Source organism: Apodemus sylvaticus, chromosome 19 (assembly GCF_947179515.1).
Source record: "Apodemus sylvaticus chromosome 19, mApoSyl1.1, whole genome shotgun sequence".
Lineage (NCBI taxonomy): Eukaryota > Metazoa > Chordata > Mammalia > Rodentia > Muridae > Apodemus > Apodemus sylvaticus.
The window spans coordinates 9596910-9718805 of record NC_067490.1 but is presented as its reverse complement, the minus strand read 5'-3'; the positions used below and the strand labels follow the sequence as shown (position 1 = coordinate 9718805).

General features: G+C 52.0%; 4 protein-coding genes and 2 non-coding genes across 14 annotated transcripts; 1 reads left to right on the top strand and 5 right to left on the bottom strand.

Moving 5' to 3' along the window:
* Positions 1-893: 893 nt before the first annotated feature.
* Lrrc3 (leucine rich repeat containing 3) lies at positions 894-1878 on the bottom strand. The gene has a single exon (XM_052163891.1). It carries the CDS (start codon positions 1776-1778, stop codon positions 1005-1007), a length of 774 nt encoding a protein of 257 aa, XP_052019851.1. The 5' UTR covers positions 1779-1878; the 3' UTR covers positions 894-1004.
* An 8372-nt stretch (positions 1879-10250) lies between these two features.
* Trpm2 (transient receptor potential cation channel subfamily M member 2) lies at positions 10251-67404 on the bottom strand. 9 transcript variants are annotated; one of them, XM_052164234.1, is made up of 33 exons: positions 66992-67400; positions 62977-63262; positions 62085-62173; positions 56455-56623; positions 53983-54163; positions 52228-52394; positions 50148-50328; positions 48287-48348; positions 46695-46895; positions 44911-45013; positions 42019-42140; positions 41435-41788; positions 39583-39720; positions 38731-38860; positions 38365-38510; positions 37462-37574; positions 36202-36415; positions 34156-34274; positions 33181-33313; positions 32586-32757; positions 27762-27945; positions 26013-26194; positions 25568-25700; positions 21885-21972; positions 21270-21357; positions 20294-20451; positions 19132-19208; positions 18794-18895; positions 15569-15655; positions 14597-14702; positions 13354-13455; positions 12059-12175; positions 10251-11104 (listed from the first exon to the last, which is right to left on the bottom strand). In XM_052164234.1, the coding sequence occupies exons 2-33, from the start codon at positions 63136-63138 to the stop codon at positions 10958-10960; spliced, it is 4527 nt and encodes a 1508-aa protein (XP_052020194.1). In that variant the 5' UTR covers positions 63139-63262; positions 66992-67400; the 3' UTR covers positions 10251-10957. The 9 variants fall into 9 exon arrangements, with proteins under 9 accessions (XP_052020194.1, XP_052020193.1, XP_052020187.1 ...); XM_052164233.1 differs by lacking the exon at positions 10251-11104 and adding an exon at positions 11352-11714 and having other exon boundaries at positions 62085-62170; positions 66992-67403; XM_052164227.1 differs by lacking the exon at positions 10251-11104 and adding an exon at positions 11353-11714 and having other exon boundaries at positions 66992-67402.
* LOC127670340 (Z6 small nucleolar RNA) lies at positions 13412-13487 on the bottom strand. The gene has a single exon (XR_007974545.1). It is a non-coding gene; the product is annotated as a Z6 small nucleolar RNA (small nucleolar RNA).
* On the bottom strand, positions 14590-14643 carry LOC127670339 (Z6 small nucleolar RNA). The gene has a single exon (XR_007974544.1). It is a non-coding gene; the product is annotated as a Z6 small nucleolar RNA (small nucleolar RNA).
* An 8578-nt stretch (positions 67405-75982) lies between the features above and the next one.
* Positions 75983-83162, top strand: Cfap410 (cilia and flagella associated protein 410). Its single transcript, XM_052164257.1, has 7 exons — positions 75983-76141; positions 77107-77125; positions 78055-78101; positions 79010-79239; positions 80158-80329; positions 80783-80858; positions 82114-83162. Exons 1-7 carry the CDS (start codon positions 76065-76067, stop codon positions 82240-82242), a joined length of 750 nt encoding a protein of 249 aa, XP_052020217.1. The 5' UTR covers positions 75983-76064; the 3' UTR covers positions 82243-83162.
* Positions 83163-85544: 2382 nt separating this feature from the next.
* On the bottom strand, positions 85545-106806 carry Pfkl (phosphofructokinase, liver type). The gene is made up of 22 exons (XM_052164242.1): positions 106660-106806; positions 102516-102589; positions 98924-99001; positions 98185-98374; positions 97575-97740; positions 97017-97061; positions 96715-96823; positions 94629-94724; positions 93448-93540; positions 92344-92469; positions 91556-91620; positions 90889-90952; positions 89963-90109; positions 89609-89679; positions 88869-88956; positions 88297-88449; positions 87740-87904; positions 87500-87561; positions 87168-87279; positions 86496-86595; positions 86307-86412; positions 85545-85996 (listed from the first exon to the last, which is right to left on the bottom strand). Exons 1-22 carry the CDS (start codon positions 106742-106744, stop codon positions 85849-85851), a joined length of 2343 nt encoding a protein of 780 aa, XP_052020202.1. The 5' UTR covers positions 106745-106806; the 3' UTR covers positions 85545-85848.
* Between the last annotated feature and the right edge of the window lie 15090 nt (positions 106807-121896).

The following is a 121896-nucleotide window of genomic DNA, read 5'->3' as shown; positions in this document are numbered from 1 at the left end:
AGGGTACAAACACTTATACAAAAAGACGGTAAATAACAAAACCGGAAGCCAGTCGAGTTAGATGGCTAGAACATCTACCCCTGAACATGAAGTAATGACAGGTAAGAAAGTTGGCCAGTGAAGTTGGATTCCAGCGAGGTGAAGAGAAGGTTCTTGTTGCTAGAGAAAAGCAGCATTCCTGTTGACGGGCCTGGGAACCTCAAACTCCAGTCCCCCCTCCTTCTGAAGAAAGCTGCTTTAGATATTGGCAGTAGAAAGCAAGGCACAAGGGCCACCGTGATTGGGGCGTCCACCGCCCAGGCACGGATGGAAGTGGCAGAAGCCGGGCTGGGGCAGCCCATAAGTGATCTGGCAGCTGACCTGGCCCTGGTGAGCCCATGCTGGACCTTTCTCGAATTTCTCCATTTTCACCCTCTCGGTGGACTGAAATTTTGGCACAAGGGCATCTAAAGAACTCCCAGGACAAAGGTCAGCGCAGGCTAGTGCAGGCTGTACTTTACACTGACCTCTCTGGAAAGGTCTAGATTTGCCGGTACTTTGCTCTGGGAAAGGGCAAACATCTCTGTGTTCAGATGTACGGGGAGAGCGAGGGTAAACAGAATGAGCCATTCCCCGGGCTGGTAAAGCTGCTGGCGCCATCCTCCCCGCCAGGGCCCCAACCTTGCGTGCACAATTATTCACTTCCCACAGCGCTGTGTGGGAAAGGTTGGCAGATGAGCCGGCTCATAGACCTATACCACAAGCAGCCTGGGTTTAAGTGCCAGCTGAAGCCGGCCCTGGCAAGACTTTCCACTCCTCTCAACCTCCATTTACCTACCCATTAAGACGGGCAACCGCCCACTACGGTGTTAGGCAGTGGCTGCAGAGACCAAATGCCAAATCTGAAAGTGTTTTGGGGGGCGAGACAGCTGCAGCGCACCTCCCTGGGGATGCAAGAGCACCATCACCTCCACCTGCTGCAGAAAAACAGCAGCCAGGTTCAGCGGGGCCACCGGAGGCGGGTGCTAGGGCACAGGGCTGAGAGGCTCCTTGGAGATTGGAGCGCTGGGCAGGGACTTCAGGTACTCCAGGTGCCGTCTGGCATCCTCCTGGTTGTGGCGGACGTAGTACACTACGTAGGCAATCACCATGGTGAACCAGCCGAACATGGTGACCAGCATGGCGACATCGGTGGTCTTGCGGTGGGTACTGCAGAAGCTGGCGCCCGAGTCCAAGACCTGGATCAATGGCTTGCCCACAAACTGCTCCTGGGCCGAGGTGTGGCAGGCAATTTCATCCACGGAGTCCGGGTCCAGCTTCAGCTCCCACAGGGCCTCCTGGAGAGCACATTCACAGTGCAGTGGATTGTGGGACAGGCGGATCTTGGCACTCAACTTGCCCAGCGCGTCTTTGGGGATTCTTCGGATGCGATTGTGGGATAAGTCCAGAAGCCGCAGGCCGCCAGCCAGCCCTGAGAAGGCTGCTGGCCCAATGGCCTCGATGGCATTATGGGACAGGTCTAGTTCCCTCAGCTGGGGCAGGTGTTGGAAGGCGCCATTGGGGACTCGGGAGATTCTGTTGGCGTCTAGTTTCAGAAGCACCGTGTCCGCCGGGATGTCCCTAGGGATCTCCTGCAAGCCTCTTGAGCTGCAGTGGACAGCCACAGCCCCGGCATGGTCAGGGCACTGGCAGGCCTGCGGGCAGGAGGCGCCTAACCGTAAGCAAAAGAGGATGAAGAAACAAGACCCCTGGGAGGGGGCCAGTGCGGAGGAGGAGCTCTGCCTGCCCCTGGGGCCCATCTTGCTTCCACCTGACCCAGGTAGCTCTTCTCTTCTGGGATCTGCAAGCGAGGGTCCTTCCTCACGTCGCAGGCAATCATCCAACACAAACTCTTGTGTCTTCGCCTGCTGAAGAACCCAGTGGTCTCAGTTCTACAAGAAAAAAAGAAAGCGAACTGAGGGTGACAGCACTGCCCATTTCAATCCATCTGGGAGGACAGGAGCAGGGAGGAAGGGTGTCACAGGTACACTAGGTTTGAGGCGGGTTCCAGGCTATCACACATACCTGCTTTGTAACTTACTCTGGAAGATTCCCAAGGCCACCCAGAGAAGCATCTCCCAGCTAAGACATTTTAGAGCTAAGTGATGGCTGGGGACTGGCCCTAGCTAGGTAGTTACAGAACCCTGCCCTAGCCTTCTGATCACCCACCCATAGCTGGGGACACAAGTCTGGGCGGAGGCCCAGGGATCCATCTCTCTCTCCCCTCCCCCAGCTCCCAGGCGCGTGCTGGCGGAGGGCTTCCCTCCCGATCTGTGCGAGCCAGGTCGGGCGGGGCAGGTGTCCCCCGTTTGCCAGTTTGTCCCCCAAGCACTCGGCTACCTATGCCATCTTAAAGATCGCGGTCATCAATAGAAATCGCCGCACGCCCCGAAGCAGCAGCTCCACGCCCGCAGCTCTGGAGACCCCGGAGAGGAAAAGCAGTCCCCTGCGTGTGGTCGGGCTGGGCAGGGAGCGGCGGCAGAGAGCAGGGCTGCAGGGCAGGGACACTGGAGCTCCGCGGGTGGGAGGCCACGAGGGCAGATGGGGGGCTTTACCTGAGCGGCCGCGGCTGTTCTGCGCCTTCGAAGCTTCCCGGAGCCTGACCAGAGCCCTCCCGGCGCCGCGGCGACCCGCCCCGTGCCCACCCAGCGGCCAGTAAAGGAGGGAGGCTGCCTAGCCAGGGCGGGAGAGGCGGGGGCCTTGGAGATAGGGGAGGGGCCGGCAAGAGGAGGGGCAGGGTGGGGCTGAGGCCAGAGGGGCGTGGTTTTGTGTTGGGGTAGGGCCTTGAGGGAAGGGGTGGGCGGGGAGGGTTAGGTGGAGAGGGGCCTTGCGATATGGGTGATGCCTGTGAGAAGGGGTCCTAGTAGGGGCCTTGGTGTTCTGTGCGTTGGGGGACCGGGCGTAGCATGTAATGGGTTGGAGGGGCCAGGTAAAGGCGTGGTCTTACATTGAGGGGCGGGGTCTCGAAAGGGCTGTCCGTGCGGGAGGAGGGGCTTATAGGAAGAGGGGCTGGGAAGGGGAGGGTTCTATTTGAGAGGTCCAAGGCCTTAAGAAGTTCCAGATAGGTGAAGGTCTGGGTAGGGGCTGGGCCCTGCGTAAGGGATAGCTGAGCAGAGTTCTTAAAATCCTACGGGGTCAGCACACCGAGGGGTTAGCCCAAGGAGGGGTGCGCAGGGTTGGGGGCGAGGTTTGTCTGAGGGGCGGGGCCTGATATGTAAACTGCACTGGCTGGGGCGGGGATGTGGGCGGGGTCTGGAGGGGAGTGGGCGGGTTTAGGTACCGGCTTTCCAGGGCATTGGTAAAGAAAGTGTCCGTGGGCGTGGCATGTGGCCAAGCCCCGCCCTGGGCAGCCCCACCGCATGACTGACGCCCCTCACCCCAAGTCTCAGATCGAAGGTCGGAACACCCTAGAAAGGCAAATGGCGTCAAAGAGCGACCTGATCCTCAGCCCGGAACCCATCACCACCGGCCTCAGGAGGACCCCAGTCTCCCTTTGTCACCTGCTTTCCTCGCGCCGTGGAGTCTGGGTTTCCCATAACTTCCATAAATGGCCTCCTATCACTTAGGTTCTCTTTCCACCTCCTTATTTCGTCGTTCACCACGCTGAGTGGCTCCCTAGGTCCGGTGTGCCAGTTCCTGTATCTGTAACCTGTTCGTCTCCGTCTGGGTTTTAATCTGGAACTCTAACAGAAGGGCCATGGGAGCGTTACACAGCAGCCTTGAAGGGCAGTGTCTGGAGCACATTTGGCTCCGTGTTACACCCCACTGACCACACAAGCACATAGCCAACAGCTCCTGGTGGGCCAGCGGCTCTGACTGGGGACACTCTGGGTGTGGGGCGGTGCTTGAGCCGTGGTGTGGGTCAGTGTCACCCCAAAGGCTCATGGTGTGGTCTTGTTTCTTATCTGATCTATTTCTCTGCTTTTCGACGAGCCATTTGTTTTCCTTAATTTTGAGTTGTGAGAGTTCTCTGGAAACACCCTCCTTATCAGACACATAATTTGTAAATATTGTTTCTCAGTCTGTGCGGACTGTCTTTCTATTCTCTTGACAGTTTTTCCCCGCAGTTGGTTTTTAATTTTGAGGGAGTCTAACTCAGTGGTCTTCTTTCTCTGCTGGATAATGATTTTGGGGTATCTCATGTAAGATGTCTTTGTCTTAGGTAAAAAGCCACAGGGTCTTATGGATGTAGAGATCTGCATTTGAGTAAACAGCTCATTTTGTCTGTTGTTGAAAGGAACATCTTTTCTCCAGTTGCTGAGAATATTTTTTTAAGTTAGGATATGTTGGATTGTGTGTGTGTGTGTGTGTGTAATTATTTAATGTATTTGAGTACACTGTATAATAATTATTTTATGTGTGTGTGTGTGTGTGTGTGTGTGTGTGTGTGTACTGTAGCTGTCCTCAGACACACCAGAAGAGGGCATCTGATCCCATTACAGATGGTTGTAAGCCACCATGTGGTTGCTGGAAATTGAACTCAGGACCTCTGGAAGAGCAGTCAGTGCTCTTAACTGCTAAGCCATCTCTACAGCCCTGGATTTTATTTTATTTTATTTTATTTTAAAATCCATTAACATTGGATTATAGCAATTGATCTTCAAGTGTTAAATTGGCCTGTATTTGGTGATAAAAGCAACTTAGTCATGATGTTGTCACATCTTTGTATGTAGTTGAATTATTTAACATGTTTACAAGTGCTGAATTTTTCCCCCTTCACCTTATTTTTTGTATCACTCAAAGTTTCTAGGCTGGAGAGATGGCTCCGTGGTTAAGAGCACTGACTGCTCTTCCAGAGGTCCTGAGTTCAGTTCCCAGCAACCACATGGTGGCTCACAACCATCTGTAATGGGGTAGGATGCCCTCTTCTGGTGTGTGTCTGAAGGCAGCTACAGTGTACTTATATATAATAAATAAATCTTAGGAAAGAAAAAAGACAAGAAAAGAAAAAGTTCCTGTGTCACCCAAGCTGCTGCAGTTGTCAGGATAAAGGAGCTCACAGCACACCCCTGCAAGGCTTTCAATGTCCATGAATGCGAGTGATTTGCCACAGTTCTCATGCATGACTCCTCCCGTGCTATCTCTCTAATAATTCAGGAGAGACATGCATTGGTTTTATTGATCAACTCGGAACAATAATCTCTGGTTTAAGTGGCTTCTCCGCTGTTATATTTCCCTCCCTTGTTTTCCTCCCTGAAGTCGGTCTGCCTCCAGCTTGCACACATTTAACTTCCTCTTCCCTTCCTGGCTTCCTCAGCTAGAGGCGGAGCTCCTGGGCAGTGTTTCCTTTTCCAGCATCGGCACTTCCTGTTGTCCTGTCTCTGCTGCATCCTAGGGCTTCGATATTTATTCCCCTTATATCAAGTTTAAAATACTCTATAACCTCTCATCCTAGTTTTTTATAAATATTTATTTATCTGTGTTTGTGTGGTCAGGCAAATGTCACCCAAGAGCCTGGAAGTCAGAGGACAATTTGCTGTAGTAGGAATTTTGGTTTCTTTAAAAACCCAGCTATGTCACATTAATTTGGTTTTTTGTTTGTTTGTTTGTTTGTTTGGATTTGGTTTTTTTGAGTCAGGGTTTCTCTGTATAGCCCTGGCTGTCCTGGAACTCACTCTGAGGACAAGGCTGGCCTTGAACTCAGAAATCTGCCTGCCTCTGCCTCCCAAATTGCTGGAATTACAGGTGTGCACCACCACCATCTGGCATATGGTTTTGTTTTAATCCCAGGTGCGGGATGAGAGGCTGCTTCACAGCAGGTGATTATGATTTGCCTCGTGCACTGGCAGGGGTGTGTTTTTTGCCAGCTGCAGATAGTTTAACTCTGGGGATTCTGAAGAGAGTATAAATGAGAGAACCCAGAGGGGGGCTGTGGAAGCTGCCTCTCCTCCTGCCTGCTCCCCTAGCCACTCCTGGTTTCTGTTGTAATCCTGTCTATGAAGACTGGACTTGCCCCAAGGAACCCAATGCCCCTAACCAGCAGGAAGTAGCCTATTTCATTGGCTGAAAAAGATATACACCCATTTCCCCTCTAACCTTCTTGCTCCCCTTCCACCATGTGGGTCCTAGGGATCAAACTCAGGTCCTAGGCTTGGCAGCAAGCCCCCTTTTCCTGCTGAGCCACCTCACCAGCCTCTCTAGTCCTTGTTCAATCCATGACTTTAACAGTATGTCATTCAATTTCCAAATGTTTGGAAATTTTCCAGCAGTCTGTGATTACTAATTTAAATACATTGTCAGAAGATATATTTTATATTTCTGTTCCTCATCATTTTAATGAGACCCAATGATGGTCCAGAATAGAAGAAGGTTTGAGTGTACTCAGAACATGTGTTCTGCAGCTCAGTGGGGTGTTCTGTGGTATGGAGGCTGCTGGTTACACCACAGAGAAGCTTCTGGAATTACCAACTTGCCTATTGATATTACTTGCTCTAGTAATTACTGAGATGTAGGGATTGAAATCTCTAGTTATAATTGTAGATTAGGTCCATAGAGATGGCTCAGCTGGTAAAGGTACTTGCTAAAGCCTGAGGACCTGAGTTCAATTCCCAGAATCCCCAAATGGATAACAGGAAAGACTGGCTCTACAAAGAAGTCCTCTGACTTCCACATGTGCACTGTGGTGTGAGTGTATGTGTGTGTGTGCGTGCGCGCATGCACACGCGCGTGCATGCACACACACACACACACACAAATAAATCACACACAACAGTGAGTAAAATGGTTTCTGGGCTGTTTGTTTGTTTCAAGACAGGGTTTCTCTGTGTAATCCTGTCTGTGCTGAAACTCACTCTGTAGACCAGGCTAGCCTCAAACTCAGAGATCCACTTGCGTCTGCCTCCTGAGCGCTGGGATGAAAGGCATGCACTACCACCACCCAGCTAAAATAAACTGTTTAAAAATAAATATAAAAAACTATAGGTTATGCATGTGTGCCTGTGTTTGTATATGTGGATGTATGCATGCGTACATGAATGTGTGTGTGAACGCTCATGTGTGTATATGTGTGGACTGGAAGCTGATGTTGAGTGTCTTCTTCCGTCTCTACCTTAGTGTGAGACAGTACCTCTCAAGCCAGCGCTCACCCATTTGGCTACTCCAGCTGGCAGCAAGCCCCAGGAATTCTCCTGTCTCTGCCTCCCCAGCCCTGAGATTACAGCCACAAGCTTACACGCCAGACTTTTTTTAAACACAGGTCCTGGGGATCTAAGCTCAGTTTCTCGTGCTTGTGCAGTGAAGTAGTTACCCACTGAACTCCCCTCCCCATCAAGCTTATTTTGCTCATCTCAAACCCTTCTGTTCTGATGGCATGAGTTCTTGACTGTTGTCACCCACCGTGAACTGGTCATGTAGAAAACTACCTTGTGTGATGTTCATACGGCCATGGCCGGTTTCCTTTTGTCCAAGTTAGAGCAGGATGTCCTAGTCTGTCCTTTCTTGTTGTTGAGCGGGGTTCTCTCTTTCAAGACACTTCCTTCAGGGTTCCACAGTGCTGATGCACCCCCCCAAAGACAATCAACTCCAAAGGGAAAAACAGTAACTCTAACTCTAGAGTGAAGAACGCTCCCTCTGTGGGTCCAAGAGTACTGGTTGCTCTTCTCCCTGCTGAACACTATCTTACAGGTGACTTACAGGAGGATTCCCAGCTCACAGGGTGGTGTCACCCTTACCCAGCATGGTCTTCCTGCCTCAGGAATGGTTTGTATATGTTTGGCTCAGGGAGTAGCACAATTAGGAGGTATGGCCTTGTTGGAATAGGTGTGTCACTGTGGGCGTGCGTGGGCTTAAGACCCTCACCCTAGCTGCCTGGAAGTCAGTATTCTGCTAGCAGCCTTCAGATGAAGATGTAGAACTCTCAGCTCCTTCTGCACCATGCCTGCCTGGATGTTGCCATGCTCCTGCCTTGATGATAATGGACTGAACCTCTGAGCCTGTAAGCCAGCCCCAGTTAAATGGTGTCCTTTATGAGAGTTGCCTTGGTCACGGTGCCTGTTCACAGTAGTTAAAACCCTAAGACACTCAGTTAAACTTTTTGAGAAACATCTCACAGACATGCCTAGGGGTGTTCTTCAGTCCTCTAGATGATTCTAAGTCCAGTCAAGTATACAGTGACTAGTCATCCCAGAGGGTTTATATGATCAGACAGTAGCTACCCAGTGAGAAGGCTATAGCCGTGCTCTGGTGATGTCCAGTAGGCATGTTATTGTGCACGATGTAAAGATTATCCTTGTATTATTCAAACGCTTCTTTCTGTGCCACCATATCTGGTTGCAATCCTTATTCTAAGAATATCCTGTCCCCATGTTGTATAAACATTGTTCCCCAATTATTCCCTGATTGTCAGTAAAGCTAGCTGATCAGCTAGTGTCTGAGCATGGGAGAGAATAGGGCAATAGGGCTGGGCTTCCAACCAGGGGAGAAGGAGGAAGACGAAGAGGAAGAGGAGGGGGAGAGAGAGAGGGAGAGAGAGAGGGAGAGAGAGAGAAAGGGAGAGAGAGAGGGAGGGGGAGAGAGAGAGAGAGAAAGAGAAAGAGAGGACGGAGGGAGGAAGGGGAGATTACCCATGGGGAAAGAGTCCAGAATAGACCATAAGAAAACACCTGGAGGGCTGGAGAGATGGCTCAGTGGTTAAGCACACTGACTGCTCCTCCGAAGATCCTGAGTTCAAATTCCAGTAACCACATAGTGGCTCACAACCATCCGTAATGAGATCTGATGCCCTCTTCTGGTGTGTCTGAAAACAGCTACAGTGTACATAAATATAATAAATAAATACATCTTTAAGGAAAACACCTGGAGCAGAGAAAGCCATAAAATGCAAGTAGCATAGGGATTTTGCCTGGGAGGTAGCCAGATTAGCATAGAAGATTAAACTAGAGTAATAACTGCTCAGTTATTGCGCCCTTACAGCTGTAAAATAAATATAATGGCCCAGGCTCAATTATTTGGGAGCCAACCGGGTAAGGGGAAAGCTGAAACACACAGTGTTCAGTCCGGCGAGTCCACACAGCTGTGAGAAGAGAGCGGACACACTCAAACAGAATACACCATCAAGAGAGACAGGATGCTCAACAGTAAAAAGGTCACCACAGGCAGCAGAAGTCTGAGTCACTGCTTCGAGCAGGGGAAGCTAAGAAGTCAGTGTCGACTGGCCTGTGTGAGAGTGTGATGAGATCCTAAGACAAAGGACAGCCATGAGAAATCCAGAGACACGGAGTCAGCATGACGGCCAGGCTGAGCTTTTAGGCCTGTGGTGTCTCTGGACATTGCTGGCTTGGTTTGAAGGAAGACCCAGAAGCAGAAGAGCAACCTCTGAGCAACCTCTCAATGTGTCCTTGTTTCACAGTCTGCTTTCTTGAACTAGGCATGAGACTGTGATTTGGGTTTGTAAGTAACTTGAATGTGGGAGGCTTCATCCCTGGTACGAGGCTTCTGGAAGGTGATGGGACCTTCAGGAGGGGAAACTGAATGGGGAAGGGGGCGTGTCTCAAATCACTGTCAAGGTACCCTTGGAGGAACCTGTGACCTGCATCTCTCAGTCTCTCAGCTGATGGACACGAGATTGGTTTGTTTCGCTCCCACGTGCTCGCCCCACCCCCCTCCTGCGCCATCCTGCCGTGACTCAATCACACGACATAGGGTGGCCAAGGAGCTGCCAGGACAGCCAGAGTAGAGCCAGTTTGCTTTTTAGATCCTTTTTCTCAACAGTTTGGGCCAGACGGCCTCCTCTGTAGTACTGGAATCCTTGTTTCTCCCAGAAATCCTAGATCTCTCAGGATTCTTGGATCTCCAGGGATCCCTCCATCTTCCAGAATTCCGGGCTCCCTGCTTTGTTTTGAAGCCTGAACTGGAAAAGACAGTCTAGGATGGTGCCCTCCAGGTTCCACGGAGCCATGGAGCAGCCCTCACTGGGCCACCTGTCACTTCCCAGAGACACTTTTGTTGCTTGGCAGAAGACTCCAATCAGACCACCTCCCCGGGGCATCTAAGGCTCCTTCCTGAGAGCCAGGGATACCTACTGTCTGGGAAACCAAGTGACCTCCAGCAGTTCAGGACAGACCCCAGACACGGCAGAACTTTGTTCCCAGTGACCCCCCAGTTGAGTCCTGAACTTTTGCAAGATTCATCTTTAGATAGATTGATCATATATGTTCTTTATTGTCCCATCCCATTAACCCCCCGCCCCCGCCCCTGCATTGCCCTTCCCCAACCCCCCCAGCCCCACCCCCACCCCCTGCTACAGAGTTGATCTCCTAGCCAGTACCATCCCTGAGTCTCCTACCCTGTCAGAGAAAGCCTATCTTTCTCGATTGTACATTCCCCTAGAAGCCGTGACAGGGTTCCCCATTGTCTTCTTTCGGTAGTTTCTGTGACCAGCAGCAGGTCAGCTGGAGATGAGGGAGGGTATGCCCCTGCCTGAGTGTCTTCAGAAGAGTACTTCTAAAGTCTAGGGATGACAGTGATCCCAGCTCCAAGCCCTCACTACCTTCCTCAATGCCTGACTCAGCACTGACGGAAGCTATAAGGACAGTGTCTCTTCCTGAAGGAGGCACCGCCTCTATTTACCTAACGCCTAGGACAGAAGGCTCCCACCACGAGGACAGAGGTCCCTCCAGGGGAAAGCACCTGTCCCAGAGGTAGCCCTTCCAGCCAGGCTTATGGGTAGGGGCAGCATCTTGCTGGTCAGGGCCCTCCACAAACTCTAGCCCAGGCATGGCACGTTAGGCTATAGGTATCAGGAGCCACTGAATACACTTCAGTCCTTGTGCCGTGACCCCCCTGTTGTGGCAGAAGTGGCTTTCAGGACAGCACCTCTGGGGACTTATTAAGATCCCTGTGGTCACCCGACTCAGCACCCCAACCTGCCACCCAGCCCAAGTCTTGGGAGTCACTGGTGGGTGATCACCCCTGTCCTCAGAGCTTCCTCCAGAACCCACAGTCAGAAGTGAGCTCCAAACAGCGAAGCCACCTTCTGGAGGATGGTCTTGTGGTTCGCATAGAGAGGGATCCGCCGGTCCACCACCTGCCATTCGGTAGACAGCTTCAGGCCACGGGCCGACTCCTTTGGCTCGTGAGTGTGCAGGTTCTGCAAGGACAAACAGCCTGTGTCTACGCAGTGCTCTGGATCCTCAGGTTGCAGGAGCCAAAGCAGCCTGCAGTATTGTGTCTCACCCATGGCTAGCCCCCTAGATGACACAGGGTTGCCCGCTCTGGATGCCTGAGCTAACCCTACAGATCTGAGAGAATGGAAAGCTGTGACCTTACTAGGGAGGCCTTTATTCTGCCAGGACAACCTGGATCTTACAGAGTGGCACATTCCCACCCCGGTCTTATATCAGCAGTATGAAGATCTGCTCTGAGTGCCAGTGGGCATATGCCCCATAAACAGGGTACGGGGAGTGGTGAAAGCCATGCCAACCTCTCTCTGGACATGGTCCTCAAGTCCTTTGTGGTGGTTAATATTGACCGTTAACTCGCCGGGATCTAGAATCACCTTGGAGACAAATCTCCAGGCAAGCCTGTGAGAGGATATCTAGACTGGGTTAGATAAGCAAAGAAGACCCGCTTCTGAAGGCAGGTGCCACGGTCCGCTGAAATGAGGCTGTGGGATATGTAAGGAGACGCTGAGCTGAGTGCCAGAGTCGTGCCTGCTTCCTGACTGCAGACGTGATGTGACCAGCTGCTCCATGTTCCTGCTGGAGGACTGTCCGGTCAGGATCAACTGTGAGCCAAGATAGACTCTCCCCCAAGTTGCTTTTTCTCAAGTATTTGGTTGTAGCAGTATAACTAACACACGGAAAAATGACTAATATACCCTCCTCACTAAATGACCCAGGTGCAGGCCTGCTCTTCACTGCCAGTCGCTGGCCTCTCCCTGACGCCCTTTGGTCTCTTCAGGTTGAGAATCTGCCTGTGAGCCTCCCCAGCCACGGGCAGCTCTGGCTCAAGGCCCCAGGCAGACCGCTCGCTACTGAGAAGTCCCTGAAACATGGCCAGAGCGTTTCACCATTTTTCCTGCTCTGGAGGCTAGACCTCGTACCTCTTCCAGCCTCCTCAGCTCCGTATCATTCTGATCCCGGAAATGGATGCTGACAGCCACCGTCTCGATCCAGGCATTGTCTGTGTTCCTTGGGTCATCCATGTATCCTTTGTACACCTGGAGACCATGGCAGGGGTGAGCTAGCAGGTCCAGCGATGGGGCCCCGACTCCCCAAGCCCACCATAAAAAGGAGCTCAGATCCACATGGAGGGAGGGCCTTTTGGGGCAGGATTTGAACATGGCTGGCTCTCCTGTCCAGACCCTGGCCTGTCCCTGCTTGAGGCTGCCCAGTACGTGTTTTCTCCCTGACCAGGCTCAGGCCCTGCAGCTTCCTGACCCCATACCTGGCCTCTGGCACAATTCAGGCACAGGACCTCCTGTCTACACTGAGTATCCAGGGAGAACTTCTTCTCAGACTGCAGAGGCCACTGCTATACAACAACCCCATTCAAAATGAGAGTTCAGAACAGTTCCAGAGATAAGACAGATATCTTTGTGGGGGGGAGGGGGGAGGGGACACACGTTTGGAACTAGATATGGACGGTGGTCACCAAGTGTGAGAAGAGTATAAATGTAAGGGAATTGCCCATTCTAGACAAAGGCTCTGTCAGCCCCCAGCTGGGCTAAGGAATGATTCCTGGAAACAGCCTCCAGGGGGAAGAGGAGAGGGCCTGGATTTTCTCAAGGAGGGTGAGGTGCAGGCGGTCCGGATCTGTTTCTGGGTGTGTCTGTGTTTAGCCACGGGGCACTCCAGACTCACACTATGTGAATTTTACTCCAGTAAGAACGGAAATTATATTGTAAATTGTCAGAGAGGAGGCAGCGGTGTCCACTGAGGCACTGTGCCAAGGAAACCATCTTAAATCTCAGGGTTTCCAGGTAACAACAGGAGTCACCAGCCACCACTCTAACCTCTTGTTTCCTTCTAAGATTCAGAACACCTAGGCTGCCCCCCAGAGAACTGTTGAAATTGGTTACATTATATCTATCAATAGTCCCAACAAACAGAGATGCATTTGTAAATCTGGACTTAAGTACAGTGTTTCAGATGCTGTGGAAAAAAAAAAAAACCCAAACACATCATAGACTGGTCATCAGGAACAGCCATGCCTGTGTACAGAGAGCTGCCCAGTCTGGCTAATGGACAGTCCTATAAAGAAACAGCGGATCCCTAAGGATCCAGGACAGTATCACTTAGTATTCAGGGATTCCACACAGGGGCTCAACAGACCGTGCTCACTGCATAGGGAGCAGACCCTCAGCACAGGGCTCACTGAACAGGGACCAGACCCTACCTCTGCACCTTGCATCAGCAAGGTCTCAAAGGCCACCCAGAACTCCTGTCGGAGGACCCGTTTCAGCTTCCGTGGTAGCATCTCCCCTGGCTCCCGAGAGCCCTGTGCAGAGAGAAAGTGGAGGCCAGTCAGCAGGGCGTGCCAGCTGGATCCCGGACAACCCAGGAGCCCATCGCCTCTGGCCACCTGCCTAATGTAGGCAGCCAGCCAGTCCCGTGGACGGCTGAAGGCGGCAGTGTCTATCAGTCCGGAGTCAGCTTGCTAGCTGAGTGACACTACCCAGATCACCACCCACGTCAGCAGTCCTCAGCCTGAGCAGGGTATGGGGCTAACATGGAGGGGGGGGGGTAGCCACAGTGACTCCATGAAGGCAAATGAGTCCTGCCACCACCAGAGAAGGACAGGAGCTCTACCCTCATTGGTTGCTGTCCCCAGCCCCCTCTGCCTGGCTCCTCCCACTAGGCTTTGTGTGTCAGAAGACCTGGATGCTACCCTGCAGACTCTCTAGCCTGAAGACCCCGGCTGACACCACTGCCCGCGCCATTATAGGGATGTGTGTCCCTACCAAAGCAGCCACTGAGCCATGGCCATAGACAGGTCTTCAAAGGAGGAAGCCTTGTTGTTGAGTTTGGGAAGACCACAGGCTCAGGGAACAGGGACAGAGGAGGGATAGCCCAGGCTACACTTGATCTCTCCTAGCAGGACAAGCTCTGCCCCCTGCCCTAGGCTGGGCCTGGTCGGGGGTGGGGTGGGGGGAGGGGCAGGCAGGATAAACTCATCTGGGAGAAAATGGATAATGTGGATTCGTACCGCAAACAGCCTGGGCTTCTGCATCCCAATTCTGTCATTACCAAATGGCCTCTGTAGTGTGCCCCCTCAAGTTCAGCCCTACAAGCCAGTTGCTCTTGTGGAGCTCAAGGCCGGTACAAAGCCCCACCCTTAACCCTTAAACAGCACCCTTCTGCCTTCAGGGCTCAACCCAGAGTCTGGAGCCAGATAAGCAATCTACATCTGAGCCACTGTGAGCATCAGCTGAGTCCCTGCTCCAACATCCCAGGAAGCCTGGTCCAGGATGGACCAGCACGTGAGCTTATGAGGAAGTGGGGGTGGGGGGGAAGCAGGGGGGGGATCCAAAGAGGGGCTGAACCACATTAACTCATCCAGGGCCATGGGAGGCGGGGACTGTCACTGTCTCTGCCATTCAGGCAGTGAGTGGGACAGACAGCAAAGCCACCTCACTTACCCCAGGCAAGGCCCAGTGCTCGGAGTGAGGCAACTTCATCACCAGCACCTCCAGCATCTTCCTGACGCTCTTCCGGCAGATGGCCCCATCCTGGTTTCTCTTCCACCTGCGCAGGGGACCCACTTACACCTGCACAGCCGCAGGTGCCCTTGTGCAGAGCACCCGGTGAGGACTGGAAGCAGCAGCAAACCCTCTGCCGTCTCCCCCACCCCCTCATCCTCCACCTCCAACCCGCCATGTTCCCCACTCCACCCCATCCCCACCCCACCACCCCACCTCCATCTTCTTTCCCAAACACCCAGTCCCCAGACAGAATGGAGACAGAAGCCACGGGGGTACAGTCCATCCCCAGGTTTGACCCAACTGTCCAAGCCACAGCTCACTGGCACTGCCAGGAAAGCCCAGTGCCTTGATGGGCTTTGTACAGCCTGCGCTGGGACCCACAGAGGATTCCCCTAAGTGCAGCCAGTCAGCATCTGCCTAGAAGGTAGGCAGGACCCAGGATTAGAAACATCATGAAGTTTGAGAGGTGTGTGCAAGGCTGTGTGCGAGTATGGATATGCACATATCCCCTGGTGGGGAAACTTCCAAATTTTAACATTCCAGAGGGATTGTGGGTAAGTTTTGCTTTGTTGGTTGGTTTTTTTTGTTGTTGTTTTTTTTTTTTTTTTTTTTTGGTTTGGTTTTGTCATTTCTGTAACTTCTTCTCTTTAGTAGAGGCTCTAAATACAGTTTTCATTAGCCCTAGTAGGGCTAAGGGACTACCCCAAAAAGCTTAGGCAGCCTCCAGAGGAAAGAGGGTAGTCTGGGCTTTCTTAGAGAGGGTGGCGTGCAGCGTATGTGCCTGTGTTCTTCCATAGGCTTCACAAGGTATCGAGTACAAAGGCCATCGGGCCAGACTCTAGGCCCTCAGAACTCACACCGTGGGAGCATCTTTGGAGCCAAGGCGCAGGTGACAGACATGGTGCTTACCGAGTAACAACTGGCTGCAGAGTGTGGTTGGGACCAAACCAGCTGAGGCTTCCACGACCACGCAGCCCCGTGCGGCCCATGGGGTTCCTAGGTTAGAAAGGGTTCGCTTAGCCACGGCATCTAACGAAGAGGTTAAGAGCAGGGACATTGGATGGGTGGAGCTAAGTCACAACGGGCATAGCAGAGATCACATGCCAGCTCCTGACAACCTATCCTGGCCCCTCAAGGCTCTCAGACAGAGCAAAGACAGGGCTTCTAGTCAGTGTGCGACCACCATGGCCAGCCCTCCTTCACAGGGAGGGTCACACACCCAGAGAGGCCTATGTGTGCTGGTTGGGGTCACAAATGATGGGTGACTGTGCTTGAAGCCAGGCTGAAGGCCCAGGCTTTGCTACACAGTCACTGTGCTCCTGGAGCACGGAGGGCTCGCCGCAGGCAACCTGAGTGCACAGCTAGCTGCCTCTCATTGGGCCAGACCCCTCTCTCACCACCTGACCCCATTCTAAGTCAGGACTAAGAATTGGCATTTCAAATGGCTTCTACCCAAAACAGAGAGAGACACACTCCGGTGCCACCACAGGACAAGCAGTGTCCTCCGTATCTGACTCTCCCGGCCCATCGCTCCACATCAGCCGGCTGACAAGACCCACTTCGTGGGCAGGCTCTGCTCCCTTCAGCATTCCTAGTGCCCTCTGTGACCCCCGCTGCTCAGCTGAGGTCCTAATGTCCCCTACCACCCAATGGGTTGGTCCTGGCATGAAGCTATTGGGGGCGGAGCCCTTTGGAGGCAAGGCCTGATGGGAGACTTAGGTCATCCGGATGCCTTTTGAGGAACCAACCCCGGTTTCCTCTTTCCCCTTTGCGCCCCAGCTGGGAGGTGAACAGCCCTCTCCCCTCCACACACCCTGCCATGATGGGGTTTCCTCCCCACGGAGCCACCAGGGCCACCCTGTGTGTGTGAACTAAAAGCTTTCACACTGAGGCCACAATGATAATTCTCTGTTTCCCGGCTGGTTGTCCTGGGTATTTCATAATGACAGGAGGCTGACTGGCCCAGCGCCTCCTCTGCCTTGCCCAACCCATCCCCCACTACCTCCAGCTGTGTGCTCCAGTAGGACCTTACTTCAAACACGACTTTGTAGAAGAAAAGAGGACAATGTTTGCTTGTCCCCACCAAGCTCCACCCCACCATGAGATCTGTAGAGAGTTGGGGTCGGGTGGGGTCTTCAGGAAGTAGCTGCCCTCCCAGACCATCCTAGCCATGTGACATCCTGTACTGCCACCCCCCAGCCCCTGCATCCATCAGCAAGAAAAGGCATCACTGGATGTGAGCGCCTGACCTTGAGCCAGAACCACAAGCAACGTTCTTTTTTTTTTTTCTTTCATAACCTACTTTGTCTTTGGTATTCTATTATGAGCAACATAAAACAGACTTAGACAATCATTCCACAGATGGAAGCTATATCTAGGAAATACAATTAAAAAAAAAAAAAAAACAGTGTGCAAATCCTAACTACATAAATGTGTGATTACGTAAAAAAAAAAAAAAAAAAAAAAAAGTTATCAGGGCTGAACAAAGGCTTGGTGGGAAAAGTGTTGGCCGTGTAAGTGTAAGGACTGAGTTCAAATTCTTGCAATTCATGTTTTGTTTTTGTTTTTGTTTTTTTAAAAAAAAAAAAAAAAAAAAACGAGCCAGGCAGTAGTCATGCCTTTAATCCCAGCACTCAGGAGGCAGCGGCAGAGGCAGGCAGATTTCTGAGTTCGAGGCCAGCCTGGTCTACAGAGTGAGTTCCAGGACAGCCAGGGCTACACAGAGAAACCCTGTCTCAAAAAACAAAAACGAACAAAAAACAAAACAAAACAAAAAGTGAGCATAGAAGCACACACAGGAAATCGCAGGGGCGGCAGACAGGATGACTGACAGCCAGCTTAGCCAATTGCTGAGCTCCAGTCTCATGGAGCGACCCTGCCTCAAATGGAGAATGGTCCAGGGAGACCAACGTCCTCGCTGGTCCTTCCCGCTCATGTTTCCACACAGCTGTCGTGACAGCAGGAATGAACTGGCCACCTGAGCACTGCTCCTCCTCCAAGTCACTCACCCCGCAACTGACATTGCTTCCTAAGCCGTCTTCGCCCCACCCATCATGGCTCCATCATGCAGACATAAAAGGCTAGAGCCCTGGTCTAGTTCAGACTAACCCTCCACTGCTGGCACCGTACACAACCTCTGACTCCAGGGACAGCCCACGCACTGTTCCAGAATATTCTCCAAAGTGCCTGCAAATTCCCCTTCCCTTAGCATCCTCTGCTCCACTGCTCCCCCTGCTGGCCACACCCGGTATGGAAGCACAGTGGTATTTATGGGTATTTATACATACTTATGCTGTTGGCCCATCTTAGTTGCCATCCCTAATGTAAATGTAGGCCCACCAGCCACACGCTCTTATAGTGGGTTGGCCTAATGCGGCGGGTATTCTAATACTAATTTGCATCTCCCCAAATTATTGGCCCCAAAGACGAGAGAGTCCGCCCCCACTTAATTCTGATTGGGAAATAAAGATGCCAGCAGCCAATGGCTGGGGAGAAGAGACATAGGCGGGATTTTAGGTTTCCCAGGGCTGGGTACCACGAGGAGAAGGAAGCAGGGGACAGGGAGACAGAGTGTGGGTGGGCTAGAGAAACGAGGAGAGCCGTCAAGACTCTGGTCCAAGAGAATGTGGCCCAGAGGGCTACCCAACTGTGTTAGGATCCGCCAAGATGGAACATAGAAAGTAATAATGGGGTTTGGGATAGAAGGTAGATTCTAACAGCATGGAGACGAGGCAGTTGCCCAGCTATTGTGCTGCCTAAGGCATATTTAAAAAGATAGAGGCTCTCTGTGTGTCTTTCATCCGGGAACATAACTGGTCAAAGGAAGGAAGGAACCCCTGGCAGGATTTTAAAAATATTTTTTACGACACGCTCTAGTGGCAGAATGCTCTCCTCAGACCTGGCCATGGTCCCTGAGCTTCCGACTCTAAGTTGAAGCCTCCAGGTTCCAACAGACCCATACACTTGGGACGCTGCTGAGGAGGGTCCAGGGACCTTCCAGGGAAAGGCTGTGTGCGGACTCTGAGGAAACGCCACACACCGATGCTTTTGCCAGAAAGAAACGTCAACTTTCTCTGAGATAAAGACACCCCAAAGGGTAGCTTACTGATGCCAGCCGAGGCTCAGCATACTCACAGAGGGAGCCCATACTGCACCACATAGGTTCCGTGGAAGCTACGACGATCTGTCGGTCCGTCCACGATGTTGTAGTTGATCTTAGACAGAGGTTCTGCCGTGCTGGGGGCAAGCAAAAGGACGTGTCCCTATACGAGGGAGGTTATGACAGAGTAGACACACAGAGGGACAGGGGCTCAGCCGCCATTGGTGGCTCAACTTCAGTCACACAGGCCTTTCCTTTGAGAGGGGCCTGTGGCTGCAGCTCATGCCCATTATCAGAATGAGTTGTATCTAGGACAGAAGAGCTGTCCTGGGATCCCTGGGCCTGCCCCCATGTGAATTCTGGGGCCACTTACTCTCCCACAGGGTCCGTAAGAGTCACATCCTTCTTCTCAGCGGTGTAAAATGGAGGGTCGTAGATCAGGAACTCCGCCTGGAAGACAGCGAGTGAGCTTCCTCAGGCTTCACTCCCGGGCGAGCTACACCTGAACGCTACAAATGGGTCCAAGAGCATCTTCAGCAGAGGCCACTACCCAACCGGGACCAGATTCCCGCCGGCAGTGTGCAATGGGTGTCTCGCAGCCCCGGCAGAGTTGAGGAGGAGACTCCAGGTGAACACTCGCATGGGGCCAGCCCGAGCATTACCATGGATGGTGTGAACTTTTCCAGGATGGGGGTTGGGGGTACGTGGGAATGGCAAGCCTGCAAGCCGGTAAACTTGCAGGTGCCAGTATTCCTGTCTCTGTAGAGAGATCTCTCTTTTGTGCCTGGCACTCAAAAGGGAGTGGTAGTTGATCACTGGGTACTGAAATATCAAGAACAAGGAGGTATAGATGGTGTATTGGCTGGTTATGTGTGTCAACTTGATGCTGGAGTTATCACAGAGAAAGGAGCCTCCCTTGAGGAAATGCCTCCATGAGATCCAGCTGTAAGACATTTTCTCAATTAGTGATCAAGCAGGGAGGGCCCATGGTGGGTGGTGCCATCCCTGGGCTGGTAGTCCTGGGTTCTATAAGAGAGCAAGTCAGTAAGCAGCCCCCCTCCATGGCCTCTGCATCAGCTCCTGCCTCCAAGTTCCTGCCCTGCGTGAGTTCCAGTCCTGACTTCCTTTGGTGATGAACACCAAGGTGGAAGTGTAAGCTGAATAAACCCTTTCCTCCTCCCCAACTTGCTTCTTGGTCATGATGTTTGTGCAGGAATAGAAACCCTGACTGAGACAGATGGGTGGCAGGGCCAGGACAGCTGGAGCACATGAGAATCTTCAGGAGCATCCTTGGGCCATGACTCCGCAAGGCCACTGTGCCTCACCGCGCCCCTTCCACAGTTTGGCTGTATAGTTTGGCCCGTGGGATTTGTCTGCAGGCCTTGCTTGGTTTCCTCAGCTGTCAAATGCTCAGATGACCAGAGAGGATAGAGGAGGTGGGGGCTACCACGAACACGGGAGGACCCCTGCTCCTTCCCCAGAGCCTAACACCTCCTGATACGGCATTCATAAGAGAGAGAGAGAGAGAGACTCACCTCCCAGGGCACTTTCTCATTAGGCACTGGGAAACGCATGATGCGGGCGTTGGGGTAGAGGAGATGCCGGGCGCTCACATGGTAACCATCTCCTTGTTCCTCTACCTTCTTCCTGAGACTCAGATCAGCATCTGGCTCGTCAAAGGCCCTTTGGGGTGCTAGAAACAGTCACAAGTTTGAATGACAGTCCCAACACCCTGCTTCCCGCCCCAGGGATCTCAGCCGGGGAAGGACAAAGGTCACCATCCCCTAGCAGACACCTGCCACTAAAGTGTCTGTTCACTTTAGAAATCTCAATAGTGGGTTAACATCACCAGCTGCTACAGGGCCTGTCTAATTAATGGGGGAGGGGGGCAAGTTTGTTCCTAAGGGCTAGCCTCACCTAAGACCAGGACCATTCATGTCTATTCCTTGTTGGCTGAACATTTAAGGAAACAAATCTATCTATCTATCTTTCTTTCTCTCTTTCTTTCTTTCTTTCTTTCTTTCTTTCTTTCTTTCTTTCTTTCTTTCTTTCTTTCTTTCTTTCTGTTTTTCGAGACAGGGTTTCTCTGTGTAGCCCCGGCTGTCCTGAACTCACTCTGTAGACCAGGCTGGCCTCAAACTCAGAAATCCACCTGCCTCTGCCCCCTGCAAATGCTGGGACTAAAGGCGTGCGACATCACTGCCCGGCAGGCTTTACTTTCTATGCCTTGATTGACATGATCACTTCAGTCACCCAGAACTGTCCCCTGCTCCCAACTTTGCAGGGAGATATATAGAGAAGGTCAGGGAGTTGTGACATACTGCCCCTAGGAGCTCAGTAACCTACTCAAGCCAGGAGAGACCTGCTCAGCTCAAGAGGACGTGAGGGTTGGTCCCCAAGGCACAGGGACAGCTCCAGCCAAAGTCCTCCTTCAGGACAAAACCCCTATAGCTGCCTCTCCTCCATCCCCAGACTCAAAACCACACAGACTATTGGAGAGCAAATACTTACCCAGGGTCAGCGCACCGGCCCCCAAGCCAAAGCCACTGTCCTTCAGGGTTGTCACGATCCAGTGCAAAGCTCTGGTCATCTGAGTCACCTGGATGGCATGTCCCAGGAAAGACTAGGTTGGCCTCCTGTGATCCACGTTGCATGTGGCTTATGGCCTGGAGGTCTGGCCTCAATCCCCAAGTGACCCAGGCATCCTGACGGGCCATGCAGTTTCAGAGGAGAGCTTGGGGGTTGAGTCTCTGGCCCCAGTGTCTCAGGGGTGGTCTCAAGTGGAGGGAGGAGCCATGTATACTCTGGGACCGCCAGGGACGTGTACCGAATATGGGAGCTTCATAAGTCAAATCTGTGGAAGCTCAATGTTAGAAGGCTTGGGTAGAAGGTTTTAGGGAATAAAGGAAGTCTTCCAGTGGATAATGATCTCTCTCTCTGTGTGTGTGTGTGTGTGTGTGTGTGTGTGTGTGTGTGTGTGTGTGTTGTCTGTCTGTCTCTCTCCCATCTCTCTCCCTCCCTCTTACAAATATCCGTTCCTGTATCTTTTCCCAAAGTGCTTGGTTTCAGTGTCACCATACCACACCACAAAATGCCCCACAGGGCCCTGACTTCCTCCCTGCTTACCTGGTCCTCCAGGGAGGCCAGCCTCTGCTCCATGGAGCCTGACCTCTTCACACGGTCCATGTCCAGCAGATCCACCATGGTGTCCACTCTGAAAGAGGGCAAATGGACAAGCTTTTGGGAGCCTGCCAGTTATTGAAAAAAATATGAGAGCCCCGATTCCAGACAACCCCATCAAACCCAGCAGCCCAGGCGTGGCACCCCACTGCCTCTCACTTCAATGCTGTCTCTTGTCATTTGAAAGTATCTATGACACACATCTGTATCATGAAATAAGTCTGTCCCAGCCCCCGGACAACCCAGGCTCCTGTGCTCTAGCTCAGTGCTAACTACATCAGAGGTGTCAGCTGTGGGGGGAGGGGGGAGGGGGAAGGGCTTTCACAGCAACCCACTTGTCTGGGTTTGCCTCTTGGTGCTGGGCCATGAGCTCTGAAAGCTACCTCAGATGACAAGGCTTCTGGGGACATCTGGGCTGGTGCAGGGGATGCACAGGCTGTAGGAGAATGTTTAGATTGAACCAGAAGCCCCATTCCCCTCCATGGCCAGTTGTGTTTGTAATTAAACCAACGGCGGGTCAACGCCTACCTGTCTGTCTGCCTGCATGCATGCATGCATACCTGCATGCCTGCCTACCTGCTTGCATACCTGCATGCCTGCCTGCCTGCTTGCATACCTGCATGCCTGCCTGCCTGCTTGCATACCTGCATGCCTGCCTGCCTGCTTGCATACCTGCATGCCTGCCTGCCTGCCTGCCTGCTTGCATACCTGAATGCCTACACACACACACACACACACACACACACACACACACACACGCTCGCCTGCCTCCCTAGTTTCATCCAGGGATCCCTTCATTTCCTCCCACTTGCAGTGCCAACTGCTAGCAATATCCTTTTGTAATAAAGTGAGCTGCGTGCTGATATCTGTTCAGTGTTTCTGGGATGTGACCCAATTTAAACAGCCACCCAGGGAAGGGACGCTAAGAACCACAGTGTGTGTGCTGGCATCTACTTTCTCATGCACTGTGTTGTTTCAGTCTGCAAAAGACACTCCGGGACCCTTGCCTTCCCCCCCTCACCCCCCGCAGGACAACCTTACAAACATGCAAGGGTGATGATTAAGGCGTGTTTGGAACCCCACACTTCAGTCACAATGACACACGGGAACCTCTGAGATTGGCAGAGACCCCAAAACTTCCAGCCATGCTCTGGGGGTGAGGGGCTGGGATCGACTTAGCTCAGCGGGGTGCATCCCTGGGCCTCAGATCCCTCACAGTGAGAAAGCGACCAGGCCAGGGTCCTCACCAGGTCTCAGGAACTGCTTGTTCGTCATTTGCCCTGTCTCTCTGTGCTTCACAACGCTTGCCTACTGAATGCATAGATTTCTAGACAATCAGCCAGAGATTCTGAGATGTTACACCTTAGCATGCTAATAATATTCCTACTCTCGGCCCCAAGCTGGAAACTGGACATCAGATCCATTCCGAGCCTCTGACAAGGAGGCAAGTCTGGGATAAGGGATAAGGTAGACTCATGTGACTGATTTCTTCAGGGCCAGCCAAGTTCCCTGAGGCAGCAAAGCACAAAATTAGGACAGGTACCCAAATAAGGGTATAGTGTTCACCAGAAACAAACACTGGCCTGTTCTCCTTCTGTCCCTTCCTGAGTCTTTGTCACCTTAATGGCAAAGATGAAGCAACTAACACTACCTAGAATGCAGGTCATGTTCTAAATCAATAGCAAGTCCTTGACACTGTGCCTATCAGAACCTTCATGTTGACCCTACTGACTCAGCTTCAAGATCAGCCTGCTGACGGAGTGTTCAAATATGATCGCCCTTTCAGAAGCTCTCTGGATACCACACAGCTCAGTATCTGGGCAGTGGGCACAATGATTGTTCAAAATCAAATGACACCACACAATCACTCTTGACGAGCAGGTAACAACAGGTGCTGAGACGTCACAAGGAACCTGGCACCTGCCCTTTAAAGATAACGAAAGAGTAGTGACAGCTTGCTGTCAGCCAGGCCACGCCAGGATTCATAGCTCAAGCACCACACAACATGGGCTGGAGAGATGGCTCAGCAGTTAAGAGCACTGACTGCTCTTCCGAAGGTCCTGAGTTCAAACCCCAGCAACCACATGGTGGCTCACAACCATCTGTCATGATATCTGACGCCCTCTTCTGGTGTGTCTGAAGACAGATACAGTGTACTTAGATATAAATAAATACAGTGTACTTAAATATAAATAAAAAAAATCTTTAAGCCCAAGCGAGCGGGACCTACAGGAGCAAGCAGAGGTCCTGAATTCAATTCTCAGCAACCACATGTTGGTTTACAACCATCTGTATAGCTAGTGTACTCATAGACATAGAAATAAATAAATAAATCTTAAAAAAAAAAAAAAAAGAACCACACAACATTCACAAGTTTCTGCCATGCTCTGGGCTTTCGATGGGGGCCAATGACTGTGGGGACCCTATAGGATTCTCTCCCTGCTCTCAGAAAACTCATGGAGGGGGGACTGGATACTACCCTAGCCCACTGTGATGGTACAAATAAAAAATGTCCTCCCCAAGTCTTGGGCATTTGAACATTTGGTCCCCAGTAGATGGCCCTGTCTGGGAAGGGTTAGGTGGTCCATTCTTACTAGAGGAAGTACATCACAGGTGGATTTTGAGATTTGCTCGCTCTGCTTTGTGCTAGACGTTCAAGACGTGAGCTCTCTGCTTTGTGCTAGACGTTCAAGACGTGAGCTCTCTGCTTTGTGCTAAACATTCAAGATGTAAGCTTTCTGCTTTGCGGTCCTACTGAAACACCCGCCACCCACGGCTATGCTGTTCCTGCTATCACAGACTCTAACCTTCTGGACCTGTAAGTCAAAATAAACTCTTTCTTCTGTAAGTTGCCTGGGCCTTGGTGTTTTACCACAGCTACCGGAAAGTACCCAGTACCACTCCCAAGCAATCAGTTGACGCATTCACCAACCAATGAGCCTCCAACTCCACCAACAAACTGCACACGAACCTGAGGCAGACTTGCCAAACGATTCACTCACAGAACCATCGACCAATACACCAGGCAACCTGCCAGCCAGCCTTCAGAATTACTTAAAAATAAGGGCGGGGAGTGTGGAAGCAGGACAGACTCTTTAATGCAATGACAGTGAGTCGAAGACCTTTCTCAGCAGAGGGTGTTCCAAGGATAACACCCAAGGGTGCCACTGCACCCAAACTCAAGCAAAGGGCACATCTTTGTCTAACTCTCCCACCATAGTAGGTAGAAAGGGCTGAGGTCGACAGCCGGTTCATTGAGGTTCCTCAGTGTTACCGTCATTGTCACCATAATGACCAACCTCAACACCACCATCTCCAACATTATCACCATCACCACAGTCACCATGACCTCCAGCACTAATACTGTTGTCACCATGTCACATCAACACCATTACTAGTACCACCACTACCGTCATCAATACCATAATCATCACCATCACCACCACCTTCATCATCACCATCAAGTGCCCTGCTTGCTCGTCTGAGCACAAGGATATCCAGTTTTCTCTCCCACAAGTTGAGCATGGGCCCTCCCTTGTGGGACCACACTTCGGGTGGCTTTAGAACCGTGGGGCATGGCTCTAAGGGTGCCCTCCCCGAGGGGTGTGGGTGCCTCTGGGCCTCTGTACTTCTCACTGATGTCCTGGATTTTCTGCTCTGGCCGCTGTTTGTGCTGGTACTGCTGGTTCTGCAAGTAGTTCTCCTTCAAGTAGAGCTCCCAGGACAGAAGGGCTGTCTCCTCATTCTTCTCTAACTTGTTCTCTGTAGACAGGATAGGGTTAACAGGGTCCCCATAACTCACCTAGGGACCCGTGGGAAGGGTCTACCACCCCATCTCCAGGCCCAGGGAGCTAAAGCCCAACAGCATGAGAGTTTAGCGCGCCTACTGACGGTCCCGCTCTGGGAACCCTAAATCCCGCCCCCGTCTCTCCTCCCCAGCCAATCAGAATTAACGGAGGGCAGGTTCCCAGAAGCTACGTGCAGACGCTCTAGTGCAAACAGTTTGGGGGAGGAAACCAATTAGCATCTGGACCCAGGATGCTGGGACTGCAGTATGGGGACAAAGGGACTCACTGAGCTGCTTGTGCCTCTTGGCAGGGATCTTCAGGACAATCCTCTTGATCAGGAGCTGCAGGTGGCTGAGGAGGATGAGCGGGGGCGGGGCCGGGGGCCTGCCGTGGTATTCCTCTATCAGGTCGTGGCGCTGGAATTTCCAGATCTGGTCTGTGTGTTCCTGCACCTCCTGGAAGGTGTAGCTGGTGGGAGGCAGAGGGGGTTGTGTGTGTCAGAATGTTTGTGGGACACAGCAGCCCAGCCTGGAAGAGCGGAGGCCGGTGAGCAGAAAGCAAGCCAAACGCTGAGAGACCGCCAGCTTCTGGGACGCGGCCAGCTTTGGGACTCCGGTGAGGACCAGGAAATCAGGGGGATTTTAGATTTGTATTCAGGAATAAGTGAAGACGGCATCTGGGAGGGGCTAGACAGAGCTAATTTGTGTACCTAGTCGTGATTTAGACAAGCAGAAGATGGTGTCACAGGTACTTCAGGTACCCAAGTGTGACACAGAGACCCAGAAGTAGGGGAAGGGACTTGTACCACTTTGTCAGATGGCTTTTCCTAAGGGACAGAGTCCTCCGCACTCCCTACCCATACCCCTTACCCTGACCTCAGATAGAGCTAGCACAGGTGGTTCTTAGTGTTTAGAATACTCTAAAACAGAAGGAGCAACCCCCAAACTCAGCTGTTAAGAAAAGAGTGAACAGTGCACACCACAACTGTGACACTCCCAAAGGTCCCAGCCACCCAGAACCTGTCTGCTGAGACCGGAGGACCAAGGGCTCAAAGGGTTTATTGTGGGCAGCTCTTCAATGGCTGAGCTGGTCCCAGCAGAGTAGAAGATCTTAGGGCCCAGAGTCAGTGGACCAGTGTAGCTGCCTATATTCTAATGCTCATTGGGTCCCCCAAAAGTGTTTGCAGGAGAGCAGCTTGGCTGCACACTGCACATAAGCTTCTGGGAACCTGCGCCCAATTACTTCTGATTGGTAAATAAATTACCCAATAGACAATAGCTGCGGAGGAGAGACAGAGGCGGGACTTAGGGTTCCCAGGCTTGGGACTTCAAGAAGGGAGAGGGAAAGGAGAGACTTCATGCCTGAAGAGTATGCTGAAGAGAGAAAGAGAGCCACCAGGTAAAGTGAGTGCAACCCAAAGGGTTGTTCAACTGGGTCGAGAGCAGCCAAGATGAAACATAGAAATTAGTAAGTAGTAACTCAGATTTATCAGCAGGAGGGAGATCTAAGATCTCGGAGACTAGGCAGTTGCCCAGCTGTTGTGCTGCCTAAGGCATGTTAAAATATAAAGGCTGGCTCAGCGGTTAAGAGCACCGACCGCTCTTCCAGAGGTCATGAGTTCAAATCCCAGCCACCACACGGTGGTTCACAACCATTCATATTGAGAAACAAAGAACTTATGGGCTGGAGTGGTGAAGGGGCGGGGGCGGGGCGAGCGGGGGCGGGGCGAGCGGGGGCGGGGCGAGCGGGGGCCGGGAACAATGAGAAAGGAAAGGAGGAAAAAAATTTTTTAATTAAAAAAAAATATATATATAAAGGCTGTGTCTGTCTTTCATTCTGGAACAATCTGCTGAGGCAGGTACTAACTCCACACCGGGATTTATTTTAAATTTTTAATAGTGCAGATTTCTGGACCCCTAGTGACACAGACAGGATGACGTGCTGGCTCCACACACAATCCGTCAGGTTGTCGCGTGGCTGCCTGTGCATGCGCCAGCCCAGGAGAGCCCCGCCCTGCACAGGAGCCCGCACTCACTTGAACATGGCGATGAGCAAGTTAAGCAGCAGGATGTTGGTGAAGAGAAGGTAGAGGCAGAGCAGGGTGACCGTCAGCCACTCGGGGAAGGCGGGCGTCTGCCCTGTCCAGTCGCTTTCAGGACACTTGGGCTTGTAGGGGTCCGTGCCGTTGGGGCTGCACTGGTCCATGCTGAAATTCACACCTTTGGGCAACCAAGAAAACCATACAGGAACTGGGTGCCAGGGACCCTGGCCATCGGGTCACCGAGGGTCTCCACAGGCTTGGACTCATGAATCCCAGGAGTTAGGGGCTGGCTGTCTGACTAGGGTCCCAAGCCTGAGACGAGGACCATCTATACTGGGATATCTTCAAGCAGGAAGTGGGCTGTTTAGGGGAGCCTGGAGCCCGAGCTGTCTCCCAGGTTGGCACCCTGCACCCCAGGACCCACCCGTCTCTCTCCCAAGGCATATCTCATAGCTACTGTCACTAGCGTATAGATCTTGATCCTGAGAGATTTAGTTAGAAGGAAAGGATTTTAAATAATCGGGGGGGGGGGGTCTAGAGAGGCAGCTCAGCAGGTAAGAGTAGGTGACTGCCCTTCCAGGGGAACCAAGCGCAGTTCCCAGAATCTACACCAGAGGGCGCTCAACGGCTAAAACTCCAGCCTCCTGGGGCTCAGCCGCTGAGGGTAGGCACACACATACATGCCCTCACACGGACTACCCACAAACACATTAAAAATAAACTAAATCTAAAATAATAAATAAATAGAAACAAAAAATAAAAAGAAAAGAAAAATAGCAACACACACTATAAAAGAAGACAATACAGAATGAACTTGACAGCTCCAGATCTTTCCAGACCTGGCCACTGGAAGCTGAACGATGACTGAGACAAGTCGTGGTCTAAACGGTCAGAGGGACAGCCTGTTTCCAGCCCAGAGCTCCAACCTTCATGTGGACTTGAGGAATTCAGAGACCAAAGCAGTTTAGGAAAGGAAGAACGAGGCCAGAAGACTCCGCATGCTCAATAAGAGAACTTACTGCAAGCCACGGCAGCCATGGCCGGGAGGTGCGGTGTTGAGTTTTGGTCTGCTAAAGATGCCTACAGTCTATAGCTGGGCAGAAGAGGAGTGGGCGGGGCTTAAAGAAAGGTAGGCGGGGCTTCAGTTCCGGGGCTTGGAGGTCTGAGGCAGAGATCGCAAGGAGGGGGTTGGGGGTTAAGAGTACAAGAGGCCGGGGCTGGAGAGATGGCTCAGTGGTTAAGAGCTGACTGCTCGTCCAGTGGTCCTGAGTTCAAATCCCAGCAACCACGTGGTGGCTCACTACCATCTAATGAGATCTGATGCCCCCTTCTGGGGTGTCTGAAGAGAGCTACAGTGTACTTACATTTAATAATAAATAAAATAAAATAAAGAGTAGAAGATGCCGTGACAGCCGTGAGGGCGGGCCAGCGGAGTAGGATCGGCTCGGGTGGAACATGGCGAGTCGTATCTCAGGGATATTGACCAGGAAGTAGACAAAATAGCATAGAACGTTGATATCTGCGTCTTTTAAGGCTTATTATAACTATGAAGGTATTATGTATTTTATCTGGGAACTAAATTATCTAAGGTGGGGTAGAAACCCCCAAATAGTGTTTACCACAAGAGTATTGGGCAAGGCCTGTGCACATACCAACAGAAAAAGATGGGAGGGGCTAGGGGCTGGAGAGATGGCTCAGCGGTTAAGAGCACTGACTGCTCTTCCAGAGGTCCTGAGTTCAAATCCCAGCAACCACACAATGGCTCACAACCATCTGTAATGGGATTTGATGTCCTCTTCTGGTGTGTCTGAAGACAGCTACAGTGTACTCACATACATAAAATAAATGAAGTCTTTTAAAAAAAAAAAAAGATGGGAGGGGCTGGTGAGATGGCCCAGCCGTTAACTTTGGGAGGTCATGAGTTCAAATCCCAACAACTACACGGTGGCTCACAACCATCTGTAATGAGAAACGAATAAAAAAAAAAAAAAAAAAAAAAAAAAAAAAAAAACCTGGGGGCTGGATCGAGCGGGTCCAGAGCAAGAGGGAGATGGGAAGGGGGAAAAGAAAAAAAAAATGGTAGACCCGAGACGAACACTTTAATTCAAGGCCAGGTGTTTGTCACAGGGAGCCAGGACAACTCAGTGAGATGCTTTTCCACTGAGGCTGCTGGGACAACGGACAGCCACGTGGGAAAGAATGACCCTTGCCAAGCCCACTGATGTACAGCTACACAAAGTCAGTACTGGGGAAGCAGAGACAGGGGATTCACTGACAGTTTCCAGGCTATATATTAAGACCTGTCAAAATTTTAAAAGGGGGGGGGGTGGAGGGACTGAAGACACAGCACTGGATCCTCTTCCACAGGATACGAGTTCAAGTCCCAGCGTCCACATGGCAGCCACAACCATTTCTAAGTCCATTTCCAGGGAATCTGGTGCCTTCTGGCCTTCCTGGGCCCTAAGCACGCACGTACGTAATGCATAGATATACAGGCAAAAAGAACACCCATACATACAAAATTACAAAGGAAAACACAGGAGCAGCCCTCATCTCCCACACAAACGTGTGTAGAGAAAGCAGATCGGTGGCTGCAGAGGGGACGAGGACAGTGCCACCAATGGGGCGGGGCCAAACGCTAGCCTTTGTGAATGAGTTGGAGTCCAAAAGAAAGTTAGAAAGCTATAAACCCTCACAAGTCAAACACACTCATGAACCTTTCGAGGCTTGGGCTAGGTAGTGTCTTCACTGCGATACAGAGGCATGGGCAATTTTAAAAATCAAGCCGTGCCTCATTAAAATTCTATGCTTCGAAGAAAGTTGTCTTTTCATAAATAAAATAGAAAGACGAGCCCTGTCGTCACAGAAAATGCCGCAAACCAGCCCTACGATAAAAGTCTTAAAAGCTCAATAATAAAAATATAATGGAAGAAGGAAAATGAACACTAGATAGAAATGGGTATTTCTCCTAAGAAGTTGCATAAATGGTCCAGTAAGTAAACATGTGGAAATATGTCCACAGAAGAAGCCATTAGAGAAATGTCAATTAAATCCACAGGAAGACACTGCCGCGGGGTGGTGGTGGTGGTGGTGTTGGTGGCGCACGCCTTTAATCCCAGCACTTGGGAGGCAGAGGCAGGCGGACTTCTGAGTTAGAGGCCAACCTTGTCTACAGAGTGAGTTCCAGGACAGCCAGGGCTACACAGAGAAACCCTGTCTTGGGGGGGCGGGGGGAAAGACACCGTCAACACCCAGTTGACAGTCACACCTGTGAGCTTGAAGAAGCTAACGCACGCACCCTCTGTGGACACAGCTCGGCATATTTGCAGAGTTAGACACATGCACACGGGAGCACAGACATGCAAGCTCACAGCGGCAGCAGCTACAGTAGCCAAAACCCAGATGGAACGCAAGTGGTCCCAGCTTACTAAAAGGTGCTCCGTCCATGCTGAGACATACAATTTACTGATGAAGTGGGGGTGAAGTGCTGACACCTTCTAACCCCCCACCCCCCACCCCACCCCCCGAACCCTGCATGTGACACCGGGTGACAAAGCCAGATACAGCCAACCTCATGCCACGTTAGCTCTAGCGTGTGTGACATGTCTCAGAGCACAACTGACAGCAGCGGAGGAGAGCTTTGTAGGACTGAGGGAAGAGGGCAGTGGCTGTGGATGGGGTGGAGAGTGAAGCTAGCACGTGGGAAGTGCACCTGAACGATGTCGGTTAAAAACAACAACAACAACAGAACACATGTGGACTGGCGATAGTAAAATACTTCTCTCACAGCATGAGGACTTGTTAAACGCCAGAGGTTACGCCCCACACTTTCAATAGCAGTGACAAGGAGAGAGGTGGATCCCTGAGACTCTGCTCAGCCAGCGTAGCCTACGAAGCAAGGCTCAGAACACTGGGAGATCCTGTCTCAAAAAGAAATGAAGGCCTGGAAAGATGGCTCAATGGTTAGGAGTCCTTCCAGAGGACCTGGGTTCGATTCCCAACACCCACATGGATGCTCACAGCTGTAAGCACTCAAACACTCATATGCATAAAATAGAACTTAAGGAAAAAGTAAAAAACAAACAAACAAGGTAGGTGGCTCCTAAGAAATGATACCCGAGGTTGTCCTCTGGCCACCACACATGTATACACCCTTACACACATGCACTCACGTGTGTGTGCACATACCCACACACATGCTCACATATATACACTCATACATGTACGTGCACACACAGGCTCACATACAGGCAAAGGCACACACATATACATACACACAGACACAACACACACATGCACACAAATCTTTCTGTCAGAGAATGAGAAGTAATTTCCGACTCTAGGTGGGTGAGGGAAAGGGGGGTAGGGTGACTGTCAGCTGTGGCCCGTACATCTCCAGCATAGCTTAAGTTCCTGGTCACACGCTCCTCACAGACCGGAAAATGCAGGTACCCTTCACTCTCTGTGGAAGACTATCAGTACCCAAGGCAAGCTGACTCAAAGGAGCCACAGATGTTCCCGGTCCTTCAGAGCACCGACTGCTCTTCCAAAGGTCCTGAGTTCAAATCCCAGCAACCACATGGTGGCTCACAACCATCCGTAATGAGATCTGACGCCCTCTTCTGGAGTCTGAAGACAGCAACAGTGTACTTACATATAGTAAATAAATAAATCTTCAAAAAAAGAAAAAAGAAAAAGAAAGCCGCACAGCCTGGCTGTAAATGAGCCCCTTGACCTCTTAGAGAGTCCTGGGGTGTTTGCTCCCCATCTCCGTCTCTATTCCTCCTGCCCCTTGGATGCCCACGACCTGGCTCCTACCGTCAATGTAGGTTGGGATCTGCCCAAAGATGGTAAGGTAGGAGTGATAGACAACCCCTCGGAAGATCCAGTCCACTCGGCTCTCGTTGTGGATGAGGATGGCCTGCTTGGCCACTCCGAAGGACACCACCCACACCGCCAGCAGAAAGAGGAAGAAGAAGACGTCCTTCATCTGCGGAGAGTGAAACAGCAGGTGCGCCCTGGACGGCCTCTCCCCACCATCACCCGGATATGGACGTGGGATGCTGCAGAGCCTCCCAGGGCCTCCACGCAACCCCACAGAGCACACTGACATCTTCATCGGGGTACCCCAAGACATGGAGTCGGATCAGACAATAATGACCCAAGGAATAAAGGGCTTGCACTCTGAGCAGCAGTGGGGTCCGTGCTGGGACTGTGAAACGAGAAGCACGGAAGGCTGCCTGGAGGAGGTGGCATCCAGACAACAGCATGAGGATGAGGATGAGGCAGGGCTGAGACACAACACAGTAAGCTCAGCCCCTTCCTCCATTCTTCATCATGAGCACGGCCCTCAGCTTCCCTCCCAGCCGCCATGGGTTCTAGCCCCTCCCAGGCCAGCCCCTTGTGCCCTCACCATCCTCTTGACGATGATTATCTTGGGCCCCAGTGTCTTGCTAATCGTGAAGATGTGCATGAGACGGAGACAGAACATGATGAAATCCAGGGACAGGATGATGCGCCCGGGGTACAGCGTTGCTGGGATGAGCCTGGCGGTAGGCAGGCAGGGTACCCGCCTCAGGCTCTGCACGCCAGGAGGCAGAGGTATCCAAAACCTCTCCCTAGCTTGGGGTCATCCTTGGAGGTACAGGGCTCTGGAGGAGCCAGGACTAAATATGTCAAAGGCGAGGGTGGCATCAAGGGCAGAATATCTACAGAGAACTGAGTTGGCTTCGGATACAAGGACATCCCAGAAATAATTGCAGGAGCCTTGGCCATATCTATCTCAACTCAAGAAGGGAGAGGGCGAGCCGGGCGTGGTGGTGCACGTCTTTAATCCCAGCACTCGGGAGGCAGAGGCAGGTGGATTTCTGAGTTTGAGGCCAACCTGGTCTACAGAGTGAGTTCCAGGATAGTCAGAACTACACAACCCTAACCCTAACCCTAACCCTAACCCTAACCCTAACCCTAACCCTGTCTCGAAAAAACAAACAACAACAACAAACCCCCCCCCAAAAAAAAAAAAAAACAAAAAAAAAAGGGAGAGGGCCACCACCTCTCAGATACACAATTGTTAAACTGTCATGAGTCGAGTGTAACCCAGCAGCAAGGGGCAAAGGGGACACCCTGTGCCTGGAAAATTCAGACAAACAATATGACTGGTGGCCCCTGCATATGACAGCAACACAAGATGGATAAAGAGCAGTCACACACCCCAACACCATCTCTCTATCAGTGCCAAGGGCAGACATGGTCTGGGCCATTCACAGACAGGCAAGAGTTGGGGTTCAGAAATCACCTGTCAGGTGCCAAACCAGCTTCCCCGCCTTCTCTTAAACTGGCTGGGTCGGGGTGCCACGCAGGGAGAAGGCGGGGCTCACTGGCTACTCACCGGCAGGTCAGTCCTACTATGAAGAGCAGAATGGCCCCAACGTCCAGTTTGTTCCAGAAGTCACTGAAGTATAGGGACGCCATCTTCATCAGTCCACAGCCGTCGGGATCGTAGAATAGCTACTGAGGAGACCACAGTTAGGGGAGGCCGACATCTCCGTCAGCGCCACATATACAAAGCCCTTTGTGGAGAGAGCTTGACTAAGGTGAGGGCCAGCAGGACACAGGGCGGACCCCCAAACTCAACAAGTCCAACAAACAGCACAAATGGAGGTGAGTTCCTTCCAGACTTCACTTCTAGTCTCCCATGGACCAGGGATGCTATTAAGCCTGTGTGTACATGTGTGCACATGAACAATATCTATGTGTGTGCTGGAGAACCTCCCTCCTCCCTACCAGCACCTCCCACCAGATCTTTGCTCTATCTAGAGTGATGCCTACTTCCTGAGACAGCCCCCCCCCCCCCAAAAAAGGAGGAGCCTAGAAGAAACCCTAGGATCCTCACACGCTTTGCCTGGCGGTAATCCTCACCTTTTTCTGGTACCAGCCCCCCCGCCCCCCAACAAAGGCACATCCTTTCCCTGGGCCTGAGGGACAGATTCTAAGAGACACATGTGCCCTCTATCTTGGGGCAGCCATGTGAGTTCAGGGGACATAGAAGTTCTGACCTCTGTGGACGGTCTGGCTACAGAGGCTGAGGAGGCCCAAACTTCCAGACCCTCAACATTGCTCTAGTCCCATCCAACTCCAACCCCACGGTTCTTTCTTGGGGGGGGGGTCTCCCCTTTTTTTTCTTTGAGCTTCCTAGCAGGAAGGATGTCCACCTGATATAATCTGGTACCACAAGGACACAGTGGGACCCTAACTGAGTAAAGAGTCTGCTCAGGGCTGGTAAGAGCACTGACTGTTCTTCTGAAGGTCATGAGTTCAAATCCTAGCAACCACATGGTAGCTCACAGCCATCTGTAAGGAGATTTGATGCCCTCTTGTGGTGTGTGTACATCTACAATGTACTTACATATAATAAATAAATTAATCTTTTTTAAAAGAGTTAGTCTGCTCGGGGCTGGAGAGATGGCTCAAGGGTTAAGAGCACTGACTGCTCTTCTGAAGGTGCTGAGTTCAAATCCCAGCAACCACATGGTGGCTCACAACCATCCGTAATGAGATTTGATGCCCTCTTCTGGTGTGTCTGAAGACAGCAACAGTGTAGTTACATATAATAATAAATAAATCTTTAAAAAGAAAAAAAAGAGTCTGCTCAATGGTCATGAAGGCCTTTTCCCTAGGAGGTGACCTCAAGTCCCTGAAACATCCAGTCTCACAGTGCTGTCCTGTTTATCAGGGGTGTCAGCTAGGCCAGGCTGTCATATAGGCTAGTCAGGACTAGTTTGACTACAAAGGGATTGAAGACAGATCATCCGTGAGGACAGAGTCTCTGTGTGACTGGCCCCCAGTACAAACCCTGGACCCCGGAGTTTGCAGAAGATGTTTAAGTGACACTGGCCCTGAATGTCATTACACATCCTTGCAAGGAGCATGAAGCTCTGCTCCTGTCTCAGGAAGGGGACCTCCGGATACTCCGGGTCGGCAGTCCTTGGGTGGCCCAGGACCTCTGTGTTTGGCTCCTTTTACTCTAAGCACCTTTACGTGGAACGAACGAACCATACCACGTCCGTGGCTCCCCATCAGCCCAAGTCTTTTGCCAATGATCATACAGAGCCCCACACTTGGCACTGTGGGGAGACACGCCCACTCAAAGGTGGCCAAAGAATATGATTTGGCAGGGGATGGGGCGGGGCGGGGCGGGGCGGGGCGGAGCTTGGGCCACACAGGACCAGCTCAACCTCTGGCAGCACCAGAAACTGAAATCAATCAAGAGTGTTTTGCCTTGGAAAGGTCCAGAAGCCCAGCCTCAGACCAGGCAGCCAAGCCATGGAGGAGGGGTAGGTGTCTGCCTCCTGGGGGTGTGGCCAGCGCCGAGGGGGAGGAGCTTGGGAGAGGCGCGATTCTAACTGCAGATACTTGGTGAGGGAGCACTGAGCACCTGCCGCGTCTCTTCGCACACCAGGGAGAAGAGCCACAGGTAGATGAAGTACTCGCACCAGGATGGTGAGGGCTGGAAGTCCACCATGAGCACGTAGGCAAACAGGCAGAGAAAGGCGAAGTAGGAGAGGATATTCAGATGGAAGATGACCACCGGCGCATTGAAGAAGGCGCGGACGCGGCCTGGGCGGCACAGTGCCTGCAGCCTCTTTTCCCTGCAGGCGAAGACACATCAGGTGACTGTGACATCCCACAGACTTTGGTCCCCGGCATCCCCACTCACCCTGACTCGAGGGGCAAATGTCCTAAGAAAGGAACAGCTCTCCTGATACCCAAGGTCACTTAGCAGTTATAGACAGGCTTTGTGCAAGACAGCCTTGGCACAAAAGACCCCAAGCCTCAAATAGGCCCAAAAGGTTTCTTCCTACATCAAACCTTCGGACATCCTGCGAACATCACAGCTCCTATCCAGAGTCATACTTGGTTGTGAGCCTGACCAGGTTCCCTGGGCAGTGCTTTTAGCTTTAGAGGAACTATCAGGTGCCCCCTCAAATGAGGACTAGCTACCGTAGCTGTCAAAAGGGTCAGTCAGTCAAATAGGGTAACAAAGAGCTGTGCTCCGATGTGCAGCCTCTTGTCACAACTTCTATTGGAAACACAGGCTCAGCTCTGTTCATCTCAGGGAAGGGCAAGACACTACAAAGATTGCAGGATGATATCCATGACCCTGGGCAGGCTCAGAATGACTTCTGGTCCTCCTAGGTTTGCGCAGGGTGGGAATCCAGAAGGCAAGGCAGGCTGAGGTTGCTCCTCAGTGCCTCAGTTTCCCCTAGGACACATTTCCAACAGTCAGGCTGTGAGAAGGTGGTGGACCATGTGACCTACATCTCTGAGAGGCCTTCCCACTGGCCACCTGGGCTGGGACTTGGTAACTGGCCCTGAATTCCCGGGGAACACCAGCAGCGCTGTCTACCAAAACAAACATGACATCGTGACAAGAGCCTGTGTGTTCCAAGGTGACCACAAGTGAAGCGTGGCCAGGCCTGGTCTTCAATCTTCCACCCAGTCCGACTGCGGCACCAGGGCCACACCCGTCCACTCCAGGCTCCCTGTTGCCATGGAGACAGACTCATCAGCACCGCCATCATCCAGCATCTAGCAGAAAATTCGGTGCATGGAAATTTGGCCCAACATGGTCCTGAGCACTGGCGGACGGTACGCTCTCTACTTCCTGCACACTCTAGGGGTCCCTCCTCCTCACCTGAAGGAGATGAGGCCGGTGAAGAGCAGAGGGAAGGCCAGCATGCACAGGATGATCCTCCACAGGCTATTGTCCACACAGAGATGGCCCCACCACACCTTGGTTAGGAAAGCCTGTGGACGGGGGTGGTCTCAGGACAGCCGGCACCCAGAGGCCTGACCCCCACCCAAGACCCCAGCCACCCAAGGATGAAAGATGGGCCCAGCCTCATAATCACAGCACTCTGAACCCCTGACCACAGGTGATCAACATGACAGCTACCCCATTGTCAGCCAGCAGAGGAACGGGAGTTGGGGTGATTAGAGCCAGGCCATTGTGGGGGGGGGGGGGGAGTAGCAGGACTTATTACGCGGGGCTCTGGCTCCCCTCCTGCCTGCCATCTCTCCTCCAGCTGCAGGATTCTATGAGGCCGTACAATCCCAGGCCATCATAAGCAGACCCTTTTCAGTGCCCTGGGCCAGGTTTGAATCCTCCCTGGGTGTCCCCAGGTTCCGCACAGCCCAGGACACACAGAGCTCTGTGGTTATTGTAACAGCATGAGACTGTGATCATGGAGCAACCAATCAATCAAGGAACACGTTGCTTGGTTCTTTAACGTTCCACAAAGGCTACACTGTGCCCCTGTTCTTCCTGAGTCCTCCCCCCCCCCTTAGGTGGCACTGGCTCTTGGAAAGTGCACTGAGGGCCACCTGACATTTGAACTGCTGCCTCTGTGGCCACAAGCCACTCAGCTTTGCTGTGTGCCAGTTTGCCCACCCCTGGAACCAGGAGACAGTGCTGGTCCATCCGCCTATGGTGAAGTAGCAGGCACAATCCCAGCCATTAAAGAGTTGCATTGCTGGGAACAGCCATGCCATTAGAGGCAGGGCCCCTGGCTCTGGAGGCGGGCCCTCGGGGACTCACCTGGATGCCTCCATGGGACACGAATTTCATGTCCTTGGCCTCTAGGGCCAGCTGCAGGCATGTGGTCTTCCCCCAGGCCTCGGACACACGGACAAGCAGCTTCTGGGCTCTTTCCTCATCCTTCCGGTAGCACTCAGTGAAGACACCTGAGGAGAAGAGGAAGGAGCACTCAAGGCATGGGGACAATCAGAGAGTGGGTCCTTCAAGTGATACCCCGCAGCAAAGGCAGGACACTGGGTGAGACTAACACACAGGTACCATCCCAAAACATCTAGATAATGGACAAAGACTCTAAGCAACAACATCAGAGCTGACACGCTGAGATCAAGATGCTGGTGACAGGCTGGTGGCCCCCAGGAGGCTCACCTATAGCTCTGTGCTCAAACTCATCCGCCAGTGCCAGCATCTCCTCAGAGCTGTCTGTGTCTTCCTCCTCCTTGGACAGCTCCTTCAGGATCTTGCTACAGGCCAGCGCCGCAGCAGTACAGTCCTGGCTCTGGGACACAAGGACACTGTGAGGACACGGGGGACTAGCTAGGTTTACCCACCCTGCTCACAGAAAGCTATGCTAGTGGACAGAGCTGCTTAGGATCTGAAGTTTATGCGGGGCCCTGTTCATATAAACAACTCGAGTCAGGTCACATTAACACATAACCTCCTCTGATGGCGGCCTCTTGTACAGACTCCTGGGTACCGTGTGCTTGACTCCTGAATGGGTATAACGAACAGACAGGAACCTGGACAGGTCACAGAGAACAACACTGCCTATATCATAAGCCCTGGAAGTGACCACAGTAGATTGCTTATAGAGCCTTTATCTCTCCTTCCTTTTCTTTCTGTCTTTCATTTAAAAATTATTTTTCCAGGGCTGGAGAGATGGCTCAGTGGTTAAGAGCACCGACTGCTCTTCCAGAGGTCCTGAGTTCAATTCCCAGCAACCACATGGTGGCTCACAAACATCTGTAATGGGATCTGATGCCCTCTTCTGGTGTGTCTGAAGACAGCGACAGTGTACTCACACACATGAAATAAGTAAATAAATCTTTAAGAATTATTTTTCCACCAAAGTTTCTTGTTCCCCACTTCTGGGCACTCCAAGCCTCTCTGGGTTAGAGATCTTAACTGTACCGCACAGCCGTGAGCTGCAATTGGCTGTGGGAAGTGAGTCCCTGACTCCGACCACCAGTCTAGACATTGTAACTAAGTCAGGCCTGGTACCTGAGCCCAGATGATGCCCGCCAGTTCTCTGTGGTTCTGAATGACGGCCCAAATGAGAAGGTCACGGACTGGGTCAATGGTGAAGGTCACGTGGCCTGTTGATCGCTTATAGAGAGACCGGAGGCTCACTCCCTGTACCTGATAGGCAGAAGACAATTCATGTCCCAAAGACGTCCCCAGCATCAGATGCCAAGGTGGGCATTGTGTGCCATGTCTTGTGAAGTCACAGCACACATCACTCTTGGGAACATTATTAAATGATTCACTGGGGGCCGAGGATGTGGCTCAGTGGGTAAAGAGCTTGCCACCTAAGCCTGAGGACCTTAGTTCAGATCCCCACCGCCCACATGGAAAGAAAAGTGAGCAAGCACAGTGGTGCTTGAGCAGCAGAGACAGGAGGATTCCTAGAGTTGGCCTGTCAGGCTGAAACAGAAAACTACGGAATCAGTAAGGGACCCTATCTTCGAAATTAGGTAGTCACAATTGATGAAGTTACCCAGTGTCAACCTCTGGCCTCCGTGTACAGACACACACAGGTCCAAAAGCATATACAACACACACACACACATGCATACACACATGTACACATGGCATACCAATTTACCAGACTCAAGCTATAACCAGAAGAGAAGCAAGGGTGTCTTCCTTATGCTGACACCAGCTAAGATATGTGTTTAAATGCCACACCTCCCTTTGCAAGACACACCGTGCTTCCTGTCAGTCCAAGCACTCCAGGCTCAGGGTAGAGGGGAGGTGCTCTCCCTGAGAAACCTCTGTCTTCCCATCTTTAGAATGGGTTGTTACCAGCAAACTGAGTGGCTCTAAAAGTCCTATGTTGGAGCCTAAACCTGCAATGTGGAACGTCAAAGACAAGATTTATCCTGGCCGACAGATTTGGAACCACCTACAGGACACACCTCTGGGTGCGCCTTTGGGGTTTAAGTGAGGAGGGGACTCTCACCCTGAATGCACGGGGCGCCATTACATGGGCCACAGACTGAGCTGAAAAAGAAAAAGGCAGCTGATCCCTAGGGCCCATCTTTCTCTCTCTTTGCCTCCTGAGTGGAGATGCCACGTGACCAGCTGCCTCAGGACCCTGCTGGCGTGACTTCTCCACCAAGATGTGCTCTGGGACGGAGTCAAGATAAAGCTCTCCTCCCAGAAGATGCTTTTCTGGGGGTGAGGGGTGGGGGTGGTCAGGTGTTTGGTCTCAACGAAGAGGGGAAAAAACGGCTATAGACGTTTCTAGAGGTAATTAAGTCAAAATGAGGTTATTCAGGAGATAGGATATTTCCAACCTTTTTCCCATATAAAGACTCAGCACGAGCCTCCTCCTGCAGGACAGGGAGGGAGGTCTGTCTCGGCAGGAACCAGCATGTCACCGGCCTCAGACCTCAGCCTCCATTACTGTGTGACAACAAATTGCTGTTGTTTAAGCCCCGGCTCTGCAGGGTTTCACACAACCCACGCCTTCCAGGACAGAGAGCAGAGCCCACTGCTTTGGGCTCATTCGTGTGGTCAATTGGTTTTGCTTTTCTCTCTCCCTTTCTTTCTTTGAGACTACCTCATTATGTAGCCCAGGCTGGCCTCGAACTCTTCATCTTCCTAGCTCAGCCTTTTGAGAACTGAGATTATAGGCATCCCCCCACCACTACACACACACACACACACACACACACACACACACAGTTAGCAATTCACTTTCTAGTGGCCGCAAGAGCTCACAACCCTGCTGAGGACACAGAGGCCACCCACCAAGGAGCCAAACCTTGCACCTCATCACCAGCATGCCCCTGCACCGCTGATGCCAGCCAGCGTCCACATCACTAGTGCCCACGTGCCCAGCACTCACGTTCAGCTTGATGTGCGGCATGGGCAGGGAGAGCCGTGGCCGGTCGGTGTACCGGGGCCGGGGGTACAGCAGCTGCGTGGAGTCCCCCAGGAGTTCACGCAGCACCTGGGCCACGTGGTGCATGTGCAGCCGGGGTGTCACGGATGCGTAGGCAAAGCGCTCGTGTTCCTCAGCGAGCACCTTCTGCAGTTTGCTGTGGAAGAGGCAGGACGGCTCCAGGTTCTCGTACAGGCAGAGGAGAGTGTCCCAAGTGACAAACTCCTTCAGCCGCACCCCGTTCTCCAGAAAGAGCCTCACAAACTCGGGCTTGTTGGAGATGAGAGCAGCCGTCATCATGGGATGCAGATCTGCAGGCTGAGAGGGAGCACGGCTCGGTGAGAGGGAGCACGGCTCGGTGGCGTTCACACTGTCAGCCCCTCCTGGGACTCTGAACTCAGGCCCCCAGGAGAGGCTGCTGGGATATCTGTCCTGAAGGATGGAGCCCGCCCTCATTACAGTCCCAAGGCAGAACTGGAACCCTGCAGAAATGCACACATGCACGCGCATGCGCACACACACACACACGTTTGCACACGACACCCCACCTTCCACTGCCATTCATCGGTGAAGATCTCACTGCGAGCGATGTCCACACGGTTCCAGGCCACGGCCAGCTTCAGCTGATGGTCCCAGTTCTCGTGACCGAAGTGGTCTTGGCTTCGAGAGGCTGTGGGGGGACAGTGTGTGTCAGGTACCTCTACCTGAGGCTTGATTGGTGCCAGGCTCAGGAGTTGGCCAGGAATTCTAGTTCCCATAGTGATTCCAAGGTGAACTCAGAGCTCAGTGCTGACAACCCCACCCCCTCCAGAACACCCACCTTGGGAAGTACTTTTTAATCACTGTTAGGCTCAGAGAACCTCTTAGTTTGCCCCATCTCCCCACTTTGTCCTTCCAGACATGCCAAGACCCTCTGTGACAGGTGGACCACAGCATAAGTTATGATAAAAAAAGATGCGGGGCTCTAAAAAGCATTCATTTATATTAACATGCAAAGCAGAATTCCAAAAGCCAACACACATACATATAAACACACACACATACAAACTCATACACAGACACACACATAAACACACACAGACACATATACACAGAGACACAAAAACACATACACACACACACACACACACGTATATACATACACACACATACACACAGAGACACAAACATACACATACTGAAACACATGCACACACACACACTCAATACACGTACACATATGCATACACACACAGACACACAGACACACAAACACATACATGCACATATATACACACACACTCATACCTGTACACACATGCACACACACACAGACACAAACATACACACAGACACACAGAGAGAGACACAAACATACACACACACATACACACACACACACACACACACACCACCTTTGTCTCCATTCTGCAGCAGCCATACCACCCAAATTCTCAGGAAAACGTATCAGCCAAGCAGACCTAAGCTCATTTTCTGCTTTGTGTGTGTGTGCCTGTGTGCCTGTGTGCATGTGTGCATGTGCCAGTGCATGTGTGTGTGCTCACACATGTGTGTTGGAGATCAGAACTCAGGTCCACAAACCTGTACATTTCTATTTGGAGAAAAACGAAAACAGCTTTGGTCTTCGCACACACGCCCCTCACACCACACAATAGTGTGCTGAGACTAGGTGTGTAAAGTGACATCAGTGGATATCAGCACCCTTGAGGCAGGACACAGAGAACACGAACTACAAAGGGAAAGACAATAAACCATGAAAGCTAATCCTTCTATTCTTCAAAGTCACTTGAAGAAAATGCGGCTGCAACCTGCAAACCAAGGAATGATTTCCTTTCAAACATCTGACTAAGAATCCATATCAGTTGCCAAGGAGGAGAGAAAATGACAACAGAGGCTATGAAACATGCTCTACACCACAGGAAATACACCAGGAAAAAAAATACTGAAACCACACTGAGACTCTACATCACGTCCAGGCCGTCCCCAGCTCCCCAAAACCTCCTTCCTGGAAGGAAACTCATTAAGACTCAGGAAGTCCCTGAAACTCACCAAACTCACAAGGCCCATTACTTCCCAGGGTTATGTAAGCAGTAGAGGAGTGCTGAGACAAGAAGATATTTCCACCCATGCAGCTGCCTGCAAGTGGTACAGAGAATCCCAGAGATGCAGTTTCCTGCGTCATCACCCATCCTGGAGTGGCCTTTTGGTGATGATGCCCCTGCCTCTGAGTCATCCCTGGTCCTTTGAGTAAATTCTCACCCACACTCCTCTAAGTAACGTCAATGTTCATCAGTTCACTGTTTAGCAACAGTGTTACTTCAGTCTGTCATTGGTTCCCTATCTGAGATGAGCAGATAGTTCCTTGATGTCTCCCTAGGAAAGTGTCCCTGGCCCTACCACACCCATGCCTCCACCTCTTTCTCTGTGTTTATCTACTCTAAGTCCCTCTTATAAGTGGAGTTTTGCCGTAGTGATATTTCATAAGCTCTCTGGTAGGCTCCCCAAGTTAATCTTCAAAGTATTATACAGCCCAGCCTGGCCTTTAACTTGGCAGCGAATCTCTTGCTTCAGGTGCTGAGGTTCTGGGATTGCAAGCAGGAGCCCTGAGACCTGGCTTAGAATACTAACTTTTAGACTACTGGCTGTTACTGTCTTAATTTCTGATGTAATGAAGAAAACAAACACTGCAACGATAAGTATAACACTGACTGGAACGTTTTATAGCTGCCTGTGAATTTGACTGTTTGGGATTTTCACTTCTCCATATGGTTTTGAATTACTATCTAAGGGATAGTAACTTCCAGTTCTCCCTGCTGGCCCCCTGAGCATTTGTTGTGACTCTGGTCTAGTGGTTACAGATTCGTGTTCTTGTTTATTACTCTGGTCTAATGGTTACAAATTCCCTATGCTTATCTAAGATTATCTTAATTTCTCCCCTACCTTGCAGCCCTCTGCCTTCCACTGTCTAAAGTCTTTATGGAAATCTGCACATTATCTTTTTTTTAAGATTTATTTATTTATTTTAAGTACACTGTCACTCTCTTCAGACACACCAGAAGAGGGCATCAGGCATCGGATCCCATTACAGGTGGTTGTGAGCCACCATGTGACTGCTGGGAATTGAACTCAGGACCTCTAGAAGAGCAGTCAGTGCTCTTAACCACTGAGCCATCTCTCCAGTCCCTGCATAGTATCTTATTGAGACTCCCTAGAATGGGATAACAGTCACCTCACCTTGCTGTTCTCCAGATTTGTTGCCTCTGAAAAGCTTGACCATAATGGGATAAGTGTGGGTGAGTGAGTTCATCTCACTGGGCACTTACTGTCTTTCTTGGGTGACAGGGGTGTGCAGGGCATGGCAGGTTACTGCTACACCTTCCTGAACCCACCTGTTCTGATCTCTCCCCCTCCCCTTTCCCCCTGACACCCCCCAGCCTCACCTTTCAGTAAAGCCTGCAGGATGGCCACATCCACATCCTGCTGACCATCCTTGCCTTCCCGGAAGACCGTCAGCAGCTGCCGCCTCCGGACGATATCTTGAATCTGCAGCGAATGGATTTCATTGAGATTCGGGGCTGGAGGTACTCTGCCTCCTTGAAGGTCAAAAAGGATGGAGGGCCCCAATAAGGAACCGTACTCCCCCATCTGGGCAGGCGCAGGCGCAGGAAGAGCACCTGCCACCAAGCCTGGTGGCCTGATTTCCATCTCCTAGGACCCATACGGTAGAAGAAAGACCTGACTCACACAAAGTATCCTCTGACATCCATAATGGGTGCATTGTGGCACCAGCGTGTGAACATGAGCTCACGCATGCACGCACACACACACACACACACACACACACACACACACTCACTAAATATAACAAAAATACTTTTGGATAAAGAGAGAGATTAAATTCAGTTCTCCGAATTGCCTGAATAATTTATAATGTTGCTGAGAAAGGCTGCTGGCCTGCCCAACAGCTCTTAGCACACCCAACAAGGAAGCAAAGGTCTTTGGGACTGGGGAAGGGGATAGGGGAAAGAGATGAGGAGCTCACAGAAGTTAGGTTGTTCCCCTGCTGTCTCAGTTAGGGTTTTACTGTTGTGAACAGACACCATGACCAAGACAACTCTCATAAGGACATTTAATTGGGGCTGGCCTACAGGATCAGAGGTTCAGTCCATTATCATCAAGACAGGAACATGGCAGCATCCAGGCAGACATGGTGCAGGAGGAGCTGAGAGTTCTACATACACATCTGAAAGCTACTAGTGGAAGACTGACTTCGGGTAGCTAGAGTGAGGGTCTTAAAGCTCACGCCCACAGTGACACACCCACTCCAACAAGGCCACGCCCACTCCAACAAGTCACTGCTCACTCCAATAGTGCCACTCCCTGGGTCAAGCTTTATACAAACCATCACAGCATCCACATCAAATAAGGCCACTCTGAGTCCTTGGCAAATTTACAATGAGGTCTTGATTTTCCACTGTTCAACAGCCCAAGCTCTTCTGTGAGTCTGGTGTGGCTAGTTCCAGGTGTCCCTATGACCTATGGCTGGTGGGAACTAAACTCAGCTCGACTGGAGTCTAGCACTGCTCACACTCACCCCAAGAAGCTCATGTAGTAGGTAAAACTCTGAGGGTGAGTGAGCTCAGAGCTCTGAGACTCCGCCCGCCTTGCAGGGGATATTCCGAAGTGTGGACACTTGCCACACACTCGGCATTCGGCATTCATTTGGTACCTCTGCAGGTCTCGTGAGGGCACCACCTTCAAAACCACTTCTGGACTGGGGAGCCGGGTAGTTCTGAGGTGACTCCTTAGTGCTCTTATGAGGAGACAAGGCTGGACCCCTCGCTGCTGTGGCCCGTAAGCTCTTCTGCTGCCAGCCTCTCACCCAAGGCCCCTCCTGTGCTTCCTGCCCCTCCCCAAGTACCACATCCCTCTATTCCAACAGGCTCTGGGTCCCAGAACAGCACTCTCAAGCTGAGGTGCCCCAGAGGGGCCCTAGAATTCTACAAATAGAACTCAAAACCCAGTTCTCCTTTGGCTGTCTGTCACATGCTTCAAGCTCTCGGTACCCAACCAGGTTACCTTCCCTCTTTTGGGGCTCAGACCCCCCACACACACACACACCATCTACAAATCCAACCATGCACCCACTTTGACCCATTTCAGGTCTCCGGAGTCCTGGTGTGTCTGGGAGTCATCCTGGTGGCCGTGTGCACGTGAGCCCCACCTTTTTGGTCCATTCCACGATCTGGTTTTCGGTGAAAGTCTCAAACATCTCCTGAAAGAAGATGCTGAGCTTCTGCTGGATCAAGGAGATGGTGATCTCAGAGACTGGCAGGGCAGCCACCTGGGCGATGACGTCAGCCACTCGGCCGGAGCCCTCCACTATCACGCAGGGCGTGCCGTTGGTGATGGCATTGTAGATGGTCTGCAAAACCGGATCCAAGTGTGAGCTGGCCAGCGTCCTCACCCAGGTCGCGCAAATTTGGAACAGAGCGCCATTCAGTAGCAGCTGAGGTTGCGTCTCGCTTGCTACTAGAGTGAGTCTGTGAAGCTGGAGCCTTCTGGAAGCTCACACTCGCTGGTTTGGTGCACACCAGAGAGCATCTGCTAACACACAAGGAGCGTACCACCAATACGCCTGACTCAGGCTTGTCACTCAATAACCAATACCAATCAGTAAAAAGGATTTAAGGCATAGCCATTGACCAAACACACTCACAGGGATGCTGTGTAGACCCAGAATGGCCAAAAACCTAAGGGATACCAGGACCCTGAGGAAAACCCCAGATCTCAACTCCAGGAGCTGGACGGGGGGCTGGGGCCTGTATTCAACGTAATGACTGGGACACTGAGTGGAGGCCTTCTGGAGAGGCTCTGAGAAAGAGAGAGCCAGCAGACCCACCATGACCTGACCTAAAGCCAAGGCACTTCTCCCACAGGAGGGTCTATCCATCATGTGCCTCCTCTCCCACCCAGAAACATCCCTGTGGATTCCCTCTCCTCTATATCCTGAGGATACCATACCATGTGTGTTCCCAGTGATGGCACCAGATTCTAGCCAAAGCATCTACCAGTCCTCCCTCAAAAGCACCTACCAGTCCTCCCTCAAAGCATTTACCAGTCCTCTCTCAACACATCTACCAGTCCTCCCTCAAAGCATCTACCAGTCCTCCTTCAAAGCATCTACCAGTCCTCCCTCAAAGCATCTACCAGTCCTCCTTCAAAGCATCTACCAGTCCTCCTTCAAAGCATCTACCAGTCCTCCTTCAAAGCATCTACCAGTCCTCCTTCAAAGCATCTACCAGTCCTCCCTCAAAGCATCTATCAATCCTCGATCAAAGCATCTACCAGTCCTCTCTCAAAGCATCTATCAGTCCTCCTTCAAATCATCTACCAGTCCTCCCTCAAAGCACCTACCAGTCCTCCCTCAAAGCATCTACCAGTCCTCCTTCAAATCATCTACCAGTCCTCCCTCAAAGCATCTATCAGTCCTCCCTCAAAGCACCTACCAGTCCTCCCTCAAAGCATCTACCAGTCCTCTCTCAAAGCATCTATCAGTCCTCCTTCAAATCATCTGCCAGTCCTCCCTCAAAGCACCTACCAGTCCTCCCTCAAAGCATCTACCAGTCCTCCTTCAAATCATCTACCAGTCCTCCCTCAAAGCATCTATCAGTCCTCCCTCAAAGCACCTACCAGTCCTCCCTCAAAGCATCTACCAGTCCTCCCTCCAAAGCACCTACCAGTCCTCCCTCAAAGCATCTACCAGTCCTCCCCACAGCAGCACCCAAGCCCCAGCCTGCACAGCAGAGTACTCACATGCAGGGTGCCAGGGCCACCCTCCAACACCACGCACACAATGGGTATCTTGATGGCCACACCTACACAGACAAGGAGCCCAAGTGAAGGCAGGTAGGGGGGTGCACAGTTCCACCCCTACCCCATGCCAACTATTCTCCCTGGCCCTGACCACTTGCCCCACCCCTGCACCTATGCCCGCACCTTCCACAGTAGGGACTCCTGTACCTGATACGCATGCCAGCCTCCCACCTGTGTCCTACTCCATCCTGATTGAATTGTACGGAAGGGGCAAGAACAGAACTCCATCCCCTCACCCCGTGGACCGCTCTAGCCAGCCTGCCTTTCTCTGCTGCTCTTTTCATGGTGCCTCAGAATCCAGACTGGCTGAAGGAGCCCTCTAGGAAGGGGTGGTCCCACACCACATGGGCTGGGGGAAATGGGGGTACACATCATGAGTCTTCTCCCCTTCTTCTATTCAACCCCACCCAGAAGGCAGGAAAATGGAGGTGATGTGAGGGGTTTCCTCCCCCATCCAGGGCCAACAGCGGTCCTTGCCTTCACACACCTCCTGATCCAAACAGTACTCCCCAAACAGTGCTCCTCCAAGCAATCCTCCCCCAAGCAGTGCTCCCCCAAGCAGTGCTCCCCCAGTGTGGAGCCTAAACAGATTACAGATCCCCTGGGAACGTAGTGGACATGCCATCAGGCCTGGGGGAGGTGATTAGAGAGTGGGGTGCCCAACTCCAGCAGGGACCCTGATGCAGAAAGCACAAGGAAGCTTGGTATCTGCTGCCCAGCGTCATTTCAGCGTGCTGAGCTGGACCGCCCCCCATGCTCTGTGTATTTGTGTATCTTCTCCTTAATTCACACACTGGGCACTCCCAACCCTCTCCCCACAGGCAGCTGAGGTCAAGCTGCAAGGCCTGCCTACCACCTGTTCCCATGTCACACCCTGTCCTGGCTGGTTTCCTGGACAGAGGTGGGAGTTATCACAGAGAAAGGAGCCTCCCTTGAGGAAAGGCCTCCATGAGATCCAGCTGTAAGGCATTTTATCAATTAGTGATCAAGGGTGGGAGGGCCCATCGTGGGTGGTGCCATCCCTGGGCTGGTAATCCTGGGTTCTATAAGAAAGCAGGCTGATAGGGGCTGGAGAGATGACTCAGCAGTTAAGAGCACTGACTGCTCTTCCAGAGGTCCTGAGTTCAATTCCCAGCAACCACAGGTGTCTCACAGCCATCTGTAATGGGATCTGATGCCCTCTTCTGGTATGTCTGAAGACAACGAGGTGCACTCACATACATAAAATAAATAAATCAATCAAAAGAAAGAGAAAGAAAGAAAGAAAGAAAGAAAGAAAGAAAGAAAGAAAGAAAGAAAGAAAGAAAGAAAGAAAGAAAGAAAGAAAGGAAGAAAGAAAGAAGCAGGTTAAACAAGGCAGTAAGCAGCACCCCTCCATGGCCTCTGCATCAGCTCCTGCCTTCAGGTTCCTGCCCTGTGTGAGTTCCAGTCCTGACTTCCTTTGGTGATGAACAGCACTGTGGAAGTATAAGCTGAATAAACCCTTTCCTCCCCAACTTGCTTCTTGGTCATGATGTTTTGTGCAGGAATACAAACCCTGACAGCCTGAAACCACCTCTAGTTGGAAATGTACGTTTGTTCTATTAATGACAGCCAACAGCCAAGCCTACACTGACTCCCTTCCACTGATGACCGAAGCAGCAAGAAGAGACTTGTGCCCAGGAAGAAGCCTGCAGGAACCCAGGATCGCATTGTGATCTCGCCTTCATGAACTATGCAGGTCACGGCCAGCTGTGGCTTTGACACAGAACCAACCTCTCTTCTCTCTGCCCCGGGTTCCCTCAGGAGCGTGCACACTTACCCCCCCTTTCCTTCGTTTGCTCTGAGATGAACTTCTCCAGATTAGTCCTCAGAGGAATCTCCACACCGTACTGCCCGTGGGTCCCGTCATCCACCAGGATGAAGTGGGAGTGGTTGCTGTCTAGGCAGGTCAGGTTCCCTTGGCCTTCCTCATCCAGCGTGTACTCAGCGGGGAAGCCTCCCTGTGGATGACCAGGGGAGTCTCACATGCATTGTTCAAAAAAAAAAAAATTAAAAAAAAAAAATAGCCGGGCAGTGGTGGCGCACGCCTGTAATCCCAGCACTCTGGGAGGCAGAGGCAGGCAGATTTTTGAGTTGGAGGCCAACTTGGTCTACAGAGTGAGTTCCAGGACAGCCAAGGCTATACAGAGAAACCCTGTCTTGAAAAAACAAAAAACAAAAAAACAAAAAAAAGAAAGAAAGAAAAAGGAAAAAAAAGAAAAAGAAAAAAGGAAAAGCCATACCTATATTCTAAAAATGGGGTGTGGTGTGGGGAGTCTAATGACCTTCAAAGATATCAACCCCTAAAACCAAAAGTCAGCTTGTTCCCTTGTTCGGAGAAAGGGCCTTTGCAGCTATGATGTTAAGGATGTAAACATGAGAGGATTAACCAGGTTTGTCTGGATAGGGCTTCAGGACCTCCCAGAAGCACTAACAGTTGGAGAAACAGGAAGGGTCCCATCAGAGCCCCAGAATAGTATAACTTCATTTTTGTTGGAGTTGAGTGATACAGTGTCTGTGCTGTGTGGGAGAGTAACTTCTTTCTTTTTTAAGGATTTATTTATTATATGTGAGTACACTATAGCTGTCTTCAGACACCCCAGAAGAGGGCGTCAGATCTCATTATGGATGGTTGTGAGCCATCATGTGGTTGCTAGGACTTGAACTCGGGACCTTCGGAAAAGCACTCAGTGCTCTTAACCACTGAGCCATCTCTCCAGCGCCAGGAGAATAACTTCTAACTGTAGTTGCTTTGTGCACCAGGTTCGTGGTTCTGTCTTAGGGCACCCCAAAAAGGCTACTAACCTGGGAAATACTGCCAGACAAGACAGCTTCTCTGCTGTCCGCTGAGCAGGGAACGGCATAACAACCAAAAGGGTTCTTAACTCAGAACACCCCCAACCTCCTTTAGCCTCAGTCTTACACCAAAAAAAAAAAAAAAATGGGTGTGCAAAACAAAACAGTTGGATCCATCCTGCCCAGGGATGCACTCCATGATTCAGACACAAGAGAAAGACCAAGACTGTGTCCCTTAGAGCAACTATGTCTGACAAAGGGCCACTGAGCCAGAGGGACTGCACACTGGGCCAGGCACACTGTTGTTAGCAGTGACAAAAGACTCCCTAGTCACAGACCATGATGTCCCCAGACTTCCATGGCTGTGAATGAAATGTCCATGCCCTCATTAGGACAGATCCAATGTGTCTTTAGAAATTCTGGCTTAGTGAACCAAGCTACCCAACTGAAGTCTCCATTTTTTTTCTTTTAGATTTATTTATTTTATTTATATGAGTACACTGTCGCTCTCTTCAGACACACCAGAAGAGGGCATCAGACCCCATGTGGTTGCTGGGATTGGAACTCAGGACCTCTGGAAGATCAGTCAGTGCTCTTAACTGCTGAGCCATCTCTCCAGCCCCAAAGTCTCCATTCTTGAGCGGCTGTTAAGCCGTGCTTGAGGTGTAGTGTTAAAGGGCAGCCCAGCTTGCTGCTGACTGCCAGAAACCGCTGCCCTGTGGAACTCCAGGCTGGAGGCCTCTGAGCATAAAGGTTCAAAGCTAAAAGCTCAGGCTTTGTGGTTAGATAGCCTGGCTGAATCCGACCCCAGTGCTGGCTGGCTGTGTGGTCCTGGTCAGTCACTCCCTGCTGAAACCCCATTTCCCATCAAAGCATGACACCCCCTTGTAGTAATAACCAGCATGTGGATACCTCCTGTACAGTCATTCCGTGGTAGCTGCCTGCCCTGCCCACTGTGCCCTTCCCTTGCCCAACACTCATGCTGGCGCCCAACGTGCTCCCTGCACTCCTCTCCCTCTGCCCCCAGCCTTCCTCCTCTGACCCAGGAATGGCTGGCTACTCACCATGGGATGGATCAGTCCCTCGCGGTTGTGGATGGTGCCCCACGTGGCTACACCAATGGTGATGACTTCGCCTTCTTTGCAGCTACTGCTCAGGCTGAAGTCCCGTACCGCCTCGCCCACCTGCTTCATCACGCCCGTGTGGGACCCTCCAGTGATGATCCAGGCCCCTGGGGAGGGAGAGTCAGGCCGTGCCTCTAAGTTCCAATGTGTGCCCTATCATGCTAATACCGGCACCCAGAATCCCACTGGACTTCTGACGGGGGACCTCATCCTCAGACGCTCAAGTACATTGGCAGCTATATCTCTAAAGCAGCATTAAGGAGGAGACACTATACTGTGATAGTATCTTCCTGATGCCTTTCTGAGACCTGAGTGCCCCACATTTCAAAGATGGTGGTGGGAAAGAACCAGAAACCAAGACCCCCATCTTCTCTCTCCAAGTCTCTCCTGCCCCGCCGTCTTCTCCGTCCCCGGCTGAGGAGCATACAGGGTCTGAGTCTCCCGTTCTGCAGCGGTCCACCTTCCTTTCAGAGTTTGAGACCCAGAGAGTGGTGGGTGATGACCATGTCCCCCACCCCCCAGTCCTACTCCCCGCAGATGTCAATCTTCCCCCAGAGCTACCTGAGCCAAGTACACACGGTACATAAGTCAAGACCAGTCCGCTATTGGTTAGGTGCTCAGCTCAGTACACAGTGCTGGACAGACCTCTAAGATCAGAGCCTTGATGTGGACATTAGATCAAATCTGGGGTCTGGAGAGATAGCTCAGTAGTAAAGAGTACTGGATGCTCTTCCAGAGAACCTAAGTTCTGTTCCTAGCACCCGTATTAAGAGGCTCACAACCGGGGCTCAAGAGATGGCTCAGCAGTTAAGAGCACTGACTGCTCTTCCAGAGGTCCTGAGTTCAAATCCCAGCAACCACATGGTGGCTCACGACCATCTGTAATGATATCTGATGGCCCTCTTCTGGTGTGTCTGAAGACAGCTACAGTGTACTTACATATAATAAATAAATAAACCTTTGAAGAAGGAGAAGGAGAAGAAGGAGAAGAAGAAGAAGCCCACAATCACCTATAACTTCAGCTCCAAGGGGATCTAATGTCCCCTTCTGCCCTCCACAGGCATATGAACATGTGTAGCATTCACACGCATGCACACATGCACCCATATGCACATAAGTGCACATGCATGTACACACATAGGTACTAAGTAAAAATAAATATTTTTTTTTAAAAAAAGCCAGGTGATGGTGGTGCATGCCTGTAATACCAGCACTCTGGGAGGCAGAGGCAGGCAGATTTCTGAGTTTGAGGCCAGCCTGGTCTACAGAGCGAGTTCCAGGACAGCCAGGGCTATACAGAGAAACCCTGTCTCGGAAAAAAAACAAATCCAAAAAACAAACAAACAAAAAAATTTATCACAGCTGGGCAGTGGTGGTGCATGCCTTTAATCCCAGCACTTGGGAGGTAGAGGTAGGTGACTTTCTAAGTTCAAGGCCAGCCTGGTCTACAGCGTGAGTTCCAGGACAGCCAGGTGTACACAGAGAAACCCTGTCTCAAAACACACACACACACACACACACACACACATTAGCATGAAGGAAGTGCTGTCTGCAAATGAGAGACCCAGGAGATCTAGGTCAGGCTGGGATGTGCCCTCAGCTACCCCCAAGTGTCTCCAGACCCCATAACCCTGGTCCCCAGAGATCCCCTTCCTCCCACCTTGCACTCACAGCCTGGGTGGCCCCAGCACTCACCCGTGGTTTGAGCCACCTTGACCAGGCCTCTCCTGAAGATGCTCTTCAACCTCAGCTTCATGTTGAAGTTCTTGGCCCCACCAGTCACAGAGATGAGGAGGTTGGGGACATCCAGGCCCCAGTGCTGGGTCATGAGCTGGTAGATGACATTGGAGGGCGTGTCCTGGGAGACCCGGACATACTGCAGGGGAATAGTAAACTGGTGAGGGCACTTTGTAGGTGACGCTGCAAAGAAACCTAATGAGGCACAAGGACACCCTGCAAGGGACAGCGAGGGCATCTTGCCGGGCAAGGGGATTGAGGAGGAGACCGAAAGGAAACCCTGCAGGGGATGGTGAGGAGTCCCAGAAAGAAGGGTTGTACCCTTCTCTCTCAACACCATGTGGCCACCTGTGCCCTCTGCTCAGCCTGGAGAACCTTGAGTTCACACCCAGGAAGAAAAGTAGCCACAGTGTCTAGACAAGATGCAGAATTGTAACAAGAAAGAGAAGAAGGTGAGGCCCAGAGGGGAGATTCCAGTACAAAGGGGCCTCCCTAGGTAAAGCCAGACCATTCTTTACAAAACCCCTAGGTCCAGCTCCCCCCAACCCCACGGAGGTTCTTTTTCCTCATCCTTTCTGCTTGGGGAGCACCTCAGACTGTCCTCCCTTCCTTGTCACCCCAGCACTGACTCCTCCATGTGGTGTGGCCCCCACCTCATTTACTTCCTGCTCCCAGGACTGGCTGAACTGCGCTGGCCCCTGAACTGTCACTGGGGTTCGAGTTTGGGTCCTTTGGGGCACACATTTTCTGCCCCCCAGGGTGGGGTGGGGGAGGTAAGAGGAGGGGGAGGGGGACAGAGTTCACCATGGCTGGGGTGTTCTGGAGTGGCAATTTCCTGGCTTCACACTCCAGAACACCCTAGCCATGGTGAACTCTGTCCCCCTCCCCCTCCTCTTACCTCTTCCTCCCTCCCCCCTCCCTCTCCCCTCTGTTCTCTCCTCCCTCCCCCTTCCCTCTCCCCTTTCCTCCTCCTCCCTCCCCCTTCCCCATCCCCTAAGCCTTCTCCTTCCCCCTTCCCTCCCCCTTCCCCACCCCCTAAACCCCTTCCCTCTCCCCTTCCATCCTCCTTTCCCATCCCCTAAGCTCCCTCCTTTCCCCCCTCCCCTCTCCCTCTGCCTCCTTCTCCTCCCCCTCCCCTCTCTCCCTCCTTATCCCTCTATTATTTTCCCTCTCCCCCTCCCCTCTCTTCTGTCCCCTCTGTGTATGTGTGTTTAGTATGTGCTGGGATGAAACCCACAGACCCTCTGTATGCCAGGCAAGCCCTGAAGCCCACATCCCATGGTGGACTATTCCATTCTGGTTAAATCGACTGTCTGAGGAGGTTCAGCTTGACTGACTAGGGTCCACCTGAAGGACCCCTGATGGTCAGGATGGTGGAGAACACAAAATCCAAAGGGACATTAGGAGTCCCAGAGCAAACAGGACAGAGCATACAACAAAGAATGTAATGCAGACCACCCTCAAAGGGCTGAGCAGGTGTCCAGGACCAGCCTCCCATGGCCTTGCTCTTGGATCGTATTTTTGTATTAATTGACTCATTAATCAATTAATCTATTTATTAATTGATTGATTAAATTTATAAGTTAATTGATTAATTTATTAATCAATTAATTTATTATTTATTTATTTATTCATAAATGAATAGGCCATGAACTTTGGCTCATTCCCTGATGTGCTTGTAACTTACTTAACCCATTTAAACTATTCGATGTCTACCAGGTGGTTGGTCACTTCTCCTTCAGTCCCAGCCCGGTTCTTCACATCTCCTCAGCTGGTTTATCTCTGTCTTCTTGGTCGTCTCCCGTAGTATCTCTCTCTTATCTCTTACTATTTCCCAGAATCCTCTATCTTTTTGCCCGTGTCCTACCTCAGCTCACTGGCCATCAGCTTTTTTATGGACAGCTGATGTTTATAAGAGATTCTCTCTATACCTTTTCCTGTACCTACCTGTATCAGCTCCTAGCCACAGTAGCCTTCCTGCAGCCCACATCCCATGGTGGACTTTTCCATTCTGGTTAAATCGACTGTCTGAGGAGATCCAGCACTCAGCCAGCTGCAGTGCCTCCTGCCTCTGATCCTCCCACCGGGTTTCCTCTCCCCTCCCTTCCAGAGTCCTCACCCCCACCACACCTGTGCCAGGTCCTGGGTTCCTCTCCCCATCCCCACTGCCTTAGATCCAGAGTGAACCAACCCTTCAGAACTAACTCATACCTCCCTTAGGAAGCCTTACACTCTCCCCTCTGCTCAGGAGCCTCTTGTTTGCCTGAGCAGTGCCCACCACCCCATGCCATTGCTGCGTGTACAGTGGACTCTGTGCCCCTAGACTCCTAACAGCTCCTCATTCTCCCTCCTCCACCCTCCCCACACCAGGAAACCTGTTACAGTGTCCCAGAGGCCAAAGCCGTGAAGGGTGAGGGTGACTGAACCTACCTTCCCCACTTTCTGGCTCAGGCCTGTGAAAACGATGTCACCAAAGGCATCTGTGGGCATCTCCTGGACGTGCTTCTTTGGGTCCCACTCCTTGCCCTGGAAGGTGTGAGGCTTCACGGCCACCTCCAAGTGCTGCTCATGGGTGTAACCACAGGCACACACCACCTTCCTGTGAAGATACCAAAGATTGTCATGGGGATGAAATATCTCTGATGCTCTCTCTACAGGGAGGTCAGAGGAACCAGAGGAGAGCCAGGACATTCATCTCACCCAGCAGTGACAAGGCACCCCTCCAGGGTGTCAAGGGGGCCATGTGGGCAGTGGGTATGAGGCACCATTGTCTTCCCAGCCAGATGACATCATCAAGGAACCAAATACGGATATCCAGTGAGGTTAAAGAAGACACTAGGTTTGGACTTTGAACTTTTCCTGCATGGCAATGATGAGGCTCCCTCCCTCCCTCCCTCAGACAGGGTTTAGGACCAGCAAAAACTCAAAGCTAGAAAAATCATCAATCACATTGAACAAGCCAGCTAGGACAGCCACCCATGCCAGGATAGCACAGGTGCGGGAGTCATTTGATAAGGACTTTAACGCACCCAGGTTAAAAAATGCTTCTATGCCGGGCAGTGGTGGCGCACACCTTTAATCCCAGCACTTGGGAGGCAGAGGCAGTTGGATTTCTGAGTTCGAGGCCAGCCTGGTCTACAGCCAGGTAGACCAGGTGAGTTCCAAGACAGCCAGGGCTACACAGAGAAACACTGTCTGGGGGGGGGGGGGGGGGAGAAAGAAAGAAAGAGTCTGAATGATCGACAAACAATGTAAGCCCAGAGGGAGGGACATATGCGAAAAATAACTTTCAAACTTCCAAAACTAAAGAAGAGAAAAAACTTGACATCAGAGAGACAGATATGGCACCTGCTGATTTCTCTCCTCTGCATGTATGTATGTATGTCTGGTGTCCAAATAGGCCAGAAAAAGGTATCTGAGTCCCTGGAACTGGAGCTAGAAACAGAGATGAGCCACCATATGGGTCCTAGGAATTGAATCCCAGTACTTTGTTTTTCAGGGGTATTTATTTATGTATATGAGCACTCTATTTACATGTATGCCAGCATGACAGAAGAGAACATCAGACAGAAGAGGGAACCAGATCTTATTATAGATGGTTGTGAGCCATCACATGGTTGCTGGGAATTGAACTCTGAATGAGCAGCCCAAATCTTGGTCCTTTGAAAACAACTGGTGCTCGAAACTGCTAAGCCATCGCTACAGCCCAATAGAGATCTACCTGCCTCTGTTTTCCAAGTGCGGAATTAAAGGTGTGTGCCATTACAGCTGGCTTACAAACAACATACTTCTTATCAGAAGCCAGGGAAACCATAAGGAGATTCAGTATTGAAAGATTTAAAACTATGACCCGGAATTCTATACCCAGCAAAACTATCCTTCAAGAATGAAGATGTCAAGGAATGTTTTTAGCTGAACTACCATTTAGGAGACTTATCAACAGATGAACAACTCCAAAGAATGGCTAAAGCGGGTGAGGGGGGTGGGGATGTAGCTCAGTTGGCAGGGTGCTTCCTAGCATGCTCAAAATGCCTTGAGTCTCTAGCACTGCATGAACCAGGCATGATAGTATCCCCCCCCCCCACCTTGTGACCAAAGTATTCAGGATCTAGAGGCAGAAGCATCTTAAATTCAAGGTCACCCTCAGCTACATAGGGAGTTCAGGACCAATCTTGGCTACATGAGACCCTGTTTAAAACAAAAATATATGTCTAATCAAAAGTGAAAGCACAAATGAAGACACTGTGAATACCAGGAGGAAGCAGTAGAAACAGTAATATGAGTCAGTACCAATCATTTCTCTTGAGTTTTTAAAACTGTGTTTGATGGTTGAATGGATCAATTATGATGGTGTTCTCAACAATTGTAAGGAGTGGTAGAAGGAGGTATTTCTACACTCTACTGTAACTCTCAGCATGTCAACACTCCTAGATGATGACACACTTTGTTATGCAACTTTAATAACCACAGCAGCCACAACGAAGCTAAACTGAAACAGAAAGAAAATGGAAAACAGATACAAAATGGCAGACTTAAGCTGCAATGCAGCAACAATTATATTAAACGTAAATGATCTAAATATACCCATTAAAAAGTAGAGCCTAAGCCGGGCTGTGGTGGCGCTCACCTTTAATTCCAGCACTTGGGAGGCAGAGGCAGGTGGATTTCTGAGTTGGAGCCTGGTCTACAGAGTGAGTTCCAGGACAGCCAGGACTATACAGAGAAACCCTGTCTCAAAAAACAAAACAAAACAAACAAACAAACAAACAAAAAGTAGAGCCTATACTAGGTGTATGTCTTTAGTCCCAGCACTGGGAAGCCAGAGGCAGGAAGATCTGTGAATCTGAGGGAGAGAGAGAAAGGGAGAGAAGAGGAAGAGGGGAAGGGGGAGGGGAGGGGGAGGGAGAGAGAGAAGGAAAGGGAGAGGAGGGAAGGGGAGCAGGAGGAGAAGGAGAGAGAGAGAGAGAGAAGAGGGAAGAGACTGACAGATGGGATTTTAAAAACAAAACAAAAACAAGGACCTAGTCTTTATTTACAAAGTATCACCTCAAATATATACAATTAGAGAATTGCTTAACAGTAAAAAGAGTCAATGAGTCTCAAGGGCTACCTGTCAAAGGGCACAGGCCTCCACTGTGTGTGACAACACAGACCCAGAGGCAGATGACTCCATTCATATAGCATTCTCCAAAGGACAAATTTATAGACGTTTTATGTGAAGAATGGATTACTAGTTGCTAGAGGGTGAGAAAGGGTGAAGGTGTTTGTGTGTGTGTATGAGTCTGTGACCAGACCACAAGGGGGGAAGGGGGAAGTACAAGGCCATCTCTGTGAGAACAAAGCTGTGTGCATCCCGTGCGAGTGGTCGCACATGCTACGTGGGTGGTGAAAGGACTCAAGCCAAGTGCACTCTGACTGAGACTGACCTCTCATTGTTGACACAGCACCACAGTTACACAGAGCAGAGAGCTTCCTGTTCTGGGCCAGGATGGAGACCATCGCGGGATGTGAAAACTCATTTTACCAAAGACAAGAGAGAAAGGAGGCAGCTTGGCATTACCTGGTGGGATCCTTGGCACCATTAGGCCAAGAGACAACACCCAGGGATAGCTCAGGGGTATGGTATATCGCTGCCTTCACCCAATGCCAGCCACAAAGTGACTGGTGCTCCACTTAAGTGTTCCTTAAGAAAACCCTTGCAAGCCAAGCCAGCGATAGTGGCATACACCTTTGGGTCTAGTGTATTTTTCCTTTCTTTACTTTTTTTTTTTTTTTTTTTTTTTTTTTTTTTTTTTTTGGTTTTTTGAGACAGGGTTTCTCTGCGTAGCCCTGGCTGTCCTGGAACTCACTCTATAGACCAAGCTGGCCTTGAACTCAGAAATCTACCTGCCTCTGCCTCCCAGAGTGCTGGGATCACAGGCATGCGCCACCACTGCCTGGTGTATTTTTCCTTTAAATCTGTAATTTTTCCAAATTAAAACACATACAATATTGAACACGTACAATAGAAGCCCAGTACAAAAAGAAGAGGTAAGCACAATATACTGAGCCTTACAAAAGATGGGCTACAGCTGAGGCAAAAACCAGATGGAGTCTGGAACCCAGACAAGCAGGAGAAGATTGGCTGCCCTGAAACTTGCTCTGTAGACCAAGATGGCCTCAAACTCAGAGATCCACCTCCCTCTGCCTCCCGACTCCTGGGATCAAAGATGCCACCACCGCTGGCTTGGCTTGCAGGGATATTTATTTATTTATTTATTTATTTATTTTAAATTCATGTATGTGGGTGCACTGTCGCTGTCTTCAGACATGCCAGAAGAGGGCATCATGTCCCTCGTTACATTACAGATGGTTGTGAGCCACCATGTGGCTGCTGGGATTTGAACTCAGGACCTTCAGAAGAACACTCAGTGCTCTTAACTGCTGAGCCATCTCTCCAGCCCTGGCTTGTAGGCATCTTAAGGAACACTTGTGTGGTCTCATTTTGTGGCTGGCATTAGTTGAAGTGAGGAACATACCCCTGAGATAAGGCCTGGGTGTTGTATCTTGGCCAAATGATGCCAGCGATCCCATCAGGCAGGACCAAGCTGTCTCTTTTCTCTCTTGTCTTTGGTAAAATGAACTTTCGTAACCCATGTCTCCATCCTGGCACAGTGCAGGAAGCTGTGCTGTGACCGATAACCCAGAATTTAAAGAATCAGACAATCTTGCCCATTAAGGCATAAGAGGAATAACATAGTGAGAGGAAGGGAGAGCTCTTGGGAGATGCCCAATGCTTCAGAGTCACCAGTTCTACCTCAGGGATCCCTGTGTTAGAGCAGTGTCTAAGGGTACTGCATTCCTAGGGACAGGGAAGGGACCTCCATTTGCTCCATAGTCCCTCTGACTGCCCATTGGGCAGTCCCACCCAGGGAACAGAAATAACCAACTGCTTAGAGTGATCACTAATGCTTCTAGTCTGGTCTTAGAGACCATATTTTCACTGTGGGCCAAGTAAAAGATGCTGTGATTATAAATGATAAAGAGGTATCAATATATGTTCTATGGGGGTGTGGTGAGGTGGGGGGAAGGTGGTTCCTCAGTGGGCCCATGACGAGGCATCCCTTCCCCCTGAGGGACCAGCCACGAAATGGCATAGCATAGAACAGAGTTTATTTGGGGTGTGGGGGAGGGGAGTTAAGAGAGTAGTAGAGGGGGGTGGGTGGGAGAACAGAGGGAGGGAAGGGGGCTTATGCGACTTTTGGGGAGTGGGGAACCAGAAAAGGGGAAATCATTTGAAATGTAAATAAAAAATATATCGAATAAAATTTAAAAAAAAAAAAGAAAAAAAAAAGAGAGAGTAATAGAGGCAGAGAAAGGCAGAGAGGAGAGAGGAGAGAAGTAGAGGCCAGCCATGACCATGTGGAGAGAGGGGGGAAGGGAAGAGGAAGGGAAGAGCCCAAGAGGGCAAAAGAGAATAAGAGAGCAGGAGAGCCAAGAGGCAAGAGAGCGGGGAGGGGCCAAGCAGCCCCTCTTACAGCGGGCCAGGCCTGCCTGGCTGTTGCCAGGTAACTGTGGGGGTGGAGACCAGAGTGCCATCTAAGGGAGAAAGGACTGCTCAGAGACCTTGCAGCAGCAGGACATGGATTTTAAGGACATTGATCTGGGGACTTCCCCGAAGTCCCTACAGTTCCTGGATCCCTGATCCTTTGGAAATCGAGAAGTTCTAAAGACAGGTAATGGAGCCCCACCCCACCAGGTTTGATCTAAACATCGATGCTACTTGGTCACAGCAAGACTCTGGACAGGTCCCTGGACGGGTCATCTAGCCCTCTGCCCTACGCTGACCTATCTGCAAAGTGCATTCCATGCCCCGGGCATGAAAGAGATGGCCTGAATATGCTCCCCAAGTGTCTCCTGAGATGAGATGGGCAGACCTGGGGATTCTCAGTCTGGCATGGACACCGGATGCTCTTTTCCTGGCCCTGGCTGAGGGAGTGTGAACAGGTCTCCTCAACCATTCAGACTGTGCCAGGAGAGATGGAACAGAGACCTTCCTTAATCAGAGCCACGCCACTTACCCCGCATCCGAGAGTTTGGAACTTTCCACGAAATACACACACTCCTTCTTCTTGATGTTCTCGGGGATCCATGAGCTGAGGTTTTCCTGCTGGGAGTTTAAAGGAACATGTTGACGTGAACCCATCTACCCCAGTCTCCCTTAGACATCTCTCTGCTCCCTAGCCTTCTGCCACTGAGGCACCCAAAGCTACCTCAAAGCTTAAAAGCACCCTGTCTGCGGTGTGTACCCAGGAGACAAGGATGAGACATATGCAATCATTTTCTCTTGGGGATACTTCGTGCTCAGTGTGTTTCCTTGAGGACAGTGTGAAAGGAGCATCCGAGGTGAAAATCTGGTACCTGGCTTTGAAGACACCCTCCGGCCTTCCTGGCCACACACTCAAATGTACTTTCAACATGATCACTCTGAAGTGGCCTATTCATCCCATTTTGTCTCCACTCAGAAACTAGGACATAAGCCATCTGCCCCAGCAGCAGACCCCAAAGTCTAGGAACAAGACAAGAAAATCCACCCAAAGAACAGCCTGAAGATAGCCACATGAATGGGAAATATCTTATCTCAGAATAGACCATCGGTTCTGGGCAGCCCCTCCTGTGGTTAACCATTCCTGATGCAGGAATGCAGCCCATCTGGGGCATTGTTGTGGTTTTAGATTGCCTAACCCTAACAATAGAATAATAAAACCTTTACCTATCTTAAGCCTAAGTCACTTTGCTTCTGAGGCTGACCTGCACGTCTGAGTTGTTCTGAGGCTAGACGCTGCAGTCTCTGGCACCGGATGCTCCTTTCCTGGCCCTGGCTGACGCAGCATGAATGGATCACCCAACCAATGCTGAGCATTGGGCTGCCTCTGAGGCCCCAAATGCAGCAACTAGCCATCAGGAGCCTACCTTCTCACTGCTGAAGGGACACAGAAGCCTCCTGCTCTTGCAAAGGCTGCTATTGCTTCGTCGGAGATTGGGGACCATGCCCAGATCAGTGGCCCTCCGGGACTGCACCCCAAAGCCCTCCTCCTGCTCAGGGCCAGTTCTTCTCCGGTCCAAGGACTCCATTCGCCACCGCTCCAGATTCCCCTGAGGAGACAGACCTCTAGATGCCTTCCTGGAAGTCTCTTCTCATTTGTGAGGCTGGGGGCTTCTGAAAAGACCACCCCAAGAGAGAGGTCCTGAAATACATCTGAAAGAGGAAGATGAGGCTGTGGTTCTGAAGGGAGACGCCCACCCGTTTCCCCTCTGCAGTCTTCATCTATTTCCCCTTTGTCTAGACCATCTCTTCAAGCTTCCAGAGTTCTATCACTTGGCAGAGCCCTTGGACGGTCTACAAGCACACATGCATCTGAGGACCATCGGAGCCCGTTCCTAACGGGTGCAATCCCAGGTATCTCTGAAACTTACCAGTTCATAGGAATAAGAACCCAGACCAGTGAAGGGAGACCAGTTCCTGTGGCTGCCACATGCGCTGCACTTCTGTGTCTCGTGATTACAGAAATCAGTTAACCTCTTTCGTTTTACAAAAGGAAACAAAAGTCCCTGCTGACCCACAGAATAGGTTTCAGGGAGTCTCACAGTGCTGCATTCTGAGAAGCCAGCGGCTAAAGACAAACAGTCAGTCGTCTGGTGCAAACCCTTCCTCCCTGGCTCTGCCTTGAGGAGGCCGCAAAAAGAGCTGCCAGTTTTCCTCGGTTAACAACTAAGGAGAATGAGGAGGGTGTGGTAAACTAGCTGAAAGAGAAATCCAGGCAAAACCAAAGAAACCTCAGGCGCTTGAATTACCATCAGATCCTAAGGTTCAGAGTGTCAGAAGGAAACTCAATTCCAAAGCCAAAGCCTCCTGCAGCCTTAATGCATTACGGCTGCTGTCCATGGTTGCTAAAGTAACAGAATTTACCCCTGTCCTCTGTTCACTGATGGATAAATGGACAAACTATGATGAAGATGGGTGGGGACTTGCCTTTAATCCCAGCACTGGGCAGGCACAGGCAGGCCAATGTCTGAGTTCGAGACCAGCTAGGTCTACAATGAGAGTTCCAGGAGAGCCAGGGCTACAAACCCTGTCTTGAAAAACCCAAACAGGAGCCAGGCGGTGGTGGCACATGCCTGTAATTCCAGCACTCTGGGAAGCAGAGGCAGGCGAATTTCTGATTTCGAGGCCAGCCTGGTCTACAGAGTGATTTCCAGGACAGCCAGGGCTATACAGAGAAACCCTGTCTCAAAAAAACCAAATCCAAAAAACAAACAAAACAAAACAAAACAAAACAAAAAAAAAGAAGAAGAAAGAAAAAGAAATTAAGAAATTAAGAAAGAAAGAAAGAAAGAAAGAAAGAGAGAGAGAGAGAGAAAGAAAGAAAGAAAGAAAGAAAGAAAGAAAGAAAGAAAGAAAGAAAGAAAGAAAAGAAAGAAAAACCCAAACAGGGCTGGAGAGATGGCTCAGTGGTTAAGAGTACTGACTGCTCTTCCAGAGTCCTGAGTTCAAATCCTAGCAACCACATGATGGCTCACAACCATCTGTAATGAGATCTGATGCCCTCTTCTGATGTGTCTGAAGACCGCTACAGTGTACTTATATATAATAAATAAATAAATAAAGCCGGGCAGTGGTGGCACATGTCTTTAATCCCAGCACTTGGGAGGTAGAGGCAGCCGGATTTCTGAGTTCGAGGCCAGCCTGGTGTACAGAGTGAGTTCCAGGACAGCCAGGGCTATACAGAGAAACCCTGTCTTGAAAAACCAAAAACCATAAATAAATAAATAAATAAATAAATAAATAAATAAATAAATAAATCTTTAAAAAAGAAAAACACAAACAAACAAACAACAACAAATCCCAAGGAAACCAAAGGTTTTCATTTCTACAGGGCTTCCCTGGGCCTGAGATGTACCCCCAACACTGTCATCTGATAACAGTCGCTCCTCACCCCACTGCTCCAACAGGCAAACAGGAGAGCTCCCAAGGGGCAAAAAACAAGCACACGCCTCAGTCCCTCCCTCCTCTGAGCATCACTTCTCTGACACCAGTTCTGAAATCTGTTCCTCTGCCGAGTCGCTGATCAGCCCTCCTCCCTGATCTCTCCAGGACTCTTGGAGCTAAGCTGTGGCTCCAGATGTTGGCTTCAGGGAGATGCTCTGGCCCCTCGATCTGTCATTCTCTCCCCAGGCCTAACCCCAGGGCTGTGAGAATAAATACTGGGCCAGCCCCTTTGGAAGCTGCGAGAGTCCAGGACATAGCCTGTTCCTGTGAAACTCTTCAGAGCCTTGTTTTGTCACTCGGTAGCCTCCCATCTACAGAGAAACAAAGAAGCCCTGTTGACAACAGAAGAGAAGGAGCTAATACAGCAGCCAGTGTGGAGAGACCGAGACTATAGGCAGCTACTGAGATAGCCTGCCCTCCAGATGCTAGGCATGTGTACACAGTAGGAGTGTCTGACGGCTTTGCCTGTCCTAAGGACTCCAGGGCACTTGAATCCGGATTCACATTCAGACAGCTCCTGTCTCAAAACAGTCACCGGGTCTCTGCAGATGTCCTGGAAACCCAGCTGCAAACAGCCCTGAGATGCCCACCCACCTGAATCCACCACTGCCCTTAGGCCCACCCTGTGTCCTTGGCTCAACCTCGTTCTCTCTCCATCCTCTGCCCAAAAGGAGTAAAAGGCTATAGATGGAGTCAGGAAGACTGACAATGCCCTCAGTGGGGTTCCCCAGTCACTGACACCTGCACGGAAGCTTTGCCCACACTAGCTTACAGCTAAAACATCTGCACAAGTGGTTGACATGGGTGTGTGTGTGTGTGTGTCCAGGGTACTCCAAAGGGAAAAGAATGAATGGACAGACAGACAAGAGGACTTGGCAGAGACAACATGGCATCTATAAATGTCAGATCTACCTGTAGAAGACGGCAGGCTGGAACAGAGCAGGACTCCCATGCGAGATGAGCCTCCAAACCTGAACTCTATACACACACACACTGGTAGAGACAGGAAAGGGCTCAGATGTAGGAGAGAGAGAGTGGCACACCCTCCACTACAGCCTTGGGCAATTGAGTCCAGCCCTGCTGAGATAGCCCTGTTAGAAATAGATGGATAGCCAAATCCGATTGGGCACTGGGCACATCTTCCAAATAACCATTCATGCTCAAGACCCCTGGACCCAGGGTGTTTCTGGCCATCACACCCACCCCAGCACACAAAAGTACCAGAAAACATAAGGGGCTTTATTGGGAGAGAGGGCTTAGGAGCCCTGGCTGGTGGCTGGGACATGTGACACTTTTTTTACCTCACTCACTGAAAACTCTGTGGCTCTCAGGCTTGCAGAGTTCCCAGGCATCCTGGACACACTGGTCTGGAAAACAGCTCAGATATTGTAAACAGCTAAACCCAGGAAAGGGCACAGAAGCTAATGCCCCCAGTTCCCTGTAAGGGTCCAGAGCAAAAGCGGGAGCTGGGGGCTATAGCGCACGGGCACAGAGCACACTAGCTGACATTGAGCCTGTGCTCTATACCAGCTCCAGAGCCTGTACCTGGGTGCAGCGCAAACGCTGCAGCCCCTCAACACCCCCAACTTACGCCTCTACCCCAGGGCACACCCTCCCCCGACTCAGGCTGAAATCTCTGCACCAGAGAGCAGTCAGCATTCCAGATCATGCCTGCACCCAGGTCGGACGGAGACAATCTTTACACTTCTGTCACACTCAAAGGACACTGCAACCCGCGCCCTTGCATCTCGCACTTCGCACTCCCCTCCCCGCCTGAGCCCCTGCAACCAGCATTCCCATCCCCCAACTGAACCCCCATTTCCTCTCCAGATACTGGGTCAGCGCCCCTTTACCAGCCCCGGGTACCTGCTTAGAGGCCGCGCACCCCAGCGTCACACGCGCAGCTGCGCCTGACAGCCGCCCTCACCCGCAGCTCACCGCTAGGCGCAGCCCGAATGGTCCGCCCCGCACTCTGCGTCACTCACCCTGATGGCGTGGCAGCCGCAACTAAGAACGTGGAGCCAAGCATGTGCTGGGCCTCCTGAGATGCTCCACCTGCGGGTCAGCCTCCTCAAGACGCCTAGAAAGGCCCTTGCAGTCCCGGGGATCCGAGCCTCAACAAAGTGTAGGAAGAGATTTGTATATGCCTTGTCTACAAGCCCTGAACCAGGAAGGAGGCCGCCTGGGATAGAGAGCCAGGGCGCCCCTGTTGGAACCGGTACACTCCTGAAGATTGGGGCAACCTCCGGGTCCCTCCAAATGTGTCACACAAGAGGGGACAGAAAGAACCGGAAGGATCGATCCAAAATTGAGCCTGCAACAGGGTTACAGGGTTCCAAAGATGCTCACCCTACCTTCCCCACTCCACCCCTCCACCCACATCCATCAGGGTAACAGGAAGTTACTCTGAATGTGTTATGCCCTGCTGCTGACAGTGATAAAGGCTGTATTGACTCCTAGGATGATGGCTGAGACTTCCTTCATCCCCAAATCACACTCTTTCCTCTCCATTCCCAACACCAGTAGGCAATGCCCTGCAGAATCCCTGAGCCATTGGCTTCCGTGCCAGGAATGTGGAGAGGTCTATGACCTCTGATGTAGATCGTAGGGGATCTGCCCAGGAAGGCATGCCTGGCATCAGCTCCCTCCCTCATTTCCTTCCCAGGATACTCGTCCTCCGTGCAGACCCTGATTCAGCATGCACTATTGAAGTTCCTCCTACAGCTGCCCTGTGGCTTCCCTGCTGCAGATGAAGCGACCAGCCTGCTGATTCTCCCCTTGCCTGACATTTCGCCACCCAGCTACCCCAGACTGGATGGAGCCATGACAAAGACGCACTATTTGCAGGGACAGCACCCATATGAACTGTTGTTAAGAATAATGTCATAGGGGGAGGGGGATAAGGGTGTCTCTCCTCCAGAACAGTGGCAAGGTCGGTCACAGGCCAGACAAATGTCATGGTCACTGGTGAAGTGACTCTGCTCTACTAGGCTGCATGTGCACGGGCACCCAAATGGCTTCCCTGCCCACTGTGTTCCCAGTGTCTGACAACTAGGGCTCATGGAGTGATAGATAAGAGACCGAACTGCCACTCCCTGGAAAGATGCCCAGACCCATCGACCCATCGTAACAGGTAAGGAAGTGGTTACGCCCCGCCCCCACGCTGTCTGCGCATGCTCCTTCCCTAAGCCATCATTAACTGAAATCACCACGGGAAGTTAATATTTCATAAGACAGTAATTGCAGCATGGCCAGCTGATGAGCTGGTTCCAGGTAGCTCAGGCCCCCCTCGGGAACATCATCTAAGAGGAACCAGCCAGTGAACTGTGCATGCCCACGAAGTGTCTGCGCTGTGTGGCCCCGCGTGGCTCCTTCTCTTCTAGAGAAGAACCACAGGTTACAGGAAGGCCACAGTACATCTTCCAAGATACATTACAATGGCATTTGTGAAATATCCATCCATAAAAATGATGGGCACCAGCCATAAAACTCAGATGCAGCATGTGCCGATCTCGCCAGGAAGTCGCCTCAATTCTGACGAAGGAAATATCCAGCACAAGAAGTTTGCTTTTTTTTTTTTTTAATTTTTTTAAAGGACATTATGCCCAAGATAAAAAGCCCCTGCTTTGGTAGCAAAAAGAAAACCACAGAAACGTGGTGATCTAATGACTCTGTGCATGGGAGTCATGAGTGAGAAACTGGGTGAAGGAAGCTGTGGAAGGAAAAGGAGAAATCCTGACTCTGCCTTTGTATTAGGTAGAGCAGACTAGAGGGTGTGTAAGTGGACCAGCATGGGTGTGTGTGTGGGGGGGGGGGGACAAACAGGCTGAGGGCCAGATTTAGAGCTGAGGCTCAGACTGGAGAGTTGCAGAAACATTGTAGCAAAAGGACTGCTCCTGAAAACTCGGGGGTGGGAAGAAGACACTGTAAGAAAAGCAGCTGGTGTCACCCTGAGAACTGCCACTCTCTGCATACTGTTGAATGCTACTGTGGATACGACATCATCCTTTGAGCTGAGTTGACCCCCAGGGCCCCAAAGGTAATGTTACATTTTGAATGAAAACCAACAACATATACCCACACATAAGCACACATATATACACATAATTAAAAAACAGAAACAGAATCTAACCAAAAAAAAAAATCTGTCTTTTAACAAGATCTAAAAAAAAAAACTTGTAAAGACATGTATATATGAGAACACACAACTTATGATGGGATAAGATTATTCTTTGCTGTGTTGTGAGACTCACAACTGCACACACAGAGCCCTGCATGCTGTCTAGGGAACACACGTGCTGGCCTCCACTGTACCTGACTCCCCTCTGAGACGGATGCTCCACACTGGGGCTGGGAGAGGCCAGGAAGTTAAACCTCGCCAGCAAGGTCTGAACTGGTTCTTTGGAGGAGAGAGAAACAGCCAACTGTCCCCAGTAGGGACCTGTCCAGTGGAACCCCAGTAAGGACTTTAGAGCAGGAGCCAGAACAAGTGACTGTGTCCCTCAGCACGACTCTAAGTGCCCAAAAGACCTACCTCCTCCAGTGGGTTAAAAGCATAAGAGGCACCTGGCCTGTGGAACCATTTAGAAAGGAGATAGCCTGTGATTCGGAAAAGAGCCGCTGTGTGGCGGCTGGAGAGCTGTCTCAGACTGTAAGCGCACCCGCTGCCCTTTCAGAGGACTCTAGTTCAGTTTCCAGGATTCACTTGACAGCTCACAACGACTTGTAACTCCGGTTCCCGGAGATCTGATGCCCTCTTCTGGCCTCTGTTGGCAACTCCCCAGGACCTGGATCTGAGTTTCATCTTTGGGAAGAATAGCAAAGTGAGGCCTTCAGATAGAGGAGAAAGGGACAGGGCTGGACAAAATGATCCACACTGGGACCTAGGTGTGACCGAGAGCCTGAGGCCACAGCCTTCGCAACTTTGTGATCTTGAGGCCTGAGACCTGTCTGGGTGCCCATCCAATCTTCATCCGGTGACTGGAAGGGAGCACGACCTGGGGCCTCAGCTGCCTTAAGCAGAAGGCAAGGCTCCAGCTGGGAGTGACCAAGAAGTGGCCAGCAAGCAGCCAAAAGAAAACCTGCCCTCACAACTCTCGCCAGGGTCTGGCTCTGCACTCGGCTGTAGCTGCACCTGTCTCACCACCTTTCCTGCCCCTGGCCCTGGGGTCTACCAGCTCCCCTACTGCAAGTCCAGGTGGAGAATTCCTTCCCTGGGGAGATGTAAGCAATGTCTCACACACACACACACACACACACACACACACCGCCTCCCCTAACCACAAACCAAAGTGAGATTTCACCAAAGTTCACTTTACTGGGCTTGCTTACAGAAAATGCATGTGACATTACTGGCATGATCTTTGGTGGGGGGAGGGGGCACCAAAGAAGCTACCCTGGAAAATCTTCACAAAGCATGAATGATAGCTTCCCCCAACAGCCTCATAGATGCAGCCCCCTTCCATAAACCTCCCCTGCTTGTTTAGTCTCTCACATCCCAAGACCACATGCAACCAAGACCTCACGAAACAAGGGCAAAGTTGGATACAAATGGCTGCAGGGACAGGCTAAACTCTCAGGCGAGGGTCCAGTGACCCTCCCCCAACCCCCTGATCTATCAGAGAACATCAATCGTCAGCCAGGCTACTCCGAATGGTCTCTTGAAAACTGGCACAGCCGGGCAGTGGTGGCGCAGGCCTTTAATCCCAGCACTTGGGAAACAGAGGCAGATGGATTTCTGAGTTTGAGGCCAGCCTGGTCTACAGAGTGAGTTCCAGGACAGCCAGGGCTACACAGAGAAACGCTGTCTCAAAAAACAAACAAACAAACAAAAACAAAAAACAAAACAAAACAAAATAAGAAAAGAAAATTGGCACAGTTAACCTGATGATGGCATTTTACAACAGTCACAATCCTCTTCCACAGGGGCAGAAGGAGAGGTAGGCTTCGAGGGTTGGGCAGCTGTTTCCTCTGAACTGAATTTTTTACTTGTTATGGGAGAATGGGGGAGGGGGCTCATAGGATTGAAAAAAGCAAAGGAAACTCACAAGGCTCAGGAAGCTCAGAAAGTTACAAGACTCACCAGGCCCCTCTCCAAGGCTAGATAAACAGCTACAGTTGCTGAGGAGAGGAGACCCTCGAAGCACCCAAGTCCTTCCGGGAGCCTGATGGATACAGCTTTGGTGAATGGTCACCCATGTTCCTATAATGAACCCCAGAAAACTCATTGGTTTATCAAGCTTAGTGGAGAATTGTTTCTCTGGTCCGTTGTCATTGTCCCATAGATGTTTGTGTCTCTATAAGAAAAGCCACACAACACTAGAGAATGAGCCTTGGCCCCACAGAGAGCTGACACCAGCAGCAAGAAGTGTCATCAGGCCAGCACTTGGGAGGCAGAGGCAGGTGGATTTCTGAGTTCGAGGCCAGCCTGGTCTACAGAGTGAGTTCCAGGACAGCCAGGGCTACAGAGAGAAACCCTGTCTCAAAAAAACAAAAACAAGCAATCAAAGTGTCATCAGTACTGAGTAAACCAAGCAATAGCATAGAGAAGGGCTTCGCTGTTCACAGCAATGCCAGGCTCGCAGTATTAGGCTTGTCCCTCTAGTGTCCCGCCATTATAACCCCTCTGAAGTCTACCGAATGCAGCTGAGGTAGTACACACCCAGTTCGTGGACAGCACATGACCCAGACAGGGCCAGTTCCCACATGAGGGCTTGAGGAACTTCGTGAAGCCCTCTTCCTGCCTGAAGTGAAACTGCCGACTTCATATCTCGAGTTGGAGGCCAACCACAGCGGTCTTAGACCAGTAGAAAACACACAGGATCAGGCCATGCCCTGGGAGTCCTGGTTACCGCCCCCCCCCAACTCCCCACCCCCCCACCCCCGTCTGCGCCAGGATTCTTTGTAGGAAAAGACACCCTTCTGCGTTTGAAATGAGACCTTTTTGACAGGCGCCAAACTTTATGCAACTGTTACAGAGACCGGAAGAGGAAGTCTGAAAGCAGAAATTGCGGAGTTTAGGGAAGCCCTTTGGCAGTCCTCCTGAAGTGGGACAAGAGCATTTGTGGGACACCTACCGGGAGCCAAGTGCCCCCACCCCCACCCCCACCCCCACCCCTACCCGCCGCTGTAGATACAGGGGCCAGACAGAAAGAGCTGGGAGATCAGAAGGGTTCTGCTCCGGGCTTGCGCCTAGTAATGCCAGGGTGCTTCTGGGATCGTGTGCAAGACGGCCTTGTGGCTAGACTGTAGACTGTTGGTTGCAGCGTAAGAAGGAGACACTCTGTCATCTCCCACCACAGTGACCTTCCCATGTGGCCACGGCTGCTGCTTCTCTTAGGGTCAAACCTAGCCTGGAGTTGTGGGGGAAGGGAGTTTTAGGAACACAGCTGAGCTCTGGCAGTCCATTCCGACACCGTGTGTTTGGGATTCTCTTCGTTAAAAATCTTATCTGTAGCCATGAGGTCCTTCTATGAACCGGCAGTCCCTCCTGCAGCCACTAAATACGATACAATCTGCAGAAGCCCCCCAGGGCTGTATGACAGGACCACCTCCTGTCTTTCTAAACCAGAGATGCCAAAGAACGCCCCACCACCACCCCCAGAGCAGCAGTTGTTTCTAGGTAGATGGTATACTCCTGCAGGAACTCAAGGGGGCGCTGTTCTAACTCGGGACTCCTCAAGGCAAGAAAAGCTAAAAGCCCTGAAAGTCAAAGCTCCCACTGCCGCGGAGCGGGCCGGGAGGACAGCTTGTCTTCCTGGTGGCAGGGGGACCTTCCCGTGCTGATAGTCTTAGGGTCGTTGCTGACAGAACAGCCCTCAGAAGAGATAAAGGGAGAAAGGGAGTCAGGCGATGACCAGGGAAATTTAGCAGCCCCGGCTAGTGAATCAGGCTGCTTCTGTGGCCCTGTCTCTCTAGCACCAAGCCCTCCTTTATTTATTTATACAGGTTTCACAGAACAAAGACAGACTAATTATTTCCCTACTGGTACAGAATATGTGTTTGATTTATTATCCCATGTTCAGGGTTACAAGTTCAGTTACAATTAGAAAATACAAACAGAATATGTTTTATTCCCTGTAACCCCAATGTAAAGAATCTAAAGACTCCTCCAAAGCAAACACATTTAATATAGAACAGCCTGCTTTTAAGCTATCAGTGTTTGCAGTTTGAAAACACCCCAGACAAACAGAAAATATCTGGTCTTTTTATGAATAGCAAACACTAATATCTAGCTTCTATTACTATATGTTTCATCATCTAGGCTATAAACTAGGAAACGTTTGTCTTAGTCAATCTATCTCATCGAGTTCTATTTTTCCAGGGTGTGCCCTGTACAACCCCCTATCTTTTTTTTTTTTTTTTTTTTTGTTTTTGTTTTTGTTTTTTGAGACAGGGTTTCTATGTGTAGCCCTTGCTGTCCTGGAACTCACTCTGTAGACCAGGCTGGCCTCGAACTCAGAAATCCACCTGCCTCTGCCTCCCAAGTGCTGGGATTAAAGGCATGTACCAACACCGCCTGGCACGACCCCCTATCTTTAAACTACATTTTCAGAGGGCTCTAAGCCTATAATAAAAAGAGACCCTGAATCTGTAACCTATTCTCCTGGCCAGTCAGAGTTGGTCAAAAATCTCTGTTTACCCTGTACCAATTATGCTGCTTGAGTTAGCTAAGGGGTAGAGACCCCAGGAAGATTCCTGGAGTAGTGGTCTCAGCTGGCCTCAATGATCTCCAGGGCATAAGGAACCCTTCCAAATAGTGGCCAGATAGAGTTAATTTTAGGATTTTTCTAAAAAGACTCAGACATAATTTTTTCTCAGGAAAAGACATAATATGAATCATAATGCACAAAGTCTCCAAGAATGCAACACACGGAGACCAAAACCCAGAAGGTAGAGACAGGCCAGCATTGCAGTGATTATCTACCCAGCTTCCCTGGGACAGTGTCAAACAGCTTTGCCATCTCCCTGACTCTCACTGGTCCCACTGGGCATGGCTGTCCACTGCCTCCATCAAGCCTGCAGGGCCCCACGATTCTGCAGGAAAGCCTCCTTCTTCAGGCCCATCCCCTATCAAAAAATCTCCAGGAATAAACCACCTTTTGCAGGGACGTCTCTGTGGAGGTATCAGTGGACAAGGGCCAGATACTAAGACTGACAGAGCTGCAGAACCAGGGCCCGCCCCACTCTCTACGAGTACCACTCCGCCACCTTGGCCACTCCTGTCCAGGTAGAAGAGGGGAGAGCTGGGGAAACAAACCCAAGATAAATAGGGTAGCAACTCCACTCTTTGCCATCTGCCTTCAGTTCACGCTAGAACAATGTGATACAATGTGGTACAATGTGGTACAATGGTATGCAATGGGATACAATGAGATACAATGGGGTGCAATGTGATACAACTCCACCAAAGGTCTCTCCAGGACAAAAAGGCAGAGTGGGAGATGCCCACCTCCTGTCAGACGCTCCTCAACGTCTTAGCTTCTTTTCCCTCATCCATGTCCTTCTGGCACGTCGTCCAGTGGAGCGGCCAGAGGACCTCTTTAAACTCAGCTGATCTGAGCTTATAAAAATCTTCCCACTACTTTGGCTAGACTGAGCTGTTCCCTGTATCTTCCAGCTCAGGCCTTATTGTCCCTAATGGTAGTGAATGGCACCTGTGTGGAGGCCAGAGGATAAATCTTCAGAGTCTGCCATCTCTTTCCACTGTGGGTTCCAGGGAGCAAACTTGGGTTTTTAGGTTTGTGCAGCCAGTACCTTTACCAACGGAACCATTTCACTTGTTTTTGGTAAAGGCAGACCAGGGTCATCAGATGGAAAAAAGAGCTCAGAGGGGAGCCCTAGACTATTTCACTTGATCTTAGCCAAAAGGCCGAGAGACTATTTCATCAAGGACAGTTTATTACCTAAAAGGCCTGAAGTACCTAATGCCTGTCCCGGTGTAATCTGTAAGCTAGGAAAAGATATGACATTTTCAACCTACAAATAAACACTGAGCCAGGCTCTCTAGAAGAAAACCAAACAAAAATTTATTTGTGATTACTTACTATGCACATTGACAACCAAAGGCACAGGATTGGGAGACTTTCAAAAGGTTAAAGTCTATTTTCTATTTGGTTTTTTTTTTTTTTTTTAAGGTTTTGTTGTTGTTGTTCGTTTTGTTTTTCTACATGAGTATGTGTGCAACGCAAGTGACCTGTCTGGTGCGCAAGGAGGCCAGAAGAGGGCATTGGATTTCCCTGAAACATGAGTGCCCTGGAAAAGCAGCTGGCGCTCTTAACTGTTTCTTCAGTCCCTCTGCCAAGCCGCCCCCCCCCCCCCCGCCTCCCTACTCGGCTTTGTGTTTTGAGATAATTCTCTCTCGTAACCCAGTCTTGCCGGAAACGTTTTCACTCAGGCAATCCTCCTGCCTCAGCCTCTGAGTGCAGCAACTACAAGTGCGAGCCATCGTCTGGTGGTGGATTAGCTGTTTTGTTACACAAATCCCAGGTTTGGGGTCAAGCAGAAATGGGTGAGGGCGCAGTGGTGACCAGGGTCACGGCAGGGATGAGAATCCGGAGCAAGCGTCCCGGGAGGGGTTTCTGCTGGCATCCCCTACGAGGACTCTGTCGCCCTTCCCGACCCGATCTTGTCAGTCCTTCTCGATGTGCCCGAGACCTGCCAGGCATCCCGAAGTTTCTCACACGCTCGCGCCTTTCTCAACCCAGCCAGCCCATCTCAGACTCTGGCACCCTGGAATCCTAAGGGCTGCCCTTCCCAAGCACGCGCACGGAGCCTCGCGCACGCGCAGGGCCGGCAGGCTGCCACAGGGGCGGGACGGAGCCTCGAATCCCGGAAGTCGGGCCGTCCCACTGCGCTGGCGCGCTTCCGCCCTCTCCTGGCTGCCAATGGGACCTCAGGCTCCGCCCCTAGAGACGCGGGCCCCGCCCCTGGAGACGCGCCGCGGCGCAGGCCTCTCCCGCTTGCGGAGTGTACAGCGGAGGGCGGCCGGGCCCGCGGCCTTACGGCCACCATGAAGCTGACACGAAAAATGGTCCTGTCCCGAGCCAAGGCTTCAGAGCTGCACAACGTGCGGAAGCTCAACTGCTGGTGAGGCTGGCCAGGCGCGGAAGGAAGCAGAGGCCGCGCTGAGCGCCTGCTGCCCCAGGCTAGCTAGGTTTGCAGGCTCACTCTGGGGCCCTCGCAGGATAACTAGAATTTCCCTCTAGTCTCGATGAGCGGTTTTCAGTAACCCTCTGTGGCTGTGGCTGGTATCTGAAGACAGAGGTGCTTAGTGGCATGTCTACAGGGAGAGATTGGGGTTGTAAAGTCATGATTCCATGAATAGTTCCTAGATGCTGGAGAGAGTGACCTGGTATGGGTGACCGCCTATAACTTAAACGCTGATATATGGATGCACTCAAAGTTGCATGGCTGTGTGACAGTAATACTGAAAGCCCTGGGCTTCTGGAGGAGTTTGTATTATAGTGGGGTGTGAAAGAGTTACAGGTGTCTCTGGGGACTCGGGTGGGATGCTGTGGCCAGAGCATCTAGAAGGGGCAGAGCAAAGGCAGACCCTTGCTTCTAGTGGGGTCAGCAGGCTCCTGGAAGGAGTAAGCATTGTTAATTAAAAGCTTTTCTCTGTCCTGGCACATCTAGTGTTGGAGCCACAGTCGTCTTTGTCCTGGGTTTTCGATAATACCCTTCTTTGTTGAGCCAGCAAAGCAAATCAGGGCTCCCTCTGTACAGGCAGAAACAACAGCCACATTGCAGGCCTGTGAAGTTTGCCTCATAAGTTGCGTGGCCTCGGATGAAGGCCCCTTTGTTTATGTGTGTGACTGGGGAGAGCTTTCTGCTATGGGAGCCTAAGAGGAGTAAACTGTGTACCCCATGCACCAAGTGCGTAGTATTGGCAGAAACCAACCTAACCATTTGTGATACCTTTCCCCATTATCTTACTGTGCCGTTCCGAATGTAGAATCTATAGATTTATAGACAGTTGTCATTTCTCTGGGAATTTTTTTAAAATATTTTCACTCAACAAGTTAAAAGTATATATTTCTTTTCTTCTCCAGGGGCAGCCAGCTCACAGATGTAAGTTCTGCCTTGATTGGATCACCTTCCAGATGCTCTTTCCCCCCAAGGAATAGCTAAAGTGACTGAACCATGGTCATCAGCTCCGTGCCATGTCACAGAGGAAAACAGTCAAAGCTCTGCCCTGAGAGGAGTTCCGGGTGGTGATTTCCCTCAAGGATATCAACAGAGGCACTCTGCATGGCCTCCCCTCAGCTTCAGAAGGCTACACCCCAACCCCACCCTCAATGGCAGGCAGCGGGGACTGTGGAGCCCACAGCCCAGGACTGATCGAAAGATCCAGTGGTGTGATGTGGCCAAAACTTAACAGCAGTTCTGTCTGCCTTGGGCCCAGCACCATTGGCAAGGGGAGTGTCAGTCCTTTCTTTGTGCCTCAGGGGTAGCAAGAGAAAAGGTTGTGTATCTCAGTATGGAAAACCAGCAGATCCCTGGCCAGGCATCCTCAGAGGGCATCGACTGTAATGAGGTTCTGTGTCTAGAACTGTCAGGTAGAAACACCCAGTACGGGGGCTGGAGAGATGGCTCAGCAGTTAAGAGCACTGACTATTCTTCCAGAGGTCCTGAGTTCAATTCCCAGCAACTACATGGTGGTTCACAACCATCCTTAACGAGATCTGATGCCCTCTTCTGGTGTGTCTGAAGACAGCTACAGTGTACTCATATACAATAAAATAAATATATAAATAAGTCTTTTAAAAAAAAGGAAGAAAGAAACACCCAGTACAGAACCACCATCCCCCCCCCCCCCGGGGGCAGGCCGGACCACAGAGACCAGCATGTAGCTGATATCTTCTGAGCGCTCTGGTTTTGCAAGGCTGCACCCCTTGGCCCCGTTAGTACAGGTGACAGGACCCAGGGCAGATGTGTCCCCTGACCTGAGGAGTGACAACACTATTGCTAACTCACCGGTCCCATTCTTCCCTCCCTAGATTTCCATCTGCCGGGAGATGCCCAGCCTGGAGGTGATCACACTCAGGTACACGACTGACTGTAGTCCCGGGGCACGGAAGCAATGGGCAGCCTCATGTCTTTCCTGTAGGGCGTGGGAAAACAGGAAATCTGGAGGCTCCCGGCGCCATCTAAGAGGAAAACGTCTACTGACCATCTAGGGAATGGGACTTCAAGGGCCTGGCCTTCCTGCAGCTCCTGTCTGCTTTCTCAGGATCTTACCTGAGCCTCCTAAAGGCTCCCCTCCGCTTGCCCACCCCAGGAGATAATCTATGAGCTTATAGCAGGCCCGCTAATAATGAGCAGTAGTCTGGTGAGGCCAGTCCTCCCTGTAGACACTTCTGTCCCCCCAAAACTCCCAGTATAGGGCTGACACCTATGGCCCCTACCGCCTGCCTGCCAGGGTATGATCTCCACATCAACAGGGTGCTGGTGGCTTTTCCCAGAGCATGCACCCAGCAGGGCATCCTCGCAGGAGGGAGCGTGGGTAGGGCTGGCTCAGCAGGCCAGGCCCCTGTGTTGGTGGGGACTTTGGGGGTGGGTGGGTGCTGTTTTTCCATTCCCATGTCTCCACACTCTCCACCCTAAAGTCCTGATAAGAGAGAGCATCAGAGTTGGTTTATGTGTGAGGAGCCTGTGTGCATTTCCGCTGAGTTTTAGCCAGTGCCCGCTGTGGGGCTAAGTGTGTCCCCTGGGGACTCGGTGTCGTCTCTGAAGCTTCCTGTCAGACTCAGTGGTTCCACGTGAATTCAGAGCTCCAGGCCAGGGAGCTGCCTCCTGTCCATCCCAAGATAATAGGTTCTGACCCATTTCTAAGGTGGAGACCCTCTCTGGGTACTCACGGGTGAGGCAGACCCACAGGTAGAGGCCACTGACGGTGTGGGTCCCTGACAGCGTGCTACCCCCCCCCCCCCCCCCCCCCGTCCCCTACCGTAGCGTCAACAGTGTCTCCACCCTGGAACCGGTGCGCGGCTGCCGACGCCTGAGCGAGCTGTACCTGAGGAGGAACTGCATCCCCAGTCTGAACGAGCTGTTCTACCTGAAGGACCTACCACAGCTCCGGGTGCTCTGGCTGGCCGAGAACCCATGCTGCGGCACCAGCCCGCACCTTTACCGCATGACTGTGCTGCGCAACCTGCCCCACCTGCAGAAGCTGGACAACCAGGGTAGGCTCTGGCACGCCCACCCAGTGGCAGCTGAGGCGGCGCCCATCGAGGGGTTTCCTAGGCACCCCTCCTCCCTGCCTTCTGCTACCCCCAGTACGTCCCTGTGAGAGCGTTCCCTTTCAGAAGTGCCATTGCGGGGGTTTAGTACCCTCGGGGCTCCTGTCTCTTAACCCCCACCTGGGCTCCTGTGCCTCCCACACTCCTCCCTTCGCCACGCTCCTCCCTTCCCCTCCCTCCTGAGGACAATCCCTGTTCTGTGGTGAGTATGCACAGTGACCGGGCAGCATGTGGTGGCCTCAGCTGGCAGCCAGGCCTCAGGAGCCACACGGGGGACAACCTGCTGCTACCACACCATGTCCGCCCACTCTGTGTCTACGTGCCCCTCAGTCATGGTAGAGATCCTTGCCACGGGCTCCTGGCAGGGTCCATCTCACTGACTCCATGGGATGATGTGTTCTTTTTGTTTTCGGGTTTTTTTGTTGTTGTTAAGATTTATTTATTTTATTTATGTGTGTGTGAGTGTACCATTGCTGTCTTCAGACACACCAGAAGAGGGCATCAGTTCCCATTACAAACGGTTGTGAGCCACCAAGTGCTTGCTGGGACTTGAACTCAGGACCTCTGGGAGAGCAGTCAGTGCTCTTCACCGCTGAGCCATCTCTCCAGTGGAGGTGATGCTCTTTTTTTTTCTTTTTTTTCTTTTTTTTTTTTTGTTTTGTTTTGTTTTTGTTTTTTCGAGACAGGGTTTCTCTGTGTAGCCCTGGCTGTCCTGGAACTCACTCTGTAGATCAGGCTGGCCTCGAACTCAGAAATCCACCTGCCTCTGCCTTAGGCATGCTGAAGCCCTGACGAGGCACTGCGTGGAGTCCGTGCTGCACGGCCTGACACCCTTACTTACCTTCCTGTCCTTCCCACCAGCTGTGACCGAGGAAGAGCTGACCCGTGCGCTGATGGAGGGAGATGAGATCACTGCCGCCCCACGCAGAGAAGGCGCAGGCAATGGCTGTCCCAAGCCCCCCTATGACCTCAGCTCCGTCAGCTCAGCTACTGAGACCAGCCAGCACCTGCTGAGCTACACCGAGGAGACAGAGTGAGCCTGCTGGGGAGCAAGAGCCACTGCCCAAGGGCATCATCCCCAGGCAGGAGAGGGAGGCTTCCTGTCTCCTTCTGGGGGGGAAGTGACCTGAGGAGCCTGTCTGTGCACACCAGGCTGTCGGGCTGTCAGTCCGTTAGTGGAGCTGATGGCATCAGAGATGAACTCTGTGGGAGTGGCCACAGCCCACTGCCATGCTCTGAGTCCCACCAGGGTCACTTCCGTGCCTTCTCCGAGGCCCCTGGGCACAGGGAAGTTGCCCTTAGTGGCTCTGGGCCCCAGAGTGCATGCTGGGCTCCTGGGCCATTATAAAGGTACCTAGACTGAGGGCGCCTGCCGTCTGTCTCCCGCTCTGGGCTGGGACCACCTGCCAGTGTGCCGTGACATGGAGATAGTGGTGCTCAGAGCCCTGTGACCGTCATACCCTCAGTGTCTCTCTCTCACCAACAGAGTCCAGGGCCAGACTGCCGCAGACCAGTCTCCTTCCTTCTCACCAAGGGACACTTTGAGGAGTCACAAGAATAGGGTGAGTGAGCCGGGCGGTGGTGGCGCACACCTTTAATCTCAGAGCTGGGAGGCAGAGGCAGGTGGATTTTTGAGTTCGAGGCCAGCCTAGTCTACAGAGTGAGTTCCAGGACAGCCAGGTCTATACATAGAAACCCTTTCTCAAAAACAACAACAACAACAACAAGAATAAGGTGAGTGGCCACTGCCCCCTCTATCCAGACAACAGAAGCCACACACCCATGGGTGGAGACAATGTGGGGTCAGGTCTAAGCTCAAAGGAGGAGTGGGGCCATGAGGCAACAGGGTCAGCCACAGCGCCCTAGGTCACTGTCCCCTCAGGATCCCTTCCCTCTCTACTTGCTGCTGCCCCTCCCCCAGCACACACACACACACATACACACACACACACACACACACACACACGCACACACACACGCACACACTCATACACTCACACAAACACACACATACACATACATCATACACACACATCATATACATATCACATACATCATACACATACACATATACACACACATGGACATCATACACATCACACACATACACACAGTCACATCATACACATCATACACACATGCACATCATACACACACACATACACATATCACATACATCACACACATACACATCATGTACACACATGGACATCATACACACACATCCCACACATACACACAGTCATATCATACACACACATCATACAGATACACATCATATGCACATCATACACACACACACATGTCACACTCAATTCCAAGAGCAGGGTTGTGCTCACAGGGCTCCCTTCCCTCTCCAGATCCTCAGATGCTCAACAGAGAAATTACCTGAAGGCACTTGTCCTCCCTGCAGCTAGAATAGGCACTCCTGTCACAGGACAAGGGTGGTTGCCCTCGGACCTGCACCCGTAGAACAAGGACACACATGGGTTTGCAGAGGCCTTAGTGTGCTGCAGAGGTCAGGGGTCAGAAGCTAAAGTAAGTTATTCACTTCTGGCCTGCTCCTCCCAGTGAGCCACGGGTGCTGCCCCTCAGCCATCCATGCCTCTCATCTTTGGGTTAGAAACACCCTTTTCCACCACCGTGTATGAGAGGATACCACTCTGAGGGGCGTAGGACCCTCAGACCCAAGCCTGGCTGCCCTGGATAGGAAACAGAGTGTCGACGTCTGTGCTGTGGCTGCCTGGAAGGCCTGAGGCTGTTTACCCTGTAATGGATGCCACCAGCCAGGTTCTAGGTCATTCTTTCTGTCCCCAGAACATCCTGACTGCCATATTGCTGCTACTGCGGGAGCTGGATGCGGAGGGGCTGGAGGCTGTCCAGCAGACCGTGGGCAGCCGGCTGCAGGCGCTGCACAGACCGGAGCCCCAGGAGGACATGGAGTGACCTCATATGCCCCAGTGTCTGGACCCTGTTATATCCCGAGGCAATATAGCTCTACCTGGAGAGCCTTCGTCTGGGGTGCCAACGCCAAGCCAATACAGGCTTGCCAGTGGCTGCCAGCTAGGCAGACCCCTCTCCTGTGCTCAGAGCTAGCAGAGATGCTGCCCACAGCGTGGTCTCTGGGACTTACCTGCCGAGGCCTTGAAGCTCTGGGCACTGTCTGACCCTTCCTCACGGAGGACGGAAGGAGCCATACCCTCCAATAAAGCACTTTCTGTTTGGGCTGGAAGGTCTGGGACAGGAAGCATCTCAGGGCCTTGACGTCGAGGTTCATGTGGTTTCTCAGCCGCTAGGGGGAGCCCTAGTGTCCCTTATCAAGGCTACCCATGGAGAGGCGCTGTGTCCCAGGTGTCCTTAGACATAGCCTGGGAGAATGGATTTTTTTTTCAGGACAAGGCTGGGCAGGACACTGTCCTTTTTCTTTCTTCTTCAGGAGAGGGATGTCATCTAGGTAGAGTGACTGATTGGGGACATCTAGGGTTGCTGAGCATTCTGACGTGCCAGATGCCATCCACAAAGTTGCCTTTGTTAGAGCAATTGGGGGAGGCCCTATAGCTCACCCAGGCAGGGCCACCTTGGTGTCCTGGGGTGACCTTACACCTGCCACAAGAGAACGAGCCAAGAAAGGCATCAAGATTCACATATGTAAAACAACCTGAGCAAAAAAAAAAAAAGTCTAGAAGGGCCAAGGAACAAATATACCATCCAGGAAGCCTGCTGCATACACTAGCTGGCCCTGTAGGTGACCTGTAAGGGTCTTGATGCTGAAGGTTCAGGGCAGCTGGGCCCCTGCCTTTGCTCCACCACTGGTCCCCGTCTAGACTTGGAAGTACTTTCTCTCTTAATAAACTGTTTCTACCAGTGTCTGTGTCCCAGGTCCAATTCCTTGTCCCAGGACGTAAGATTCTGGAGACGGCAGTAGGTTCCCTCAGGACCACACCCTGTGCCTATAACATCCTAGCTTCCCATCTTCCTGTGGCACACTCAGGTAGACCTCAGGGAGGGCCAGCTACCAGCTGTGCCGAGCCCCCATCCTTGATCCCAACCCCAGCCTCTGCCCAGGCAGGACAAGCTGAAGCACAGCAGGGATCCCTGCCCGGAGCCGAGCATGGGACATCCAGCCCTATTCTGGATCTTCCGGATCCAGCCCCCCCCCCCACCCCCAGCAGAACAGGAATCGGCCACACAAGAGTTTGGTGCCCTTCCATCCAACTCACAGCAGGGAGAGCTAAGGCTGGAGGTGTCACCTCCTGGAAGGGTGGATGTGGCACAAGAGAAGAAAGGAAAGAGATGGCTGCTCTGTACCTGAAGCCATTGCTATCATCAGGGCCCAAAGCTGCCGTGTAGCCAAGCAGATAGTCGCTGGATCTAGCATACTGAGAACTGAGCCCATGCTGACGGACAGGGACACAGGACAAGGACCTGACCCCACCTGGCCGTGAATCACGTGAGCCACTCTCTCCTGGGTCTGGATCTCCCACCCTTCAAGCCTCCCCATTGCAGAACACCTGTGTATGCAGACACCCAGACTGAGCAAGCAGCCAGGTGGGTGCTGCTCTAACCTTCAGATATCCGACTACAGCCTGCGGTGTCCCCAGACCCTGAGCTGCTTTGGATGGAGGAAGAACACACTGACAGTTGTGGACGTTGATGGTGACTCGGGAACAAGCACAGGTGTCCCCTGCAGTCCTGAGCCTGTCAATTAAGAACCTGAAGAATTAGTAAGAGGCCTCACAATGGCCTATGAAGCTATTTCCAGGAAGGCTTAGCTGGGGGGCGGGGGAAGGCCCTCTCTAGGCACTGCCTCTCCTGGCAGGCAGTCCAGATAATATCAGGGCCAAGCAAAAGGCAGTGCTGCCTGCCAGCCCTTTTCGCCGCTGTCACCACCCTCTGCTGACGTCAGAAGCCCCACCTCTGACTTTCCAGTGTGGACTGAAGATCCCCTGGCCCTCAGCACCAGAATGGAACTGCTGTGAATTTAGCAGCTCCCTGGCTCCCAGCCTCCCCAGCAAGCAGAGTACCACTTACTGGTGTGGTCTGGATAAAAATGGCCCCCACAGGCCCATAGGGAGTGTCACTACTGGGAGGTGTGGCCTTGTTGGAGGAAGCGTGCTACTGTGGGGTGGGCTTTGAGGTCTCAGAAGCTCCAGCCAGGCCCAGTAGCTCACTGTGTCTTCCTGCTGCCTGCAGATCCAGATGGGGAACTCTCAGTTACCTCTCCAGCACCATGCCTGCCTGCACACCGCCATGTTTCCCGCCATGATGAGTAACGGGCTGAACCTCTGAACTGTACGTCAGCCCCAATGAAATGTTTTCCTTTATAAGAGCTGCTATGGCCACAGTGTCTATTCACAGCAGTAAAACCCTAAGACAGTTAGGCTACTGAATACATTTGTGTAAGCCAGTCTGGCGACGAACGCACTTTTACAATATGTGTGTGTGTGTGTGTGTGTGTGTGTGTATGTGTGTGTGTTCCACTGGTCCTGTTTCTCTAGAGCCCTAATATACAGGCTTTGTTGCCACATGCCCAAGACCGAACCCTCCATGTACAGTGATGACACTTAGCACTCCAGGACTCTGCTCCCAGCAGCTTTGGGGGCTCCACCCAGATGAAGCATCTGGGTACATGGCCCGGGGTACCCCCACATCAGCTTTACAGTGACCCATGGGGAGACTCCTGCCCAGGGAAACCACCGCCCCAATGTGGCCTGCCTCTGTGACAAAGCCAGAGTCACAGCTCTTGACCTCCATACACCGAGAGACCAGAAACAGCCTCCACCTATTGTAAATATTGTAAAGACCCAGGCACTGCGGAGGATGGACCCAGCAGTGGCTCACGCAAGAAACCCTGATAAGTGGCTTAGAGGGGGATCTGAGGTGGAGTCGGCCAGGGCTCAGCCCTTCACAGACGGCTCTGAGGAGCCAGCCTCCAGGCCTCGAGAACCTCCTGGGGGTCAGCAACCAGCTAAGACCACTATACCGACAATGACAGTCCCCCTCCAGGACCAGGCCATCGCCCACAGGCCGAGACCCCAGCCATCCGGGGGCAGGTATGGGGCCCACACAAGGCTCAGTAGCTCTCCTTAGCCCTTCAGGCAGAGCTAAGGACTCCGCTCCCCCCAGTCCCTTCCCAGGAGGGTTCCCTAAACTCCAGTCTTGTAGAATAGCCATGGGTAAGGTTTGCACCAGAGTCCTGAGGATCCTCTCCCTGGACTCCTCAGATCATGCTGTCTCGGCGACCATGCTCTAGACGGGTGACTTTATTTCTAAAAAACGTGAGGCTCTTTCCAGCCGTGTGGTGAGGCAGCCAGCTGGCCAGTGAGGGAGAGACAATGTGGAAGGTCTGACTGTTAAGGTGGAGGCCCCACAGGCGCTCTGTCCTTGCAGGGCAGGAGGAGAGCTAGGGGAGGAACCCCAGAGCAGCACAGTAGACCCTACATCTCTCAGCCCGCCATGGGCTCCGAGTTCCATGCGAGTCCCCCTCGGTGCTGGGATCGGTGGCTAGGAGGGAGAGGATCCGGGAAAGCAGGACCAGTGGTGACGGTAAGCTCAGAAACCCTTGTCTATGCTCAGGGTGCGGCGTGTGACGTGCTCCAGCTCCCCAGAGACGTAGTCCGCCATGCTGATGCGGTAGTGTGCTAACATCTTCAGCATCAGCCGCAGATTCAGCCACCACTGCTCCCGGGGCATCCGGTGCCTGAGCAGGTCAAGGTTGGAGAGTTACAGAAGCGCATCCCACAATCCCTTAAATCCTGAATACCTAGCCGTCACCATGACCAGGGTATACAGGGTACCTCTGGGTACCCCATTCCTCTGGCTGGTGGTGAGGGGAAATGCTTCTGAGGTAGACTCAGATGCAAGAGTCACAAACCCTTCCCAGACTGCCCTGCGCTGGCCATAGAACACAAGGATAAGATTGTTTTTAAAAGCCTGTTGGGGACCCTATCCAAGAAAGTTCTGGGCCTCCCAGGGTTCACACTTCTCCACCCAGCTCCAAAAGGACTTACTCAAAATCAGTCTCTTTCTTCAGTTCTGTGACTGGACTAAAGGCCACCACCTTCTTCCGCAAGCCGATCACACAGGCTGAATCCGGAGCATTGGCAAACACCCGCCCTATGGGGACAGGTACATGGTCTGCAAGTCCCAGCCTCCAGATACCCCGAGAGAACCAGGCCCGGCCAGCCCACCCCACCTACCTTTACGGTAGACATCGCGTAGCTTCTCTGACATCCACAGCATGGCCTTCACCCCCAGTTTGGTCCCATAGTTCCGGTCGAAGGGGGTTGGCGCACCACCCTGGAAACAAGACACAACCATGTCCCTGGAACTAGACACAAAGGGGGTCCTGGCCACATGAGTCACGTCTCCACGTCTCCTTGCAATGAGCATAACTACCTGAGGGCCTCAAAGCGCCGCCTAGAAGCCATCCCAGAGGCTAGAAATGACATCCAGGCCACAGGATCCACAGAAAATGGCCCCACCCCAGGCCTCCTGAGAGCCACCAGGAGAGAGTACTTGGCAGGGAGGAGATAGTCACAGAACGACAGGGGCTTGGGCCACCTCCCAGTAGAGGAGGTCTCAGTCCAGAGCTCAAATGCCAGGTTTGGGTCTCAGCCCCACCCCATCTCAAAAGATGGGCCTCAGTCCCCCCCCCCTCTCTCTCTCCATGGAAGAGAAATGGGAACAGTCAGTACCCCAGAGTACTGGAGAATTAAAAAAACAAAAACAAAAAACCTTCTTAGGACCATACGCGAAGCCCTTCCCTCAAGGGTCCTCCCAAGAGCCCCAAAGAAGAAAATGTAGGTGGAGATGGGAACCCCTGGCAGATGATTACCACAGGGGCCAGGGGATCACCCTCAGGGCTGTACCTGCTGCAAGTGGCCCAGCACATTGGTCCTACAGTCGAACACACCCCTGCCTTCCGAGGAGTACAGGTTGTATAGGAACTCTGTGGTGTAGTGTTCGTGACACTTCTCGTTCCTGTGGAGACACACAAGAATGTCAGGGCTGTCCCAAGTCTGGCCCCGCCCCCGCCCCGCCCCGCCCTCCAAGCCAGACACTGGTAGTGTGGGATAGGTGATAAGGTCTGGCCCTGCCCCTGCCCCGCCCCCAGGCCAGATACAGGTACAATGGGATAGGCCACAGGGCAGCAACTCCCAGTCCCTGAGCCCGCTCTGCCCATCACCCACAGCAGCCTCACCGGAGCACCAGGCCCCGCTGGATGTCTGTCTTCATCTTCTCTGTCATATGCTCCACATTGGCCTGGGAAAGAAAGGCGGTAAGCTAAGAGGTGGGCAGACCAGACCAGACCCAGCCGCCTCAGGCAAGGGCGAGGCCATGACGCTAAAACACACTCCTTAAAAACTGGAACTTAATTACCCATTAAGGGCTAGTCAGACTCATGGGTAGCTGCAGAGCACAGGGGCGGGGCTGGGCTCACCTTTAAGTCGTGGATGTTGAAAGGGTCCTCAAAGACGTAGGCGGCATCGGCGCCCACGGCAATGCCGGTCACAGTGGCCAGGTAGCCACAGTAGCCCCCCATGGTCTCTACAATGAACACACGGCGCTTTGTCCCCGAGGCTGACTGCTTGATGCGGTCACAACTCTGGAGGGATCAAGGGGACGGTCAGAGCCCAGGATGGCGGCTCACTACAATAATCCCAGTTAGTCAGGACGTTGAGGTAAGTTCAAGGCCAGCCTGGGCTAAGTAGTGGGTTCTAATCTAGCCTAGGCTATAGAATTCGGGGAGGACAGTTAGAACCCTGTGTCCATCCTTCCCAGTCCCCACAGGCCATAGGACACTGCTACAAAGGACCCACGACAGGATCTCAAGGCAACAGCAACTACATTCAGTACCAAGGGCTCCCCCAATACGCATGACTGCTGGACAGGACGGAGCCTGGGCCACCTCCGCTGGGACTACACACACCCAAGGGCTGGGAGACCCACTAAGCAACCAGCACAAGCGGCCTGACTACACTCTCCGGAACACCTCACCTCCATTGCAGCGTTGACAGCTGTGTCCGAGCCCAGGCTGAAGTCAGTGCCAGGCACGTTGTTGCTGATGGTGGCTGGTATGACGCACATGACGATGCAGAGTTCCTCGTAGCGCCCCCGAGCCTCCACCAGCTGCAGCACACCCTCATAGGCCTGCAGTGGGGGGGGGGGGGAGCAGGAAGGGAAGGGAGGCAGGGGTCAGTGAGGCAGGGTTCCACCAGGGCTGGGGAGCCATCTTGCCTGCCCTGTTGATGACTATGTCTGGTACTGGGTTAACACAATCTACTCCCACCCAGGGGCTGGATGAGATGCCTGGATAGAGTGATAGCATTGCTCTGAAAAGCAGGGTCCCAGTGAGGACCAGAGGATTGCAGCCAAGCTCCTTCATTCAGACCCACCCATGACCCATGTTCATGTCTGTCATGTGGCGAGGGCTCACCAAGCACCAGGGCACACCATCAGCAAGCCCCGCCCCCCGACTTGCTCCCCCTTCCTCTGAGGGCCGCCCTAGCCCAAAGTCCATGTTTGAGGCCACACCTGTGACCCCATGACCCAGGATGAGAAAGCCTCACCTCAAAGCCACCAATGACCAGCAGGGCGTGGATGTTATAGGTTCGGAGATTCTCCACAATGGCCTCCAGGTGGGGCTTGGGCAGTGTCCTGCGGTTAGAGACACATCAGCCTGGACAGGTACACACAACTCACAGAACCAGAGCGCATTTCATCTCAGAAAAATGTGTGGCTCGGTCTTTGGCGGAGGCAGAGATCGATCAGTCACCAGACGGCCTCTCCGTGGCTCCATGTGGAATAGAGAAATGGATGCCTGGATGCTGGCATGTGAGAGGCCCAGGCACATACGTACCTAACAACCTCACTGGGCACCGTCTAGCAATGGCCAGGCCTCTGCCTGTCTACTCTGGGTATCCCTCTGGCTGAGGTGGTCACAGGAAGGGGCACTCTCTCCAGCCTTTACAGCCCCACAGATTTGTGGACAACTTCCCACCATCACACAACGTGGCCGTCCATAACCACCCCAGGCCAACTCTGTGGAGAATCTTGAACCTAAGACCACCAGGCCTTGGGATAAAAACCACAGCCCACAGGCAGAAGGAACAGCCCATCTCTCCTGAGGGACACCTCTGCTCCAGCTGCCCTCCCTCCCACTGGGCGTCCCCACAGGGCAGGGAAGGCATGAGATATTGGCAGTTCATGAGACCTCTGCCCAGCTGAGCTGGGAGGTCCAGGGCTGAAGGCCTAGAGTCTGTCTGTCTGTCCCATCAGCTGGGCTGTGCACCATCTAGTAACTACTCACCTCTTGGTCCCCAGCATCGAGCCACCGCGACCCAGCCAGCCTGCCACATCATGCCAGCCCACTTCTTGCACCTACAGGAAGTCCATGAATTTAGGAAGGTGGCCTGAGGTCTGTCTCACCAGCAACTCCTCAGGCAGGTAAGAGACCCTGTCAGAGCTGGCCATCACCTCAAATAAGGGGCCGGGGTGTCAAGTTTGCTTAAGGAAGACAGAGCCCCACAGTTTCCACACCCAGAGCAGCCAGGCCTTCCCCAAGGGCTATCATGTTTCTGCATGTGCCTGAACTGGACTGTTCTGTGTACACATCCTCACACACCACCTGCATCACCACGACGACGACGACGACGACACCTACCTGACCCTTGGCCAGGCCCTCAAAGCCGTCATGCACAACGTACACCGTGTGTCCCTCGGAGATGCCAGTGCGCACCGCAGAGCGCACAGCTGCATTCATGCCGGCAGCTGGAGCCCCCACATTCAGAATGGCCAGGGAGAAGTTGGACTTCAGAAAGAGACAGGACGGAAATGTAAGTCACGGGGCCAGGCAGATCCCCGGCCAGCCTGGATGCTAGCCACCACGTCAGCTCCCTTATATACAGAGTAATATAGCTGTCCTGCGCATTTCAGAACTTTCCAGAAAGTTCTGGGAAAGACTAGATGAGAAGGTTCCAGTCCTTACATCGCCTGGCATAAGTAGACACCATGTGACAGCCAGGCTCACAAGCACAGCCTGATGGGCTGGGTCAATAGCTGAGTCCGAGTCCTCCAGCATTAGCCAACCTTGGATAGGAATGGCTACACTGTACCAAGAACAGGAGCACTGGCTTTGGTGTTATGATGATACAAAGCGCTATATCCATAGGCTGTATGAGTCAGTATGCCAGCTCAGAGTATCTGAGTGGGACCCTGTCCTGGTCCCTGGAGTAGCAGGAACCAGCCCTTCCTCTAGAGATATCTTTCCCCAGGGTCTCAACTATAAGGGAACAGCTCAACACACCAGTCCCTCCCTGTATGTCACATATCAGGGGCAATTCATTCAACAGTCCTTGGGAAGCACTAGATCGTGTTGTAGCTGGGCCCTGTAACCACATGCAAAGCTGAGTACAGGCTAAGACCTAAGGCAGGAGGATGGAGCTCCTGCTGTGCCCTCCCCAGCCCCAAACTTGGAACAAACGCAGCACCCCAGGAGGCAGCCGGCAGGGTAGCAGCAAGGAGGCAGAAGGAAGCGGGAAGATGGCGGAACTACCTCATTGCACCTGCAGGCTCTGCCCTCTTCCTTACCTTCTCCTTAGACACCTTCTGGTGGGCGAGGAGCTTGTAAATTTTCCAGTTGTTCTCGAAGCTCCTGGAAAGGAAGAAGACCGTGCAGTTCCCAGGCCCCGCGCCATCCCTCCAGCCACACATAGCTACAAACTCAGTGAGGCGCGAGGCCGGCCGCTCATCCGTCAGAACGGCACATGGGCATCATCACGCATTGTGACTCTGGGAGCTCAGAGGTTTCTCAGCACGGGACCAGAATGCAGATCAAAACCAGGCAGGTCCTGTGCAGTCAGCCTGTCTTACTGCTACATCCCACCTGGGCATCTTCACTAGCCACGTGAGATCCAGCAGGACACAAGGGTGTGTTTTCCCAGATGACAAAACCCCATGGCCTGAGCATCCGACCAGAATATGCACTGGGCTTCAGGGCCAGGTAAGTGTATCTGCAAGGGGTGGTCCCCAATGCACCAAGGACCAGAGTCCACATACCTGCTGCCCACCACCCCTGTCCTCCAGTAAGGCCCACAGCATCCAAAGCTACACCTCCCTCCCTCCCCTCAGCTCCTCCAAGAGTGGGTACTAGTACAGAGCACAGAGGGGAATGCGGCCCAGAACCTCCAGAGCATTGTCCTCGATCCACGCTCACCCCAACCTCCCCACTGCCAGAAACGATGGCTACCCTCCTCACCTGCCACGGAGCTGGATGGCCTCGTCAAACCGCTTCTCGTCCATGGCCTTCTGCACATCCTTTGTCTTAAAGATAAAAGAGATCCGGGCTGTGGGAAGGCCAGACTGCACACGCTGGCACAGCCTTCTGAGCTCAAGGAGGGACTCTTGGCGACCCCGTCGTGCCACAAGCCCAGTTTTCAGGAGGCCCAAGTGGCCCCCAAGCATGAGTCCTCCCCGCCTAGCAACAAACCAGTCCTGTGGTTCCCCGAGCTCCAAGCCCCTCAGAGCCTTGGAAATGAGAGTGCCCCCCCAACCCCATCTCCCAGGCCCACAACTAATACCCAACATGGCCTGAAGCAAAGCTAGGCGTGGTGGGGCCTCCCTCCTGCTCCACAGCCCAGCATTCCAGACACCCCAGTTTATCTCTAGCCACAGAGGCCCCAAACCTGAGCCAAAGCCAGCATCTCCCTGTTTGGCCTCACCCATATACCTTGTCCTAAAGTCCCTGCTGTGACTACCCCACCTGCCAGAGCCTTACCCTTCCTTTCTGTCCCATGCGAATCCCAAATACCTAGTCCCCGACCCAACATCAGCCACTGCCCCCAGGAAGCTGAGATCTTGCTCCCCCAGCCCCTCATAACATTTGTCCACCCCTCTGGCCAACTTCTGGCTTTCTGAGGCCTGGCAATCCCTTCCTCTCCTACTGCCACCCTTGCCCCCCATTCCTATCATAAACACATAAGCAGTGGGGCTTGGAGGTGGGGGGCCTGAGAGGCAAGGGTTCTTCTGGAAGCAGGCCATACTCACCACTTGTACACACTCCATGAGAGGCAGCCGCACAGACTGGTTCCCGGAGAGGCTGACCACACAGGCCGGCGTGTCAGGCGTGGCCTCCAGCAGCGCCATCACGGCCTCCATACCCATCTTGCTACTCTGCTCAGGAGAGAGGGCATCGTGGTTCAGGGCTGGCACAGCCCGCTTTGCTGTACACAGGTGCACCAACTTGTCTGCTTGTTCTGCAAACCAACACAGGCCCCCTGCCGATGCACACACCCCCTACCCTCCACCCCCGGCTTTCTGAGCAGGTCCCACACTGGCCCAGATCATGATAACATGACACGATCAATAATCACAACAGCCAACCAGGCTCCATCTCCCGCCAGAGTCCCCACAGCCTGGCTGGTGGGCCTGGTGAGACAACGTGCCCAAGGTCTCTCAGACTGAAAGTGTCTACTAGGGCTCCAGGGTTCTTCCTACAACACCCTCACTGGGAGCCTCATAGGTCGCTCTCCTGATGAACATGGGCTGACAGGCTAGGACAACTAAAATGCCAAGAACTGTGCCACAGGGGACAGACCACAGTGGCAGGCTCTGACACAGCAGAGAAAACAGGCAGTCAAAGATGAAGGACTCATGAAAGACCTACTCCTTGAGCAGGTGTCCCTTGGCTCACCCCGTAGACTTCTAGGCTCAGAACTGGCATAAAAATGTTGGCACTCTGGCGAGAGCCAAACTATAATAAGCTGTCCGTTGTCCCTGCCCAAGCAGCCTACCCTCCCACCAACATCGGGGCATTGGCATAGTGATCTCAGGACATTTTAGATCCTGGTGGGGTGGTATCAGCCTTGTGCCCAAGTCTTGGGCTCCCTTGGGCTCTTTAGAGACTAAAGTTTCATGTAGGGTGCAGAGAGGCCTAGATGACCCAGGGAGTCCCCTTCCCATGGGTTTGTGTCCAATTCTTCCATAGGTCTAAGAAGATGGTACATCGGGGCTCTTGGCAGAGCAAAGCAGATGTTGTATATACAAGGGCCAAGCCAGCCCAGTTCCTCAGTGCATGCACATGTATACACACACCCACACCCACACCCACAAAAACACACACACAGTCCCTGCAGAGGCTTATAAACATACCAGGATTCGGTCAAAGGCTGAGGGCGTCCCTCCTCGCTGTACATGACCCAGCACGGTCACTCGTGTATCGAAGCCCAGCCTCTGAACCACCAGCTATTCGCCAAAAGAGTAGAGGGTCTGTAGTTCCTGCAGTCCGGTTGTCCAGCCAGTCCCCCATGGTCCACCCATGTAGCCTTAGGTTTACAAACAGCCCTGAGGTTCCCCAGAACCAGCCTGAGAAACATGCCATGTTACCCAAGTGTGTGTGTGTGTGTGTGTGTGTGTGTGTGTGTGTGTGTGTGTGTCTCATGTGATTGTGTATGAATATGTGCGGATCATGTGATCATGTGAGTGTACTCGGAGGGTCCATGTATTTGTGCATGGAGAGGTGTATCCGTGCATGCAGGACTGGCTGTGTTTCATGGCCTGCCGCCCTGGCTATTCAGAGCTGAATGTAGTTTCTGGCCCCTCTGCTCAGTGTCTGCTGGACCTCTGTGACTCTGGGGGCCTCGTTACAGAGAGAACAGCAAAGAAGGCAGAGACCCAGCAGAGAATCAGAAGATATGGGAACACAATCACTGGCTGAGGGAGTGGGGGAAAGGTAGGGGCGCCAGGCAGGGGCTGTGTTTCCCCGAGGGATGCCCACCACTGCCACTGTCACCACCACCGCCATCACCAGAGGCTAAAGTTCTTCACGGTCCCAACTTATGCTTTAGTTCCTTTAGTTTTGTTTTGAGATAAAATTTCATTATGTAGCCAGGGCCGGCCTAGAATCTGTACGGGTGCCAGGCTGGCCCAGAACTCACATTCCTTCTGCCTCAGCCTCCCTAGTATGGGATTACAGGTGTGCAACACATCTGGCAGCTCCACGCTGTTAAGTGCTGAGTCTGGAGCGGAGGGGGGACACTCTATCACTGGGAGAGCTGACAGACCTAACACTGGGGTGCTGAGGGGGCCCCCACCAGACACACACCCAGACTGAATAAAGTGAGGACCCAACGGGCTGGTTGGGCTCACAATATGGAGGGACCAGACCTGAATCCTCAGCTTCTCTGGAGATCCCAGCCAGCCAACCGCACAACTGGCAATGTCCCAGGGCCTGACTTTTGCCCAGGGAGGGGCCAACCCAGGAAAACCAGGACCAGCACCTATCTTCAGGAGATGCCCCTGGAGCCAGAGGACCCAACCTGCCCCATACTCACGTCCTTCACATAGCTGGATGAGATGGGTTTTCCATGCCGGTCGATGGCTCCCTCTGCGATGATGATGATGTTCAGTCGAGATCCCCGACTCCGAGTCTATCAGAGAAGAGAGACTGGGCTCAGTCTCCAGCCAAGGACCACCTGGGGTCTCACTGCACGTAGCCACAGGGGCCAGCACGCCTCACTGGGGTCTAGGACACTGCATCTATAACCCACTTGAGCAAGGTGCGCTTATTGCCCCCTCTGAAAGACGAAAAGAGATCTGGAGTACATGGCGGAGCTGAGGCCAGCCAGCTAGGACCCTACTGTCCCCACTGGGGGCAACAAGCAATAGGCTAGGTAGTGAAGGCAGGGGTGAGCAGGTACTGGATAGGGTGTCTGCTGGGGCACACTAAAAATAGCCATTCCTGTAGTTAGCTAACCAAGGACCCCCAGGTCCCATCTCAAGTGATTTCTGCATCCTTCAATGGGGTCCCCCCACCAATGGCAACCACCAGCCAGAGGTTCCAGGACATACTCTATCCAGGAACTAGTGGGAGGCCAACAGATAGCACAGGGACCCATAAGGCCCAACACCAGCTCTCTGTAAGTATGACAGTGCCACTGCTGACCCAACCATCACGGAGCACTTTCACACCTATGCGACCTCCCTCCAAGGTCAGACAGACAGACAGACAGACTGACTGACTGACAGGCTTTCATGAGAATTGTTGTGCCACACAAGCCTCCAAGGCAGCAATGACAACCCCCCCCCCCAACCAGAGCCTCCGTAGGGACCGGGTGGAAGCAGCTAGTGAGAGTCCCAAGGCTGGCCCAGAATTTGCGTGGCGCCTGGGCTGGCATAGAACTCATCTTCCTCCTGCCTCAGGGGCAGCTTGTGAATGGCCCAGGTGTAGTAGAGGGAAAGAGAGGGCTTTGTGGAAGGGGTAGGGGATGCTGGCAGGGAGCCCGGCCTCCAGGCCAAGGTTGTGGGTGGAACGTAAGAGCCAGGGCTCCTCCCCTCCCTCAACGGTGTGTGAGCAACAGACGAGGCAGAGATGTCTTCAGGAAGAAGCTGAAGCTCCCAGAGGCGGGCGACCGACAGAGCCAAGTATGTAGGCCCCAGGTGCTCAGGCCCCACTTGGCAATGCAGCCTCTATCCAGAGGCAACTAGGCCCTGTCCACCTCCATCCTGCCTGTAGCTTCACTTGGGAAGGTTCTAGAAACAGGTCATGACCCCAAGAAGCTCTACTGCCTGGATAGGAGGCACAGCCTTAAGGAGGAGGTGCTACCTTCCCTGGGGTGGGGAAGCTCTGGTGTGCCCTGGGGCTGGTCACACGGTGCCACCTCTCCTTCAGAACCCAGGCTTCTCAGAATATAGAAATAAAAGAGCCAGATTCACTGGGCAGGCAGGTTGAGCGGATGAGTGGTCTCTGGGGCCTCTGCAGGGCAGGGTTTACCTACTTTTGTCAGAATCACCTCAGTTTTGTCCCAAGTAGCCTGCTCCAGACCAAAGGACCAGCTACTTCCCCCAGCTGTCTTAGAGCCACCTCTCCTACCAGACACACCATTTCTCGATTCCCGATAGAGACCACCAGCAGACACTTCTAGACACTTCTATCCTGGATTAGAACCCACCACCCTCACAGGAGCACAGACCCAGTAGACAAGCAGCTAGCCCCTAGACCCTCCACCTACCCTTCGGGCCTTTACATGGTTACCTCTCTTACAGGGCCCTTGGGCTCTGGGCCCTAGCTTACGAATGAGGCCACCTCTCAGAGGTTAAGACCTAAAGCCAGCACTCCAAGAAACAAATTCACCATGCTGCCTGCATTGGCCACAGAGATGAACCCAGATCGTGGTCTGAACATCTCCACTGTCTGCCCACAGTGAGTAGGACCACGGGACTGTCTAGTTACCAGTCCTATGACACTCACCTGGGCACACCCAGCAGTCAGCAACATGACCCTCACACAGGCAGGAGCAGGCAATAGCCAGCACTACGACCCTCCTCGGACCCCAGAGGGAACGGACAGATGCTGCGAACCAGTAAGGGAAGAGCAAGTCCCAGGGACACCTGCCTCTGAGATTCTGAGCGGCCACTCACCTCACCCAGCCTCTCACACATGAAGTTCTCCCAGCCATCCTCAGGGGGCGCTTCAGGGATGAATAGCCAATCAGCCCCAGAGGCCAGTGCAGACACCAGCGCCAGGTACCTGGAGGAGCAGAGGAGCCAGCCTGCTCAGGGCCTCCTCCCTGTCTCTCCCTGCTGCCTGACGGGGCTCCCTCATATTCATAACATTAAATGATCAACTAGTACATGCCAGACACTATGTGTCCCCACCCCACTGTCCCCAACAGCCCCCAAGCACCCCACCTCTCTCTGCTGACAAGCATAGACCTCCTCACCCGCAGTGCCGTCCCATCACCTCCAACACAAAGGTCCTCTGATGGCTGTGGAGAAGAAAAAGGGTGTAAGATAGCAAAGCCAGGTCTTGGGAGCCACAGATTTTAACCCACCACACTAGACCAAGAAGACAGGGGTACTGAAAAAGGACAATGCCTATCTCCTCATGCCCTGGACTGCCTACACCCTGAGCTAGGAAACACCCACCAGTCTTCCAGACAGCTCTCAATCATCTTGAGAGCCTGGCACTGACCCAGACTAGGTGATCCCTGGCTGCAGCCCAAGAGCCCCCTTCAGGTGAACCACCACCGTGAAATGTGGCAGCTCTGACAGCTGGGGTGCACTGCTAATGCCCCACTGACACCTGAAGGGATGGGAGCTGACCACCAGCATCTCCTCTAGCAGGAGGCACGGGCCTAGAAGCCATCCGCTGAGGATACGGCCTCCAGCATCCACGGCCCCTGCAGTGGGCAGCCCCCAGGAAGCCAACTTCACTGCCAGGAGGGCACAGAGATCCCCCCCCCCCGAAGTCATGTAGTTAAGCATGGGTCCTCACTCACCTTTGGGCAGTGGTGGTAATGGCGTCGATGACCTCCATAATGCGGTGCAGGGCTGAGTCTGTGCCGATGGTCATGTCAGTGCCACAGAAGTCGTTATCGATGGAACCCACCAGACCAGCAATGCTCAAGTGTGCGTAGTTCTGAGCTGTGGACTCTGAGATCTTGCCTGTGTCAGAGCAGCAAAGGCTAGATGAGGACCATGACCCGGCCAGCTGCTTCCACCTCCACATCTTTCTCTGCCTCATCCACCATCTATCTATAAGAAGGAGTACTGCCCAGCAAGGGGCCTCCAGGTTCCGCAACGGAGGCACCTTCCACACAGCAACCTCGGGACTTCAGATCTAATGTCATCCAAGCCATAGCTACACCTCTGCAAATAGATGTCTACGCCCTACATCAGACTCTCTCTAGAAGCAGTTTACAAGCAAGACTACCACACAGCTGGGAGCATGCTGTGCGGGTACCACCTGGCCTTCTCCAGGCCAGAAGTCATAACCTCATGCTGACCTCACTACCTGTAGACTCTACCACACCGGGAGCTGTTCTGGAGCGGACTTTAACCTCCGGCCACCTCCAGAGCCAGGTAAGAGCCAGCTCCGCACAGACCCACCTGCCTTCACCAACTCCTCCAGCAAGCCACCCCACTCGTTGCGGAAGATGTTGGCCCCCGTGAGGCTGCCGTCCCCACCGATGACACACAGGTTGGTGATGCCGTGTTGGAGCAGGTTGTAGGCTGCTGCCAGGCGCCCTTCCCTCGTAGTGAAGGCCTTACAGCGGGCACTGCCAATAATGGTGCCGCCCTGCATGGAAGAAACAAGGGCCTTCAGGTAGAGTGGCAATAGGTCTCTGGAGGCATCAGAGAGATGCCATTGCTGGATGAGGTGGACCCCAGAGAATTAGATAGGGGAGAAGTCTCTGGAATCTTGTATAGCTCTTCCCACACCCTGGTCTTTCTCCTTGAGTCCAAAGCCTTGGGGAGTTTCCACAAGTCTTAAAACTAGAAAGCACATCCCATCCCCTTCCCCCCACACACACACACACTCATACACATCCCACACACCCACCAGGCAGAACAGAACCTTCCCTGTCTTCACTGGCAGCCTCCCTAGTCTAGACTACTGTGTCTGTGTCTGTTTGTGTCTGTGTGTGTGTGTGTGTGTGTGTGTGTGTGTGTGTGTGTATGTGTGTGTATGCACGCGTGTGTCTTTCTGTCTGTCATTTCTACATGTCTCTGTGTGTCTGTGTGCCCATGAGATCTCTGCACTGGAATGCCTCTGTGCGCGGGTGCGCGCCCACACATGCTCACACGCTCTCAGGGCGGGAAGGAGCCACCTGGCTTCGAGCCTCACCAGCTGGATGATGTTAGAAACACTGAGCCAGTTGGCTGGCTTGATGTTCTCGCCTCCTTCCACAAGGCCCTCGTAGCCCTGCAAGCAAAGGAGAACATTTGCGATAGCAGCCCCATGGGGGACAGAAGCACTGTGCAAGCAGGTTCAAGGGGCCCCAACAGCAAGCCCTGCCACTCGCAGGCCCAGCATCCTACATGGGACTCGGAGCATGCCTGCTCTACATGCCCAAGAGTCTGCTTATTACAGAGGAAAGCTCACAGTATGGTTCCAGCAGACACCCAAAGACTGTCCCCAAGCTGAACTCATGTCATTGTACCCAAGTCAGAGAGTCAAGGCCAGGACAGAGAGGCCCCTAGGGAAGGCTGATGTCCTTCAAAGATCTGCCCAGTGTGAGTGGTGGAAATGACCCAGTTGTGGCCTAAGGGGACTATAAGTATGCCTTGCTTCGAGACAGCATAGCATGACACCCTCCCTACCCATGCGCATATGTAGCGCCTAGTTTCAAAGGCAGAAGTCAGGCTGTCAGGAACACACAACACATGCATCTCCTCATGGGAGCATGCACATGCTTTGGATGGCTTGTCCCACACGCAAGGGAGAACTCACAAGTCCCATGGATTCATGGGCAACCACAGAAAACAATGTCCTGTGTGTCCCCAGGTATTTGTGGCCAATTCTTCACCCCAGAGCAAAGCAATGGAAATTCAGGGTGCTGCCCCCCACAGGAACAGATAGCAACAATCTCCATCCTGGAGGTTTTGGACTGGATCCTAATGGAGATTTAACTTGGCTCCTTCACAAACCTCTGCTGTTGCTCATCAGACAGCAAGGTGCCAGCCCAGTGCCTCTACCACACTGTGGCGGCTGCCTGTGGGTTTTGTACAAGATAGGCATAGGATATGGGTATTTGGTAAAGGCCACAACAAGATGGGTGCCCTCCAACTCGAAGCTCCGAAGAGGGGGGGCACCAGGGAGAAAGGACGTTCATACTTAGCCTGCGCTGTCCAACTCAGCTCTTCTCCGTGCTCCTCCCTAGCTCTTCCCTGTGCTCCTCCCTAGCTACATGGCAGGGCCCCAGAGGGTGGGCAGTGAATGGTCAGCTCAGGCCACAGCAGCCATACAGCAGCTCTGCTTTCAGCCCTGGAATCTAACCAGAAGGTTCTAAGGAACCCCAGGTAGACAAGGCACCCCAGAGTCTGGGAACTAAGTACCTCTCCTAGTTCTGGCCAGGCCAATGGTAGCTCCCCTGGCCACTTAAGACCTCTAGCCATGACAGGGAGAACTAAGACCATTAACGTGCAAGTCCAAAGACTTCAGACACCAGTGCTGAAAAACAGAATCACTCGAGAGTCAAATGTAATTCCTGAAATAAGCCGGATCTGCAGAGATGCGGAAAGGTCAGACTGTCTGGAAGCTAATCACTGTACCTGGCCTCGCTTTAGCTCCTGGAAACAGCCATTCTTTGCCCATCCCAGAGTCAGAACTAACAACTGTGTCTAATAGATAACAGACCTTTTGAAATCTATTAACTTAGCAGACCACTAGTTTCCTTCCACTGACCCTAAAGCTAAGGGTGTCATCAAATTGCATCTGGGCCCTTTAGAAAAGCATCCTGGCATGCTGTAACTGCCTCTCTGATATACCCAGCAACATAATTTAAAGTTGCCTTGGTTTACGAGTTTGTTCTGTTAAACAATAAAAACTTCGTAAAACCGCTTGCCCGTTGGAACATGGAATCTGGAGTAACTTAAATCTGTGTTTCTGGGTCATGGCACCTCAAACTTGGCTCCAGGATAAACTTTAAAGCAAAAGCTTGTTTGTTTGATTGTTGCATTGACATGACTCAAAACATGTCTGTCACCTATCAATGTCTCAAAGACATCAAGGAAAGAAAATCAGCTGCGCTCACTTCCGGCCAGGATGTTTGTTCTACAGCCTTGCACTTCCAACTCTACCCATTCACACTTACTCCTAAACTATACCCCTCATGAACCTCACTATTCCACCTCTAGACCTGTGTATTTCACTCTCAGCAATGGGACATGGAAAGCCACACAACCACTGTTAAAAAAAAAAAAATCCCTTGAGAAACCCACATCCACGTTCTCCCACGCTTCAGAGTGCCCCGTCCTGTTTTAAATGTCTTTATAACCCCATCTGCTTCACACTGGCTCTCTCTGAAATCCCTCTCAACTCGGAAGTCAGGAAATTTTGGTGCACGGAGGTCCCCGAGGGGGAAGGAAGGGCGTGGAGGCCCTGCAGCAGAGGAAGAGGAGCCATCTCTCTCCTTCTGACATCCTCAAAGCCAGGCACGGCTCCTCCTGTGGGTCTCTGAGCTAGCTCAAAGGTGCAGCCCCCATTTAGTTACATAGTCATTAAAGGACCACCTACTAGGAGATACGGGAGAACTCATTTCCCATTTAAGTTTTAATGAATTAATTCTTTTTTTTTTCTTTTTTGGTTTTTTTTTTTTTTTTTTTGGATTTTTTTCGAGACAGGGTTTCTCTGTATAGCCCTGGTCGTCCTGGAACTCACTCTGTAGACCAGGCTGGCCTCAAACTCAGAAATCCACCTGCCTCTGCCTCAGAGTGCTGGGATTACAGGCGTGCGCCACTACCCCCTGGCTAATTAATTAATTCTTAAAAGATTTTATTTTATTTATTTATTTATTTTTGAGACAGAGTTCCAGGCTTGTCCCTTAACTCACAGATATCCTCCTGCCTCTACAGTTGGAGTGCTGGGATTAGAGGCACTCACCACCCACACCTAGCTCTCAGTATTCCCATGGAATGGAAGAGGCTAGAATCCTGAGGAATGGGGCCTTATGGGTAGCTGGGACCCACCCAGCTCTCCCCCATCGGGAGCCCCCATATTCTCGGGTCACCAGCCACATCTGCCAGGCTCCTTCACCTCAGATCTCTGAGACTGGGGAGGTTTTTGCTGAGACTGAGGCTGAGACGCAGCAGGGTTTGCAAGGTTCTCCTCGCCACCCCCATCCAGCTTGAAGCCTGAACCGTACTCACACCCCCGCACCCCCAACTATCTCTCCCTACCGTACATCTGTAGAGCAGAAGGCTGGGTATGGTCCTGCTATAACTTGGGGCCAGGGCAAAGGGGCAAGGACACACCCAGCTGCAAGAGGGAGGGGCAGAGGCCCTACGGGAGGCTGAGCTGCAGTTGGATACATTGTGTATAAAAGGTGAATACAATATAACCTCAGGATAATACTAGGGAATTCAGCAGCCTGTGAGACAAGGAGACAAGACACACAGGGAGTGGGTGGCGAGAGAAAAAAGAAATTAGCTCACAGACTACAATGTCTATCCTGGCTGGTCTTCTAGTGACTGTGGGACAGAATCAGTGGGCACAAACCCCACAATGTGTTTCCATTCTGCAGATGTCTTGGCTCAATCCCCTCCCCCAGGCAACAGCCATTCTGTTAGTCCAGGTCCAGCCACCTGAGAGCTTTCAAGGTGACCAGAACAATGTGTTCCCTGCAGGAACAGGTTCCGTCGTACCTCGCCACAGGCCACCCCCACCCCCTTCCACCCCCTCCCCACCCCCACACCACCCCCTCCTCACCCGGACTTACCTCGTAGATGAGGAAGACTTTGGCCCCAACATATATGCCCATTCGGGTCACAGCCCTGACAGCAGCATTCATACCTGTGAGGGAGTCAGGACACGCCATCAGTCCAGGGAGGGAGAACTGGACCCTCCCATAGACCCCCAGTCCATTTCTAGTGGGCTCAGGGCCAGGATATCAGACTCCTTGCTTTAAACTCCTCTTGGAACACTTCCAAGAATGTGGAGGAGGATCGAGGCGGCCACTCTGCAGTGGGCCTGGTTTCCTTCCATTCTGGGCTCTGTTGCCTTATGCAGAGCTATAGGAAGGCCCTGGCCTCGGTCAGCAAAGAACCCCACTCTTACAGGCTCCCACAGCCAGGTGCTAGCCATGGGGCCTAGGCATGATAAATGGGGACCATAGGGCCCAGGCCTCTGCCGCTGCTGGCTAGTGTACAGAGCAGGAAGGCAGTTTAGGCATTGAAGACCATGCTGCCTCTCTGGCCTTATACCGTCCCCTGCACCTGTGCCTCAGCAAGCAGTTGAGCAGAGCACCAGGGGTCACTGACTGTACCTAGCTGTACCACCCACCCTGTGGCGTCCTACCCCAGACTGGAAATTCTACTTCTGCTCTGCCTCATGCCTTCCCAGGACCCACAGCAGGAAAAGTCACTGTTCCGGAAGTAGCAAATGCCTCCCGCTCCCTAAGCAGAAGGGAGGCAGTACTATTGCTGAGGCTGAGGCTGCAGGGAGCAGGGGACATCCCACACATCCAGAATGCTGAGCCCCAAGGCCCAGAAAGAAGAGTCCACAGCCAAGGCCGGGGCATGGGCTGCTAGCTCTCTATGTTCTCCCTTGGGTAAGGACCAGAGAGAAATGAGCTCAGTCAGTCTACAGCAACCACCATGCTCCCTTCCTCCCCTTAGTCTATGCCAGCAGGCCCAGAGGAGGGAGCCAGGGTCCCGGTGGGTGGGACAGGAGGCCTAGCACCTGAGATGCCAGAGACCAGGGACCCACTGTCCCACCCCTGACTGCAGGGGGAAGCCACAGACTCCTGGGAAGGCCAGTCTTAGCTGTCAAGAGTATCTTACCAGACAGGCTGGAGGGTGGGGGTGGGGTGGGGGTAGCACAGGGCAGTGTACAGCGTACCCCTCCCTTACACCCTAAAACAAAAGCCTACGCTGAGCCCTAGAAACAACACAGGTGCCAACCCAAGCACTCCAGAAAATAAGACAGCAGCTCTCATGGAGAGGGCTTCTTGTTAGAACAGGGCCCTGGGGGTTAGGGGTGGGGGGTGGGGGGGGACCTGGGAGCGCAGACACCCATAAGAAGACCATAAAAAAGTTGCCCTGGCAAACTCTGTCATCATTGAATCACTCTGTAGAGTTCCAATCACTGTGTTGGTGGCCTAAGAGTCTGGGGTTGAAGGACAGGGACACCCCTCAGCTTGATGCACCCAATGACTCTGTGCTCTGCCCTGAGGCCAGGGGGGCAGGGGATGGCCAGAGGGTGCAGCACGGTCTTCTGTGCTACTGTGTTTCTGCTGTGCATGCTAGACTGTGGCAGAGGTCTGGGCCCCACCCTCTGTGTGCCACTATCCCCACAATTCATTTTATAGCCCAGAACTCATAGCAATCCTCCTGCCACAGCCTCCCAATTACTGGGATTACAGGCCTGAGCCACCGCACCCAGCTAAAGGTCTTTTCAACTGCGCTTAAATTTGCTTTTCCTTCTCAGAAACGAACAGGGCAGAGGCCAGGCCCAATCAAAGAGCCATCAGCAGAGAGCAGGCATTGTCTGTTGGTCTGTCAGCGGATAGCCAGAGCCGCCCTGTGAAAAGCCAAAGGCTGGTTATGCATTTGCTGCAAAAATTACCTCAGAGACATGACCTTTGGGAAAACAAGGTGTTATAAGACACGGAGAGATGATCCTGGGCCTCCCAAAGTATTACTCATCAGCTAAAAGGCCTGTGTCCAATCCCAGACCCCCACAGTGCAGGCAGCTCACAACACAAACAGGAAACTGGTGTCTCCCATGACCACAGAGAAGACAGAACCACAGAGCAATTTAGGTACTGGGAAGAGACCGGAAGGATTGGCCAGAGTTGACCAGTGCCTCGGCCGGGATGGGACTGTGGTAAGCCAGGCTGGTTTGTTGCAGTTGTTTGGTTAATTGGTTTTTTGTTTTGCTTTGGGTTTTTTTTTTTTTCCTACCTGTACTCATTTTTAAACAAAGTCCTCCAATCAAACAGACATTGGTAAACAATAGCCCTCCCCAGGTCACTAACACGACTCTGGGCCAACAGGAAGGGAGAGAGACTCCAGGTCTGAAAAGGATGGGTCTTCCTGCCTGGCTCAAAGGAAAAAAGAAACCTTTTCATAGGCTGGAGGCAGGGTCAGGCCAAGTAGCTGGTCATCTCTAGCCAGGCTGGGACTGGCTCTAGACCCACATTGCCTTCTCTGGTGGAGGACTGGTGTTCACATGTTCAATGCATGCAGACGGGGCTCTGTGAGCACAGAGAAAACATGAGGAACCCAGCAGCTGACTGGGCACAGAAGCAGCACCAGCCTGGGGAACACACGCCCACAGGCAGCTTCCAGAATTTAGGCAACAGAAGGCTCCACTCTGCCCCATGCCAGCTGCTGCTGGTTGCCCACTGATACTGGCCCTACCCAAAGAGGACTCTGGGGAAACCTGTAGAGATCGTGCCCTAAAGTCAGAATGGAATTTGCCTACCCTTGCTTGACCAGGAAGGGCCTACTGCTTCTAGTTCCTCTGCCAGCCTCCAAAAGGAATGTCTGTCACCCCGGTGGCCCCCGCCCTGCAGCTGCACAGAGACCAGCAGGATCTCCTCACCCCAGAGACCACTCAATATCACCATCGCTCAGACACTGGGGCCTCCCTCGCTCAGACAGGAACCTGTGGTGGATGGAGCCATGCAAATGGGACTCAGGACTCTGCTGGCCTCACTGAAATGCCTATCCGATGGGTGAGGAGGGCCCAGCCAGGGCCTCTCTTGTGGTCCACTACCATAGGCGATTCTTCCACAGGTCCCTGGCCCAGTCTCAGTCCCAGCATGAGGCTGTATTCTAGGGTACAAGCTACAGCCACAGCCCTGAAAAAGGGTATGGTATGCTGCCTGCCAGCCTAGACCAGGCCCAGGGGACCCAATAGAGATTTGAGATTTCCAACACGCTGGGAGCCAGCATGACAATTTTTTTTTCCTGCTTTCCCCGGCTTGCAAGCCATGCTTGTAAGCGGTATCCATCCTGTGTCGTTCCCACCACTCTCTTAGGTAAGGGCTGGGCAGCCAGGAGCCTGCACTGGGGAGCATGTCTGTATTTCCTGAAATGTTTGGAAGGATAGGACCAGGTCCAACTGCAAGGCTCTGGGAAGCTAAGCCCCTTGAAGCCCCACGTGTCTTCCTCAGTCCTCAGCTGGGTAGGATTGTTATTTAGCTGGGCCCAGCTAGAACCAGAGACTTCCTACATCAGCAGTCAGCCCGCCTGGAACCAGGCTGAGGAGAGGGCAGAGCCCCCTCAAGTCCAGGCTTTCCCTAGCCTTACCAGGCCGAGCAGAGGCTGTGCCATGCGGTACTTGCTCTGTTAACAGCGGTGAGAAACACCTCAAAGTTCCCTACCCCCAACCCCCGCTCCATGCGCTCTTTTTCTCCACCTAAGTCTCCATCGAAGGGACAGGAAGCAGTCCAGGCGAAGGCGTGTGGGCAAACCTGCCTCACTCACACCCCATCCCAGTATAGAGAAGGTGGGAATCAGAGGCTGCACAGGGGAGGGTCCAGGGTCCCTAACACTTTCAAATTTCTGGGCTGTGAAACTTGGCCGGCTGCGCTCTCAGAGGTCCTGACACGTGTGGCCTAGAAAGGAACAGCCGTGTGCCCTAAGTCTGCGTGCTGCGCGGACACACCCCCAAGCCGGGCGGACCTAGGCAGCGCGAGGGCGGGGCGTGCCAAGGCCCGTGGCCTGCAGCACGTACGCCAGCGACCTGGGGCGGAGTCTGGGGACAGGGACCTGGAGCCGCGGTGCCCCGCAGGAGGTTAGCTGGCCACATATACCCAGGTCCCTAAGCGAGGGGCAGTGGACAAGCCCGATGGGTCCCGAGGACAGGCAGAAACCCCAAGATCCATCCGTAAACACGCCTTCGCACCCCATCACCTTGCGCATCACCGCCGCTGGTCAGCACTCCGATGGCCTTGCCAGCTCCCGACATCCGCAACTTCTCCAGGTCCACGGTAGCCATGGCGGCAGCGGAGACCAGGAGCCCGAGCTCCTCTCCCGCCGCTCTGCGTTCCGCGCCGCTGTCGCCTGTCCCCGCCCCGTGCCGCTTACCAGTGCGCCCGGTTCGTCCCGGCCCCGCCCCGGCTCCGCCCCCAGTGCAACGTTTGACTGACAGGGTAGCTCGGAGACCTGGTCGCCCCTCTAGTGGCTGCCGGAGAAGGTAGCTGCTACTGCGCTTAGAAGGGCGGAGCGCACGCCAGTCCACCAACGCTTGCGCAGCGCATCCGGAACCCAGGGTCCCCAGGCACGCCACCGGATTCCCCAGGCACCCAGCCGCTAGGATCAACGTCCTCACCAAAAGGAATCCACAGCCTGAGCCTGACTGAAGTTTCTGAGCAAGTGGAGTTCATGATGCAGCAAGCTGAATTTACATCTGTTCAGGCGCTGTTAAAGGAAACCTGTAGCCAAGTCTCACGTGCATTTTAAATCCCACTTGGCCAGCATCCTGGGACTTCCCGGGCGTGGGTGTGACTTAGGTAAGCATTCCTCAGCCGCACCTTGAGTTGATGTAGGCTTGCTACAGTCTCCTTCGAGCTGAAGTAAAAACAAAACAAAAAACAAAATAAAAACAAAAAACAAAAAAAAACAACAGCAAAAAAAAACATACAAAAGAAACCTTGTCTCGAAAAAACAAAAACAAACAAACAAACAAAAAACCCACAAAAGCTGCAGTTGTATCTGGGACGATAGCCACGGCGATTCGTCCCTACTGACTGCTGGATGTAATTGCGGATTTGGACGGAGAACCACGTGGCATCGGCTCGTCTTTACTTCAGGGGGATTTGTTATCCCTGCCACTTCCCTCAACTCTCAAAGGCAGTAGAGAGCCCCTGGTTCAGGGGAGTGGCCTTTGCCCGGGGCACAAAGTGGGGAACCAGCCCCCCCCCCCAGGATTGGTTAGAGGGATTCGAAGCTGGTGGAGCAATCAATGGTCAGATCCAGGACTCTCAAGGGTGCTACCCACACGCAATCCAGAGCGCTGGATCCGGGGTACGATGGTGGGGCTGTCCTGTGAGGATGAGGGTATCCCATGCGAGCCTGATGGTTTGTGCTTTTTGCCTGCTTTTGCTAAATATTTTAAGAGTTATTTTTTATTGCCTGGCGGTGGTGGCACTCGCTTTTAATCTTACCTTTTAGGACTCAGAAACGTGGGATCTCTGAAGGGTCAGCCTGGTCTACTGAACGAATTCCAGAACAGCCAAGGCTATACAAAGAAACCAAGAATGGCATGGAAGGAATAAAGGAAAGAAGGAAGGGGTGGGCCGAACATAGCAGGGCTTTTGCTGGAAAGAAGAAGAAGAAGAAGAGGAGGAGGAGGAGGAGGAGGAGGAGGAGGAGGAGGAGAAGGAGGAGGAGGAGGAGGAGGAAGGAGGAGGAGGAAGAAGAAGAAGAAGAAGAAGAAGAAGAAGAAGAAGAAGAAGAAGAAGAAGAAGAAGAAGAAGAAGAAGAAGAAGAAGTTGTTTTACTGGGTTGTAGGGGGATTATAACTCCCGCATAAAGTCATACAAGGATACAAGGTTGGGGGAGAGAAAAGGGATTTAATTCCTTGTTGTAAATCCAAGTTTCACAGTGGTTGATAGAAAATACTGGGGCTGGAGAGATGGCTCAGCGGTTAAGAGCACTGACTGCTCTGCCAGAGGTCCTGAGTCCAAATCCCAGCAACCACATGGTGGCTCACAACCATCTGTAATGAGATCTGATGGCCTCTTCTGGTGCGTCTGAAGACAGCTACAGTCTACTTACATATAATAAATAAATCATAAAAAAGAAAAGAAAATATTAAATCTGATGTGTCTTACAATGGACTAGGAACATCAAAAGGGGAGCACAAAAGCTACATGCAGGCTATAGAGCCACAGGGGCTCCTGGACCAACAATTTTGGTCATTATGTTCTTGTAATCTTAGTACCTATGTGTAATGCATGTGTGCCCTCCTGGTTGGTTTGGTTTTGGTTTTGGTTTTGGTTTTTTTGGTTTTTTTCCAGACAGGGTTTCTCTGTGTAGCCCTGGCTGCCCTGGAACTCACTCTGTAGACCAGGCTGGCCTCGAACTCAGAAATCCACCTGCCTCTGCCTCCCAAGTGCTGGGATTAAAGGCGTGTGCCACCACTGCTTGTTTTTTTGAGATAGGGTCTCTAAGTAGCCTTGGAACTCACTATGTATAGCAGGCTGCCTATGAACTCACAGAGATCCCCCGTCTCTGCAAAGGCATGTGCCACCGCTCCCAGCTCCCATTTGTATTCTTAAAAATACAATGAGATTCCACCTCACTCCTTAGAAGAGCCACTAGGTCCCTATCCATCTACAGATGACAAGTGCTGGCCAGGATGGTCTGGTTGGCGCCCTTAGGCACTGAGGAGAGAAAGCGAACTGCCTGATGGGTCCTCAAAATGTAAACAGAGGCTTAGCATCTGAAGTAGGTTTACACTGCCAACACTTGGTCCCATGTTCTCCAAGCTAGTGCTGCCCCTGCCTTCAGGCTCTGCCCTCTGAAGCAGGGCGGGAGCCCCTGCTGCCCACACGGGGGCCAGAATATGTTTGACTTTACTTGTGGCATGTGTATTCTATCTTGCGGACTCAGGAAGCAGTAAAACTAGCAGCCCAAAGTTCAGGGGACTGGAAATTGGGTCTCCTGTGTTACGGTTGGCACAGTGAAGCTTATGCTATCCAAAAGGCAGTGGGCCTCCTCCTGGGAGGTAGCAATCAGCCAACTTTCCAGTAGTTGGGAACAAATTAGTAAACTCATTAGGGAAAAGGGATAAACTCCGCCTCTGGGAGCGTCTAGAGTAGACGCAGTGTGGCCACCCGCAAGTCCTTCTCGGGCAGGCGCGTACCAGGGCTGCTTGGATCCTGGAACACAGGCCAAGGTCATAGGACCAGGTTCTTGCAATGTCCTGGACTGGACTGCAGGGAGGGAAGGGTCAGGGGTGAAGACGGGGTGTGGCCAAGATGAGGGTGGGGCCAAAGTGTGGGCGGGGAGTATTCCGAATCCCTAGAGTCAGGCCTGATTGTGGTCTGGGAATGAATGAGTAGTCATTGGCCTTTTCAGCCCGGAAGGACCATTCAACTGTCCGGGGTCAAAACCCACAACCTCACCCACAAGGCCAGGGAAGAGGAAGTTCCTAAGACCATTTTAGACAGGACAAGTCAGGGACAGATTATCTTCTGGAGTTGACCTGTCCCGAAAGTGAAAGGGGGCTGAGGGAGGCCTCAGGGGTTAAGAGCACTGGCTGAGCCGGGCAATGGTGGGTGGCACAGGTCTTTAATCCCAGCACTTGAGAGGCAGAGGCAGGTGGATTTCTGAATTCGAGGCCAACTTGATCTACAGAGTGAGTTCCAGGACAGCCAGGGCTACACAGAGAAACCCTGTCCCAGCAAAAGAAAGAAAGAAAGAAAGAAAGAAAGAAAGAAAGAAAGAAAGAAAGAAAGAAAGAAAGAAAGAAAGAAAGAAAGGAAGGAAGGAAGGAAGAAAGGAAGGAAGGAAGGAAGAAAAAAAGGAAGGAAGGAAGGAAGGAAAGAAGAAAAAAAGGAAGGAAGGAAGGAAAGAAGAAAAAAAAGGAAGGAAGGAAGGAAGAAAGAAAGAGCGAGCACTGACTGTTCCTGCAGAGGACCGAGGCTTGGTTCTCAGCGTTCACACGGGCGCTCAACACCATTCATAAATTCCAGGGCATCTGACGCCCTCTTCTGATCTCCGAGTGCAGCAGGCACAGATGCTGAGCACAGACATAGGAGAAGCAAACACTCATACACATGAAATTAAATTAAATTAAATTCCTAAAGAAGGAGGAGGAGAGGGAACAACGCACGTCACAAGTCCCCCTCAGTGAGAGAGCTCCTTGCTGGAACCAATGGACTGGAGCCTGGAATCGTGAACCAAACCCTAAACCCTAAGTGCTTTGGTCAATATCCTTTTATTATTGTTTACTTTTTTCAGAAGCCAATCATCATGGTGCACGCCTTTAATCCCAGCCCTCAAGAGGCAGAGGCAAGTGGATCTCTGAGTTCGAGGCCAGCCTGGTCTATAGAGCAAGTTCCAGGATGGTCAGGGCTACGCAAAGAAACCCATCTTGAACAATACAGCATAAATAAATAGAAATTTAATACAATATATTTTTAAAACACTTTTCCTTTTTTAAAGTTTATTAATTTATTTTGTGTATATGAATAGCTGTCTTCAGACACACCAGAAGAGGGCATCCAATCCCATTACAGATGGTTGTGAGCCACCATGTGGTTGCTGGGATTCGAACTCAAGACGTCTGGAAGAGCAGTCAGCGCTCTTAACTGCTGAGCCATCTCTCCAGCCCTAGACAATATATTTTAATCATGCTTTTCCTCCATCAAGTCCTCCTAGATGCTCTCCACCTTCCTATACATCGACTATATGTTCACCTTCAAAAAGAAAGAACAAGCAGGGCGGTGGTGGCGCACGCCTGTAATCCCAGCACTTGGGAGGCAGAGGCAGGTGGATTTCTGAGTTCCAGGCCAGCCTGGTCTACAGAGTGAGTTCCAGGACAGCCAGGGCTATACAAAGAAACCCTGTCTTGAAAAACCAAAGGGGGAAAAAAAAGAAAAAAGAAAAAGAAAGAAGGAAAGAAAGAAAGAAAGAAAGAAAGAAAGAAAGAAAGAAAGAAAGAAGAAAGAAAGAAAGAAAGAAAGAAAGAAAGAAAGAAAGAAAGAAAGAAAGAAAGAAGGAAAGAAAGGAAGGAAGAAAGAAAGAAAGAAAGAAAGAAAGAAAGAAAGAAAGAAAGAAAGAAAGAAAGAAAGAAAGAAAGAAAGAACAAGGTCTGGAGAGATGGCTCGGCAGTTAAGAGCACCGACTGCTCTTCCAGAGGTCCGGAGTTCAAATCCCAGCAACCACATGATGACTCCTAACCATCTGTAATGGGATCTGACGCCCTCTTCTGGTGTGTCTGAAGACAGCTACAGTGTACTTACATATAATAAATCTTTAAAAAAAAGAAAGAAAGAAAGAAAGAAAGAAAGAAAGAACAACAAAAGAAACAGAACCCCCCCAACACACACACAAATCAAAACAGGCTAATAAAACACTCCTCCACTGCTGGTGGAGCTGTAAGATGGTACAATCACTTTGGAAATCAGTCTGGCACTTCCTCAGAAAACTGGACATGACACTTCCAGAGGACCCTGCTATACCTCTCCTGGGCATATACCCAAAGGATTCCCCGGCATGCAATAAAGACACATGCTCCATTATGTTCATAGCAGCCTTATTTATAATAGCCAGAATCTGGAAAGAACCCAGATGCCCCTCAAAGGAGGAATGGATACAGAATATGTGGTATATTTATACAATGGAATACTACTCAGCAATTAGAAACAATGAATTCACAAAATTTTTAGGCAAATGGTTTGATCTGGAAAATATCATCCTAAGTGAGGTAACCCAGTCACAAAAGAATGCACATGGAATGCAATCTCTGATAAGTGGATATTAATTAGCCCAGAAGCCCTGAATACCCAAGGCACAAATCGCATAACAAATGACTCCCATGAAGAAGTATGGAGAGGGTCCTGATCCTGGAAAGGATTGATCTAGCATGGAAAGGGAATATAAGGACAGAGAATAAAAGGAGGGAAGTGATTGGAGAATGGATGGAGAGAAGAAGATTTATGGGACATATGGGGAGGGGGGATCCGGGAAAGGGAAAATTATTTGGAATGTAAACAAAGAATATAGAAAATAAAAATATTTTTAAAAAAACAGGCCAATAAAACAAACAAAAAGGACATAAAACAAGTAGCACGACACAGCTTCTCCACTGAGGCTGGGTGAGGGACAGATCAATCGGGGGCAATATGTCCTGATCAGTCATTCTCTTGCTACGTTCCTTTAGCAGAATAATGTCATTACATTTTTCTCATAGGTCGCCCTAGGTTCTTGGCCGCCTTTGCAGTGCCAGGTGTGAATTCCATCTCTTCCATCTCAATAAACCCAATCAACACGTGGTAGGGAAAAAGAAACAATTTACGGAAGAGTGGGGAAAAGGTATTTGGAAAGGGCTGGAGGAAGAAAAGGAAAGGGAGAGACATGTTGTGATAAATCATAATCTCCAGAAAAATTCTTTAAGTGCTTGGTTACACCGATAACATGTCTACCACTGTTGCAGTTGCAGCATATTGTGCTGGCAGGTTAGTGTCGCAGATCGCGGGGTGGGGCTGGGATTGTAGCTTGGTTGAGGATTACCTTTCTCCTCCATTCGTGTGCAGAGTGCCGCTCAGTACCCCAAATGCTGGGCAGGAGGGGTGAGGTTTCTAGTTAAGCTTAATCAGACACTTACCCATTTTTCCATGAACCTCTCTCTCTTTCCTGCCCAATTTTGGATTCAGCACTCCCTCGGCAATGTTCCAAGGTAAGGTGTTCTTCTCCCGAGATCCATTAACCTGTCTACCTGGATGCATCACAGAAACACCCCACACAGTTCTGAGAACTAAAATTGTTCCCCCACAAGGTTGGGAAGGCTTATTCAAACCTCTCTTATCCTTAGCATTGCTGGGAAGGAGTCAGTCAGTCCTTCTGACCCTGTCTGTACCTTTGGCAAATGACCTAAGATTTCCTTTCTAGAAGTTGTTGGGTGTCTTCTCCCAGATGTTGTAAATACACTGGAAGAAGCTGGCAGAGTAGGTCGGCCCCTAGACCCCCCACTGAGCACACAGCCTCCCAGGTTTCCTTACTTACTACTGCCTGGTCACTTGTCCCTTCTGTGTCCCCTGACCCTTTCTGGATGCCTAGTGTTTCTTGGATTTCCTTGATCAAGAGTTGGTATTTCTTAACATTCTTGCCCATTTCCTAATTCCCCGTTGCTCCGTTTCAGACAACGTTCCTTACAAGATGTTCCGACCTTGCATAATAGTTTCCCTGTCTGCCGTCATGCCTTTGCTGGCTAGAACTCTCTCTGTTACTCTATGAATGTTCCTTTTTATCTGGGGAGGAGGAGCTATGTAACCGAGACTAACCTTGACCTCACTTTGACTCCCAAACTGGCCTGGATCTCAGACCCTCCTGCCTCCGTCTTCCCAGTGCTAGGATTAGGCCACAGACAGCACCTGGATCTTGTCCTATTACTGACCCTCCAGATCCCTAGAGACTGGCTGGGTCAGGGAAGACCAGGCTCCTTCACAGACGCAGGGCTACGCCGTGCTTAGTGAAAGCCTGTATTTATGTCTGTAAACCTGGATCTGAAGTCACAGGTAGTTGTGACTGTAACTTAACAGTCTGGGAGCCTGGAGAGGGCACATTAGCTATTTGGAGTGTGGGGAGATCTTTCCAGTCTACTTTTTCTCAACTTCACCACCTGCTTGACTGCAGAAACACCCCCAGATTCCCATCTATCCCCCACATGTCCACAATGACCCTCACTCACGTCCAGTCCACTCCCACCAGATACATGCCCTATGCTCTGACTCAGGATACAGTTAGGAGTCATCCTGAAACACAGGCTTTGCAAGATCCGTGCAGAGCTCAGTTGGGGCTCAGAGGTTAGGCAGGCAGGTAGGGTGACTGAGGAGGGCTCTGTCTGCAGACAACAGAAGCTGTGCCTGCCCCCAGCCACGTCGGGGGAAACTTTGACCTTGCCCTGCAATGTGGACAACCTTTGAGATCGGCTAGGTTTGGTTTTGGTCTCGCCCCGTCTTCCACTTTGCTCCTGGGAGTAAGCATGGTTATCAGAGGCAGTGGGAGAGGGAGGGGAGCAGGGGCGGGCCAGGGTTGAAGGCAGAGAAGCTAGAGAGAAGTGACTGGAGGAGCCGGGCTGTGGTGGCGCTCGCCTGTAATCCCAGCACCCTGGGAGGCAGAGGCAGGAGGATTTCTGAGTTCCAGGCCTGCCTGGTCTACAGAGTGAGTTCCAGGACAGCCAGGGCTACACAGAGAAACCCTGTCTCAAAAAAAACAAATCCAAAAACCCCAAAACAAACAAACAAACAAAAACCACAAACAAACAAACAAAAGAGTGTGTGGGAGAGGAGAAAGGAGCCGCCAGCGGTGTGGCCCTGTGGCCTGGCTATTGGAGCTAGTTGCAGCCCAGATGAAACATTGTAACTAATAACTTGGGTTATGGATAGAAAGTAGATTCTAACAGCTTGGAGGGTAGGCAATGGCCCAGCTATGGTGCCGCTTAAGGCAATATTAAAATATAAAGCTGCACAGAGAAACCCTGCCTCAAAAAAACAGACAACCCCCCCAAAACAAAAAACAAACAAACAAACAAAAAAAACAAACAAAAAAAGAGAGAGAGAAAATGTGATCATAAAAAGAGAAAAAGGCGGGTGAATATGTTCTATGGCGGTGTGGGGAAAGGGGGCACCTCAGCGGGCCCATGCCGAGGCTTCCCTTCCCCCTGAGGGACCAGACAGACACTGGTATAGTACAGAATAGAGTTTATTCAGGGCATGGGGAGGGGAGTGAAGGGGTAGTAGAGGCAGAGAGAGGGAGAGAGGAGAGATGCAGAGGCCGGCCATGACCACACCACGTGGAGAGAGGGGGAGGACAGGAGACAGGAGAACCCAAGGGGGGGCAAGAGAGAGGGGAGGAGAGAATAAGAGAGGTAAGAGTGGTGAAAGAGAGAGGAGGGCTGAGCAGACCTTTTATAGTAGGCCAGGCCTACCTGGCTGTTGCCAGGTAACTGTGGGGCGGGGCATACCTAGCTGTTGCTGGGTAACTATGGGGTGGAGCTTAGACAGAATCCTAACAGAAAATATGTAAAGCTCTGGGTGTGTGTGTGTGTGTGTGTGTGTGTTTCATCCCATCCGGGAACATAAATGGTCAAAGGCAGGGAGTAACCCTGCCCCAGGATTTATTAAAATATTCATATTTCAGACTAGTTCACCCCAGAAGAGAGGACCTGTCACTCAAGCAGGGCTGCTCTCTCCAGGGCTCCCCAGGCATCACCTCCAGCCCCTCCTGAGTAGAACGAGTCCAGCGGGTACCGATGAGAGAGCCAGGACTGCTTGCCTCCTCCTCACAAGACAGGATGCTCAGGCCACGCCCTGGCCACAGGTGTGCTGAGGCTGCCTACGCTGGACAGGTGGACACAAGAGACTGCAGGCTCAGGCACAGCGGTTGGCAGCACTGGCAGCTCTTCCAAAGGTCCTGAGTTCAATTCCCAGCAACTACGTGGTGGCTCACAAGCATCTATCTGTAATGAGATCTGACGCCCTCTCCTGGTGTGTCTGAAGACAGTGACAGTGTATTCACATACATTAAACAAATAAACCGTGTGTGTGTGTGTGTGTGTGTGTGTGTGTGTGTTTAAAGACCACTGCCCGGTAACGTGGGCTCAGTCCCAGCACCCACGTGGTGTGGCTCACAACTACCTGTGACTCCAGTTCCAGGAGGTCAGATACGTTCTTCTGAATTCCTAGGTCTACAGGTCTGAATGTGGCAGATAGATGTGTGTGCAGGCAAAATACTCATATACACAAAGCAGTAATGATCTTTAAAGACTCAAAACCATGTGGGGAGCTTTCCCGCTTGTATGTTTGTTTTTGGCAGGGTTTCTCTGTGTCCCCCTGCCTATCCTGGGACTCCTGTAGACCAGGCTGGCCTAAGTGCTTGAATTAAGGCCTCTGCCTAGCTTACACATACATTTATTTTTTTTACCAGCTTAGTTTTCATGTCTCAGTTAGGGTTTCTTTCTTTTTTTTTTTTTAAGATTTATTGATTTATTTTATGTATGTGCATACACTGTCATTCTCTTCAGACACCCCAGAAGAAGACATCAGATTCCATCAGATTAATCAGATGGTTGTGAGCCACCATGTGGTTGCTGGGATTTGAACTCAGGACCTTTGGAAGAGCAGTCAGTGCTCTTAACCCCTGAGCCATCTCTCCAGCCCTCAGTTAGGGTTTCTATTGATGAGATAAAACACCATGACTAAAAGAAAATTGGGGAAGAAAGGGTTTGTTTCATCTCACAAATTACAGTCTATCATCCTATCGTCAGAGAAATCAGGACAGGGACTCAAACAGAGGCTAGGGAGGAAAGTTGCTCTCTGGCCTGCTACCTGCCCTGGGTTGGCATCACCCACATCAACTATTAATCAATCATTAATCCAGAAAATGCCCCCAAAGAGTTGCCCACAGGCCAGTCTAGTAGGGGGCATTTCCTCAACTGAGTTGGAACTGAGTTCCAGCTTCCCAAATAACTCTAGCTTACGTCAAGTTGATATAAAACGAGTCAGCACACAGAGGAAACATCTATACACGTAACATAAAAACAAATAAAATATTAAAAATCATCAACAAAATCCAGTTCCTGTTTGTTTCCCTCTACCAAGCTCCGGTTTAATTTGTTTTTAGTATCTGAGTATCACAGCCGGCCGCTAATCTGAGTACTGCCGGTCGCCACCAGGTGGCGCTGAGCCCTCACTGCTAGCGCTGCAGCCGACCGCGTGAGCCGACCTTGAGCGCCTTTTTGCCCCACTCCACCCCACTCCCCCGTCCCACCCCACCCCCGGAAAGATAAGGCGCTTAATCAAAAGGCTTTCCCTGTAGTTGCCTCTTTGGTTGCGAGGCCAAGGGTGGCTCTCGGCTGGGCTGAATTACACATTCGTGGAACGCCGACTCTGCCACCCTGGAAGGTTGGGCACATGTAGTTAAGCAATAGGTGGGAATCAGCAGTCTGAGGACCTGCGGCCTGGACCCAGCTCCCTTGTTAGCCCAGGGGATCCTTCGAATCCCACATCACTGACAATTTACAAGAACTGAGATCTCTTTCAAAGACGGGATCGGGATCGGAGCCCTGAGGTCACAAGGCCGGCCTCTGGTTAGCTGCTTTTCACCCAGGGACAATTCAGTCAGGCCCACACCACACCCCTACCTGTCCAGCCTGTACGAGAATGGCTTCCAGTACCGCTAGCGACCCTCGTCAGAATTTGGGGTCCCACACAGGTACCTGGGGGGGGTGGGGGGTTGCAAGAATTGCTCAGAGATATTCATTCCCAATCCTGGACAGCCCAGCACAAAGCCTAGCTCAGGGCAGCCTCCTGCAGAGGGGAGAGCGTTGTTCCTGTGGTGTTTATAGCATTTGATAAGATGCCCAGGCGGAGATGCTGCGGTGGCGGAGCTGGAGAGACAACCTGCTAGCTACACACACACACACACACACACACACACACACTCACACACACTCACATATGCACTCACACACATACACTCACTCACTCACACACACACACATACACACACACACTCACACATACACTCACACACACACTCACATATGCACTCACACACACACACATACACTCACTCACACACATACACTCACTCACACACACACTCACACACACACACACTCACACACACACACACACACACACACACACCGAGTGGGGGAGGGAGAGAGAGAGAGGAGAAACAGGAGTGAGAGAGAGGAGAAAGGAGAGAGATCAGACTCTGGAGAGGGTGGGGCAGGGACACTTCAAACTGACTCAGCAGAATTCTTGCTAGGTGGTGGTGGGCCCGCGACACTTGGAAGGCAGAGGCAGGTCAGGTGGATCTACATGAGTTGGAGGCCAGCTTGGTCTACAGAGTGAGTTTCCAGGATCACCAGGGCTCCCCAGAGAAACCCTGTACTGAAAAACCAAAATAAAGGACTCAGCCGTTAAGAACACCATCCACTCTTCCAGAGGTCCTGAGTTCAACTCCCAGCAACCACTTGGTGGCTCACAACCATCTGTAATGGGCATCTACTGGTGCCCTCTTCTGGAACTCAGGTGTACATGCAGATAGAGCCCTCAACCATAAAATAAATCTGAAAAGAAAAATCAAAATAATAATAATAAATAAAAATTGGATGAGGCTCGGGGACAGAGGCCAGAGCTGTAGCAGGATCCAGAGCCGGAGCCTGACTAGAGTTTGGGGAAATCCACACCCTTAAAAAATGCGTGCAGGTCTTTGTTTGTTTGTTCGTTTGTTTGTTTTTTCGAAACAGGCTTTCTCTGTGTAGCCCTGGCTGTCCTGGAACTCACTCTGCAGACCAGGCTGGCCTCGAACTCAGAAATCTGCCCGCCTCTGCCTCCCAGAGTGCTGGGATTAAAGGAGTGTGCCACCACTGCCCGGCTGTGTGCAGGTGTTTTTTGTTTTGTTTTGTTTTTGTATTTTTGAGACAGGGTTTTCCTGTGTAGCCCTGGCTGTCCTGGAACTCACTCTGCAGACCAGGCTGGCCTCAAACTCAGAAATCCGCCTGCCTCTGCCTCCCAGAGTGCTGGGATTACAGGCGTGCGCCACCACCGCCTGGCAGCGTGCAGGTCTTAATCTCAACATTGTTACACTCAGAGGCAAGACAATGCCATGGCTTTGCTGATTTTTCTTTTGTCTCTGAGACATCGTCTCTGGTAGTCAAAGCTGCCCTGGACACCTGGTGGCCTCCCCCTCCCATGTGATGGGTTCCAGGCAGCATCTTCACCCAGCTTAGAGATGAAGGCCTTTAAAATGCTTTACAGCTTAACACATGAACAGAAAGTTTGTGTACATTACTGTTTACAGAAATTTTATGTGATAAATTAATTGATCTTTCAAAAAATAAATGTCTTGAGTGACGCGGAAACGTAAGGGTCCTTTGGAAAGTCCGCTGGATGGTGTTTTGCTGGGACAAACACGTGAAGGAACATTTCCATGAAGTGGACACAGGTATGAAAGGCTCAGCCCGACTCATGAAGGAATGAACATTTGGCTGAAGCAGACACAGGAGAGAGGACGTTCTGCTACAATCACGTGAAAGGACAAGTGATGAAGGATTCTTTGCTAAGGACACACGTGTATCGGTCCACATGACATGGCATAGTTGCGCTACATTTGTCAAGACGCCATGGAGAGAAACACACTGCAGTTTGTTGCCGAGTCCATGGACTCGGGCTGATTGGATGCTCATGCTGAGGTAAGGCCCATGGAGGACACGTGATGTTTGGAGGGTGTAAACAGGACTCCACGGAGTGATGAGTGACGGGGACAGACCTTGGCTCGCTGGTACAGTGAGCTGTGCGACACCTGTGGGTCTCCATCTCTGATCTTCGCTTCCCTGAGAGAGGCACAGCTAAGAACTTCTCCTGGGGTTCCTGTCAGTCCCTTCTGCTGACTCGAGCTGAGGCTGAGGCCTGGCTGTCTCTGCTAGGTCGCATCACCTCTGTTGCTATCCCGACTCTACTGATCTGGACTGCTGGTGTATCTGTGTTTGTGAGTGGATCAAGCTGCCGCTGCTGACCTGTGAACTGAACTGCCAATTTCCAGACAGCACAGATGACAGGAGTTGCTCCAAAGAACCTTTCTAAACAGGTCTATTTCCCCAGCACCCTTTCTTTTTCACTACCTCTGGTGAGTAATAGGGTACAAGAAAGGTTAAAACATTTAAAAATCATCACTAAAAATAAGATTTAAAAAAATGAGCCAGGCAGTGGTGGCACATGCTTTTAATCCCAGCACTTGGGAGGCAGAGGCAGGCAGATCTCTGAGTTCGAGGCCAGCCTGGTCTACAGAGTGAGTTCCAGGAGAGGGCTACACAGAGAAACCCTGCATCGAAAAAAAACAAAACAACAAAACAACAAAAAAAACAAAGAAAGAAAGAGAGCAGGAAAGAGAGAAAGAGAGAGGGAAAGAAAGAGAAAATTTAAGATAAGCCTTAATAGGTAAACCTATGTAGTCCTGCAGAGGCAGCTGTTTCCTAAAGTGGCCACTAGGTGGCACTGGGGGCCTAGTCAAGAACGCTACTCGGTTAAATTCAGGACTATCGTGGGCAGTCCTTAGGAGTCTGATGGAGGAGAGAAACCACCCACAGACAGGCGGGAACAAGATGCCTTGACAATCCCATGGGCTCCCCTGAGAGGAGCCAGAAAGTGGGGTGAGTGACGGTCCAGGGACAGGGACCTGTCCCACCTAAAGGCAGAAGTCGATGTTTCATTCCTTCCAAAAGACCGGCTAGACTCATTGACAACGTGAAGCAGAAATCCTATGGGTGGTGGAGGGCGGATGGCATCCAGGAAGAAACAAGTGTGGAAGGGAGGGCGGCGGCGGCGGGAGACTGTCCTGGGCACCTCCCTCCCCAACACAAAAAGCCCCTGTGTTTTCTCAAAGAGCCTGTCTATGGGTGACTTCGTGGGCCAGGATCGGGCTCAGGTCCCAGGCAGGAACGAGCTGGAATAGACAGAGAAAGGACCGGGCGGTGGTGGCGCACGCCTGTAATCCCAGCACTTGGGAAGCAGAGACAGGCAGATTTCTGAGTTCGAGGCCAGCCTGGTCTACAGAGTGAGTTCCAGGACAGCCAGGGCTACACAGAGAAACCCTGTCTCGAAAAGCCAAAAAAGACAAAGGGCTCAGTTTCATGGAGGTCTGTGTTCCCTGTGAAAGGGGGTGGACCTCGGTCGGGGTCCTCCTTGGACATGTCTGAAGAAGTATGCTGGTGACAATAGGCACTTTATTGTCCTCCAGGATTCCCAAGCTGAGACACAGGGCACCCGTGCTGCCCTGTGAGAGAGGCCAGCCCATGGCTGGAAGGGGCTGGAGATGGTTCATCTCTCCACTTTGGGGGAGCAGTCTTCTGAGAACCGTGCGGAACCCATGTCAGTGTGTCTATGATGGTATCTGGGATCACCCAAGTGGCAAACCCCAGCCCTGCCCCTGCCAACCACCAGCACCAAGAATGGTAGGCTCTAGGAGACCTAGCTCTTCATCTGGTCAGCGACTTCCCCCACCAGAGAATCTCATAAAGACAACAGCCCTGTGCTTCCATCCCTGCTTCTGGGAACCCCCCTCCCCCGCTGTGATAACCAAGGCCCGAGTGATCTCACTCGGGCACACAGATGCCCACACCCACTCAGGCAGAGCCCTGTTGTGTGTGTGTGTCCGAGTTTTGCAGTGTGCAGTTCTGAACCCACGCCTCGAGCCCTTCCTCTCTCCGGACACCCGCCTTCCACACTGGGTGTGTCAAGTCAAGGGTGTCTGTAGCACTCAGTCTTCAAGTCAGGATGCCCAGCTACCCCTATGACGCTGTTCCACACTGAGAGTTGAAAAGCAGCCGGGTGTGGTGCCACATGCCTTTAATCCCAGCAATTGAGAGACAGAGGCAGGTGGGTCTCTGTGAGTTTGAGGCTAGCCTGGTCT

Excerpts from the sequence above, each read along its gene's own strand:
- Pfkl (XM_052164242.1), bottom strand. The coding sequence starts at position 106,744 with ATGGCTACCGTGGACCTGGAGAAGTTGCGGATGTCGGGAGCTGGCAAG. Across the intron at positions 98,375-98,923 it reads TTTCTAACATCATCCAGCTG|GGCGGCACCATTATTGGCAG; the intron begins GTGAGGCTCGAA and ends TCTTCCATGCAG. Across the intron at positions 89,680-89,962 it reads AGGGCCTGGCCAAGGGTCAG|GTGCAAGAAGTGGGCTGGCA; the intron begins GTAGGTGTCGTC and ends GACTTCCTGTAG.
- Lrrc3 (XM_052163891.1), bottom strand. The coding sequence starts at position 1,778 with ATGGGCCCCAGGGGCAGGCAGAGCTCCTCCTCCGCACTGGCCCCCTCC.
- Cfap410 (XM_052164257.1), top strand. The coding sequence starts at position 76,065 with ATGAAGCTGACACGAAAAATGGTCCTGTCCCGAGCCAAGGCTTCAGAG. Across the intron at positions 78,102-79,009 it reads CTGGAGGTGATCACACTCAG|CGTCAACAGTGTCTCCACCC; the intron begins GTACACGACTGA and ends CCCCTACCGTAG. Across the intron at positions 80,859-82,113 it reads TGAGGAGTCACAAGAATAGG|AACATCCTGACTGCCATATT; the intron begins GTGAGTGAGCCG and ends TTCTGTCCCCAG.
- Trpm2 (XM_052164227.1), bottom strand. The coding sequence starts at position 63,138 with ATGGAGTCCTTGGACCGGAGAAGAACTGGCCCTGAGCAGGAGGAGGGC. Across the intron at positions 48,349-50,147 it reads GCAAACGAAGGAAAGGGGGG|GTGTGGCCATCAAGATACCC; the intron begins GTAAGTGTGCAC and ends TTGTCTGTGTAG. Across the intron at positions 19,209-20,293 it reads ATGAGAAAGTGCCCTGGGAG|GCGGAGTTCCTGATCTACGA; the intron begins GTGAGTCTCTCT and ends GCTGTCTTCCAG.